Here is a 144,179-nt window from a genome sequence, read left to right as displayed (position 1 = left end):
CAAAGCTAATTATCAGAGGGATAGCAAAGATAACCTTATAACATGGAGGCTTGTAACAAGGCAAGAGTTTATTGCAGCAGTATAATGTGCATTTTTAGTGTGTATAGTTTGATGGATGTAAAGGTGATGGTTGCAATGATTTTTTATTAATATAGCAGTCTCTTTACTGAAGAGATTCAGGTAGCTGAATAACTTCAGTTCTTTCATGAAAATAAGATGTCTTTTAAACAAGAAATCTAATCAGTTCAGTGCTTAGATTACTAAACTAACTAGCTGTGAAAGTCATGCTACCCTGCACGTAAAATACTGTCAGGCAAACTGGATTGTAGGGGATTTAGACTATAGTTGAGGAGTGTTTTTTCAAGGCTGTCCTTGATAGGCTGATGAAGAACAGCTGACAGACTGGGAAATCCATTGGCAGGGAATTCAGTGAGTCAGTGCTGAGTCACTTGCAGCCCTATGTGACAGGAGAGAGAGCACAGTTGCTGGACTAGCATGCCGTCTAAGTGACCGGAAACTTCCAGACAAAAGCCCTCCTCCGCCTTTCAGAAAGGACAGCTTTGTCTGGCAGTTCACATAACTCCACTTGAACAACTGGCTATGTGACACTGAAAACCTAGCAAAATTGGTAATTTAACACTAGAAATGGCTGAATTTCACACATGGTTACTTGGATATTCTAAATCCATGTGCTGTCATCTGCAACAAGAACTCCATTTATTCTCACCCTTTTTACACTGTAGGCATCACTCTGACATTTTTACTGTTTTCATTTTTTAAAAGAATTACTGGAAGAATAGATTAATAAAACATGGTAGAACTGAATAGTATGTCACAGAACTTTAGGCTCTAAAAGTTGTAATGCATTATGAATGATAGACGTGGAGTGTGTTAATATAAATAAAAGCCCCGTTAAAATCCTATCTTTTGATTTGCTTTGATGTGTATGGTACAGCAGTGTGTAACTCAACTCACCTGTTTGGGGTTTTGGTCTAAACTAAAATTCAAATGAGTTTGAGTAGATAAGGTTCATAAATCCTTGGACTTAACTGGGGCAGTCTTTTGACTTCGGCATCAAAATCTTGCAAAAATCCTAATTTTTTGTGTAAAACAAGATGCAGTTTGCCAAAACTACCTGGATTTCACTGAGATATGGATTTGTTTGATGTAGGGGTTCAAACTCACTTGCATGTGAACTGATTTAAATGTGTGTGTAAACCCCTGTGGAGTGAAACTGCTGAGCTGCACATAGCTCTGCTTGGAGGCATTATGTAAACTTCAGCTCCATGCATTGTAGAAAACGTTTGACAAAAGCCAGTTATCATAGTATTCTTATTATTTGTATTACCATAGTGTCTAGAAGCCCCTGTCCATGGACCCCATTGTGTTAGAATGGTAAAATATTTCAAACCTCCCATCCTAAGAGCCAAATTCTTCTCTCAAATACTCAGCATATCTCCAATTTTGTTAATAATTTACATCACCGAGAGGCTGAAATCAGCCACTTCTCAATATATTCCCGTACATCTGATTGCACTGGCTTCCAGAATTCATGCATCTTAAAATCTTCCTGTTGTCCATAGTTGTGGTAAGGAATCTCTAAAGTGGCAGGTGTTTAAAATGGGTGCACGCACTTAAACATACTGGTTTATTTTATTTGTGCAGCCATTGTACCCAAGCACGACTGGATATTTTTCGACAAGGTTAAGATTTTCAAAAAATGACTTGGGTTCAGATATCTTTTTGGGGTGCCCAACTTGAGACAACTAAAAGGGAGAAGCCTGATTTTTCAGAAGCAGGTGCTCAGCACTTCCTGAAAATGGGCTCCTTCAAGGTGTCTCAACTTGTGTTCCAGTTGATCAAAGAGTGGATTTGTTGCGTGCTTTCAGCTAACCAGAAACCATTTTACTCATAAAAGGAGAGATTTTTAAATGTTTAGTGTACTTTTAAGTACAAAATAATATGGTCACAGTCTGCAATGCTGTTACTAAATATGGGGCAAATTCTGCCCTCTTGCACCCTCTTTGAGTGAAGAAAATCCTAGACAGAATGCATTTCCACTTCACAGTGCAGGAAGGGCTTTCAAGAGACTGCACAAGATGGCTACAGTAACATACCCATTGAATGCAGCTCCATGGATGTTCCATGAATGCTGTAATGGAAGAGGCTTAGGAGTGGTTCTGGAAATGCAAATAGTAGATTGGACCCCAGCACAGGTGTAACCACTAGTGCATTAGATCCAGTGCCATATGAAATGGGGGTATAAAATCCAAATGGGGATATAGGTCCAAAGCGGCTACTTCAGACCTGAGGCTAGAGTAGAGGCTGTGGAGTGGTTCCACTGTTGCTCTGTGAAATCCCTCAGAGTTGGGAGTAAATTCTAGCCACTAAAAATCAGATTGGAGGATTGACATCTATTTCACTCAGTATAATGAAGAGAGAAGACATCACTGTCAGAAGAAATTGATCTCCTGCTGCTAACTTTGTCCCATCATTTGTCAAAAATACATGGCTGCAGTTCCCTTTGAGTTTTCTCTCACAGTAATTACTTTAATAGTCTGACCATTTCTCTCATTGGTATTTTAAACGGTTAATGTTTCACTAAGTAGTGTTTTTATTGACATCAAATTTTGAAATTTAAGAAGCATTGCATTGTAAAATGCAACAGTTGTGTCAAAGTGAGTTGCATGAAATTGATTCAGTCTTGCTTTTGTGATATATAGTAGCACAACAACCTCTTAATTAAATTAGCTCTGTTTCAGTGCACCCCTTCCATTGTTCTCTATTTATCAAAGTTTTTATCCCCTTACCTCATGGCTCATCTTGGAAATATTTTCAGCTTTAAGAGGAACTTCCATAGATTACAGCATGTGTAAATCAGCCTAGCTCCACTGAAGTCAATGGAGATACAGTAATACACTCGCTGAAGATCTGGCTCTGTGCTTATTCTGTTACTGTAGTTTTACATTTAACTCTTGAGCCTGAATGGGAACTCAGAATGGGGAAAACGAACAATAGCATCAAGGAAAATTAATTAGGACAAAACTGTTTCCCCCTATAAATGAATACCACAAATCATAGCATAATTCTCCATAACTCTTATAATGTTTTAGAATTATAGCTTTAATTATTTCTTTTAATGCTAGATAGATTGATAAACCTTCTGATTTTAATACCTTAGGGTCAGCCTGTGGCTTTAAACACTGCTTAAACTAGGGGAAAGGAAGAGAACTACAAAGTTGACATGTAATGGGGTCAGTCACACTTAAAATAAGGGCTGCACTGTTTCATCAAAGAGCTTCACCCTCTTTCCTCCCCGCCACACACTTTCATAGGGTACAGTGTGAGTTCCTCTCTGAGCCAGATAAATGTTGCTACCTGTAGCAGACTGGAAGCAAAACCATGGCTCCTCTCTTATCTCTTTCCTCCCACCTCTCTCCCCCATTACCCTCTGACTAGTCCCAAAACAGCAGAGAAACATAAGGGGGAGAAGGCTCTTTGGGTCTTCCCCCACCCTCCTCCACTCCAACAGCTGTGTATCCATTCAAGGCAATCTCTATTTAGTCCTTAACCTGTAGCAAGACTTCTGATGCTATCAGCAGAATACTTTGCAGACTCAGTGAGTGACTGTGGCAACAGAAACCAGAAAGTCAGGTAAAATTTTCCAGAATACAGTAAGGGTATAATCTTGGGCATTGATAATATGTTGCATTAGTATAGCACCTGCCCTCAGAGAATTCCAAGGCATTTTACAAAGGTTAATTCAATAAGCTTTACAGCACTCCAGTGATGTATACAAGGCGATAGAGTAATGTCTTATTTTTTTCCTTTGCTTAGCTCTGATGACTTTACAGTGGAATTTTTAAAGGGAGCGGGGGAGTTAAAATTAAAGTTGTGAGTAACTCAAAACCACTGAGTTTTATAATTTGATCATTATACTTTATTATTTATATTAAGGAATTAGTGCCTACAGATTTCATTCGGGTTAGATCCCAACTGAGCGAACTACTGTACATATACTAAAAGATAGTTCCTATACCAAAGACCTTCACTTTGGTTTCTTTCTGTGCAGGTCTGCATACCCTGTGAGTTTGGGACTTGGATAAATCCTTGCATTCAAAGCAAAATGTAGCTGAAATTGCTGAGTTTAACCTGGTTTCATCTGAAATTCTAAATCAGTACATATGTGCTCAAAAGTAGGCCCAGTTTCACATGAAACACTGATGGTTTAGCAAGCCTCAGTGACAGTTTTTACAAATCTGGGTTAAGTTTCACATTTATAACAACGTCTGAAACCAATTGTTTCACCTGGATTCAGGTTTCAGAGCAAACGTTGCACCATGTGGCACGTGACTCCTGCTTTTGGGGAGGCTGCGTGGGTGGGGGGAGTGGGCACCAGTGCTCAGACCATAACCCTGCTGCCTCCCCAAAGCTCCCCCATGCTCTACCCCAGGCCCTACTCCTGCTCAGACCCCTTCCCCAAGGTCCCCCCACTCAACACTCGTGCCACTTATCCGCCTCCCGCCTCTTCGCCCCCTATCCCTCCCTCTGCCGCCTGCCGCTTGCTCCTCTTGGGAGAGAGGGCAAAGAGGTGTGAGCAATGGGCAGGGGAGGAGGCAAAGAGGCATGTGTGGCAGGCAGGGAGGGGCCTCGGAGGAGGGGGCAGAGCAGAAGCAGGGCCTTGGGCAAAGTGGGGGTGGAATGTGGGTAGGGCAGAGAGGTGGAGTGGGAGCTTCTGGGCAGCAGCCCAAGTTTCTTATATCCATCGCCTGTGCATTGCATACAGCTTGTTAATATCCCGTGCTATAGTAGTTACATGGCTTCACAATGCCTCTTCACTGCTCTTACATTATATATTTATTATGCCATGGAATTGGGCGAAAACTCATTGAAGCTGGTGGGTGTAACTACTGCCTTTCATTCAAGTTAAATGTAAGAAGCAATCAAGTTCCTTCATGGAATCATGTAGTTGAAAAAATAAGAGTCACCACCCAAAACATTGGCACATGGCAAAACTTGAGCAAAAGCTGAGCCATGTGGCCCACAGGGTTTCCCTGGAGATTGACATAGGAAGCATAAGCACATTGATTGGTGGATCTGTGTGTATGAGAGAAACAGCAGAAATACACAGAAGGACACAGAGAAAGAGCAAAGAAACCTCATAGAAGCCTTGGTAGTGTAACCCTGTGGAAAAAAGTGAAGAAAGCTTCTGGGACAAGTGCAGGCTAAAAGGTGCTTGATTCTGTATGCAGAGAAATTATTTCATGTTGTTTGATTTCTACTGTATTCAGGGAAAGAGAACTTTGTGCATTCTTTGTAAATAAACAGGATTGTATCAAAGAAATACCAGATTCCATCATCTGTTTCTCCTAACAGAAAAAACCCACTAGTCCCTGAAAATTGGCTAAGTGCTTGGGTCAAAAAGAGGTAACAATATTTTTAAAACCCATAAGGAAGTTCTGTTCACAAGCCTGGCCTGCATTATATCTTAAAGCATTGGTAACTTGCACACCAGTCCTACTTGGATGAATACAAAATAACAGCAGCAACAAACATGGAAACTAAAAAAATAGACAAGTGATTTAGCTAATGTGAATGATAGTGTGTCACAGGCAACTTTTCACTTATGTTAGGTCTTTCACGTCTGATTCATATTCATTTTATGTCAGCAATGACTGAACGTTATAACCATCAGGCTTTTGGGTAGGCTATGTGAAATGAGCTAGTGTGCAATGAACTGTAGTGTAAATTAAATATTGTTCTTATTTTCTAGGTGACTGTTGGGAGTGGAAGGAAGAAGCCAATGAGTGCTGAGGGATAGGGACTTAGAGTGTAAGGGGCCAAGGATTATTGAAAGGGGGGGAGACAATAGTCTTTGGTATGGAAAATGTTTGGTTAGTTGAGGTTATGGAACTTGGTTGTTGTATTGGTTCTCCTAAGCTTTGACTAAGCATCCAACCTTCCACTTTTTGGAAGCCTTAAGAGGGTTATGTATCACTAATAGTTTTTTAGTGGTTTGTTTTTTAATTGTATAACTTATCAAGTGGTGCAAAATCTGCTGTAGTTCTGACAATTCTAATTTGATACACAAGATATTCTTTTTTTAAAAAAAAAAGCTGAAATGGATGTTAAAATTGTCACTCTGGGGGCGTCAGATGTAAATTCTGTCACTCTGGGGAAGCATAATCACTAATCAGTCTCCTGTCTAGCAAGTAAATACCTGGTACGTGGTGTTATATGCACAATTTTAATTTAGTACTTTTTAAAGCATTGCCATGTGTATCTCTACGTCACAAGGTGCAGAGATTGAGTAGGAGCTCTGAATCTCAAAAGCAGAGAAACACACTCTATTATGTTACAGAATGTGAATATTAGAGTAAATATTGAGTGTTACGGTGTGTGGCCTAGATGCTACAGTGATAGTCATATCAGGAGAGAGAGAGAGAGAGAGAGAGATCAACAGGGCTTTTGTGGTCATGGCCCAATCCCACTCTCATTGAAGTTAATGGAATATTGCCATTTGCTGCACTTTGGAAGAAGAAGAAGCCTTTAGTTTGCAGGAGGAGCTGTGAAAGGCAAGAGCTTCAGTCTGTGAGGAGAAAGGAAGCCAGGAGCAACCCCTTCTTTTATGACTGTACTCACAGTAGTTCAGTGGAGAGCTTCTATTTTGATGAGGTACCACAGGGTATCTGAGGTGGGTCCTTCTAAAGTGGGCCTGCTCAGTTCTGGTAGAGGGGCCTAGGCAAGGGTGCTGGAACAGTATTTATAGTGGGGGGCTGAAAGTGGAAACTATGCATTTGGTTGTTATTACTACTTCAAATTAGGGGGTGTTGATGCATCCTCTGCACCCCTAGTTCCAGCACCCCTGCTGCCTAGTTGCCCTTACTAATTTCCCCTTGGATCATAGTTTTTGCACTGAGTGAGGGTAAATGGTACAGTTAAAAAAAAAAAAAAAAAATCTGTTCAGACCCTACCCTTCTTACATTCTTATATCACAGGTTCAAACTGACTGGACTTGAATGTTGTTGAATCTTTAAACCTTGACTGAAAAAAAGGTTTTGCTTTGAGAGCTCATTCCCGGTATAGAGAGCAAGAAGATGGCTTGACTCATCATGTAGAAAGAGTCAGGCAAAAGAGCCCAGCTCTTAGGGAGTCCATTTATAGACTATGGGGGACAGCTTCCCATGAAAACACCCCTTTCCTGAAGCTCCCCTCCCCAGTTCATCCCTTGCGCCAGAGCATCTATTGGCATGGCATAAGAATGTGCTGATGTATTATGCCAGTGTTAAGATTCAATTACCCTTATAATTAAACCTTGTAACTGTGGGCTAAAAATTGGTACCTAAAGCTGTAGCCCATCTTTATTTTAGTGGGAGCTTCTGGGTGTTCAGCATGTTGGGAATCCATCACTTATTTAGGTGCCTAAATATGAATTTAGGAGTCTTATTTGAAATGTCTACTTTTGAAAATCTTGACCTAAAACAGCAGTCACTGGAGTCAGTAAGTACTGAGCCCTATCATATGACAGATGTATGGTTTTTTGTAACCCTGACCCAGGTCATGTGAGTAGGGTGCCATCATCTCTCTGCCCAGTCTCTGCAGCAAAGGAGGAGAGAATGTTTTAGTAACTGTAAGTATGGGATGAAATTGTTCACACTCCAACGTTCCTTCCGGCGCCAGGCTTCCCAGTTATTCTATAGCTCATTTTCCACTGTAGTTTTTGGCTAACTATATGTTTTTCTTCTTTCATCTTCATTTTTAAAAAAAATGCCGCATACACGGTGTCACAGCCCAAACCTGAAGCAAATGGAAGAAACAACCATGGAAGTTTCTGGTGATGGAAACATACAACCGTAGGTTATATTGACTACACAATCATTGTTACTAAATAGTGATATAGGTATAAATTTTAATAGAACAATAACTACCACAGTCAATGGACAATGACCCTTATCACATGATATGATATTAACCTCAGTAACCCTAGTCCAGACAGCTAATGAGGGCCAAGAAATCCAGCTATCTATCCAGGTATCTGATCATCTAGATAAAGTTCATACTATTACTAGCACCATTCTAATGGCAAAGTGGTGAATCTTCCCTCTATCTGACAGTCAGCTGTGTAAAAAAAAATGTAACATGCTACTGGAGGATATGACAGGGGAGGCAACTTACAAGAAGGGTATGAGATAAAGTAGGGTAAGCCTGCTGAGAAAAGAGGAAGTGGGAAGCAATGATAATTACTGCCCTTACAGTTCCAGTTCCCTTTTTTGATGGTTAGAGTCCCAGGTTAGGTGTGTATGTGTGTAAAAGGTGGGCTGGGGAAATCAATAACTGCTTTCTCACATAGCAGCCTTAACCTAAGTAATTCTCTCTTCGCTTTTGTCTCTGTTATATTTGGGTTCCTCAAAAAGGGTAAATGGGGGAGCAGAGGAAAAGCATTCAGTAGATTAAGGAAGTCTCACTGACTGCGATAAGAATTAAATCTCTGGCTTGTTCAGAAATGGATAACTCTCTGTTTAGGTGGTGGTTGCTGTTTGTATGCTAGTGTAAAGCTAGTATCTCTGCCAAATACAAATTTCCAATTCTCAGAAGAAAAAGAAGAAAACAAAGAGCAACTGGCAGCTGAACAACAAACTCCTCCACCTCATCCCATCAGAGAATATTTTCTTAGACATTGTAATTGGATTCCCAGTACTTTAAGCTCCATTTAATACACATGTTGAAATATGTAGTATGTTATTTGAAGTCAAAGAAAACACTGAAAAACAAATTGTGAAATTTCACTTGGCAGAGGAAGGTTGCATCATTGGCTTTCCTCTCTGCCTCAAGAGGTTTCCTAACATCTGAAAACATCATCATCCCTGTGAGAAAGTTGTCATTTAAGAGATACTGAGAACGGGAAAGCTAAATTAACCCTTAAATTACAAGAATGTTAAACATCCAGAGCAGTGATAGGAATTGATGCTAGCCATGATTTAAAAGAACAATTATCTCACTAATGATGAAAATGTGATGTGTGAGATCCTTGTACCTCAATACAGACAGTGTGAAGTTGCTGCCATGCTTCAAGGCACTGTCTGGTTTCTGGTTGCTTATAAAGGTTTGGGAAGAAATCCCAACACCCAGGAGGAAGATGAACTGTGTATTTGCCCTCTTGATCTCTGTATAAGAGTAAGGTATTATAATTGTCCTATGTGGTTAGCAACATTTCTTGTGTAGGCCATTGCTTGTAGCAGGAATCTGGTCTCAACACATCACTGATTAATTTCATGTAGCAAATTCTATGCATCTGATATAAAATGAATAGTGTAATTTGGGATGAATTTTTCTCGGGATGTATTTTCTGCAGCTAATATCACTTTGTTTGTATAATTAGAAAGACACGCATCATTATTTTTGTCATTAATGATTTGATCAGTTCCTATTGAAATAAAAAATCCTATTAACTTCAGTGGAAGCAGGAATAAGTGTCAAAACAGTTATATGGCCATAAAAATGGATTACTGTTACTATTAATTATATAAAAATATGGGATGATCTGAACTGAATTTGCATATGGACACCTCTCTAGGTCGGTGGTTCTCAACCAGGGGTAGGCGTATCCCTGGGGGTATGCAGAGGTCTTCCAAGGGGTACATCAACTCATCTAGATATTTTCCTAATTTTAAAACAGGCTACATAAAAAGCACTAGTGAAGTCAGTACAAACTAAAATTTCATACAGAAAATGAATTGTTTATACTGCTCTATATACTCTTCACTGAAATGTAAGTGCAATATTTATATACCAATTGATTTATTTTGTTATTATATGGTAAAAATGAGAAAGTAAGCAATTTTTCAGTAATAGTGTGGTGTGACACTTCTGTATTTTTATGTCTGAGTTTCTGAGCAAGTAGTTTTTAAGTGAGGTGACACCTGGGTGTACGGAAGACCAATCAGCCTCCTGAAAGGGGTACAGTAGTTTGGAAAGGTTGAGAGCCACTGCTCTAGGTCACCAGCAGAGCCCTGTGAAACTTGGTTATCTGGGTTCAGTTGAGTTTGTTTGAGCCTACATTTAAATTTGCTCCATATGTTACACTTGCGTTTTGATTGGAAGCCATGCAAAAGCTTCTTTAAGTTGAGCAATGCAAAGGCACCCTGTATTACTTCAGCACCTAGAACAATGAGGTCCTGATCCATGTCTGGTGCTCTTAGACATTATGGCAATACAAATAATAAAATTAACTATAGGTGGGGCTGGTAGCATCACTTATTTCCCATTTTAAGACCCTGTTTTCAGCTGAGAGCTGTTTTGGGAAAGCAGACTCTGACACATGGCACTCGCTCAGGGTGTCTGCAGAAGGAAAGGCCTTCCTAGGATAAAATCAGGGGATGATAAATCTTTAGGTAAGATAGATGTGTATAGACTGTTCATTGTTTTAAAATCCTTTTCCTCATATGCTGTGTTTCTACTGTTAAAATTAAATAATACTTTGGTTTTAAAAAGGCTGTCTGATCAATATATACACCATTGTTGTCAGACTCCCAAAAGGAAAAACCACATGTGCCCAAGCTGCTGGATAAGAGATTCTGGGGTCTGAGATTCCAGGTTCCCTCAAAGAGACCACAAAGGGGACAGAGGTGTAGCTAGCCCTGCACTGTGACAGTCTTTAATACAAGAGCATCTCAAGGTGCATTGCAAAGAGAGAGGTAAAACAATGAGAAAATATTTTATATGATTCTGAAGCTTTATTTGTAAATGACCCAATCCTAACACTATTGAAGTTAATGACAAAACTCTTTGATTTTATTGGATCACAGGATCGGAGCTGAAATAAGTTTTTCAGCATTGTTTTGGGTTTTTTGTTTTGTTTTTTTTAAGTAAAAACGTGTTGAAGTGAGAAAACAATTTGACAGGCTCAGACTTCTGTTATTCTTGAACAGCTTTTCGAAGTCATTTTCCATCACAAGATGAAAGGGTCTTGTGCTAAGGACAGCTCCCTGCGTTATGTGCCAAGCTGATCTTGAAACATTATTATAATGCTCATGATTTCAGCAAAGTTCCCACAATTTTATAGAAATGCCTGTTTTATAACAACAGATATCTAGCTATGGTCTAGGGCTGTGCACCAAATATTTTTGCTTGGAAATATGAGTTGTAAATACCCCTGAGATATTATGAATCTTTTATATGGACAACTGATTCACTTGAGAAACAAAAATACACATTTACGTTAGTATCCCTAAAGAATACCCCTTACTAACTCTCTTAATTTGTGACGATTTAAAGATGTGTAATTTCATACACGTGCAGTGTGACTGTTCATGGCTGTAAAGTTACATGAGAGCTTAAGTTTTTGCAGGATTGGGTCCTAAGAAGATAAATTATACAATATACAGAATTATACTGTGCATTAACTCATTCTCCTATAGTAGTATCTACTTCTATCTCCCAAGCTTAAAAAAAGGCCAGGACTAGTCACTTCTTGTATGGGAGGCCACCAGGGAAAAACATGGTTCAACAGGGAGGTAATGTGAGGATGATTCACTAGATGTTGCTCAGAGGAAAGAATGATACAATAACTGAATCATCATAGAAGAGATGGAAAAGACCACTGGCTATTAAAAATTCTTAGATACTTTTTAGCTGAATTAGAATCAACTGCCCCAGTGTCCTGGCCAAATTTCTATATGCGTAATAACACTTTGTCTACCAATAATTGGGTAAGGTATTCTTCATTTCCCACTCCTAAACTGTTTGGTAGTACTATCAGTGGATTTATAATGTTTATAGTGCTACACAGAACCCTAGAGGCCTTGAGAAGTCATTAGTTCACCCTGCACTGAGGCGGGACCAAGTATATCTAGTTAAGACTAAACTAGCTAAAATGAGCTTGGTTTTTTTTTTTTTTAAACTCCCCATATACGTTACTGAAAAAGAGACCAATTGCCTTGATATTACACATGCCACATCCCATTGCAGAATAGAAATCCTTTGGGAAGCCTGGAAAACATAAGACAGTTTTCTAGGTGTGGGGTTTAAAATATTTCACTGTCATTGGCTTTTTTGAAAGTTTTCATAACAAGATTTTGGATCATAATGGGGTGGGTGCAAAGTTAAGATTCAGTGGACAGTGAAGGGTATGTTTGCACTGCAATAAAAGATGTGTTCTTATATTGCTGAAGACACAGCAACTCAACTTTTAACTTGGGTTAGCAGGTTGAGTTAAAGTCTATAGAGCAACCAGAGATTGTACTTCAGCTGCTAAGTTGACTTAAGAGGAGGAGTTGCCTTGTCTTCACTGCTGTTTTAACCCAAGTTAGCTAACAGGGGTTAAGAACTGGGGTATACTGAGGAAAGCGTTGAAATTACAAGCTATCACTTTAAGGCTACATCGACACTACACACAACTTTCAGTGGCACGTAAGGTATGTGTGGCTACATGCCACAGTGAAAAATAAGCTGCGTCTACACTGCAGTGTTTAGTTACACGAGAAAGGCTCCAACGGGGAAGTCAGTGGGGAGAGACTGAGCCTTTACTCAATGCTTTCCCCACTACCAGAGCCTTTCCCTGCTTCTGGAGTCTTTCCCTGTAGCGGAGGAAGTTCTGGCAACATGGAACTGCCCTTCCCACTGCCAGAGACTTTTTCTGCAGTGGGGAAGGCTCCAGCAGCTGGTAGGCAGCAGGACACTAGATGGCTGAAAATAATCGTGTGGACAGGAAGGCACAGCTTGGGTGAATAGAGAGCTGTGTAGGATATGTACTCCGGTACACACCCTTCAGGCCTGTCTGTACTCATCTAAGCCATCCCTCACCACGTACACTGCTACTTAAACCTGTGCTGGGGGGCTACTTGAGTACACACTCTACACACCACTGAAAGAAGCATACAGCATAGATGTAGCCTAAGAGTAGAGGGTTTCCTAGTCCTTCTTGCAGGTTAGGGGGGCTTTATAGGAAAGCCTACAATCGGAATCCTTCTGGAAAACAATCAGTCTAGAACAAGCTGGGATGAGTTATGCCTCTCTGCCTTCAGGAACAGCCTGTTTTCTCTCTGTTTTTGGTTACTGTTTGTTCTTCTGGATTCTAAGAATAAAAGTAGTGTTGGCAGCCTTCCTGCAGAGTATTTGATGTAAGTATGTATGCCACGAACATAACAAGAACACACCTTTTTTGTGGTGTACTATACCCTAAGTCAGGTGGCAGCGATGGTGAGTTCAGAAGGACTAACCTCGCAGTGTGAAGACTGCTGGATCTCATCATTGTTTATTTAAATACTTGTTTATGGCTGAGGGTTTTTAAAGGTGTAGGGTTTTTTTCTGGGGAGCATGGAGGAGAGGGGGCTGGAATCTATTGAAACTTAGATATAAACGATGATATATACATTCCCAAATAATAACCATTTCCATTGCTTATTTTAGTGTTTCTCTTGCTCTACTTCTGTATGTCTTTTTAGAATGTAAATCCATATTGTTACTGACTTTAAGGCCCTAAAGATTCACCATCACCTCACTATCTTTGGAAATTGTCTATTATACATTTCTCAGTCCTTCATCTAAGTTCATATCATCATGACCTGCTGCTTGTTTGAACCTTTTAAAATGCCATACTTTTCAACACTTTGCTTCCTTTCACTGGCACTCTCTCCCCAGAGAAACAGAGGTAGCCAGCTCACTGGCTATTTTTAAGTCTAAACTGAAAACTTTTCTTTCCCTGAATACTTGAAATTTATGTTTGTGGTTTGTACATTCTAACTTTGTTAAGCACCAGGATACCATGTGCTGTATCAGTTTTAAAAACGCTACTGCTATAAGCATTGCTTGGGGCCCCTAGACACTCCCATTACAGACTTTTCCAAATAGCCATGTTCATGTTAGTGGGGTTTTTTGTAGGTATTTGAAGCTTTTTACTAAACTATAATCCGCAAATAATAACATAACTTATTTTTCCAAGTTAAAGTAGTAGTCATTTACTTTCTCATGCAGTTTTCCGTCTATTGTTTGTAATATCCAAATTGTTCCTTTTTTCCATTTGGCAAAAAGTATTTGTTTCCTGTTTTCTGAATGGGGTGAAACAAACTTGGCTGTGTTTGTTTACTTCCGTGTTTGTGTATCAGAATAATTTAATTAAATAATGGCATTGTTGGGAACAGTGCTTGCTAGTTCATTGAAAGCTAATGACATATTTACTCAAATGATCAGGAACAAGGGCCTCAAAAACACTAAATATTGTGAGACTGGTGATAAAACCACAACAGTGGGTAGCATTACTTGAGGGCCATTATCTGGTGGGACAAGTTAGAGCAGCCCTGAGAATTCTCTAATTTTTATTAGAGGTTGATTTTATCCGTAGCAGCCTCAGTGAGGTGGAAAAAGGGTATAAAGCTACCTGTTTTTCCATCCCCCCCCATCCCAGGTGTGCAGAGCACTGCTTTGGTGCATCTGGGGATCTAAACTAATGTCTACTAAAGTGAAAATATGCTTATTTTCTTGGAAAGGTTACAAAGATGACTGACACAGCTTGAAAGCAAAATGGCTGCCATCTCTGCAACTAGGTAGAATGCTTAGAAATGAGAAGCTGCTGTATGAAGAAAAAAAAGGCATCACTGTTTCATAGCTACATTTACCACATCTTCAAGGCAGCACTGCCAGATAGAGATGCCACCAAGCAGGTTGCATTTGAAGGAAAGAGAAACCAGCTACATACCCCCACACAACAGATGTCAGGTGAAACAAAAAATCTTGTTACTGAAAGCTAAACCTCTGACATAGGGGAGAAACTCCAGAATTATGTCAGGGATTGTTTGGGCCACACCTGACATCATCTCAAAGAGAGAGCTGGTGCTTCAGTTCTGGACAAATAAAGTGGCATTGCTCCCAGGGTTATAAATCATCACATACATCACTGACTGCTGCAAAATCCCCATGAAGCTGTCACCATTTAAAAAAAAAAGATTAGTAGAATTTCATGTATTGATTAAAACTCTCATGATGTTAAGCAGATCCCAGATGAGGCTGCTGGCTGAGTTCCCAGGGTATGACATTCACATGGCAGAGTGCCTGTTATTAGTTTATATGTTTTACTGTTGGTTTGTTTTTTTTTAAATTTCTGTTCTTAGTCCTCATTGAACTCCCCTTGTTAGTTGAAAGATTGTTTTATTAGAGGGATAGTTTTATCTCTATTTGTTAGGAATTGACATGCCTTTCTTCTATTAACGTTTATTGGTTATGATGAGAATATGCTCCCTAAAACTGTACAAAATAAAATAATCCGTATTGCCAACTTGAAGCATTCAAAATTTCATGAGACAAAAAAATCACAGGCCTGACTTAAGAACCATGTAGGTTTTGGGGTTTTTTTTGGTAATGGTTATTTTGTTTGTCTTCAAGTTTTTGGGAGCTAAGGGTACTCGGAGCACATTTTCAAACTTTTCTTCATGATGTACTAGAACTTTTTTTTTTTAAATGAAAGAGGAGATTCTTAAAGAATCACCTGGCTCCAAGGACTAGGGCTTTAAGAACGCCAATAAAATCATGAGAGTTAGCAACACTGTAAAATCCAGCGCAAAAGTCAAAAACTGTCATTACAACCAGAATCTAAATGATAACATAATATTTTTAAAAGTATACTACATTTTGTATAGGTTTCCTTTCTTTTCAGGTTTTAATGTAGCTACAATATATGTGCATCTGCATCAGTTTATTTTGTCTAACTCAGGTAAAACCCTTTGACTTCCAGCTTTGGTGAAGCTGTTTCTTTTGCTGTTTCATTAAATAACACTAACATAGTCCAGCCCAGCCTGTAGCTGGATCAGTTTGCTCCTTCAGTAATAAAGCATCCAGTGTGTATCTAAAACATCTTATAAGTATTTGCCTGGAAGAAAGCTAAAGTTGTTAGAAGTCAGGCAATCTTGATCCTAGCTCTGGCATGGATTTACCTTGTAGCCTTGGGCAAGTCACTTACTCTCCTTTCCCCACCTGTAAAGTGGGGATAATATTTACAATTCATAGCCAATGGAGCTACGGGGGAGTGGGGAAGCAGAGGGACAGCACTGGGGCAAATCTGAGCAGCACTGTGACCCCATGCACTAGGTCACAATGCCATTCAGATTTGGAGAGGGTGGATGTAGGCTCATGAGCCAAGGGGTCCAGCTGCTGGGGGCCTGAGAGGGGAAGAGGAAGGGCCGGGGGGAGGGGATTATGGAACTCTGTGGTCCCATCAATTGTGTAACTTTCAGGGCTGTTGGGAGGATTAACTGATGTCTGAAGTGCTTAGTAAGCTCAAAATGCTATAGTTTGGGTATGTTTATTAACAGCACAGCTTGTATGCAATCATATCTACCTATAGCTTGTCCAGGTGCTTCTGTCCCTTAACCAAAATGAGTCAGCCTGCATAAGACAAGTGCTTGCTTAAGGAAAAAAATAGAGCACAACACTGTCAGGGTTTCTGAGATGGAGCTTTTTTCCCCCTTGTCCTGCTAGAATTATTAAGAATTTGCAAGAAGCCCAGTCTTGCATACTATCAGGAGGATTGCTATAAACAGCTGCTCTCAATTATCCTGGAACTGGAGGGATATGTCAGTGGTATGATGACGCAGAGGGGAAAAAAAGAGGAACAGAAACCAGTTCATATAGACATGACTCAGCTTCTGTGAAATAAGCGCTCAGTTTAAATGCATCTTGTGAAATCATTACACAGCACATTTAACTGAGCATTTTATGCTTCTCTCCTTGCTTGTCTGTTTTGATTTCTTATTTGCACTACATGGATTAGCTCAATTTGCTAGTGCAAAAGCTGGCAGGAATACTATATAAACATAAATATTAAAGGCTATATGGCAGTTTTGCTAGAGTAAGGACTGCAGGATTCAGCCCTGTGTTTGAATTATTACTGTTTACATTGTGGATGCAGTTCTCAAAGATAGTTATCTAAAAATAAAAAGATCGTGGACTGTTACCTCACTTTGCACAGAGACCCCCTTTGTAGCTCTCTAAAGCATATAACTATAGTTTATGATTTCAAAAAAGAAGCTTTTATTGTGATGCACACAAAATAGTAAAGGAACATAACTATGATATCTTTAAAACTTTCTTTTAATTGGCTTTAGCAATAAACAATATGACTTAATCCAGTCTGAATCTATGTGTTCTTTTATGCATGGAGCAGTCATCTAATTATGGCCAAGCTACCTCCCTTCTCTCCATTCAGATTCATGAAACATGGGTTTGGAATGCAGACAGAAATCAGCATATGTCACTCACTTTGTTTTTCCAATGTACTTGTTTGTGTTCGTAGACCATACAGGGACTTTTGTAACCTTGATTTATGTGTTCCCAATTAATAATTTCGAGATCAGGAATAGAACCAAACTGAACTCTTTAAAGTTCGAGCCTCTGGAACAGCTACAGCTAATTCAATTTAGCAGAAGACTGTGAATGACACAATTAGTAATAGAATTAAAGATTTTATTTAATGTAAAATAGTTAAGCAACCAGGCATTATGATATAACCACACACTGCATTTATACTCACATTCTGATATGAAACGGTGCGTCCGGAGGTGATCAGTCCCTGAATGAGAAGAATGGGTACAATGCTTTCTCCAGTGGTACCTTGATGGTGAACGAGCACACTAATCTAAAATTAGCATACTACCCTTTTTAGAATAAATTATAACAACACCTCTTAATTAATTAAGCCTACCTTTTACCATATATATATATATATATATATTTCCACTAGCACATTTAATCTTCCAGATCCAAATATTATCTGCTTCTTTATTAGCTATTAATATCATACATCATTCTAATTATCATATGCATTGGTTCAAATTCAGTAGTTACCAGTATTGCAAAACATACAAAAATTCCCCTACAACATCTGCTAACACCTGTTAAAATAAAACATATTTACTACATGGTGCAAGGCATAGCCGTCTATTAAAATCTCTTATTCGTTCATGCTAACAAACTTAGCTTTATCTAATATGAAGCCAAAACTTTAGGCTTAAAGTCCTTCTCCCTACTTGTATTTCAGCACATTTTCAATTAGCGTAAGCAAACATTACCCTACAGGCTACACTTCATGTTTGTTTAGTGCACCTATCCTTTTGAAAAGTGCCTTGTACATTTATGACAATAAATGTATTGTTGACTCTGGAGGAAGATGCAATGTTACAGCTATGTTTTCAAAATAGTTGTTAATGTGGATTGAAACGATATGAAGAAAACAAAAGTGATTACTGTAACCTGATAAATTTTGTGTGCTGCACTATGGGCATGTTTTGAAATTTATGGTCTGAAGTTTATCAAATGCATGCCCTTCCACAGCAAAACAGATAATAAAATAAAAGTGCATTTAAATCTAATAGTAATACCTTCAAATCATATTTCACATGTTCTGTGCATTACAGAGTGCTGCGTGTCTGACAAAACATGCAAAATTTGAAACTGGTGGTGGCAGGTACCCACCACAATCATTAACATCCCTACAATAATATTCAGACTAAGTTTTCAAAAGGGTTTGCCTAAATTGTACAAAAAAACAAAACGCAAAAACGGTTGCATGCAAAATTTGAAGTTAAGCACTAGGAAACTGCACGTTCAGTTACCCAATTTGTGCATGCAATCAGATGGTTTGCAAGAACAACTTCAGTACACGTTTTAAAATTTAGCCCCTTTGTTGGCTGGGAGGAGAGCTTTGGTAGGAAAATCAGTGTTAGTTTCAAACTTCTAGAGGACTATTACATATGCATCAATGACTGTTTTTGATTTTTTAAAAACTGTTTTAAAAATATGAAAAATGTACACTATTCTGTTTGTTTGAAAAAAATTCAAGGTTGATAAAATTGTAAAGAAATTTCTGATTTGTTTTTGTTGACGTAGTCTAGAATTGATGACATGCGTTACTGATTGCAACTGCCCAGTCTTCCTTACTTAAGAGGAAGCACATGAATTGGAAAAAAAAAAAAAAAATGAAGGAAACCATTTGAGTAGTTCTCCTTGGTAAAGGATGCCTCCCCTTCTCTTTACAGAAAGTACTGCTTGTGTTTTTTTTATGATTCACTCACATAAACATAATTCAGCTCCAAACCTATCTGAGGTTTCACTTAACACCTTGTGGTCATACTGTAAGGATGTGGTGGATGGAAACTATTTCGAATATACTGCTGTTAAAAGTTCCTGAGCCTACACAGCTTTAAAAAGCAAAAGGCTCTACTGAGGTCATAATGGAAAAAGTATTTTAAGGTGGGAAACTAGTCTCCAAAAAGCCTAATATATCACTTTAAAGAATGTAAAATGAACTCACAGGATGATTTTCAAACACTAAGTTCCCTTGAATATAAACTGCAAGCAGTTTTATGACACGCAGAATAAAGACTCAAAGGTTAGATGATTCACTTTGAATGGAAAAGTGCCCAAGGTCAAAGTTTTGGTACATCTCCATGCCCCATAATGGCAGAAGAACTTGTCTTAGATTATATCCTTTGATTTCTGAAAATCTGGCTGTAGGAGAGGTTTGTAGATCTGCTCTTCGGAGACACATGGTTCGTGTCCTCTGACAGGCCCATATTGGGACTTACCTGTGAAGTTTTGTTTTCTCCATTCCAGGTATCTCATTCTGAGTCCAGAATATATGACTAATAATTCCTTCCTACAATGAACATCTTCACTCCTAGGAATAGGGTTTTCTGAAATAAACATGTTAGTGGTGAGGAAGCAAGGTCCCAAGGATAGTTCAGATGACTAATGCCACGATACATTATCTCAGGCAATATTTGCTTAGCATTTCACTTTACAGATATGAGTAGATTGAGAAAGAAATAGTGGAATCTTAATATTAGGTAGTACAAAATTTTATTATCAACACAAAATATTGTCTAGAACTGTCAGACGCTTGCACAGATTTTTGGCATAACACAGTCAAGTTCCCCTTTCTTAATTTTAAACATCAGAAAATTAGGATGTTTTTAGACCCTTAATTTTATTGCACAGGGTGAACATGTTGTGTCCAATACACTTATGGCAGTACATACCATTGGAGGAGCCCTTTGCTAGGCGGCAGCAATGTGAGCGCTGTTCTTATACCAGTCACAGAGATATCGCAAAAAACATGTTGCTAGGCAATGGGCTCCCCAGTATAGAAAGTATAGTGGTAGCATGAATGCTGTTGTAGCCTCCTAACAGACACTCTTTACTAGTACCCATGGCACAGTTGCATGCACAAAGTGCTTCCCCTGAACAACTCTTCCAGCGGTGGCTCTTTGTTTTAGTGACTCTTTGGTTTAGTTGATAGATGTACAAAAACCAGTATAGCCAGGCAGCTTACCATGTACCTGTGGATGTTGAGGAACACAGAATGTTGCTACTTGACCAACATTTGTTTATGATCGTGTTTTTTTTCTCCTCCAGATCTGCCTTTTACTGATGTTACATGTCTTGCTGTTTCATGCTGATTCCACCCCCTTTTGGTTAAACTACTCGCATTTGTTGATGCTCTTCCAACAAGAGACCTGGGGAGCTGAAAATTCACCCTTTTGGTCCGATTAGCAAAATAGCAGGTCATCAGTCAGATGTGGCGGCAGCTATCATACCCTTAAATGTATCAATAAAGCCAAATTTCAGAGATGAAATGCAAATCTGATGGGATCCTAACTGTGGCTGTGAAAAGGCTTCTTAATTTTAACAATTACATTTAAGTGAATAAGGTGCTAAGAAAAAATAAATCCAGTGGTATAATCCAGGAATATTATATAGCTGAATAATGTACACCCCTCAAAGTTTAAGTTTACAGCACTGACTTTGTTACAATCCACATAAGAAAGCAAAGGCATTGATTATTTCTTCTTCTTTACTTGCTTACAAGTTTCATACAAGCTATTTATTTAAATAATTGCAACTGTGTTTACCCCAAGCTTACTCTTTCCTTTTGGAATGAGCAGCTCCTAGAAATAACTAGTGTCAGCTGTGACTACTAGAGGACAGGTCAAGAATATGAAACCAATGCAAAGGCAGACAGATCTGACTGTTGCTGGGGGCACAGTGAGACACTTCCCCCATCCCATCGACAGTATGTGAGTGTCATCAAAACCTTTTATATAAATCATCTGGGCAGGCACGTGCCTGATTTTCTTTGCAATTGCTACCAAGAGTCAGACAGCTTTGCCTCTGATGAGGATGCACTTTAACTGGCCAGTGATTGAATATTGTTTACAAAGCACATACTAGTGCTACATTCCTACAGTATGCTTTTGAACAGTGATATATTTTCAGTTATGTGACACTGTAAAATGTTACTGCATCTAACCGGTACATAGAAAATGTTGACAATCCAAATATTGTAAATAATATCATAAATGAACTGGTGAAATTTGCATTAACTTGCAGAGATATTAAGCGTTGCCTGGATACTGTATTGTCCTTGCAAACCGTTCAGCATTACTGAGTGATATTGGGTCCTCTAGACTGAAAGCAGACAACTGACATCTGGTACCCTCGAACAAGTGGAATGCCAATGTGGTAAGCAGTTATTTGCTACACTGTATCATATACTAACATTGCACAGGGGGTTTCACCTAGTGAATCCTGTTGCTTTAATTTTTCTAGCAAGTTGTATAACAGTATTAGTTTCCTCTTACCATTGTCCCATTGCTACAACACTCAGCTAGCCTTCTGAATAAGAATTCTGAACTTGAAAATTATTAAAAAATGTTTTCTTCTCTTGTCAACAATTTACATTATGCCAAACTGGCAAAAAAACAGTTTACTTTAGTCCCTCAGTAAAATTCTGTGCCTCCTAAAATAATCCCATAATAACTTTTTGAAACTCTTATTAGAAATGTCACCATATTTAGAAAGATCTATGAGCTGGGGAAACAAAACATCTTCTTATAAGGTTAAAAAATACAACAGGATGTTCCAATCCAGAATGTCCTTGTCTGAACTTGCAAGAACTCTGTTTTGTGTAACTAGTAAACAGACTTGTGATTTACATAGAATGAACCTGCCTCTAATCCAAAACCTACAATATTGTGTGTGTGTGTGTGTGTGTGTGTGTATGTGTGTTACAAAACTTTTGCAGGTGCCAGATGGGAGATTGTTCTTTTCAGCTGATGTTTTGGTATGAGATGTCCCAGGAAGGTTTTCATTGTGTTCCATGAACACTGAGGGTCACTTTATCTGGCTAATGATCTCCACTTCTTCATGAGGGCTGGGAAGGCCTTTCTTTGCTTGCTGCAGTTGCTGGGTCACTGGAGGTTCTGAGTAGCTGAGCTTCTAGAAGCAGCTGCAGCAAAAATTGGGGTTAGGGATGTTTCAATATTGCTTCCCATATGTAAGAGTGGCAACTTCTCATCTCCTTCCCCCTTCTCCTTTGCTCACATGGAGATAATCACCTGGGAATTTTGTATTTCATAACTACCTGGCAGGAGATTAAGGTATAGTAAAGTGGAATCTGCCTATAGTGGAGTAAAGCTTCACTAGAAAAGGAGAAAAAGTCCACTGAAAAGTAGTCTGGAGCTTTCCCTCAGCTTCAACATAAGAGGGGTTTCACTATTACAAAGTGTTTGCGATAAGCAGGTTTCCATATACATTTATTACAGTAATGCCAGAAGCCTTGTTATGATCATAGTCTCATTGTACTAGGTAAAACACAAAATCATGGACTGATACAGAACCTATCCCAAAGAATTTATTATGTTATTTAAGATGACCTTACAAGTTGATGTTGCAAACAAAAGGAGGCAACAGGGCGTGCAGGACAAGGGTAATACTGATAGGGACAGTGGGTGCATATGGATGCTGATTCCATATATTAGCTCTGTGCCAGGATATTTACAAATTATTTAAACAGCTCCTCTGCCTAGCAATTATCAGTTGGCAATTTCCTGAAGGCATCACAGTCGACACGATTTTGAGGAGGGATCTGATGGAAGACAGGATAGCGGCTGTATCAGTTAGTTCTGGGAGAGCATTACATGCATAAGGGGTGAAATGAAAGACAGTTGTGTAGAAAATGGGCCAATGGGCGGTTGAAACTGGCAATCAATAAGTTACAAAAGCAGATAAAACAGGAGGCACTCAGTGGGTAAGAGCCTAAAAGGTGAGGACGAGAAAGTACATTTGACGTGGCAGAGAAGGGAGAGTCATTGGAGGGATTCAAAGAAGTTGGTGACATGGTTAGGAGAATGGGTAAGGAAGAGTATTTGAGTAATTTTGTAAAGGAGGAAAGGCCAACGAAGAAAAGGTTACAATAGTCAAAACAGCAGCTAGTGAGGGAGATTCTAGAAGCTAGTTTTAGCTGTGTGTACTGAGAGAGAAGGCCAACTCTTGGAAATGTATATATTAATGGTAACAACCTTTGCAAATTTACATAAAGCTAAAATTATATTTTTAACCTCTAAACTGGCTAGGTGTAATGTACTAATCATTTCCATTTAGGAGTGTGCTTAATGATATAATAGATACCTCACAAACAATAAAGTGAATGGAGCAGACCTGTATATGTATAGTCAGAGTATTTGTCACAATAAAAATAAGGACCATCTGTACCACACCCTGGTTGCTCTACTTAACATTAGGCTATTAAACAAGCATCTATAAGAGTTTTTCCTGTAACATATTTGAATGTATTAAATAGCTTCCAAACACAATGAGACAAATTGTACTTTGTTTGCATCAATGTAAACAAAGGTTAGAATTTGGCTATCTCTTGTTACCACAAACAAGACCTTGAATAAATTTTAAAATTTTGGCATTCAAGTAAAAAGGCACTGCTCTTCCAAAAATCTGTGTGAGATACATATTTTTATTTAAAACCCTTTCATTCTGAAGAGACATCATGAACCTAAATCCAATATAGAAGTCTTAACCTACATTGTTATTAATAAGAGTTATTAAGATTGAAATAATTTTTAAAAATCCAATTAAGATTCCAACATTTTATGATTATTTCATCTCTGAAATTCAGTAATGTTGACCAACAAAAATAGACTGGCCAGGAGAGCTAGGCATATAGGGCCTGATCTAACAAATCAATGGCCTGTGAATTAGGCCCCTAGCAGGGGTGTAAATAATCACATAAATTATTCATCAATTAAAAAAAACCCAGAAATAATTAATTGAAGAGTATTTCATAATCTGTAGAGCTGATTGAATCTTGGGCACATTTATTTATGACTCATAGTTTGTCAATTGGTTTGGGGGGAAACTGGAAAAAAAATTATCCATGAGTATTCTAAGGACTAGCTCTACTGATTTGTTTATTTTTTTGCTTATGGACACAGAAAGTCTTTGCGACAAGACAAAGTTCAGGATCTGTCAAACCTGTGTACTACCTATATTGCTATATGGATCAGAAACCTGGAGCCTCTTACAGGCAGACTTGGAACAGCTATAGGTATTCCATATATGCCGTCAGCACCAAATCCTGAGCACAAAGTGGTTTGACTCTGTGAAATGTCACTCAATCGCAAAGATCTGGCCATCTTTTAGTTGTTCATTATATTAAAAATAAATAAAAGGAGCACAGTTACATGCTTTTCACCCACATCGCAGGATGGACAAAAATATAACCTGTACAATATACTGTGCTCTTAAACTTTGCTGCACAAAGGCTGCACATTCTCATCCTACCTGTCATTGCTCATGGGGGCTGTCCCAAAGATTTGTAGATTTACAGAATTGAGCCAGAGCTGGGATCTTCATTATACACCATCTGGTGCGATGCATTAGTCACTCTGGCTGGTGCAATGGTTCTTAGTGGCCAATGTGCCTTTGATGATGATCCACTGATCAGTTTCACCTGGAGCCTTGTTATTTGACTTTCTGGTTCTGGAGCACAGTCCTGTTGTTTGAATTTACAATACTGCAAAGAAATGTTTTGATTGAAAAAACAAGCTAATTTAAAGAAATCTGATGGAAACAATTATATTCCTGCTAGGAGCTGTAGTCATCCCTTCTTTTTTTCTACCTTGTAATAATGTTGCCTTTTACAGCCAATTTACAGGGTAGGTTTGTGAACCAGTGAATGACAGCACTTACTTACCCACATTCACACTGGAATTTTACTTATCTCAATAATCAGCTGACAAAACCTTTGGCTTCATTATGGCCACTCAGAAATGCTTGAGTTTGGTTTGGAGAAAAATGGGCCATTAAAGGGCACTTCCTTAGCCCAGGGCCTGGCCTGAGTAGCCAGGCCAGATGCTGGGCTGACATAGGGGAGGAAACGGGGAGAAGAGTTTTCAACAAAGGCTGTGGAGACTACTTTAGTTCCTCCATATCCTGCCCCACTATCCTTAGTGAACTCCAATGCAGGAAATGAGTTCTGTGATATGCCTTGGGACACTTGGGTGCCTCCCTCCACGTCCAGCCCCTTTTCTTGGACCAGGGATTCACGCTTGTTTGGGATGTATGGTGTACATTCACATATGCCCAGGGCACAGACTTGTTGCTTCATTTCTCTTGAGTACTGATTTTAAACGTAGAAATGTTGAGATAAATTATTTGTATTGTATTTTTCTGTGCTGTTGCAATTTTTCTCTCTCTTCTCTTGGATCACCCCTCCTGGCTGCCTAATCACACCTGATTATTCCTTTCACTGTTTCTCTTCTGTTTCTTACTCCTTCATTGCCCATTGTCATTGCTCGCTGAGGAGGGTTGCGTTGCCGAGTGCTCACAAAGGATCTTTCTACAAAAAAATTACTGACCCCCATCCAGAATTGGCCCTGCTCTGAAATGGGTCAGGGTTAAAGACACATAGTTCAACTGGCAGATTTCTCTGGAGCATGTGGTGTCTGTGTGGAAGCTCTTCTTCTGCCCTAATGTCCACTGGTTCAGATGATGAGAATCTAGCTCTAAAAATAGCAGCTTATAGTTGGCAGAGGGAGCTTCAAAAACCACCTGATTATTTTGATAACAAATCGGGTACTTTTTTTCTATACCTAAGACTCCAGCAGTCTAAGAGACAAAAATTCTTCAGCCAAGGTCAAATTGCATTGCAGTCTAATGGTACGTTTGCCAGGTAAGCACGTTTCACTAGAAGATCTCAAAAGTGAAGCTTATTTAAAGCATCATTCAGTTCATTCATTTAGTACAGGGCACTGGTACCTTTTAAAATGTTGGGGCTTTCTGAAGACTTTTGTTCACATTCTATTGCAAACAAAGTCTTTAACTGGATTCTTGGTATCATCAACCAAGAGGTGGGGGGGATTATGATGACTTTTTATAGCCTCTTCAGCCAAGCGTGCATCACCCAAGATGGCTGCCCTCTTAACTCCAGTGTCCTGGAAAAATCTGTATTTGGCCCCTGCACCTACCTAGTGTCCCATCAGAGTCCATGTGGAGTTCATTGTTTGATAGGGGTCCAGCTTATCCATCAAATTGACACTATACACTTCACTTCCAGACCTAATCTCTTCTATGGTATTGCTCTGCACTGCTAAACAAAGGTGGCTGTAATTCAATGGCGGGTGTTTGTATTGGTTAACTTTGTAAAGCAAATGGAGATATAAAACATTATATGCATGTGTGCTAGCCAGGCAGTCTCTGATAGGTTGATCAACTTTTAACACTGACAGATCTTATCTGGAAACGTGAATACTGAAGGCATTAAAATTTGTCACCTCTTTCACCACTGAGAGAGCATGGACTGGTAACTACATATGAACATAGTCAAAGATGTCAAAAAATAGTGGATGGGTACCGTCTATTTGCTATATCTGTGCCTGGCACAAACCTGTACACATGTACAAAAGTGATCATGACATTTTAATAGCTAAAAGAACATAAAATGCATTCACATTTCTATAGAATATATTCAGAGGTCAAAACTTTGATAGTAATTCCCAACTTGACAGATATTGCTGGCAAGGAACTTGCTCTTTAGAAGGGATAATGGTAAGTCATTTTAGCCTTAAAATGCAGGTTTTGCAAGAAAAGATTTTACCAAATTATTAGAATGGTTTGTTTTTTATATGTCAGTGAACAGTAATTTTAGTTATAACATTCCCACACTGTTGGAAACCTAGTCACAAAACAATTGGATTAGTGCAAGCAAAAACCAGCATATCCAATTTGAGTGAAAGGCAAAAAGTTAGGAGTTAAAAAATGTTTTTAAAATAATATAAATTATCACTAACAAAGACATAAGGGATTTCTAAGCATGTGTATCTGCATGCACAGGAATCTTAGTTCTGGCATTTCCAAATTTGAGTGCTTAAATTTGCTTTTTTTCTTTTTTTTTAAGCTACAATTTTATGATGTGCAAATGCAGCATTCCTCCTCCCAATTAACCAGCCGGTAGAGCAGGATGCAGAGTTGAAACAGTGGATTATATGTCTAAGCAGCTCCACCTTCCGAACAGCATAGCTGAGCATGAAGATTGGGCAGGTCCTTTCTGAGAAACAATGTGGCTAAGTGATTGAATCGTCAGTTTGCTCTATTAGAGTTGGCTTCCATTCCCAACTTGTGTAACTGGTCTTTGAACTGAGGCCTTGCTCAATAAAGGGTTGTGAAGGCCACAGAACTTTTACTACCAAAAAGTAGAAAAAGTGAGTCTAGGAGTCATGGCTTTTAGCCCAGTGACCTTTCCCTTAGGCCAAAAGATATTTTGATACGTGAGGCAGAGAATCCATTTTGCCAGAGGTTCAGCTGTGTGTGGTATGCTGCAACAGGACGCCATGGCAATATATTCATTGTTGGAATACTGAGAGACTTTACTAGTCGGTATCCAGCAAGCTTTAGTCAACAAAACACAGAATCTGGGAGATGGAAATTTTTAATAGCTTGTAGCTGCCCAATATGAATAAGGGCAGCAAAAGGCACCTTCCTGATTCTGACACAATCTGCTGAGTTTCCAAGATCCCGATGCAAATCATGGAAGCATTATTCTTTTTTAAGCATCTGTAAAATGTTGGTGCTGAAAAACATTAGCCATTCCTGAATAGGAGTCACTATGGTTCCCCCTATAAACTACATATAAACACAGTCTCCTAAGTAAGTATAAATAATTATAAGTAATTAGTACTTTCCTATGTGGGAAGTCAGGATAACACCCTTACTGCCACCCGATAGGTCACTGGGATAGCTGCATCATAGCAGTTGGTGTGGCTGAAGTTTTGCACTTGTGTTGCTTAAATGGCTGATCTCAAACTTTTGGTCAATTGTTCAAATGGAGACAATCTCAGGACTGAGAGCCCTATTGGTTAGAATTTCCCAGCTTGTCATGTAAATATTAAATGTTCTTAAGCCATGTCTTCTCACAAATAATTTCGTAACAAGTGTTTTGAAGCAGTCTACAGAAAGCTCCTCAAAACAAAGGTGGTGGGTTTTTTTTTTTGTTAAAAAAAAGTTTATTTTCCACAAAGAAGAGCGATAGGAAAAATTAAATTGTTTTCCACTTTTTTTTTCTGAAAACAGAGTCTACAAGAACATATTCAGCACCAAACTGGGAAAAAAAAAAGGGGAGGGGGGGCGTACAAACAGCTATAGAATATAATCCATAAAGCAAACATTTAATATTGCACTTTGTTTCTCTTAACATTTTGGATTCTACTTATTTTTTTCCTAATTCAAAAATCAGGAGTCTATCTTGAATACTGGGCTAACAACTGTGAAGCTCACATTTTATAATATCAGGAATTGACCAATATTTATGAAACAAGAAAAATGCTTCTAAAGAACTGCATAAAATACTTAAATGGAAAGGATCATTTGACATCATTTTTAGAACTTTAAATCTGATCACAGAGTTTGTGATTCAGTGCCAATTACTAAGATATTGGTCAATCCTGCTTTGTGTATCATTTTTCATTATATTGTGATAAGTACTTTAATGCTATGCATATCAAACAATTGTTCCCTAGTCTGTTCCAAACAAAGGGAAAAAACTAAAACCACCAAATGCCCTTTTATGCCAACAAACCCATCAGGGTTTTTTTTCTTTTTGAGGGGGAGGGACAATCACAAAATGGTCTAGTAAGATTTTAAAGAACAACCAAAAACACACCCCCAAACAAACCAACTTCAACTGCCTTATTATCTAGCATATTAGTTTGCTTGCTGAAGCCCAAACCCTTTAACTGAATCACTTAAAACGCGACTCATATTTACACTGGGTTTTTTTTTTCACCCTGTCATTTTTAAACATGAAGTGTCTTCCATGTTTTCATAAAGGCCACTTATGAAAAAGCCTATTTTGTTTTTTATGAAGCCTTAAAAGCAAGACAGCATTCCATCAGAATGTGCACCATGCCAGACTGAACTTTTATTTTCAACCACTTTGTAACGTGGAATAGACATGAATGTTAACTAGCCAACCCAAGAAACACTACTTCTGTTAAAAATCATGCTTGAATTCTTTCTGAAAAGTTTATACAGAAGCAGCTTTTGCAAATGAATCTACAAAAATTCCTAGTGCCTACATCCTGATACTTGTGCTAACTGGATCCAATGGTTCTCTGCTCCCCACCACCTCAAGTACTCTGACAGTTTATCCTTTCCATGTTGTGCAGGGTGGAAGCCCCAGTCTTCTAGCTGAAGTTTTGTACAATGTGACTGTACAGTTTAAATCCTTTTGCTTGGAAACGTGCTTTAGGTTCTTGAGGGCACCAAAGGGAATGCAATCAAGGCAAATATTCTAGCTAATATTCTAGTAGGGCTGGTATTTTTGATATTTTGGCCCAGTTTCATTTTTCTGAGAATCTTTTATTGTTTTACAATTTTGTAAACCCTGAAGATAACAAAATACAAAAGTGCACAAAAACTGAGCCATCTCACCAACCCTATCCTCTTCTAGCACTTTAAAATATACTTTATACTAAACTCACTATATATATGTATAGAATTGGTGATTAAGTAACTATGTATAAAAATAAATTCAATTTTCCCTTTCTACTCTCACTGGTTGAATCATGGACAGTGCGTGTTACTATTTCTTTTTAAAACTCTTCTTTAACTCTTGGCTGGTGTCTGCTGGTGCTGCCTTCTTTTAAGCTTCAAAACTTGATCAATATCTTCTGAAGTTGCAGAAAGATAAAAAGGGAACAAGGGTGCATTTGTTACTTTTGGGCATGTCCCTTTTCTAAATCCCCCTCTCAAATAAAAAACAAAGAAAAAGTAACAGTGCAACATAACACAACACACATAGCATTCCAACAGTTTGGCAAGTGATGAGTTCACCTGAGATTAAGTGATTTTAGGCAGTCTGTAACAAAATGTTTCTTTGCAGTAATAGTAGAAAGGCAACAAATTCTTAAAAGAACTCAAGAAGGTATACAATCTTGCAGAAGGTCTCTTATTATTCTTCTTCTGTTATTTTTTTACCCCCACATAACTGTTGCTTATCTACTACAGTAGGCTGAAAAACATACAGCAAGAAGGATTGGCTTGAAGGCATTTGATGTTTGTAAATAAATCCACAATAGGATCCAAGCTGAAGAGGTGATACATGATCAGCCTACTAGGACAATTCTGAGCATGTGCATAATGCAGGTAAAGTCCAGGCTACATTAAATTAAAAGAAAAAAAAGTCAGTGCATTTGTCATCTTAAAGTTGGGTTTTTTTTGTTTTTTTTCCCAAAGCTTTCGTTTTGCTCCTTGTTGTGCGGACCACAAACGAGTTAGAAGGGGTAACAGTCCAGCATAAATGAGAAAAAGCTGTAGTGACACTGAACCGCACAACATAAGCAATGCGCATGTGCAAATTTTCAAATCAGAAGAGGATGTCATCCCTCTCTTTTACAACATGGTGAGTGTTCCGACACATATTACCATAGGTTAATAAGGCTGCCCCTAGTATGTGCCAGTATTTAAAGGAGAAAAAAGCTCAGGTCTTCAAGCATGTGGAGCAGTCCTATGATGTTGTAGGCTTCAAAAGCATGATCATAGGTTGTTTTCATTTATTCACCGTTTTAGAGACAAGAGCAATACCACTTCCTCTGAAAGTATATCTCCGATATGATGCCTTGATCCTCAACACGGCTGAGATATGACTAAATATCCAAGTCAACACAGCTAGTGAATGATTCCTTCAACGAGACGGACAAGATGGTCTGTCATCTGTGGGATGATCTGGGTTTGGATCAATCTGAATGGAAGGGGAAAAAAAAGGAAATACATTTAATTTACAACCTTTTATTAAAAAAAGCTAAGAATCAAATTCACAAGTTACAGATATTGTGACAAATAAAAAAAAAAGAAAAAGATATTGTGCCCAATCCAAAGGTCACTAAAGTTAACTGAAAGACTAGTTGACTATAATGGGCTTTAGATCAGGTGACCAATGTTCCATATTGGCTTGTATCCAATACATCCATTTTAGTTTTGTGTATTTTAAATGCAGTGAAAGACTATTGCTGTGACCTGTTGATACCATGAGTTTAGGCATAAAGAGCTAATGATGTTAAGGTATGACAACAATGAAAATAATTACTGGACAAAAAAATTAGTATAATTTCTAATGATTAGTAAGGCATGAGCAATTTTCAGTTATTGGAATGTGTTGAATTGCTAGCTTAAATTATATTTTATATATGAAAAACTCTTTTTGCTAATGATATCACTGATGAACAACATACTCCACATATTTATCGAATGCAGTTCTGCATTCAAGTTTTGCTTGAAAATTAAGAGAAATAGGAGTAACACACTCATTTTTAGTTCTGGTAAAAATATTTAAGAACAATTTGACAGTTAATCAATTTCTGCCATTGAGGTGTTTCAAGGTCACAGAGCCTTGTTCTCCTGTGTTCTCATTTTCTGTAACATACTAGCTGGAAAAGAAAGCTAAAATCAGGTATTTAGTTTCTAATTATCTATCTTAGTGTACAATACCCACTGCCCATCACTGTACTATCTGCAAAATCTATGGGAGTTAGGCACCTAGGACCTTTTGAAAATCCCCACTAGTGCCTCTCTGCATACCTACGTACCTAAATACTTTTGAAAATATGGCCTTGAGTACCTTTCATGAAAAACAGATCAACGATACTTAAATCCATAGTTTAGTCCCTGGCTTGGAGTCTCTAGCATTACAAAATCAAAACATAGCTGGTTTGCTAGCGTTCCAGGAGTGGAATATTACCATTCTAGAATCTAAACTAATAATGTAACTTTCTTAACATGTGGTATCCATAAAAGTGCAGCTAAATAAAGGATATTCTTTTATTCTGCACAAATAGTTCTCTTTCTTGCCAGTTACAGACATACAACTTAACAGGTACTGATACTGTCTGCTCATTCCAGGGTGCTTTATAAATCTTAAAATCCATCCCAAGTGGCACTGAAGAATCTTGTATTTAAGACAGATTTTAAGTCAACCTGATCCAAGCATGTCACTTCTCAGCTGGAACACCAAATACACCACCTTTCAAACACAGTGAAAAGTGAGGTCAGCCTACAACATGGGATACAAGTTGAAGGCTGCTGATATGATACACATATTATTTTTGTCATGATTTACGATTAGCAGACTGAAGGTTATTGGCTCAACAGAAACAAGAGTAAATAAAGTGACTGAAGAATAATCAGCTCATGCCAGTGAGAAATTTGAAAAAAGTAAGGAATACCTTTTACTCCTACCTATGTTAGGGTAAGATGTGGGTGCTCTGAAAAAATCAGGCCATTTCTATTGTGGAGCTTACTTATAGGACGAGGACCAAAATGTTCATAGCTAGGTGTCTTAAATTAAAGCTCTAAATCCATATGTAGGTACCTTGAAATAAAAGTGGTCTAATTTTATTGTGTTTAAACAGCAGTGATCAGCACTTGCAGCTCCCACTTTATTGGACAGATTCTGCTGTCAGCTACACTGGTGTAAATCTCCATTAGTCAATGAAGTAAATGAAACACTTCAAAATTATACTGGTGTTAGTGAAAGAAAATCTTGCTCCATGTTTTGCTTTACTGGTTTATATTAATTTTAGGGGGGTGGAACACGAAAGTTCTGATTTTCTGCTCATTAAACTTTCTCCACTAGAAAGAAGAATGCAAAAACCCAAGACAGACTGTTGGGACTAACTGCGTTTTTGTTTGCTTACCTCTGAATAGAGAGGTGGAGGCAGAAAACGAAACTCCTGGATGTATGCAAATAATGGTCCTTGAAGTGCCCTCTCAAAATCATCACAAGCAGCTATGGGTACAAGGCTGGACTGCCTTTGCTCCTCTGTGACCACTTCTGCATAGCTAGGAGGTGCTGTAGGGAAAAGGTACACGCAGTTCGAACAACAGTTCTTATGCATGTCGAAATACATAACATGACAAATATTAAACTTTATAATTTTGCACTAGGTAGGTAGAAGTGTTCAGTGACAGGTATTAATGACACCCCATGCTATTTAACTTAAATCTAAGAAAATAAATTTACACTAAGACAGGTTGAGGATTTTCATCTATTTTGGCTCAATTGTCTCCCTGAAATCCAAACAGGAAACCCCACATTTTCTGTAGGAGGAGGGCAACCTCACATTCCTCTGGATCCCATAGAAGGCCTTCCGTGACCTGGGATTCATATAAGGAACTGGGCCAAAGACTAGGTAGACCAAAGGAGGGAATGGGGATGGACATCAATTCCCCCTCCAGTCATTTGGTGACTCCCCATAAAAGGTAATATAGACTATTACCTTTCTACAAAGCATTTGCTATGAAAGATCCTGGGGCCAGTGAGACCTTGATTGCATAGCTGCAGTGGGCTGCGCTACCTGTGAGGCAGAGCTGGTGGGGAAGTAGTCAAATTCCACAAAGATGGTCCTGTCCTTCCATGCATCCTGTGCACTGATTCCCTGGGGCTTGCTAGGTGTTGGGGAAGATGGGCTCCACTCCCTTTCTGGGTGTGGGGAGGGAAAAGGAAAATTCTACCCCCACAATAGAATAATGTGGGGGAGACTCTCAACAAAGAGGGATCCCTGAGATTTCCTCCTGCCCTATGGGTTTTACTGAGGGGAGGGGATGATCTGGGTTTTAATAAATTAGTGTTAATCAGGCTAAAAATCAGTTCAGGATTTGTACTGTCAAATTACCTTCAGGTCTTTCAGGGAGCGTCAATCCAAGCCAGTTCATATTCATGCTACACTGGCTGCTTACACTTGATGTTCTGCTGCCAAATGGATGTAGAGGAATAGTACCAATGACAAGTGGTAAATTAAGGAATAAATCCATTGCTCCAGGTATATCAACGTAGACCTAAAAAGTAAGTGACAAAAGGCCATGATTAAATGCTGAAACACATGGTCTTTGTGGTTTTATATCAGCCCTTTGTCTGATTTAGTGAACTAAATTCTGCTCTAAGATCCACATGAGTCTCGCTTCTGATACCCTCATCCTCCTTTGGCTCAATCCTGCAAAGTGTTGAGCTCCCTGAAGGCCATCCAAAATAAATGGAAATTGAGGATTCTTATTATCTCACAGCATCAGAGCCCAGCTGCACAAGTCTTCTGCTTACACTGCTTAGCTGACAGACAAATATTTTAAGATTTTCCATGGTTCAAGCCCTTAGTAAATTTCCTTTTGTGATATGCATTTGGAACTTAAAACTATTCATTATAATGCAATAAGGATTATTGCTGAAAATACAGGTTTCAAAGTCCACTAGCCAAAAATATCTAAATTTGAAACAAACTTGTGTGGATTTCTCCATGGAGACTATTCACATGTTTTGAGACAATCTGAACATTTTACTTACCATTAGTGAGTATTCCACACGGATTATACTACAGTCAAGGATAGAGGGGGAAACAGGTGGAATTTTCAACAGTTTGCCATTCCAGGTCTCTGTTTTCCCAGAAGACAGGGATTCCCCACGCAAGTTGGCAACAAGCTGTTTTACTTCCTTCATTTTCCCTTTGGCATAGAATGCCTGTGTTTGGTAAATGGCTGCCTTTGGCACCACCATACGGGAAGAGCAGTTTTCAATCTCAGCAAAGATCTGAATTGATTCACCTAGAATGAAAAAGGATTTCATATTGTTCTTGTTATATTACATAGAGATGTAAGAACATTTTAGCAAACATGGTTACAATGGGCCAGTTACTGAATTGAATGGCAAAACACCCATTGATTTCAACAGAAACAGAATCATGCGCAATGTGAGCTAATATAACAAAATGTGCAGGTTTAACAGAGACAGTTGTACTATAACAACTTGAAGATAGCTACCACTTGGTCCGTTTTGATTAACAGCGTGCTCACAATAACTTATTTACATAAGACCGACCACACATGTAAAAGGGTATTTTTTAAAATGAAAATAATTCATATTTTCTATAACTACTCTGCTACATACCTGGGGTGTAGCCCTTCCTTTCAATTTTGGCACTTAAGGATATTGGGCCTGAGGTACAAAACCAACAACAGAGAGTCTTTTCTTTTGTGCCTGCTTGGGGTGACTGCAAAAGAATAACAATAGATACCCACGATTAAATTTGGGTTCAGTGCAGAAGAGAAGTAGCTCTACAGAAATTTTAATCAACACAGAAAAATAAAAAAGCCAAATCCTGCTGCTTATTTTACTCATGAGAATAGTCTATTCACCTCAAAGGCATTATTGTGAGTAAAGCAAGCAAGTTTTGTCCTAATATCCACCACTAGCAGTGGTAACTGACTAGAGAGCCACCCCAAGTCATGCTCACCCTCCACTCCGACTTAATTTAAATTAGAAAATACTGTGTGCGTGATAGTGGCTTTTTAGCCCATATATCCGCAGCATACTGTCAGTACAGCCAGGGCCGGATTTACACCTTACGTGCCTGTAGCTTCAGCTCTCTTCTTCTGCCTACAGCTGACATTCATGTTTTCCACAGAGGGGGAATGTAGGGAGGGTGTGATCAGCTTGGCCAGCTCCCGGTGGGTGGGAATATGCTTATTCCAGGATCTGGCTTCTGGCCTGGCCAGAGGGCGGGGCCTCAGGGGGAAGAGGAGGAGCAGGGAGGTGGGGCCCCGAGAGAGGAGGAGGAGCAGGGTTCCAGAACTTATTTAGGACCCCCACGTTGGCCCTAGGGTAATCCACCATTGTTCAGGCACCCCTAGAATGTCAGCACGCTGGGCACTTGCCTACTGTGCCTAATTGGAAATCCAGCCCTGAGTATAGCTTTCCATATAATTATCCGTAATTAAAACATCTTCCCACATTTTCTACTGTAAAAATAAATAAATTAAATGGACTGATCCTGCTGCCATCCCCATCTAAGTTAATGGGATTTCTGTTGTTGCCCTACATGAGATCAGGGTTAAGGACCTGATCCAAAGCCCACCAAATTCAATGAAAATCTTTTCACTGTTTTCAGTGGAGTTAGGATGAAGCCCTGTGTCATCTAAAAAAAAATCCGATTTTTTTCATCCATACACAAAAGAAACCTATTTCAATGGACTTTATTTTAAATTGTGGTTTTTTTGCCTATGTTGCCATTTGAACAAAAAAAAAAAAAAAAGAAAAAGAAAAGAAAAAGGATTTTAGGCCAGATTGAAATGAGAGCATCTCACAAAAAAAAAAAAAATCAAAACTAAATGCAGTATCAAAATAGTTTAGTAAAATAAAATTTAAGGAAAATATTCTACAGAATTGTGATAATTTCTCCCCATTGGTAGACAATATCCATATTGAAGTTATGAATAATGCACTGTAGTACAATTTTACTTTGCATTTTTAAGTTAGCAGTCTATTGTTGAAAGATTCACAGGAGTCACACTGCTTCTCAGGAAACTATATTATTCTTTTTTAAATCAACAAAGAACAGTTAATACAATTTTCTCTTGAAAGAGAGATTTTCATAGTTTATCATGTATTCAGTTCACAGCTGAAGTTAAATGTAGATAATTTAAAAATAAGCAACTCCAAGTACTTGATGTTGGTTTTCAAAATGTCAACTATTCTGAGTTGCTCAAATGCCATATTTAAAGAATAGTTGCAGCTTAACGAGCAGATAATTAGTAAAAATTGAAGATTTTGATGTTGTTTCAGTTATACTTTTTTTGTATGCCAAAAAACAAACAATTAGTAATTCTGTCAATTCTTACCAGTAATGAAGGAGTGTTGATATCTATATGTTCAAAGACTGTAAATTCCTTCTTTAATTTTACTGGTAAAAGCCAAGGCCTGTGCAATTCGGCTTTCACCCAATAGCGCACACTGCCATGTCTGCCTTCGAATGAGGTAGCAAGTGGTCTGTGCAGGACACAAAGGTCAAAACTGAGTAAGTCTTTATCCTCTCTTTTTATAGTTATACAATTGATCAGAGTAAGAATCAATAAGTTATACTGTATTTTTTATGCTGCATAATATTTAAGCATAACTTATTTGCAAAGTTTCCATATTTCAAAAGGGATTAGTTTGGGAGAAAAAATCTCTGTAGTTTAATTTTAATTCATCATACAGTAGGTATGTTGAAATTTTCACTATTACCATAGGAATTTTGCTGGAACATGCCATCAGGACACACATTTCCTTTCAACTGGTAAGAGGCTACTTTTAAATTTAGAACATAGGAACACACACAGTTCTAAGACAAAGTAAGGCTAACGACTGTTCTAAAATTGGTATTAATTGCTTAAATCACTGTCTGTGGTATTCTATTTTGTAGATTAACTACTCTGAGTACAATTTAATTGTGTCTACATTCCTATCGTGTCTGATTCTTCCTTAACTAGTTTCTCTTGTTCCTGTAGTTGACTTTAGCTCAAGACAGCCTTGTTTAGATACTCCAAAAAGTATATAATCTATTTGCTTCAGAACTTTGTATATTTTAAATGACACTACCCTAAAATATCTTAAAAAAAAAAAATCTAGTAGCCCCTCTATGCTCTGAATGCACTGAATGTCACTGAAGACACTGGGAGTTCCCTCTATGAAAACGCTACATAACCAACCCCTATGTTTCTCTAACATTGTAAAATAACTAAAACCCTCAAATCTGTAGTATTCTCATTTCCTGAATTGTACTTCTGTATTTCTATATCTTAGAATTTCACACAGAAAACAGGAATTAAATACAGCTCACTGTCCTTATGTAGTGCTAGAATAATTTCTTTCAGCCTACAGTTCGACCCCTCTATTTGCACATCTGAGATACGTACTTGCTTTTTCTCAGTGCTCTTAAAATCCAGATTGAAGGGTTTTTATCTATCACTCCTGTTTCTTAACATTATCCTATTTTTCAGCATTTGACCAGTGAGCTTATACCATTTCTTACTCTTTCCACTCTAGCTTTATAGCCTCCACTTCTCCATACTAAGTTACTCTTCAGGCTTTTATCATCAGTTTTCTTCCTCAAGAAATTTAAAATGAGCTAATTTCCTGGTCCCTTTTAAGTCATTAAAACACTAAAAAAAAAAACACACACAAAAAAACCCTGAATGTTTTGACCTGTCCTTGTAGTATTTTATTTGTCTTTTCCTTCCATCTCAAACTTCTACATCTCTGAAGTGCAGTACCATTGGTTTTAATGTCCAACCTACTACTCAAGTTGTTCACTCATATCATGTTTACTTCTTGATTAGTTTCCTAAAGTCTAGTCCCAATTACAGCATGGAAACCCATTTTTTTGCAAAATGAGAACAGAATTTTGTGAACATGCAAGGAGAGTCTGTGTAATACAGTTTGACATAGATTTAAGCCGAAAGAGCATTTTGTATATTGGTAAATGATGTATTCATCTGAATGCCAAGCTGTTTTCTAGACTTTTCATACAGGTGGGTCTTTTTTTAATGTGTTCCTAGTCATATCTATTGGAAACTCTATAATATCACATTAGTCCAACTGAGACTGATCCTAAGCATCTGCAACTTCCATTGAAGCCAATGGGAAAGGCAGGGGCTCAGCATCTCTAATAATCATGAACTTTATTGGCTTTAATGTGGAACTTAAAAATACCATGCAAGTTGGCTATCCTATCTCAATTATTTCCATACTTTCATTTTATATTGAAAGTCTCCTCCTCTCTGCTTCTATTCTCCCTGATCTTTTATAATTACTCTCTAGCTCTCTCATTACTTAGTATCCATGGATATTTGAGTTAAACCCATGATGTTGAAGTTTCTTGTATATAAATACATTTCAGATCTTCTATTTTTTGTCATATTTGCATTTATGCACATATTAGCCACTTTCTAAGAGCGGCCATCCCATTTCTTTATGTCCTGATTACATTTTTGTTAACTTATTAACATTCCCTGACCTAATAACTGTTTCCTTGCTTATTTCTACCCTGCTTTCTGTATAACCACCCTCTTCAAATATGCATGTCCTTTTGCCCCCATTTACTAATCTGAACTCTCAGAGTGGTCTATGCCCATCTGTTCAGATGTAGTTCACTCAGTCACATCTGTTCCAAAATAAACCCAAACATACTGGTATTACATTCTCATCTCATCACTAACTCTCTTTATTTACATAAGTCCAGTAGAATCTTGATTCAGCAAGAAGTGATCCCAGCAACTCTGCAGAGTCCAGTGGCCAACTGATTCTTTTATCCTCCATTAGTGAGGAAAACATTGCATGAGATGACCAAGTGACAGACATTTCTCTTGCAACAGGTCCCAAAAGGGAATGATTGTTGCCCTTCAATCAATCAAGCCCTAATTTTCAAAATGTTGCCTCTTGGAATAAAAGCAACCTCTTTAATAGTTTAATAGGACTGTGTCCTTGTAGCATGTTTTAGTGCAATCCCTACCACCATTGAAAAGGGTTTTATTTTTGTTTTTCTAGCTAGAATTTTCCACATACAATGCTTGCTTTCATAAGTATGTACTTCAACATTATTTCATACAGCATTGGTATTACATGTGGTACTTACGTCTGTGGAAGCTCAAAGCTGAATGCATATTCATGCCTTCCTGAATGAATAGTGTTGAGGCCTTCTTCAGAATTGTCATCATCTAGGAGGGAAAAACCCAATATGCTATTCCACCTGTGAACATTTTACATACCACAATAGATTACATAGGTTTCTTTCTTGTATTGCAAGGGATTAACATACTTGTTACAAATCTAAACTATTAAAAAAAGATGTTTATGTTTTAGTAAGAAATATGACTAATCTATTTGGATTCAAGTGCCAATTTATATAAAACAAAAAATTGTTAAATATAGGCAACATGTTTAGAATCCATTTCCATAAAAGCACAGGTTAGCCATTTTAATCTAGAATAGTCTTGATTTGAACATAGACATGGATGTTACTATTATAATTCCAGTATCTATTTAAACATTACAAAATTGTAATGGGAATCACTTTTCAATAGAATTTTTAGATGTCTTAAAAGAAACAGTTGAATGTTATTCAAAAAGTAACTCCATATTATACTGAATATGGAGTCTGCTCCCGACTAAATTTAGCAATTCATCTTCCTTTTATTTCCTGCCTGGCAACAGACTTCAGAAATTAGACACAAAAAAACCTATCCTGTTCTGTAAAACCAGATTTGGACAGTACAAGCAAAATCAATGAGTGTGGAAGGTGGTTAACTACTACAAAATAACCAGCACTGTTTAAAGCCAACCTATCAGAAGTATTACAATTTAGATTCAGGTATCCAGGGTGGATCAGTTTTCCTCTAGTTCCAGAAAACAAGTTGACCTTCCTTGTTCTTATCCATGATTCCTTAATGTTACTCTGAAAGTCCTAGCAAATTGTATTTTATTGGATGAACTATAAAACTCGAGCAGCACCGACTCTTCTCAAAATGGAAAATGTGGCTATGTTAAATATAAATACTTCAGTGCAAGAGTTACAATAATTCAAATTAAGTGAGTTGATGGGGATGTATGTATGCACCACTGTCTGACTGAAAGATTCCTCACCAAAAAGGATGGGGGGGGGGGGAAGAGAAAGGTAGATAGGTTTTTTTAAAGTGTACTGCAACTCTGACTCATGCAACTTTTGATGAGGTGGAAAACAGGCATAGGATCTAGTGGATCAGATCATCCTTAAATCTACTAAGGGAGATTTATGTATGCACATCTCCAGCATGCGATGTCACGAAACAGCATCGAGCGTTCTCCACCGCAGGCTCATTTGAGTCTTTATCCTTTTTTATTTCGTAATCATTTCCTGGCACTAAAAGTTTCTCTCCTTCTCCTCCTTTCTGCCAGCTCAGCAATCCCACTCAGCCTCAGCAGCACGGTGATAAACAAGTGCTGAGCTGTCAATCACAGACCAGCCTAGAGCAGGAGAGGACCGGCCTAAACCGGCGCGAGCAGCTCCCCAGCCAGCCAGCCAGCCGCTCATATACATACAGTATACATTACACTAGCGCCGCCTCTGCTGCTCGGCAGCTCCCCCGCGCACGTAACCCGCCTGGCAGGCCGGGGAGGGAGCCGCCCCTCCTCGCCCGACCGAGCTTCCGCTCGGAGCCTGCACGCCGGCTGTCGCATGGCTCCTTGCCCGCGGGGCAGCCAAACCCCGCCTCCGACCACAGGCCGGAACCCGAAGCCGAGCCCAAAAGCACCGGGGCCGGGTGTTAAAGGGCAGCCCCCGGAGAGCAGCGTGCTCGGGGCTTTCGGAGCCAGGGAAAGGGTGGGCACGCCCGGCCTCGGGATCTGCTTCTCCCCGCCGAGCCGGCCCGGCCCGGCCCCCCGCCGCCCACGTGTAGCCTGGCTCACTGGGCAGTGGAACCCGGTCCGACTCCGGATCCGCCCGCTCCGGAACTGAGCCAGGCGGATCGCTCCTGGCTGTATTCATCACAAGCGCTCCGGCGTCCCGCCCCCGGCCGAAGAAGCCCACAGCTGAAGCAGCAGCCAGGCCCTGCTCATAGCGCAGAGCGGGTCTAGCCGGAGGGGCCGCGGCCGCTGGGTTTCTTCCCTCCCTCCCTCTGCCAGGAGAAGTGTTGCGTTAACACTGGTGTGAGTGCGGGGGGAGGGCCCGATCCTGCCCCTACGGTAGCGCCTCTCGGTTCAGCCGGGGCAGGAGGATTCAGGCCCCGAGCAGAGGCCGCCCCCTCCTCTCCCGGTCACCCCTTGCAGCGTGTCCGCTGCTGTGCGAGCCTCCTTCCCCCCGAGCAGCAGCAGCAGCAGAACCTGCTTCTTTGCTCTCCGCCTCCACCCCGTCCCCGGCCGCTGAGCTGTCCCACTCCCTTCCCTCCAATTAGCGGCGGGCATCGCCTTAGCAACAGGCTAACAAACCCCACCAGGCCAATGACTGAGCGAGCACTGGGCGTGGTCTCTGTTACCAAGCGGAGCCGAGGTGCCGGCAGCGCCGGAGCGAAGCTAACTCATTGAAACTCCCTGTCCCCATTCCATTCAGCAGTCCCCGCCTGTGCTGCAGATGGAGGATGGCTGAGCTGCATCTAGCTCCCACTGTAAGTGAATGCACAAATCACCGGCGTTTACGCAACACACCTTGCGCTTATTTACAAGGGCTTTTCCTTTGCAAGCTTCAGAGGTACTCTTCCTCCTTCCCCTACAAGCTTTCGTCTTCTGCCTCCTATCCGAATACAGCTATGTGAATGCTACGGGTGGAGAGAGACCTGAGATGTGTACTCACACATGCAATTTTTTTTAAAAGCCCTTGGAAACCTCTGCTCTGAAGCATGCATGCATGTTTGCACCTCTCTGATGTGGGGGCTATCCTGAGAGTGCAAATAATGGAGAAGGCAACTGCACTTGCATGGGTGAAACGTTTGCACGGGAAAGAAAAAAAAACAGCCTTTTAGTAGCTATATGCCTCCCCACCTTAGGCAGATAAATATAATTTACCTGCCTCCACCATTGTAACTGATAAACCTTTTCCGTGGCCGTGTAAAATGTTTGATCTACGGTCTGTGCAACATTACACTATATAACTTCTTTAGTGGTATTTTATTTCTTAGGCAGGGAAAGGGGAAAGTACCCTACTCATGCACTCATTTCTGCAGTAAATATACTACCTATAGATGTAAAAAGAGGGAACAGCCGAAAATTACATAAACACTTTAACATTTTCTTGTGCTAGGAATTAAGTCATCGCTATCACCTGACGCATGTAAACCAATCTGCTGAGAGGAGAATGAGCAGCACCCCCTCCCTCTCCCCAGTACTGGTCCCAAACAGGATTGAACCGCTTCTAACAAAGGGTGGAAACTTCAGAAAAACAAGCTTAGTCTCCTATACTTCCATAATGTAACGATTCAAACAATAGATGAACAATCCGAAGACCCATTTCTTTCTTGAAAATGCTTTACTAAACTAAATCAGATCATTTTCCACAGTACTTTTTCGTTTCCATCGGGGCTGGCACAGTAGGTTTCATTGAATGCAGGTTCCAGAACTCCCTAACTTAGAAATGATGCTCCAATTATATATAATGGACTCTAAATGGCCTTTCAGACAGACTTCTTTACAGCTGTCTCACTGACATATCGTGTCTTAAAAAAAATTCAGGTAATTTACTAACTTTGCTTTAAAGCAAAGGAAAGAAAAAACCACACGTGGAGTGCTGACTGCATATGTCAAAATAAACCACATGGAATCCTTTATCTGCCAACAATTATCTATCCTTAAAGAGTTATCACATATATAATTTGAAAATTGGAATGGTATCCATAAACGTCAGAAGTAGAATTCTATGCATGAATTATATCTCAGTATTTATCATGAGATGTTAAAAAAAAAATTCTAAAGCATTTACATCTCTCATTTCTGACTCCAGTTTTTCTTAATCCACTAGAGAAACAAAAACCTGGTAATGTCTATCAGATCTATAGGATAAAAGTGTTTTTACATTAAAAAAAAAAATACCCATACATTGGAAGTGCGTATGAAAGAAGCTCTGTCAAAGGACAGCTAGTTTAAAAAAGTCTTGTTTGTAGATACTTTGCAGATGCACCTCAATACAGTTTTAACAGCAAACGTCCATATAATCGAAATTGAAATCCCACAGAGGCATTGCACTTTTACTTCCGTATATGTTCTGGCTTTTAATAGCTATACATTACAAATGAATAGGTTTTGGAATAACCAAAAAGATGCAAGATACAAAGCATACCCTCTTGCATTCGAAATGATTGTATATAATTTTGTCTAGTGTAATAAAATGACTTACCTCTTTCGTGCCCAATTAAGATGTCTTTATGATTGAAATATTCTACTTCTTCAGTGTAATTCTGTGTATAGGCAGTGTTGGATCCAGCATTTCTTGATTCTGTCCAGCGTACTTTCGCATGTCCTCTTGCATGAATTTTAAGAGATTTTACTCTAATTTCCCCAGTAACTTCTAAATTGACCCTTCCTGAGACCGTGTCCCCACTAGAGTAGACGGGGACATTGCTGTCATTGAGACAGTCAAAGCTTATTGTCAAACTCTTCACCTTCCCCAGCACCATGTTTTATAACAAAGTCTATAAAAATATATTGTAAGAAAAAAACAACAAAAGTCAAGATCTCATATGAAATGTGATCTTCACTTTACACTGATCAATGCTTCTGCCATGCAAAAAGCTTGCAGGCAGGATCAGTGTATTCTCTACAAACACTTCATTGGGATTTCTAAAAAGTAACAGCACTAGACGCTGTTCACAGCTACTACCTAGCTCTGTGGTCTCTGTACAAAGACAAACTGGCTGCAGCCTGCCAGCTCACTTTAAGCTTTGTGAAAAACAACCGGAGTGCGCATGCGCCAGTTGCTGCTGCTGCTTTGCTTCCCTTCCCTTAAGTTCTGTCTTTAGTACAGTAGGTGTAGCAGAGAGAGGAAGGCTGTTCTGCTGCTGGGGAACAGAAGCTAGGGTCTGCTCCATTGTGTGTCTCCACTGGTGTGCTCAGTCACCCTAAACTCTTTAAACAAGCCTTGCAGATTAGTACCATATAACCTCTAATAGCAAGCGTGCAGCATTATAATACAGCAGAAAGGATAGGGGGAAGAGTGGGGCTAAGAGCCAGAGCTCCAACAGCTGATTAAGGACGCAGCCACAAACCCGAACCTCCCAAAGCATTTGCTTCTGGGTAGAACTGGAATGGGGGTGAGGGAGTTTGGAGGGCAATAAAATAAGGCACAAATGGGGGAGTCTGAGACATCCTTCATTCCAAAGAAGAGATTTTGGCTAGTTAATGTAATTCACTGCATCTAGTGTATTCCAGAAGGCAAAATATTTTCTCTTCAAACTATTTCAATGAGCAGGGAATAAAAGTCGATTTTGGCAGGAATGGTTTAGCAACAGACAGAGGGTGGGATGAACGCCAGCAGAGTCAGCAAAATCCATCTTCCATCCCTGCCATGATTCAAGTCAATCTGGAGCTGGAGTCCAAGAGAAAAACCCCACATAATTTCTACCCATTCCACTGGAGATTCTCTGACGTCACGTGGAATTGAAAAAAAGTTGATACCTAACAGAAGGGATAAATATCTTTAAGCTTCAGTGCTTCACTCTTATACATAATTAGGTCAATTGCAGACACCACCTACAATTTTTGTTCATATTATTTCCATTTCTGTGTCCTGTGCCACCTGTAGGAATGGCAAAAATCTTCCAAAAAGGTTTGGCATGAGTCTATGTGTCAGACAGATTTTTTTAAATAAAAATTGCATGAGAATTGGTGCAACTTGATATATAGGTGAAAGAACAGAAAGTTTAAAACACCGACTTCTGAAATTTAAGCAAGGCTTTTCAAAATATCCTGCATGGATTCAAAAGATATAGCACTTTCATGTGCTAAAAGGCTTTGTAAAACAGCAACCAGATACAAAAGCCGTAGGCATACATTAATTAGTGTGTCTAAAACATGGTGGAAAGCAACTTTTTAAACATCAAGCAGGGTGAAGTTTTTATTTTCAGATTTTTAAATGTAATTGTTATATAGTAATACATTTGATTATTTTTTTGGAGGGCTGATATTGTCATTGCTTGACCAAACTGTCTAGATTAAATTAAAGGCTATTTTTTTTAGTCTCTTGCCTATTGAAATAATGGTATATAATTTAAATGATTAATGTTAAACAGGCTAACATATGTTGACAGTTATATTGCTCTGGCTCTATGAATTATGTATCTAAAATAAAGTTCAGAGAAACAGCTTTGCTTTGTTGCATTGTGCCTATATTATTATCTCAATTTCACATTTTCGTTTGGTCGGCACCTGCTGGAAATTCTCTTGCTTTTTTGTCTGGGTGACTTTCTGCTATTTCCTTCCAGGTAGTCTCTTAATACATTTTATGTTTCTGCACCATCTTGTGGTAAATAGGGGGAACTTACACAGCCACTTTGCAAAGGGAGCAACAGTATTTCATCCCATTTCTGACACTGAGTGGTTTGTTCCACTGCCCCCAAGTATGTGTGCAGAGAGTCCCTTACATGTGCAGATCTTCCCTCTTCCATGGGGAAGGGAGCTGATCAATCTACCTCAATAGGGCTGTTCCCCTCATTTAGTTCTCAGAGTCCCGGCTATGGGTCTCAAGTCTGCTCTGGAACAGTAGCTGAAGACTGGTTAGGCCATGTATACATCATCTCACCTTGATGTCTCCGCCCTCAGAGGTCAGGCAGTAAATGTAATACAACCTGGTCTGTGTTGTCATTTCTGTGGTGTTCCTCCAAGGATTCTGGGGATAACCATGTCCAGGAGGAGTCTATGTAGCTGGGCTCCATGGCACTAACTTCCTGCGCATCATCTGGGATCTGCCCTGTTTGGGAACAGGCCCTGTGACTCGTCCATGGGGGAACTCCTGCTAATCCAATGAAATGATGCTTATGGAGATTTCCTCTCCCCCCAGAAGCTCTTCTTGTGCTTTTTTCTACATGGGAAGGGAATGATCCAGCCCACAGTATTTTTTTTGACCAAATAGCATTTGCTGTACTATTATTTTATTTTCAACTGTATTTTCCTTCACTAAAGATGTATTTTGCATGTATATTAGAGCTCCTTGCTTGGCTCATTTTAGAATGATCAAATGTCCTTTTAGATGTGACACCAAGTACCACCAACTGCAAATGCAGCCCCAAACTACTCTCCCTCCCATGCTTGCTGCAAAGTGGGGCATGCTGGGGGCAAGGGAGCTAAGTGCTATAGCTATTTTGGGCTGTCGAGCAACCTGAAAGGGAGGCTGCTGTAAGTTAGAGCAGCCTCTGGGGCTGCAGGCAGAATTCAAGCCTTCCAGGCAGCTCCTGCTTTGCTGCCTCTCTTGGGAGACGCAACATAGGACTGAGCCCATTGAAGTTAGTAGAACAGCCAAGCGACCAAGAAATTCAGGATCAGGTCCCTAGTCTCTGAAACTTTCAGATTTCCATGCACAACACTGTTGGTGTTTGGGGTTTCAACACTGCAGAGTAAAATTTAAATTTAACAAAACATTTCCCCTTTCAATTTTTAAAAAGAATTGTAGGGCCTAGATGTCCCGATTAATCTGAAGTGGGTCAGTTTTCAGGGCCAGTCCTAAATTCCTGTGCCAGCTTGCTCAAACAAGGCTTATTTCCAGTTTCAGCTGAGCCATGGAACACAGGGTATGTCTCCACTGCAATCCAAGGTGATTGCAGCTTTACCCATGTTAGCATGGCTAAAAATAGCAGTAGATGTGGCGGCATGGGCTTCAGCGCATGCTAGCAATGTGACTAGATACCCAGGGTCCCCGGCATGCTTACGTAGTCCATTCTGAAGCCTGCACCACCACATCTACACTGCTATTTTTAACTGTGCTAGTGCAGGTATGTCTGCCTGATTAGTCCATTAGCCCCTGCCACTTACATCTCAGCAGTACTGAGAATGCGGCCCTGTTCCTTGCCTGATGCATAACAGTCTCCTAAGGCTTCCAAGCCTGGACCAGTGACCCTCCTACCTCATCTTCTACACCCAGCAACCTTTCCACCTGTCTCTTCCCCATTTCCTCAGCCCTCAGTACCCTGACTCCACCCTCTGCCTCTTCCAGCCCCTCACACCCACTTCCTGAATATTATAGAGTGTGTGGGGTGGGAGCAATGACTCTTGTATCTGCTCCCACTGGTGGTGGCAGGCACAATAACCTGTGAATTCAGTGTTACTCGGTCTGATAATTGTATCACGAGCAGTGCCAGAATAAAGAATTTTGGGGCTCCGTGCACTATGGAATTGGGGCCCACCCCTACCTTCGCTCAGATTTGGCCCTGCCACCCACTCGTCATGACAGAAGCGTGGCTAGGCCAAACACACTCCACCTCATGCACAGATCCCCAAATGCCCCTACCATTCCACATATACCCCAATAACCCTGCATCAGCTCTCACTTATCCTGACAGTCCCCACACACATCCCAGCAGCCCTGAAACATCTCCTACTCACCGCAGCCACCAACAACTCAGCTTTCCTAGTCACAGCCTCCATCATCTCCCAATCCCCCGCAACATCCCCCAGTCTCCCTCCAGCCACCTACAACTCACTCCCCCTCCCCGCACAGCCCTCCCTATTCGCTGACACCGCCCGTCTCAGTGCTCTGCTCCTGTTCTCCGCTCCTGCTCCTCCCTCTCCTGGCTGCCCAGTGGCTCCATCTACTCCCATCACCTGCCCTGCACTCACACGGCGCATGTCAAATTCAAGTGAGTGGCATTGCCAGGTTGCAACAGCACTGCATTCACTCAAATTTGGCCAGCCACCCCTCCATCGTGATGGGCAAGAAGTGGCCAGGCCAAACCTCAATGGTGCTGCAACCCCACGCGCCAGGTCACAAGCACCATTCAGGTTTGGCCTGTCACAACACCACCCATCCATATTAGGTGGTCAGCCTCCACCCCGTGGGGCCAGATGCAAGTGCACCAAGTGCAATTGATTAATCCAGGTCTGATTGCGAGTCTCAAGATATTAGATGTTTGTCTTAAAGCCCCAGATCTTGGATTCATGTGATTAGGTAAGAATCTCATCTTTCATTGTGAAAAGGTACATCTCTGGCCCTCAGGGTAGTGGAGAAAAGCTTGAAAATGTCATCCTAATGGCTCAGAAATGAGAAGACAAATAAAATGAGCTCAAAATGTATTATTTAAGAAAACTATCATGATTCTTTGAGGCCTGCCCCTATGATTTTTGAATGCTTGGGACTGGCAGTACTATAATTCAGCCTGTCTACTACCTAACACCTTCTCTATTTCTCTATTGCCTCTCATCCAGTCCTGCTTGCCACCAAGGATGCCACACACCCAATTTGCCACTCACCCATCCAGACCAGTGGCCACCTATTCATTCTGCATGCCAGTTATTTAGTCTTTCTCCCAATTCGTTAGTTATCCATCCACTCTTCTTCTTACTCTGCTTCATCCACACTTATTCCCTTCTGGGCTGCTTTGCCACTCATTAAGCCCTTCTGCCTGTCTGCCACCCATCCTCCCTACCTGCTTCTATCCAGACTTGCATCCACCCCCATTTACTACCTTACCATTGTGAATACTATCTATCATTTAAATGCATAACACCAAACAGATTAATGAATGTTGACTGTCACTTTGATATATGATTTATTTCAGAATATATATGAAAATAAAGTTCAGACCAACAGCTTTGCTTAGTGACATCGTGTGTCTGCGCCTATACATATAAATAATCAATAAGTTATTCATATTTGCTCTTGATGGAAATTCTAATTGGTTTTTGTCCTTGAGATATTATACTAATTTCTTCTGGGCTGTTGAACATTTTTATGTTCTTGTGGTAAATACAATGAACTGCCTGTCCTACTACCTACAGTCTTCCTCCCACACACTTGTCCTGCACCAACAATCATTCCCTCTTGCCCTCCGTAACCCCAGAGTCCCAAATCCTTCTCCATGTAACTCCCAGAACCCACTAAAATACTCCACCCACTTGTTTAGTGTCATCTCTCTCCATAACCCCCATTTCCTGGCTTCCTGACAGATGTTTCTGTTTTTAATTTTTTAACATCTGTTCAGTCACCAGGAAAACTTTTCTATTAAGATAGAATAGCTTCCACCCCACCCATTCTTGAACAAAATACTCAATCTGTATTTAAACTAGTTGACAGGGGGCAAAATTTTCTAAAGAGCTTAGGTGACTTAGGAGTCTAAGTCCCATTGGGTTTCAATGAGGTGTAGACTCATAATTCACCTACACACTTTTTTGAAAATTTTATCTAGTGGCCTTTGAATAGTAAAGTCACAATGCTGGATGATATCATTACTGAAATAGTGGGGTTTTTTTATCTTGAACTCAAAGCATCGACTCTAAAAGATTGCATTGACACTGAAAGACCTGCTTTCATTTAAATGGAGAATTAGCATCATAACAAGTTTTGAAATGTAGTTTAGGTACACAGTAACTATTTTTAAATTTAAAATATTTTTCTGTTTAAAAATATTTGTTTTCAGCATCTACAGACACTAGTTATTTTTTCCCTAGGAATTTTATTTTTATTTTTCAAATGAAATCTTTTCAGTTGAATGTGGCTAAAAAATGAATGTGGCATAAATCCTGAATCAGAACATTTATAACTAAACACACACACACACACACACACACACACACACAAACAAAAAATATCCCTCTCCCCCCCAAAAAACCATCATGCTCAAACCATTTTGGATTATAAAAAATTGGACAAGAAAACCTCAGCTCACTCACGCTGAATTTTAGTACACGTCATTGCTTGCATGTAACACAAAAATGCCTTAATCTGGCTCTGTAAACAAGGGGATTGTTGGCTAGTGTTACTCAGCTAATCTCAATTTCTGTAGCCTGATATTTATTGGAATTATTATTTTTTATGCAGATTTAACCATAAATTCCTTTACTAAATCCAGAGGCCTAATGGTATTTATACAATTGTTCTAAGCAAGCCTCAAAAGCCTAAATATAAGCAATTTACTAGATCTAAACAGTAACAAAACATTTATAAACATTTGATCAAGATATTTACAAACAGGCTAAACCCAGGGGTACTTAGACCCATATTGGACAGCTCCAACTTGGTCAGACAGGTATTAGTAGTGAATTATTTTTTATTGGAATTATTATTATTTATGCAGAACTCTTTTGCCAATATATGCTTCATCAACACTAGGAGGGTTTGCTGGTATAGCTGTGCCAGTATAGCTGTATAGGCAAACCCTTTTTAGTGTAGGTAAGGCCTAAGGTAGGCAGGTCACACATCATCTAAGGCTTCATAGATCCAACCCAATACTTTAAGTTGCAGGTCACCATGATATCCAGATGACCCATCACTGATGATGTGAAAGAGAAGATGCCCAGAAAGTTACTGGTATAAATCTCATTCAAAATTTGACGGATTATAACATAATGAGTTTTTCATATTTTATACCATGTCTGTGCAAAGGGCAAAGAAAGCTTTATTTACTTTCACCACAGGATTTTCAATATTCTAATTGGCAGGACAGTTCCGGTGGACAGCAACCTGGTGAATGTGGCTTGTTTGCATTGTGTAACAGAGACAAGGGTTTCTCACTGTGGGGAATTTTCAATTTTTGCGTGTGTGTGAAAGCTAGAATTCAGACTAAATTGATTGTCATTGCAGTAGAGTCTTCTCTGCTCGAGTTTCAGTCGATGTTGGTCCGGATCCAAGTTCTACCATAGAGTTCCACTGTGACCATGAGCAAATCACTCAGGCCCAAATCAATGGGAATTAGGTGCCTAAATACATGTGAGGATCTGGGCTTCAGTTTCTCTGTTCCTCATCTGTAAAATGGGGATAACAGCACTTCCCTACCTCATACAGCTGTTGTGAGGATAAATCCATTAATGATTATGAGGCTCTCAGATATAATGGTAATAAGGTCTATATAACTATGATATATCTTTGTATAGAGTAGCATTGGGAAATTGCTCACATGGTCTCATGTGTGGAATTCTACAGGGTTTCATTCTGGCACAATTTGGACCAAAATGTTTGCTCAAGCTATAATAGTGTTCTGGTAGAAAGAAAAGTGTTCCAAGACAGAGATATTTTGGGATCGGGTTGCATAACATAGATAGTTTTCATGATAGCATAAAGAATCATTAAGAGCATAATAGCATAAAGAGTTATAGAAAATGGCTCCTAAATTCTCAACAGACTGAAAAAGCCAGAAGTTCCTCAGAGTACCTCATATCGTAGCAGTTATGTATCCCTGGAAAATGTTGTTTGTTAATGAGACAAAATATGCAAAAGTTAAAGGAAATAATAATTATTCTGTTTGTGTTTAGAAGATTAATAGACCTGAGTAAATAATTCATAACAAATAATATATTTGATGAATGAAACCTTTTTTTTCTATTTGCAAATTATCTGCAAGCATATTTGGATATTTTCCTATTTATTTCTTATCCTAAAATATTTGGGGCTAGAGCCACAAAGGGATCTTAGACTCAGCATTTCAACACCTACCTTTTAGGTGACCTGTCACTTAGAGGAATCCAGCGCCCTGAGTTAGGCACCCAGACTCCCTATACGATGCCTGAGGAGAGTTAGGCACCTAAGAATAGGATTCGCAAAGGCCAGCAAGCTGAATTGAGAGCTGCCTAAGATAGCCAATAGGAAATGCTAAGGAGACTAAACCCTGTCCCTCAGAGACAGTTAGGCCCCCCCATGGGAGGCACTGTCTCTCTGTGGGATATATATGACTGTGAACCCTCTCCTGGAATTAGGTACCAAAACCAGGTCGGTTCTTTCTCATAAAAAACCAAGGAGGAACAAGGACTGCGGTCTTCCACATCTCAGGTGAGTGTCCTAACCACTAGGCTATAGAGTCATTCTCAGTCTTTCAGTAACCCATGTCCATTAAATATATCATAAAAGGCAGAAAAGCTTCAACAGGAGAAATTGAAAGAGTCCTGCCCCAAAATATCCAATAGGCCAGTGGTTGTGATATATACTGGGAAATGGGAGAGCTGAGTTCAAATCTTTGCAGCCTAGCAGATGGAGCAGGGATTGAAATCTAAGTCTCCTACATTCTGGGTGAGTTGTCTAGTCACTGGGACACAAGTTATTGGTCGGGGGCATCTCCTACGGCTGTGGTTTTTGTGAGGCCTGATCTTGTAGACATTCTCAGAATGTGCCTACCAGATTGGGCCTTGCAGGTGAGATAAGTGAGGGAACATCTAATCTGTGAATCCCTCCAGAGTTTAGGAGTCAGCTAAACTCCGGGCATCAGGATTTAGGTGGTTTTGCATGTGCCTATTGGCTGAAATTTAGGTGCCTAGGGGACTATACCAGCAGAAATGTATGTGCCTATGGACTTTAGGCACCTACAGAGTTAGGCAGCAGCTCAGAGGAAGCTTTGAGGATCTAAATTTTGGACTTAGGTGCCTAAAATAACAGTTAGGTGTCTGAATCCCATTGTGGATGTAGCCCTTGCTAAATAATTACTTAGAATAATTCTAGTGTGAAGCTCATTCCTATTAAGCCTTAAAAAAATAAAATTCAATTTGTGTGATTGGTCATTTAAGTCACATTGCATGTTTCTGTTCCCTGATATGATAAAATAACTTCGAGAGCCTCAATTTAGAAAAGCAGCTGAACACATATTTAGATATCGCTATTGAACAAAGCACTTAAGCACATGCTTAAAGTTGTGATCAATGTGACTTAAGCATGTGCTTAAACTTAAAAATACATGCTTTGAGGGATAATGATAGACTGCTGAGTCAGGGCCACAATCAAATTTCTAGTACTATGTTCACAGAAAGTGAATTTAAAATTTGCTTTCCATGAATATCCTCCAATATTTGTTTAAAATTTGCAATTTCAGTCAAGATTCATGCTAATAAACTAATTTCTTGAATATTCATAGCAAGTAAGCACAAGGCACACAAGCTCTACAACCCTTGTTTGGCTTTGTATACATTGTTAGTTTCAATTTGAGGCAACTACAATGTGTTAATAAAGGTCAAAAGGCATTTAGAAAGAAATTCACAATAAATTAAAAAAGGAGGCAAGAATGAATATGTGTCTAGGTGACATGAGAGCCCTCAGGATTCAATACAGAAGGGAGAAACTTCACCTGCATTCAATGGACATTGGGACTAGCTGACTGGGGAGGATACCTCAAAAGACCCGTTTGTATTGTCTTGATCCTGGGGCTGGTTTTGCATCTCCCCTATCCTCAGCATAGTTTTAGTCCCCAAAGAGCTATTATGGTAGTGGTATACTTGGTATACTTCTTTGGATGGAAATCCCTACAAGTGTGATAGCCTCCTGGGGACCATTGCAAGCCAGTACATAGGCCGTAGAGTTACCCGCCAAGGCCTGACCACTTTTTGGCTGGGCCACACCTGAGTGGCAGTGCAACCCTGCATTCCAGGTCGCCACACCACTCATTCAAATTTGGGGGGTGGTGGTATAGGGGCTCATGGGCCAGAGTGGTCAGGCTGCTGGGGTGGGGGAAGACTGAGAGGGAAAGAGGGGAGTCAGTTGACTGGGAGGGGGGGCAAGTCTATCCCCTCCACACTTTAAATGGCACTCCACAGCCCTTGAGCCAGCATAGTTTAGAGCTCCTGACATCAGTTGAAGGGCCAGAATCCCTGGCCCAGAGTCTGTGGAGTGAGTGAAAGAAGAAAATAAAAAAAATTCTAGTGGAGAAAATAGGATAATTGCTTTTCCTTCTCAGCACCTATGTTTCTTTGAATATTTGCTAGAATTCCTTACATAAGGAGGGGAAGAAAGGCTGAATTATGAAATCCGGATGATCTCAGAGGGTGACTAAGCTGCAAAGTTAAGAAATCCGAAAACTACTGAAGGCATTGCAGAGCCAGAATACATTGTGTAACTTCACTGAGAAAGCCTGTTTCTGTGCTCTTCCTGGCGAGGCAGGACTTTGCTCCAGGGTCCTTTCTCATTCTCACTGCATCTAAGAGCTGACTCCTTCATTCTCTCTCACTGCTGCTTCTTTCCTTTTTTTTTTAATCTGTCAGCTCTGGTCTCTTCCCCACAGACCCTCTTTCAATATTTGGCCCCTTTTCCACTCAGTTTGCTGCAGGAATCTTTTTGTGTTTCCTAGGCTGCATGTCGATGTGGATGTGCACAGTCTATGGTCTTTCTGCCTGTCATTCTATGTCCTTCCCCAACAAGCAGTAAAGGGAGACCAGATTTGTCATCAGAATTCAACTGGAAAGATGTTCAGATTTCAAAATATCTGTTGCGAAATAGTTTTAAATGGTTTTGGGGAAGGTATTTTTCTATCCCCTCCTTTCATCTGGTTCACCAGAAAGCACTCATATCATTCTTCCTATTTCTCTGTATCAAGACATACAGGAGAAGGGGAAGATTTATAATGGTCCATATGCTGTTACAGCCAAATAAATAGCATATTCTAGGAAGGCAGCATTTTTAGGAAAAAAGTAGCTTTATATAAGGTTTGCAGTCACTTTTTAAAAGGTAATTGCCATAGGCATCCTAATGCAACCTGAGGTAACTGCTAGGCAATAATTTACTTCATCTTGTTGGATTCAGCTAGTAAGACAATTCATCTAGACTTTTTTTTAGTGAGAAAAGGGTTTCAGATATGTATAAGCTATGTTTTAATAATTGTGATTTTTAATAAAAAGACCAATGGACTGTTGCCCTTGCTACTGATTTCTAACTCCCTAAAAAGAAAACTTAACAAGAGTGATATAGAACTCATTTCTGCTCCAGAGCACCACTGAAGCAAGTGTGAAGAGCTGATGCCCCAGCACTCAGCACTCACTGTTTGCTCAGCAGAGAGACTTCAGCATAGCGTGCAGAAATATACAGAGTTCTCAGCAATGTAAGCAAACCTTTCCGCCCACACTGAAACCAAAATGGTTGAGGAGGAACAGAAGTGGGTGTTATAGGATTAAATGACTTTGTGCTAGAGCCTGGTGCTGAGACAAGGGGGAAGACACAGGACAGTCAAGGTCATAGCTGTATAGGGCAATCTAGTGAATTCAAATTGTGGGTGTAGCAGGTATTTTTAGCATTTTCATATACTCCTACTGCCAATGTGTTTCAGAGCTAAAGGAAAGTAAAAAGGAGGGGCAGTTACAGGAGACATTGACAGAATACTTCAGAGATTGCTACTATGATGAATCTGCAAAGCAGGGGATTGCAACTTCTTCAACTGCCTCCTCACTGTACAATCCCTTTCTCCTGACTATGCAGGAACTATGTTTCCCATCACCACTTCCTCCTTTCACTTCTTCTACCCCCTTCCTTGGACAGGTAAGCGGAAAGGCCTGACTCCTGGACCAGGAAGTGGCCAGGTTGTGTCTGGCAGCGGTGGAGCTCCATGGCAGCAGGGAGCTGGAGAGTTGCCCCAGGAACTGTGAACAGAGCCACATGTGGAACAGGCTGTGACTGACAGACATCACAACTGGGTGCAGCTTTGTGGGCTTATGAGGGATCAACAGTGGCTGGGCGGGGAACCAGTGCAAAGGGGACCCAGTGAGAGATGGTGCCTGAGCCTGGCTTTGAAACCCACAAATGCTTATTAGCCTGAGAAGAGACTGGACTGGAGAGGGCACCCCAGGCACTAGGTCTGAATGGCCCTGACTCTCCGTTGGACTGCCAGTGACCCAAACAGGAACTGCTCCTGTTCACTTTGAACTGTAACTGTTTAGGTCTCTGCATCTAGTGTATTTGCAACCTTTGCTGCAAGCCCTAGTATAGACCTTTCCCTGAGTCATGTGTCGGTGTTTATTTGTAGGGCTAATGCCTACAAAACCTCATTGCTGAAGAACCTACAGTGCTTGAGAGCCTTGGAGACTAAGATGAAATACATTTGGCACGCTTCTGGCACTCTAGGAGTTTGACATACAGAGTAACCTAAATAATTACACCAGGATACATTCTATCTCACAATCTGCTGCTATCTTTTGGGCACAATCTCTGTGATCCACTTAAGTATTTAGGCTCCTAAACCATAGACATAGATGCCTAAGTCCTAGTTTTATGCACCTAATTCTCAGTTTGGACTCCACAAAACTTACACTGAACACTGTAGGCACCTGAACTCACACAGCGTCTAACTTTTTCAGGGTAAAAGTTCCGAATGTGCCTATGTTTCTGCTTCTGGGCATGTGGATTTCTGCTTCCCTCTAGGCATCTGGACGCCTATCTTCTGCATAGAGCCAAGGGCGATCCACAAACCAGGGGAAGACAGACATTTGGCTGCTTAAGTCACGTGTGGAGCCTGATCTGGTAGGTGTGCTCAAAGGCAGCTTACTGGATCATGTCCCACTCAAACCAGGGGGGAATGGGGCTGGAAGAGGAGGAAGTGGTGTCGTTGCCCACCTTAGAATTTTTAGCCCAGTGGTTAGAGCACATCTCCTGGGACGTGGGAGACAGGTTCAATTCCCACCTCTGTGCTAGAGGGGGAGAAAGACTTTGAACAGCTGGTGTCCCACATCTCAGGAGAGTTCAGTCAGATAAATAATCTAATTGAATAAGTGTGGATATGGTGAATGTCCAAAATGATTTGGGCAGCAGTGACCCACGTTAAGTCATGTACTGATCCTAGCAGTGATATTTAGAGATGACCCTGCTTTAATTCGTGTCCCCCTCACCCCCCTGAAACCAAGAAATAAACATTATTGAGCAGACGGAAACCCTTGTATCAGATCTTGATACCCTCATTCACCCTACTCCAGCACTTTACTCCAGTTAGTCCTGTTGACTTCAATAAGACCATCAGTATAGGATGGTACCAGTGGTGCTGAAACAATTTTTATAGTGGGGGTGCTGAAGGTGGAAACCATGTATTTGGGTTGTTATTACTGTTTCAAGCCAGGAGGTGCAGGATCACCCCTAGCATCCCTATTGCCAGTACCTATGCATGGTACTAGTCAACGTGTGAGAGAGTATCAGAACCTAGGGCTTTGTGAATATTACATGCCATAACTTTATTAGTGAGTGACATTCATAAATTCCATCCAATGCAACAGTATAACAACTTAAGAGCAGTTTCTGCTGAGGTAAGATGTTCTCTAAAATCAGAGTTAAAAAGGATATCTTACTCTGACAGGTGAATGATTAATATATGGGCAGGATTACCTGCCATCAGTTAACCTTGCACACTATAGAGATCTGAAAAAGAAGAATGTTTTCCAGCAGGGTGGCAAAAATGCTATTCAGAAAGAATTTAGCTGAGCAGGTTTGCAAATGGTGCTCTGCTGAGACTGATAATTGTTGTTTTTGTTGGCTCGCTGGGGACACTTAAAAATCATTTGCACACTGAAGACCAGAACTAACATACTTCCTAATTGAAACTTTTTGTTTAAAAGGACCATCATGGCTAACATAGTATTAAATACTATATTTTGACACCTGTGTGACTAAATCTGAAAAAAAGTCTTGCCCACATATTGTCTTAGTCCAATTATACATTGTTGCTAATTATACTCACTGATGGAAGGGGGGATATGATTTGATATAATTACATTGTCTGAACATTGGAACAGCAATCATTTTTGTTACTAAGCCTTTCAAGAAATGCTCAAAAGGAAAAATCCTCAGTAGTCTTGTGAAGAGACATATAGTGTTTTACACAGGCACTGTTCTTGTACACCTCATGATTGACACACAGAGTGAGCCAAATAGTTACACAGCCAAACAGTTCTCTGCTGTTGTGGGTATTGACTCATCCTTCAAGTATAGCCTGGAATTATTGCAATTTCTATGCCTAAATTAATCATTGAGGTGAAAAAATGGCCAGCTACGCTATAACATATGGAGTTGTTACTAGTTCTCTTATCTTTGAAATTGCTATTGATATTTTTGGAAAAAGATCCACACAAATGCATTTAAATAATAAAACCTAACATTCAAAGATCTATAAAACATGCAGATATATTTTAAAAATGCAGAGAGGCTGATTTGTGGAAAGATCAGCCACCAAGCAGCCCACATTCTTTCATTCATTAAGGATAAAATTCTCAGGCAGAGTGGATCTGAACTCTGCTATACGACTCTCCTGATATGCAGTCTCTCAGGTGCATCACAGAGAATTCTGTGGGTTTAGGAAAAAACAGATTATTAGAGACAAGTTCCATTAAATGGATGAAAAAGGAGAATTCTGCCTCAAATGATAATGTAGATCCTGCTGATGAGCTGCTATGCTGGTAGTTTGTTGTAATGATCTGGAATACAAATTAACCCAAATTCTAAGATCAGCTGTAAAAAGTAAATGAAAATTCATAAATTGTCACAATAACCTGTTATATAAAATTGTTTAAGAAAAGATGTAAGAAGGAGACAGACTGAATTAATTTAAACAGAAAGGGTTTGATAGGACTGAACTAGACTATTCAAGCACTGTATTCAGATGTGGACAAGTTGGAGAGAGTCCAGCGGAGGGCAATACAAATGATTAGGGGGCTGGAGCACAAGACTTATGAGGAGAGGCTGAGGGAACTAGGCTTGTTTAGTCTGCAGAAGAGAAGAATGAGGAGGATTTGATAACAGCCTTTAACTACCTGAAAGGGGGTTCCAGGGAGGACGGAGCTAGGCTGTTCTCAGTGGTGGCAGATGACAGAACAAGGAGCAACAGTCTCAAATTGCAGTGGGGTCGATCTAGATTGGACATTAGGAAAAAGTTTTTCACTAGGAGGGTGGTGAAGCACTGGAATGGGTTACCTAGAGAGGTTGTGGAAGCTCCATCTTTAGAGGTTTTTAAGCTGTGGCTTGACAAAACCCTCGCTGGGATTATTTAGCTGAGGTTAGTCCTGCTTTGAGCACGAGGTTAGACTAGATGAGCTCCTGAGGTCCCTTCCAACTCTATGATTCTATTACGGCCAGTAAACAAAAGCAGTAGAGAGCCTGCAATCAACAAACCAATACGGGTGTGTCAGAAGTTAGGCCTATTGATGGACAATAAAAAGACAATGGACTCTTTTGCCCAATGTTCCCTTTTGGAATTCTTAAAAAGAAAAAAAAAATCTTTTGGCAAAAATGAGTAGAAGAAGCAGCTGTCTGCCAACAACCACAGTGGTGATTGACTGAAAGATGAGAGAAGGGGAAGAGCAAGCTTCACCATCCTGGAAACCACCCCCATTATTTCCTGGAAACTTGGTCTACCTTCATCCTAGTTCTGAAAGATGTCCTGACCAGACTGGGCCAGAGAGAGAGAGTCAGATGACACCACCACCTCCATTGGCTTTGACTAAATCCTGAATACCACCTGGGATGTGAGACTTTGTCATATCCCCGCCCTCCCCATATGTGTTCTTTTCCTTCCCTCACCTTATTTCTTGTCTTTCCTATCCTTCTCCTTTTTTCCTGTCCTGTCTAATAAGAGTCTGGCTTAGTCAGCCAAGACTGTATATTATGCAACTCTGCTGTAAGCCTGTGACAGAAAAAGGCAGCTAAATGCAGTGCCCTAAAGAATCCAATGCTAAATTTACCAGGTTTCAGAGTGGCTGATAAGACCATGTGCTGTGCCTGTGTTTTCCAGCAGCGAGGTTGTGAGAGTCGACATCAGAAACAGAAGCTGCATTTTCAATCATTGCTGTTCTATTCTCTTCCCCTTTCATGTCTGATCGACTTGTTTTGTTATTTAGGAAATGGGTTTGGACTTTAACAGCAACAGTAACAACAATTGCTCCAGCCTGCCTTAACTAACTTCTTCTCTTTTCCCCAAAAAGGATAGTTATTACCCACTAAGTGATTATCAAACATGGGCTTATTTCCTTCTAAAGACTGTCTACAGCTGGAGAGAAAGGGAACAAGGAATGCTGTTAAAATGAAAACTTTTTTTAATATTTTTCATTTCAAATGTTTTACTTGTTTTCCCCTCTTTATCTGCAGCAATAATCAAAGGTTAAAAGGATTTTTAATGGTGTGTTTGTCACCAGTAGGCTGAGGCCTCTGTATACCAAACCCTGAACCTTGATTAAACTGTTAAGTGTCAGTCAGTTACTGGATTATGTTAACACCTTTGACTCTTTGGGCCCATATATTCCATCTAAACTAATATAACTTAGCCTTCTAGTAGCTTCTGTTATTGCAGGGGAGAGGTTTTCAATGAATTATTTTTCATTTTTTTATAAGGAGAAGACCTAAAATACTGGTAAGTGACCAAATGTTCTGAACAAATGTTCTAAATGAAGTTAGCCATAGAAAAATGAAAAGATCCCAATTAATGTGATAAACATTTTAGCAGCATATTGTCCATCCCAGAGTCAGAAAGAAAAGATGATTTGGACTGAGACGGAGACTTCATTATTGAATGAACCTTGAGTACTAAAACATCTATGAAATGCTTACAATATAGATTGCCGAAGAACAACACATTCTAGTGGCAGATCCTTTGGACAATTTACACCGGCTGAGGAGCTGCCTCTAAGTATTTGAGGTGTTAAGAAATGAATCACATGAGGCTGTTCCATTTGCATGCAGGGATCCAGTGTACTCCTTTCCAGGAATCAAGCTTACCAGGCATCTTCTGTTTATGAGACATTGGGCATGAGGAACTACTATATATTTTCTAACTTACTAGAATAGCTTTTTAAACTCAATTTAAGTTTCTGATACACAGTCTTCTGTGTTCTTTGAGTCTTTAAGTCTTCATGTGCCATACATGAGTAAAACCATTACATATCTGAGAAGGGGAAGGATATGAAATAGAGAAGTCTCTGCTGATATCTTCAGGGAAAAAATAATTGTGTCTATGACAAACTAGCAGTGCTTACAGTTAATAGACTGGTAGATATTAATACAGTGAAGTGATAGTGTGAAGAAGATAAAATTAGTGATCAGATACAGTGTGGGATCCTAATTTCATGCACTTACTTTATTATTTTGAAAGCATCTAAAATGGTGCTTATTGATAGTGCAAATGGAAAGATATGGTTCTTGCTCTGAAATCCTGACAATCTCACTATTCATGATGCAACATATGGTGGTAATTAAAAACTAAGTAGGGAATGGAGTCAAGGCCGTTTTAAGACCTTCGTAGGCCCTAGGCACACTTGCCTTTGTAGGCCCCCCGACCGACATAACTAATTTCATTTTTAGCTATTAATTTAAGCACATTAATTGCGAGGTTTTGTGGCCCCTAGTTATGCCACTCTGAGCAAAATGTCAAATAAAAATAGTTGAAAATTGAAACCTGCATTTAGTGCATTCCCTTTTGCTAATATTGTAACCATATTCCTTAGAAGCTTAGAAAATTTTAAATCTTGTCACAGAATTAAATTTACGATGGCTATATGTAATAATATAATAGTAATTTGTACCTTAGATAAATATATTTAAATTAAGAAGATATGAATTTTGAAGGTATATGCAGATTCAATATTTATTTATTTTATAGGTATATAATCACCTCTTTGAATCACCTCTTTTGGGTCTCTATTACTACAATACAGGTCCTTATACTGTGCCCGTCACTGTAGTATATGATCACAATCCACTAACGCTTTAATCCATGTGATGAACATCTGAAGTTTGTTAGTATATGTACATGCTTTACAGATCCCTTTAAATCTGGAGGATTTAGAACCTTTGACTGCTGGATTTAAAAATACTAATTTCTGGACATATATTTTCCATGGGAAAGAAAAGATTTTCTTTATTCAAAACTAATACTGCTTATAGTCAGCTATGCAAGATATTGTCACATGGTTTATTAGCTGATATCTTGTGCCATCTGGTGGCTGATTCTATGTACTTCAGACAAAGATATTAATTTTCCAAGTTGACCATTTTGTTTTATTGTGCACATTACACAATAAAACAGAACTAGCAAATCAATATGTACAATAAGCAAGGAAGAGAGATCTTAATGTACTCAATATAGGCCTGATCCTGAAAGGTACTGAGAGTGTGGCTATTGAAGTGCTCTGTGCAATTAATGATTGGGCTCTTTGCCCTTAAATATTTTTTTATTTTGATGCCTATGACTTACATAGGAAATAAGTGAACTATTTCTGCAGAAATGCTATATTAACACTAAAGGACCATTTCACAGATCTGTAGATTGTAAGGCGAGAAGGGACTATTGTGACTATCGAGTCTGACCTGTATAACACAGGTTATGACACTTCCCTGAATTAATTCCTGTTTGAACTAGAGCATAGCGTTAACAAAAATAATTCAGTCTTGATTTAAACATGTCCAGTCACAGAGAATCCACCATAACCCTTAGTGAATTGTGCCAGTGGTTAATTAGCCTCCCTTTGTCAGGAAGGGAAAACTTGTTTGTACTAGCATACTTATATTAATTACTTTCATTCTACTCTTTCTTATTTCAAGAAGTATTTGTGGTCGATTATTTCTGAATATCCACAAGTGTAAATTTGACTATTGGTATAAAGAAAAATACACTAGTTTAAGAAATAGGTTGTAAAGGTGTTGTTCTGATGGAGTCAAGTGATATTATTGTCTGAAAGAATGATCATCACCCTATTTGGTAGTTTTCATCTTATGTTGTTCCTCTTTTGAACTCTATCCTTCACACATCCTAACTCACTCTGAATCTGGGTATACACATCCTCCTCTCATATTTTTCCCCTTGGGGTTTAGTCAGCATATTCTGCTAGATTAGTTTCCAAACAAATCTGTTGTTTTAGCTGTCTTAGTTTATTTTATATCATTCAACTGAAGGGACATAACATTTTAATTTACATCTCATCCAGTTATCCTGACATTGGACCAAAACCTACATATGCACAACATTAGGGGTAATGTTAAGTACTGGGGTAACTTTGTTGCTTTCTGTGCAATTACAGGAGGAAAGACTCTGGCTCTTGGTGTTCAGGCAACAGTCTAGTGACTGTTAAAAAAGAAATATACAAAATGAGCCAAGGTGATCTTTTCTATAGCATCAATTAATTCAAAATTTAGACTAGATTTGTAACCTATGCCATTCACTAGATTTATACCTGTGTAGAATTTGCTTCTTTCATCCTAGTAGCAACCTCCTCACTGCTCTTCCTTGTTATATCATAGCTTTACTATTACAACTATTCCTTCTCCAAGGTGCAGCAAAGCAATTCTGTCGCTTGCAGCAAGTGCACTATGTGGCAGCATATTTTCTTGTTGAAATGAACCTGTGTTAGCTTCTGGAGCCAGACTCTGGGTTGTGGCTGAGGAGCAGTGGGTGTATTTGAGGAGACAGTGGAGGTGGGTGCTAAGGTGGTTTAAGGTCTGTGCATTCCCCTGGTTCGGGGGCTGTTCAAGAATCTTCAGACTATTCTAATTTATATTGGCTGCCAACAGCCTCAGTGGCTGATTCCACACCGGCGTGCAAGGGAAACCCAGCCACTGTCACTGTTTCCTTGCAACCGCCTCCATGATGGTCTGAGGAAGGACAGGGTGGCAGAGGAGCTGCTACACTTCTTCTCCATCATCTGATAGGCCCCCTAACCTGGGAGAATCCTGCTATGCCTGCTAAAACAACTGTAAGGCTTTGTATCTCTCTGTTGGTACAAAGCAGCCCAAATGGGCTGGAGAATCAGACTTGTTATAGTCACCATGCTTTCTTGGCACTGACTGCCAACAGAGCAACAGGTGGATTATAAACTTGCTTGACATATAGAAACCTTTAATACAGTGAGTCCCATGGAAATCCCTGCATTTTACTACCTGCAAATATCTCCCTTAATGCTCATATTTACGTCAGTTTTCATTTAAAAAAATGATTTCATATACATAATACATTGCAGAATTAATACATGGTTATTATTTACTGAATGCTGTTGGTGCTTGGCATTATGGAAATACAAAGGAAGAAACTTAGGGCCTGATACTTCTCTTTGTTTTTTGATGTAACACCCATCTTTACACTGTAAGGCCTGGATCCACAGAGGGACTTAGGCCTTACAATACCGAGCTGTAAACCTTGAGCTTTGCCAAAAATCAGTGGGATCCAAAAAGTCTGGGTTAGGTGCCTCGCCTACCTATGGAATGCATGGGGAGAGATTGGTGCCTAAGAATGGGATCCACAAAAGCCAGCAGGCCAGGCAGGGAGCTAATGGGAGATGCCAACAAGAGGGGTGCACCATAAATCCCACCCATCTCAGGGAGTTAGGGATTGAACTCCTGACTGGAGGGAGACACCTATCTCTACTTGTGATCCACAGCAGGGAACCCCTCTCTTGCAATCAGCCAGTTTAGAGGCTTCAGCTGCTGTTGCAAGATATGGCAGAAAAGAAGATGGTGTCTCCCTTACATCTTTTAGCCTAGTGGTTAGCGCACTCGGCCAGGATGTAGGAGACCCAGATTCAATTCCATCTTCTGCCTGAGGGGAGAAAGGATTTGAACAAGTGTGTCCCACAACTCCTAGAAGGGTGCTCTAACCATTGAGCTACAGGATATTCTGATATGGAACACCCCTCCCCCGCTGCAATCTCTCCTGTTGAAGCTGTTTTGATAAATACTTAAAGAGAATGGTGTTTTCCCCACCTACCTTTTCACCTGGTTTGAAGATTGTGCTGGGGTTTATGCACCTGGACACCTAGAGGTGTCTGGAGGCAGAAACTTAGGCAACCAGGAACTTTTTCAGCCAAAATTTAGGCTTCAAGTGAATTTAGGCACCTACAGGGTTAGGTGGCAGCCAAGTGGGAGTTTTATGAATCACTGTGGCACCTAAATCAGTATCCTTTGTGGATCAGGGCCTAAGGCCTCTAAGGTTAGAGACCACGTTGTATTTTTTGTTAGCACAATGGGCCCTAATCCTGATTGGGCCTCTTGGTGCTACCAGAATACTAATAATATAATTGATGCCATTGAGTTTCTCCTTATTCAAGTAAAATCAGAGGAGAATCAGGCTCTTACAATGGAAAGTCCAATTTCTGCCTAGTCCTTATAGAGATGTATAAAGGGTGTGGAAGGTGAGGAGGACCAGAGAAAAGGTGCAGCAGTGGGTTGGCCTTGTAAAAGGGTATAGCAGCAGGGATGCACGGTGGGTGCTGGGGTGATCTGGAAGGCAGAAAGCATCCCAATGTTCCCTGTGGCATGAGGAAGTTCCACACCTGCCACAACTATAAGCTGATCTAAAAAGGGACAATCAAGCCCACAGTCAGACACAGACTGTCTATTAATATTATTCATCATTTGTGACTACAATTCAGACATGCATAATACACCTGATGGAAGTGCATCGGTGTAAGTTTCTTTGGGGCAATCATCAAGAAAGGCTTCAGAGATGAAGGGAAGCACTGAAATATGTATTTGATTGAAAATAGAGAGGTGATTTGGTGAATGAAGAGAAAGAAGAAGCACCGAGCATAATGAGCGACTTGGAAGAGGCAGAGAGTGAGAAAGATGCAGCGGATGTTTTTAAGACGAGGCTTGGATGGTGTATTGCATAAATAGCTCCTCACCATGCAAACTTTCAGATGGCTGCACTGAGCAAAACGGGTGCAGTTTTCTAGTAATAATCATACATCTTTCTGAAAAGGAAGTGAAACAATATATCTAGCTATTTAGGCTTTACTAGCCTGTCAGTAATGGTTTATGGCAGGAAGGTAGTCCAGTTACTGCCTTCTAGCTATTCATGGAATACAATCTTCTCAAGTGGTTCCGTATCTTGTTTTGGGGCAGCCCATCCCTTCCACACCTTTTGTGATGAATCAGGGGAATCAGAGGCTGTGCTATCTTGACACTATCTTTGCCTCCTGTCCATTCTCTCTGCACCTTGTCTTTTTCTGTCTCTGTTCAATGTGTCATCTGTGTTCCTATCTAGAGGCAGGACCACATACAAAGATTTCTGAGTCTGCTACTGGCTTTGAGGAACCAGAGCTGTCTCCGTAAGCTCAGGTACTAGAGGCTCATGGTTTTAGATCCAGAGGTCCCAGCTTCAATCCTTGTGGTTCTGTTTTGCTCTTTCCCTTGGTTTTTCTTCCTACTTTTCTAGTGGTTGTCTCTTTCTCCACTCACCAGAAGGCTACAGACTGCCATAACTGTGGAGCTAGACTTTATCTGCTCTCAATGTTACTGGAGCAAAAAAGATAAACCGGGGCTGGGCCTACTGCTTCCAAAATTATACCATGGCTAGCTGCGTTAGACATATCCTGGGGTGTAGGGAAGGCAGGTGGGTGACTTTCAAGAGGCCAGCAACTATAATCTCTACAATCAATCACAGGAACACTTTTGCACGTGGGGACCAGGTGGATCTGGAGTCAGGTAGCTTTCACAACTCTATTGCTGTTCTTCTCTGTCCTGTGCCTCCTCCCAGGGAATTGCCAGATGTCCCACAAGTTTTGAACATGCTTTAAAATGATATTATTCTATCACTGGAGAGAACTTGACAGAATTGAGACCAGTTCTAACCTCACTTTATTATATAGAGTAACTCAGAGAAATATCTCTACAGTGATTTAAATTATTGTATTTTTCAGCAGCTCACTATGAACTTAATTATTAAAAATAAACAAGATCTCATATGTCACTAAGTTCCTCTAAAGAACAGGATAATTTGGTCAACAATTGCTATCTAAATAGGCTTGCGGGAAAGTCAAATCACATGCAGCAGTTGTAGCGGGTAGGAGGGAATTAATAAGGAGATCACGTGGTTTGTACATCCATTCCAGGACAAAATCATAGATTTGAGCAAAACCAGATTTGTTTACCCAGAGGGTGCAGATTTATCTGACCCCGGAGTGAATGTCTTTCATGCAAATTTACTGAAACCCTGAGGCAAACTAATCAGACAGCTGCTTGTGTGTCTTAAATCAACTACTGATTTCAGATTTAGCATTAACTATCTGACTGCTGTTATATACTATGTGACTGCTGTCATATGTTGTCTAATAGTATATGACAGCAGTCAGATAGTTAATACTAAATCTGATGCTGTCCCTTCTACCAGCAGGTACATAAAAATGATGATGGTTGCTTTCTTTGGCAACCACAGACCAGCTTCCCAAACCAGGGGAGATATCACCAGTTGTGTCATCAGGATATTTAGCTGGAGTGTCCGGGGTCGAAGGTGTGTGGTTCTGCATCACTTGGTGTGAAAGAAAATAATTCAGGAGCGGCCCAAACATCCCAGTGTGAATTCCATCTTCTCATTTCCATGACTGTTGTCAACTCCACTATCCTTCTTGTTTCCCAGGTCTAGATTGCGGTGTTTTCTTGAGCTCCTCTTTATCCTTCTGCCCCCACAGTGATGCTGTAATTGGTAGCTGCCAATTTTTCCTCTACATCACCTCCAAAATCATTCATCCCTCTCTTTTTCCACAAGAAACCTTCATCCAGCACCTAACTATTTTCTCACCTTAGCTACCGCAGCCTTTTCCTTTCTAGCCTCCTAGACTCTCACCTCATGCTTCTTTAGTATTTCCAGAACACTTCAGGAAAAATCACCTACCAGGCCTGCCACTCTGACTGTACCCAGTCCTTTTCAATCCATCCACTGACCTCCCTCACAAGGCCAATATTAGCATTTAATGCCAGGTCTGCAAGATTTTCTGAAACCAACCCCCTGCACTCCCTGTCAAAAAATACACTCACTCTTCTCCTGTATTCCCAAAATATAATGTAACTTGCTCTTCTCCACCATGAATGCCATCTCTCACGTCACAGTCTCCATTATTAATAAATAAAGAGGGTAACCGTGTTTCCGTGAACACTGTGAATATCCCTATTTTCAGAGCCTTTGTCTCTGTCAGTTTTACAAAAAACTCAATGTTTTCAAACCCCAGCAGACTGCCTGCCTGCAATGATCTCTGTCCAGCCTACCAGGTGAAATTGACAGTAAACTGGATGAGCACATATGAATCTTGGGAACCACTGCAGGTTTGTTTCACGTTTCTTCATCCCTACATGGAGCATCTTAGTGAGCATTCCCCCCCTGGAGCCAAGTCTGTCCCAGACATAGAATTAGTTTTATATGAGCTCTGAGGATCCCTGGTTGTGTTTGTTTCAGGCATATCAGAAGCTAGAGCAGTGCTCTGTTTCTTCTCCCTTTCATAGCATATGCTATCTATGCTGGAGATTGAGGATTTTATGCTGTAGTAATCCTGCTGGCTAGAGGTTGTTCTGGCTGCTCAGCAGAGGAGCTGCTTCAGCCACAGACATAAGAATTGGTGGGGAGCCTACAGCAGCCCTAATGCCAACAGATACATTTTGTACAAAATGTGTAAACTTCCTTGATAGTGACAAACTGCATTATCATGGGTTTTAATCCAGAAAAAAATCCTGATGTGTTTATTCAATCACAGTATTCAGGGTCCAGTTATACAGCCCCTTCTCAGATGAAACTCTTGTAGTCAGCCAAGGGAGTCTTACTAATGGAAGGACTGCAGGATCAGTCTTAATGATATGGGAACACTGGCTGTGGCAGGGTGCATTTGCCCTACTCAAACTCCAGAAAGTGGGGGTTTAATCTGATTGCATCTCCCATCAGGATTAACAAAGTAGGGGTGTGGACTAACGACCCAATCAGGCATGCTGAAGGAAACAACAAAAAAAAAAAACCGCTATAAAAACAGCTGTGTGAGGCAGGAGGCTGGTGCCTGAGAAAGCTTTGTTGTTAGAGGAATGGATCATAGCCTGAACAGGGGGCTTTGCTGTTTGAATATCAGTTTATGTGAAACCCTTTATTTCCTGTGCTACAGTTTGTGTACTCTAGGGCTCAAGAAAAAAAACTCTGGACAAAACAACATGTAGCAAGAGACTTTTCTGTTATTGCCCTACTGGTTCACTTCACCAGCTTAAAAGGATTTTAGTTGCTTGAAAAGCAGTCTTGATCAACCTATGAAACTTACTGCTGCAGGATATTAATGAGGAAAAGATCATAGTAGGATTCAGCTATGGATTAGATCCTTTCATGAATCAAACAAATATAGGGTTACATTAGTTAGGACAAAAAGCTATAAGAAATATTCATTGACTGTCATGCTTCAGAACACAAGCCAGCCACTAATGGCCAGACTTTCAAAAGAGCTCAGCACCCACCCTGTTGTGTTCTTTTGAAAATCTCATCCCTACTGTGGTGCTGCTGATTGTGGGTGCTGAGCTTTCTTGAAAATTGAAGCATTGTGAAGGCGGGTAAAAACCCCACACTGTTAAAGGACGATATGGACCCAGGTAGCCTGCCCTCTCCAGACCCGCAGAGCATGCACCAGCTGGAAAGGAAGCTTAAAAGGGAACAACCCAGCTCAATGAGGGGAAGGAAGACAGACCTATCCTGAGGGTTCCTGGACAAGGATGCTGAAGAAGCCTCCCATGGGGGAGTAGGACTGCCTACTGAGTCTTGTGAAGGCTGAAGGTTTAGTTTTCTTCTTTTATTACTTTATATTGGACTTGGAGCTGTGGGGAGAGATAGACGATAGGAAGTGACCCAAGGAGGGTAACTCTGAGGGTACTCCATGATGCTGGCTCTGCCCTGCCAGACCTGAGGGCCAGAATCCCTGGATTGTTCGGTTCCCTGCCCTGCCTTTAGGCTGGGGCCCCCTAGACTATTTAGCACTCTGCCCTGTCTGAGAGATGGAGCCTATTGACTACTTCTCTGTTCTGCCCCGCCTGAGGGCCAGACCGCCATAGACTGACTCCTGAGTGTTTAATTTCCCTATCACTCAGCTGAGCTCACAGTGACATAGTGAAGAGGATTGGCCTCCCACTGACCTAGAGGAGGAGGGACCACCACTAGCTCACTACAAGGAGATTTTAAATTTCTCTCTGCATTGGGTATTGGCTACTGTCAGGTCTTGGAAACTGGACTAGATGGTCTTTTTGGCTGAACTGGTAAGTCAATTCATTGCTTGCGTTTAAAGGAAACAAGCCCCAAATTCCTTTTTTCTTAGTGGGTAGGTTATTAATTTTTTGATTAATATGGACTGTTCCATCACAGTTTGCTCTTAACTTGACATATTTGGTGAGCGGTTGTGGGGGGAAAGAGATTGTTCATTCATGCTGCTGATGCCAAGCACGGTCAGCTGAATTCTTCTATTAGCTTCCCTCCCTGGTGACGAGCAACAATCTGGATTGACTGGCTTTTTTGTTCTGTTTGAGCATGAAGTGCCCCCCCCCCCCCCCCAAATGAGCAATTTGTATCTTTCTGTTATTGGTAAAGTTGTATTCCCTTCAATCCTGGGTTATCCCAGGTGAGAGTCTCCAGTTCTAAAGAAAGGGAGCTGGCAACCTGCAAACAGAGAGAGACACTGCTCATTATTCACGTTAAAGGAGAAGAGAATGTGGTTCTAACAACCATATCGAAAGAAAATCTGCGATCTCCCCACTCATGCCATAAGTAGAATGTTCTCAGGTTTTATACTGAGGCAAGAAACGTAGAAGATTAGGGTTTGAAGGGACCTCAAGAGGTCATCTAGTCTTAACCCCCTGCTCAAAGCAGGACCAACCCTAACTAAATCATCCCAGCCAGGGCTTTGTCAAGATGGGCTTTAAAAACCTCTAAGGATGGAGATTCCACCACCTCCCTAGGTAACCATTTCCAGTGCTTCACTACTCTCCTAGTGAAAAAGTTTTTCCTAATATCAAACCTAGACCTCCCCCACTGCAATTTGAGACCATTGCCCACCACTGAGAACAGCCTAGCTCCATCCTTCCTGGAATCCCCTTTCAGGTAGTTAAAGGCTGCTATCAAATCACCCCTCATTCTTCTCTTTTGCAGACTAAACAAGCCTAGTTCCCTCAGTCGCTCCTCAAAAGTCCTGTGCTCCTGACCCCTAATCATTTTTGTTGCCCTCTGCTTGACTATCTCCAACTTGTCCACGTCCTCCCTGTAGTGGGGACTCCAAAGCTGGACACAATACTCCAGATGTGGCCTTACCAGTGCTGAATAGAGGGGAATAATCACTTCTCTTGATATGCTTCTCCTAATGCAGCCCAATATTCTGTTAGCCGTCTTGGCAACAAGGGCACACTCTTGACTCATATCCGGCTTCTTGTCTGCTGTAACCCCCACATCCTTTTCTGCAGAATTGCTGCCTACTGCAGTCTATAGCAGTGCATGGGAGTCTTCTGTGCAAAGTGCAGGACTCTGCACTTGACCTTGTTGAACCTCATCAGATTTCTTTTGGCCCAATCCTCCAATTTATCTAGGCCACTCTGTATCCTATTCCTACCTTCCAATGTATCTACCACTCCCCACAGCTTAGTATCATCTGCAAACTTGCTGAGGGTGCAATCCACCCCATCCTCCAGATCATTAATGAAGATGTTGAACAAAACTGGCCCGAGGACCGACCCCTGGACCACTCCACTTGATACTGGCTGCCAGCTAGACATCAAGCCATTGATCGCTACCTGTTGAGCCCGATGATCCAGCTAGTTTTCTATCCATGAAGAAACTATAGTCCCTTGATCTTCCTGCTTTTTCCTTGGGTTCAATAAGCAACAACAAGAGAAAAACTAACAAGCACTTCCTGTAATGCTACTTTTATAAATACATTGGAAATAATCACAAAAAAATTGCACCTATAACTTTCAGAGACACGATATTTTTGAAGTAGTAAACACTAACATGAATATGAATTTGTATGTTTAATAATTGTGTGCTTAATTTTGCAACTCTGTCACTCATGCTGAGGAGTACTTACTCATGTGAAAAGGCCTGTTGAGTTTTTAATGGGACTAATTTGAGTAAGTATCACTCATTGTAAGTGTCTTTCAAATGTAGTAGTACTACACTGCAGAAGTAGTCACGGTCTGGAGGGAAGCACTGCTGAATACTAGTAAAGGTGGCAGAATTTGATGCATAATAAATGGGAAGGAATGAAGGAGGGCTATAGAGCTTGTGGGAAGGGGCAGCGTGTAGCAACCCTACCCCAGGAATTATCCAATCTCTGTTTTCTTGTGGCTCTGAGGTGAAGTCATCTGTTATTTGTATAGGCCATATATAAGAACAGCCATACTGGGTCTGACCAATGGTCATTCTAGCCCAGTATCCTGTCTTTTGGCAGTGACCAGGTGCTTCAGAGAGAATGAATAGAACAGGTAATCATCAATTGATCCATCTCATGGGCCATTCTCAGACTTTGGCAAACAGCAATCCCTGTCCATCTTGGTTAATAGCCATTGATGAACTTATCGAGTTATTTTTTTAACCCTGTTATAGTCTTGGCCTTCACAACATCCTCTGGCAAAGAGTTCTACAGATGGACTATACGTTGTGTGAAGAAATACTTCCTTTTGTTTGTTCTAAATTTGCTGCCTATTAATTTCATTTGATGACCCCTAGCTCTTGTGTTATGAGGAATAAATAACACTTCCTTGTTTACTTTCTCCATATCAGTCATGATTTTATAGACCTCTATCAAATTCCCCCCCTTAGCCATCTCTTTTCCAAGAGGAAAAGTCCCAGTCTATTCATCTCATATGGAAGCTGTTCCATACCCCTCATCATTTTAGATGCCCTTTTCTGTACCTTTTCCAATTCCAATAGATATTTTTTGAGATGAGGCAACCAGATTGCACGCAGTATTAAAGATGTGGGCATACCATGGATTTATAAAGAGGAAATTAATATTTTCCATCTTTTTATCTATCCCTTTCTTAATGATTCCCAACATTATGTTAGCTTTTTTGACTGCTGTGCACATTGAGTGGATGTTTTCAGAGAACTATCCACAATGACTCCAAGATTTTCCTTGAGTGGTAACAGCTATTTTGGACCCCATCATTATATATGTATAGTTGAAATTATTTTTTCCAATGTGCATTATTTTGCATTTATCAACATTGAATTGCATCTGCCATTTTGTTGCCCAGTCACCCAGTTTTGGGAGATCCCTTTGTAACTCTTCGCAGTCTGCTTTGGACTTAACTATCATCTGCAAATTTTGCCACTTCAATATTTACCTCTCTTTCCAGATCATTTAGGAATATTTGACCAATACTGGTCCCCGAACAGAAACCTGGGGGATACCACTGTTTACCTCTCTCTATTCTGAAAACTGATCATTTATTCCTACCCTTTGTTTCCTATCTGTTAACCAGTTACTGATCCAGGAGAGGACCTTCCCTCTTATCCCATGACTGCTTACTTCTCTTAAGAGCCTTTGGTGAGGGACCTTGTCAAAGGCTTTCTGAAAATCTAAGTACACTATATCCACTGGATCATCCTTGTCCACATGCTTGTTGACCCTCCTCAAAGAATTCTAGTAGATTGGCGAGGCATGATTTCCCTTTACAAAAATCACGTTGACTCTTCCCCAGCAAATCGTATTCATCTATGTATCTTATAATTCTGTTCCTTACAATAATTTCAATCAATTTGCTTGGTACTGAAATGAGTTTTACCAGGCAGTAATTGCCGGGATTACCTCTGGAGCCTTTTAAAAAAATTGGCATCACATTAGCTATCCTCCAGTCATCTGGTACAGAAGCTGATTTAAATAATAGATTACATACTACAGTTAGTAGTTCTGCGATTTCACATTTGAGTTCCTTCATAACTCTTGGGTGAATACCATCTGGTCTTAATGATTTATTACTGTTTAATTTGTCAATTTGTTCCAAAACCTCTCCTCTAATGACATCTCAATCTGGGACAGTTCCCCAGATTTGTCACCTAAACAGAATGGCTCAGGTTTGGGAACCTCCCTCACATCCTCAGCCATGAAGACCAATGCAAAGAATTCATTTAGTTTCTTCACAGTAACCTTATCTTCCTTCAGTGCTCCATTAGCATCTCAATCATCTAATGGCCCCACTGGTTGTATCCTGCTTCTGATGTACTTAAACAATTTTGCTGTTATTTTTTGTCTTTTTGGCTAGCTGTTCTTCAAATTCTTTTTCAAGCTTCCTATTTATATTTTTACACATCATTTGCCAGAGTTTATGCTCCTTTCTATTTTCCTCAATAGGATTTAACTTCCACTTTTTAAAGGATGCCCGTTTGCCTCCAACTGTTTCTTCTACTTTTGTTGGTTAGTCACAGTTGCACTTTTTTGGTCCTCTTACTATGTTTGATTAATTGGGGCTATACATTTAAATTGAGCCTCTATTATGGTGTCTTTAAAAAGTTTCCATGCAGCTTGCAGGGATTTCACTTTTAGCACTGTACCTTTTAATTTCTGTTTTAACTAACTTCCTCATTTTTGTGTAGTTCCCCTTTCAGAAATTAAATACTACTTTGGTGCTTCCCCCCAGGGTTGTTAAATTGTATTACGTTATGGTCACTATTACCAAGCTATATTCACCTCTCGGACCAGATCTTGTGCTCCATTTAGAATCAAGAATTGCATCTCCTCTTGTGAGTTCCAGCTGCCCCAAGAAGTAGTCATTTAAGGTGTCAATAAACTTTATCTCTACATTCTGTCCTGAGGTGACATGTACCCAGTCAATATGGGGTTAGTTGAAATGCCCCATTATTGGTGAGATTTTTATTTTTATAGCCTCTCTAATCTCCCCGAGCATTTCAGTTACTGTCACCATCCTCGTCAGGTGGTTGGTAATATATCCCTACTCCTATATTCTTATTCTTCAAGCATAGAATGACTATTCATAGAGATTCTATGGCACAGTTTGGTTCATTTAAGATTTATTTCTTTTGACTCTATAGTCTTTTGACACATATAGTGCCACTGCCCCACCAGTACGACCTCTACTAGTGCAACTGGGGAAGGGTGGTAACACGTGTACATAGACCCACTTTATGTACCTTATTTCTCTGTGAAAGTGCACAGGGCAAGTGACAATCTTGCCCTAAATAAGTCATATACAATTTGGAGGGTATCCTTTTTGTAAGAATGCATATTAGTGTGAAATTTGGTATTCCTATAGCTTTGGAAATCAATGGTACTTGTTAATTTGTTGTTGTAGGCCAAACTGGAGAGACTCACATACACAGTGTATCAAATATTATAAAATAGTATCATATGGACAGGTATTGTAGCCTTCCAAATTTTTATTTATTATAAGACAAGATATCATCTAATCACAAAATTTGGCAACTATAATAGGAGTTTTCAGACCCACAGGATGCTGGTAAACAATTCCCCCATCATACTTATTAAGCAGACAGTTCTCCACAATATGTCACATTATCTGCTGAGCACTGCAGCAACTGCATCTTTTCTTTTGCCAGATCCAAATGGATAATACAGTGGATAATAGGATTCATAGTTTGAGTGAAAAGTAACGTTTGTAAAAGAGCACTGTGATTCTTGGATGGAAGATAATGGTAAGTGCAAAGTATTATTACCAAACTCAAATATCTACAGTTTGAGCCAGATGAGAGACAGGGGGCTGTGCACTTGTGACAAGGGATGGACCTTCGGGCACCTATGGAGTTCGGGGTCTGAACTGTGTTTCTGGGTCAGAAAGGACACTGCCCTCCCCTGTCAAAGGGAGAAACTTGGATTAAAGTCCGTGAGGGGAACCTCATGAAGCACCCCAAATCCTGAGCCACATGTTGGGTGTAGGCCTGCTCTTCTGATTGATTATGATGTCTTTTCTGCCTGGCACAGTGCTCAGGAACCAACCACTTTGGCCATCTGTTAAGATTAGCATTTTAGATCTTCCCTTTTAGACTAATGTTTTAAAAGGGAGATGAAGTGAGAGTCCCAGCAATAGCTATTAATCATCACATGCGAGGCGGTTTTCACTTGACTTGGCTACAGCAGTCAGAATGCACCCTTATGCATGTCTGATGTTACTCTAGCCCATAGTTTTGCTCCTTGCTGTATTACCCTTTTAGCAGAAACTTACTGACTTGCGCTTGAAATGTTTTCTGCGAAGCACAAGACAAGATAGGGTCTTTTTATTTATTTTGTATCTAACACTACTATATATTTATTTAGTTTGCTTTAGTTTGCCTGTATGGGTTTTTGTTTTTTGGCACAGCCATTTTTTCTTTTAGCAGCATCGTATTTCAATTATTACTTTAAGTATGTTAAAGGGCATGTGCATCCATGTGCACATATACTGGACATTTACCATTACTGTAAAAGGCTTATTACCTGAGTTATGTTCACTTTCAGCTGTATGTTGACTTGTAATACTTTGAGAGAGCATGTGGTGGTAAGGAAAACTCTCATAGTATTGTTCAAAACTCCTCCTATGACTTCTGTTACATTTGGTAGACCTGTGAAGACATCTTGATTTGTTCTCATTGTAAGATTTTCTTTGTTTTTTTTAAATATGTTTTCCTTGTTCTAGCATTTGAAAATATGTTCTTGTGTCTACATATGCTCACTCAGTTTAGGTTTGGTTTTTTGTTGTTGTTGTTGTTTCTCCCATTTGGTCTCAGGGTGTGTTGTGATTTTGGTTTATTATTAGTATTGTCACAGTTTCAGGATAACTGCACCTGTATTCCCGCTCTGTGGTCTACTCCAGGGGAGACCACTCCAGATTTCAGGTTTCCAACCATCACTTGTCTGTGGGTAGGGACTCTTGTCTCACTTCCTTTTGCATGGTACCATACACTAAAATATCCCCAGTAAGCCAGTGTGCCTAACAGCTAGCATGTATGTATTGCTTTCTCTCCGATGTCAGTGTTTTTACCAGTGACCACACAGCTCTTCCAAAGTAAAGTACATTCATTTATTCTTAGGGTAAAAAAAAATTTAAGAGAAAACAACATATAAAATAATAAAAGTTCCTACATGCTGACTTATAAACATATCAGAAATCACCTATCTTCCCCATGGGGAGTCTGGTAAGCCAATGTTCCTTCCAATCTTTCAACAAAGTTTGGAGCTTTTTCTGCCTGTCTGCTGAATCCAAAGGAATATGCTGAGTCTATTTAAACTCAGCCTTTTATACCCAAAGACCATTTGAAGACCCAGTTTGAACCAATATATGCAGACCACCCCAGAGGATTGTAAACCACTCCAGAGAAGTACCATCTCAATGATTTGCCTTAATTACCCCTCTATTATTTTTTACTTCCTGGAGGAGCTGTGGTAACTCTTCCCCATAGAGTATAATACAATCATACATAAACCTTTCATAAATGTAATGCAGTGGTCCCCAAAGATACTGCATGGGGTTGCAATATCTGTCACAATCAGTACTCTGGATAATCCCACATTGCTATTAATTTTTGACACTCTTACATATGTTGAGTAGTACCTTGCTCCACATTCTGCCACCCTTACACATGTTAAGCAAGCAGTCCAATTGAATTTCGATGGAGCAACTTGCCAAGTAAGAGGCTATTCAAGGGGAGTAATGGTGGTAGAATCTAACTATCTATATTTAATGTTAAAATTTGAGGCAGAAACTGATTCATAGAATGTGGCACCACCGAGATTTAGGATCCCCTAAACATCTCAATGTCATATCAAGTTTTTGATTGGAAATTACTATATTAAATAATATCAGGTTGGCACTGGGTCAAATGCTTCCGTGAGAGAACTGGAATTTGTTACTGCACATATGGGTTGTTGCTGTTTTCAGCAGGGTGACTCAAATTAAGGAGAGGTTGCCTTGGACTCTGCGGTGAAGACAAGTTGGAATTTTGGTAGGGGTAATCTTTTTAGTTGAGAGTTAGGGTGGGGTGTGGAGGACATAAAGGACTGAAATATGCTTAGTCTTCATTTGGGCTCAGCAGCAAAGCCTTCATAGCTATAAACAGGTACTTGGACTGCTACTGCAGCTGATTCAGCTTAAGAGGGAGGGAAGGCAGAAAGATGGAGGAGCTGGTAAGGAGCTGAATTTGTAGTACTGCAGATTGCAGACACTAAATGTTAATGGACTGGCACTGGGGGAAGTGTGCATGCGAGTCTATGTGTGCAAGGGAGGGTCTCCCCTAGAAAAGTATTGGAACTATTAAAAGTGTTACACCTTTCCTTTTCCCATTAATTAGATTGTGGGTATGTCTATACTGACGGCGGCAAAGTCGCTGCCACCTGATCGATCTTTCTGGATCGATTGAGCAGTCAGTGTAGACCCGCTCAATCGATCAGGAAGTCGACTGAGCAAAACCATCTCCTCAAGTAGCGTAGCGCTGTGTCGATGGGAACGAGGTTCCCGTCGGTGCAGTGCAGTGAAGACACCACGCAGAAGGGAAGCAGAACAGCCGACGGGAATTACACAAGCTACTCTGCGTAGCTTGTGTAACTCCCGTCGACTGCCGCCGAATTGCCAGGTCAGTGTAGACCAGGGCTTAAACTTTGTTTTATTTTGCTTGTATGGTACCTAGCCCAGCATGGGTCCCTGACCCTGGTCTCTGGGCACTGCCATTATAGAGCTATTAAGAATAACAATTCATTTACTTGTTGACCTGACTCTTCCTCACATGAATGCTAACTATCTGGTCTTCTGTATCCTAATGCATGAAGTTGCCTCTAGAAGCAGCATCTTAGCATACAGGAGGCACTGGCAAGATGTATTTCTGTCTCTACCTTTGTCCTTTCAGTTACCTTATTGTTTTCTATTAAATCTCCCATTTCTTTTTCTCACGTTGTCTTTTTCTTTTCTGTGCATTCTTTCTCCTCTATTTACTTTCCCTTCTCCTTTCTGTCTCTCCACCACAGTCACCTCTCTGCTTATTATCCATCTGCCTATACTACTTATTTTCCCATATGCTGTCTGCCTTTTCTCTTCTAGCCCATTAGTCTGCATCATTATTCTCTTCACTTCTCAAGTGCTCTTGTATGACATTAAAGTGGCTTTGCCGGACACAACACTTCCTCCTTTCCCTGAATGTGAAGCTATGTATAAACTCAACAGTGGACTTCTTTCTCCCCTGCAGGTAGTGCTGAGTATAGTCAAACTACTTCAGAGACCCAAGATGGGAAAAGCATAGACAAGGAAAGAGCTACGATATTTCTTTTATCTCCTACGTGTTAAGTCTAGCTCTACTAGCAGTCTAGGGCTTCAGGGCCATGGCCCAAGCTTAGGGCTCCAGGTTTGTCACAGAGGAGAAATATCACACACTGATTTTCCTATTTGATTCCTCCTCCCCCCACCCCCTGTCCTTGATTTTCTAAAATGGTGGCTGGCGGGTTGCTAGCCCAGTGTCAAGGTGAGACCTGGAGCAGGGGGGCTAGGGAGCAAATCCTCATTGCACTTCTTATGCAGCAGCAGCTCCTGTCCGATGGGGCTGGGCCCAGTGCCCCCCTTCAGATGTTGCAACTGGAGCAGGGCGTTGCAGTGCTGCTCAAGTTTGGCTCTGCCACTTCTCTGCCATTTTTTGGGAGGTTGTGTGGGTATGTGCACAGGAACTGAGCAGTGCTGTGACCCTGTGTGCCAGGTCACAAGGCCCAGAACAGGGCACTGTGTCCAGCCCAACAGGACAGGAACCTCTGCTGCCTGGTATGAGCATAGGATGGGCTTGCTTTCCAGCCCCTGGTTCCCTTTATCTCCTCATTGGCCAGGAATGAGGAGGGCATTTTTATCAAAAATCAGGGTGCAGTCGCAGTAAATTTAGTAACCCGTGACTTACTAAATTTACCATGACTGCTCTGTGACTTTTGATTTAAGAAAAATGCTATGACAAATTTGCAGCTCTACCCATGGTTAAACAGGATTTTTTGGATGACGAATAATATAGAGGGCACTTGCCTTGTTCCTCACAAATGCAAGAAACATAATGTCCTTATTTTCAATTGCATATTTTCTATGCTTTGCATTAGATTTCTTTTTTCCTCTGGTACTTCCTGGCAGCATTAGTAATTTGCATGTATTTCCAGGGAAAGGAAGGACTCTTGTGAGAGAGTACAGCTCTGTATTCACAGCCTACACACTATTGTAATAATCCTTGTACAAGGCATGCCTTATACAGTACCATTTAAACTTCTAATTTGCTGGTCGGTATTGTCCTGACACAATGTTGCCTTACATTTTATCTGACATTCGAATGATTTGTATGATAACACATGTTCAAAACCCCACAGGTCTTCCCAGCCAGAAGTTGGCAAATAAATCTGTCCTAAACAAAGGACTGTGTGCTTGCCTTAATTTGCATTTAAGCAGCAAACAGAGTCATCCAGCAGGAAGGGAAAACAAAAGAAACTCAAACAGGTGAAAAAAACCAGCAGGGAGCATCCTTCCAAGTTCGACTTTGTCTCCTGTAAATGATGCATATTTTTCAAGAGCGGAACTGGAACTATAAAAAGGAGGGGCAAACACCCCTCTCTCCTTCTGTCTCCAAAGAACAGGGAGAGGATCTGGGATTTCTGTGAATAGTTAGTGTCAGAGGCTGGATAACAGAGGAACACTTCAAAGGGAATCAGGGACTGGAGTGCACCCATGATTAATCTGCAAGATGAAAACAGGTCCGGTATAGCCCAGGGGAGGATGCTTGAATGGCTAATACCCCATCACCACAGACAAGGCTACCTCTCGCTAGAGGCACAGGGTAACAAGGTGACTCTCAGTACTGGGTACCTTGAGCACCATCACAGTATAATTTGTATTAAAATCAGGATTTTTTTTTAAAATAACGTTACTTACATTAAAGTTTTTTTGCAAAGTTAAAACCACAATCACAGAAAAACATAAATACTGTTAACATTTAAAAAAATTAAAGTGTAAAAACAAAAGGTATGACAGCACCCCATATATCAGTGCAGATTGTACGTAACAAACAATGGATGCATGTCCAATAACAATTTCAATTCCCCCTACTTCACTGAGTAGAATATCTTTAATAAAAACTGTTTGATAAAATCATTTGCAGAGTCAAAAATAATACCGCTTAATTCCTCATTACTTCAGCTATCCGCAAAGCAGGAAAGAGATGTATTCAGCTGAGATTTGAAATGTGTGAGAATCAGTGAAGCAGAAAGATACTGGAAGCCTTTTGTAGATGACAGCAGCTATAGCAGGAAAGGGTTTCACACCAATAGCAATGAGATTGCACAGAAGGGCAGAGAAGTTACTCAGTGCTATTCGGGCATAGAAAGAGACGAGGGTCATCAGGTAGGCTGGAGCAAGTCCATGGAGAGTTTTGAAAATGAGGAGAGCACTTTTAAATTACATTCTGAAACAAATAGGGAAGCAATGGAGTTGCTAGAGGATGGCATTATGTGGTCATTCTCCTTGGTAGATATAGGAAGATGAGCAAAAACTGAGATTTGAAGAAATGAGACTTGGTGGAGTTGCAGTAATTAAGAAGAGAAGAAGAAGATATGAACAAGGACTTCAGGGGAGTGGAGTCAGGGCAGTGGCATATGTTGGCATTGGTGTAGAAATGATAATAGCAGATACAGTGTTCAGATGTAGGAGATTCAGAATCAAGTATAATGTAAATCTTATGGAGAGCAGAGCCATATGGAATATCTCTGAGCTAGGTGAAATTTTTTGAACGAAAGGTTTTTTGTTTAATTGAAAAATGACCTTTTGTTAAACAATTTTTCTCCCCAGTAAAGCTGACATTGTCAAAATTCCTCTGCGTGAAACATGTCATGCTTTTCTGGTTGGTTTTCAATTGTTTATCAAAAGGATTATTGAAATTTTTCATTTACCTAAAACCTATTGTCAGTAAATGAAGTAGGCTGATAAACATTCTTATGATGGTTGGTTTAAAAAAATTTGCATGTGGGGACTTCACAAACACAAGTCCCATCTCCCAAAACAGGCCAAATTTGAACCTTTCAAAATGAAAACAACTTCAAATTTTAAAAATAACCATTTTGAAAATGTTTGATAAAAAATGTTTGAGGGGAAAAATCTTAGGAACCAAAATTAAAAAATAATGTGGGGGAAGCCAGAAAAGAACTCCAAATTTTGAAAATTTTTTCACAATTTTAAAAATTTTTTTAACAAACTTTATCAGTCTTGGTTGATAAAGTTTTACTGTAATACACTTAGCCATCTGTAAGGCATTTGACTTGGTATTCTGTGACATTTTAATTTGAAAACTAGAGCAATACAAAATCAATGAAGCTCACAATAAATGGATTAAAAACTGGCTAACTTATAGGTCTTAATGTACTTGTAAATGGGGAATCATCTCTGAGAGGCTATGTTCAGACTGACGGCGGCAAAATCGCCACCGCCAGAATGATCTTTCTTGATCAATTGAGCAGTCAGTGAGACCTGCTCAATAGATCAGGAAGTCGACTGAGTAAGTCCACCCCCTCAAGTAGCGTAGCGCTGAGCCGACGGGAACGCTGTTCCCGTCGGCTCAGCACAGTGAGAACAACGCGCAGAAGGGAAGCAGAGCAGTCGACATCAGTTATGCAAACTACTCTGCGTAGTTTGCGTAACTCCCGTCAACTGTCGCCGAATCGCGCGGTAAGTGTGAACCAGCCCAGAGGGTATGTTTCTAAAGGGGTCCTGCAGGGATCAGTTCTGAGTCCTGTGCTAATTAACATATTTTATTAATCTGGAAAAAAGCATAAAAACATAACTGAAAAAGTTTACAGAGGACACACAGACTGGGGGAATGGTAAATAATGAAGAGGCGAGGTCACTAATTAGAGTGATCTGGATTGTTTGGCAAAATGGATGCAAGCAAACAAAATGTGTTTTAATGCAGCCAAATGTAAACAAAGCATCTAGGAACAAAGCATGTAGGCCATGTTTACAGGATGGGGGGGGACTAACATAGGAAGCAGTGACTTGAAAAATACTTGGGGGTCATGATGGATAATCAGTGAAACATGACCTCCCAGTGCAATGCTGTGGCTAAAAGTGCTAATGCAACACTTGGATGTGTAAACAGGGAAATCTTGAGCAGGAGTAGAGAGGTTATTTTACCTCTGTATTTGGCACTGTGGTCATCACTACTGGAATACTGAGTCTAGTTCTGATGCTGACATTTCAAAACGGGTGTTGAAAAATTGAAGGTTCAGAGAAGAGCCAAGAGAATGGTTAAATGAGTGCCTGATAATGAAAAAGGAGCTCAATTTATTTTGTTCAACAAAGAGAAAGTGAATGGGGGGCCTTGATCACAGTTTATTAGTTCTTACATGGGGAACAAATATTTGCAAAATGCCCATTTTTCAATCTAGCAGAGAAAGGTGTAACATGATCCAGTGGCTGGAAGCTGAAGGTAGGTATATTCACTCTAGAAATAAGCCACACACACATTTTAAAAAATGAAGCTACTTAACCACTGGAACAATTTACCAAGGGTTGTAGCGGATTCTCCATCACTCATAATTTTAAAATCAAGTTTGGATGTTTTTTCTAAAAGACATGTTGTGGTTCAAACAGGAATTAATTTAGGAAAATTCTGCATAACACAGGCCATAGAAGGTCAGACTTCTTGATCACAGTGGCCTTTTCTGGTTTTATTATCTAATCTCAGTTTAGAAAGAATACAGAAAATGTTTTTATCTTGCTTAAAAGACATACAACTGTATTTAAGATATTACACTGGAGGAAGTTGAGATTAAGCCACAATTTGTTTTGCCAAATTTGGGAGAGGTGAATTACTTTGAGGGGGAAAATACTCTTGAATTATAGTTTTAATATTTTTTGAGAGGGAGATGACAGCCTGTTTTTTCCCCTGCACCCAACTATTTTTAGGGTATGTCTACATTGCGAAGTGAAGTCAATTTATTTTAAACCAACTTTCACCCACTGAAGTTTAGAAGTTGCAAGAGCGTGATCACACTACGCTGATTGCATTGGTGCATTGCATCCCACTACCTGCGCTTGGTTCGACAATCAAAGCAGTGCATTGTGGGTAGCTATCCCACAGTGCAATTAGACGCAGAAGCTTTTGGGAAGGTTGTCCTCCTCCCATGATGCAACGTGCTCTCTTCCCCCTCCCTTCGTGTCCCAAACATATGGCAAATGCTTTTTCACGCTGTTTTTCTTTGCCACGCACGTGCCGTTGTCGGAGAGACATAGTGCAGAGCTGAGCAGGCTCCATCATTGTGAGCATCGCAAATACCTCTCGACTTATCCCGCAGTGTTTTCAAGGGCGAGACAGGAGCCGCAGTGTGGAAAATTGCGATGTTACTGAGGCCACCGTGCTACAAGCCACAGAGTGAAACAATTCCTGTTTGCTGCAGGCTGTCACACACCATCTTCAGTCGGTGGAGCGCCAGTTCTGGTTCAGAAAAATAAGCACAGACTGGTAGGATCGCATCATTATGAAGGTGTGAGATGATGAGCAGTGGCTGCAGAACTTTCATATATGAAAGGCCACTTTCTTTGAACTTTGCATGGAGCTGTCCAGCCCTGAAACACATGAATACTCGCTTGAGACCTGCTCTGACAGTGGAGAAGAGAGTGGCCATCGCTCTATGGAAGATAGCAAGGCCAGACTCCTACCAGTCAGTTGGGAATCAATTCAGATTCGGTAAATCCACCATGGGAGCTGCTGTGATGCAAGTGTACAGGGCTATTAATAGACTTCTGCTATGAAGGGTAGTGACTTTAGGAAATGTGCAGGACATAGTGGATGGGTTTGCCGCACTGGGGTTCCCAAACGGTGAGAGGGCGATAGATGGCACGCAAATCCCTATCTTAGCACCAGATCACCTTGCCACAGAGCACATAAACCAGAAGGGATACTTCTCAGTAGTGTTGTAGACCCTTGTGGATCACAAGGGACATTTCACTGAAATCAGCATGGGGTGGTACAGAAAGGTTCATGACACACGCATCTTTAGGAACTCAGATCTGTTCAAAAAGATGCAGGCAGGCACTTTCTTCCCTGAACAAAAAATAAATATTGGGGATGTTGAAATGCCAATAGTGATCCTGGGGGATCCTGGCTAATGAAGCCCTACACTGGGCATCTGGACGGTGAGAAGGAGCATTTTAATAATTAGCTCGGCAAATGCAGAATGGTGGTGGAATGTGCATTTGGCCACTTAAAAGCAAGATGGAGATGTCTACTCACTAGGCTTGACCTCAGTGAAAAAAACATCCCAGCAGTTCTCTTTGCATGCTGTCTGCTCCATAACGTGTGTGAAACAAAGGGGGGGAAGTTCCCCCAGGGTTGGGTCATGGAGGCTGATGGGCTGACTGCCAATTTTGAGCAGCCAGATTCCAATGTGATACTAAGAGCCAACCACGGAGCGCTGCACCTCAGGGAAGCATTGAAAAACCGTTTGGGGAATGAACCACGGTAATGTATGTCTCTCTCAGTACTGTGCCTTTCTTTCCCATTCCCCACCCTCGCAGCATTGGCCCCCTCCTGTTCATTCCCCACTGACAATCCCGAAGCTATGAATGAATAAAGACAGATGTTTTTTAAAGCAGTACAGTTTTACTTGTGACCCATTTCAGGGGGAGGAAAAGAAGATAAATTAACATTGTCATGAGGCTGCTTGGCCATCCAGAGCAAAGTGTGACTGTGCAAACAGCAATAATTGCGTGCAGTTCTTAAAGGGACCGTTGCCTCTTTCTGCTCGCCTCCACCAGCACGGAATGGAGCACGTGCTGCACCCTGCTCAACCTCCTCCTACAGCGCTTGTGTGGGTCAGGGCTGGTAAAAAACTACTTGTTGGTTGAGCATTTTGGAGGGGATGCAGAGGGAGTCTGTCCTGCCGCTGCTCTTCCTGGAGCTCTACCAGATGCCTCAGCATGTCAGACTGATCCCTCATAATACGCAACATCTCCTGTTGTGTTGCCCGCTCCTGCTTCTGTGCTGATTGGTGGTCAAAACAGATTAGAGGAGACTGTGGGTGAAGTGTAGCTGGAGAAAAGATAAGGCAACCAGTTCCTCGACCCATAACGTCCATGCCAACAATACCATGACTAAGAATTGTCTGTGTAGAGGCCCAGGGGAATAAGACGCAGTGACTATATTGGTCGGGTACAGTAAACTTGCACCATCTTCCCTAGGTGACCATGTGTGATATCAGTCTCCTGAGGGTAACGCAGGCGGAAAGGGAAGATTTTCTGCAAGCATTGGGGTACAGGCCTTCCCTTATGCTGCTATGCTGTGTTCCGCAATGATGCCTGCTCAGTTAATAGCAGAGTGGCAGGGTAAAGTTTCGTACTGTGGCGGAAGAAATAAGGCTGCCCTTCCCAGAAACCTTCTGCAAAGGATTGCAGAGTACCTATATGAATGTTTCCTTAAGATAACCACGGAGGATTCTTGGAGCATCACTGTGCACATAAATAGTCTGTTCCGGGGGTAACACTCTGCTGAAGTTTACCAACACCCAGGAAGCCCATCCCATTAAAAACACAAAGTCCTTTTCCCCCCAAAATAGGAAGCTGGACTGAGGACATAACCACAGAAATGAGATTTGCTATACACACTCACCAGATGTGCCTTCCTCGGCATTTTGGTCAGTACTGCTGTCCTGTGTCCATCTGGGCTGCTCTGGGGTAACTAACAGGTCCTGGCTCTCAGGGAGAATGGACACCCTGCTTTCCTGGCCCCTGTCCTCCCCATCCTCCTCCTCCTCTACAGCGTTCTCCTCATATATCCTGGACTGGGATTTTTCAGAGGTATTAATGCTGTGTGGTAGCACAGTGGTGGGCTCACAGCTGAGAATCTTATGCAGCTCCTCATAAAAGTGGCATGTCTTTGGTGATGAGCTAGAATGACTGTTCAGCTCCTTAGTTTTCTGATAGGCCTGCCTCAGCTCTTTGATTTTGACACGGCATTGCTGCGCATCCCTGTTTTGGCCCTTCTCCACGTGATATCCTCTTGTAGGTATCCAAATTTCTTTCGCTGGCTCAAAGCTGAGCCAGAAAAGACTGTTTGCCCCACAGGCTGATGAGATCCAAGACCTCAGGTCAACTCCTTGCTGGTGCATGTTTGGGGCATGCTATCGCCATAAGCGGTTCAGCTAGAAAGCTCTCTCCACATAGGAAATGGGAATTCAAAATTTCCCAGGGCTTGAGTGGGGGAAGCTATTTCCTGTTTACGTGGCCACAGTGCAGCAGAGTGCGAATGTCCCAGAGTGGTCACACCTGAGCATTATGGGATACCTTCCAGAGGCCAATGATGTCGATTTATGTTGCACTCTGCCTACACTGATGCTGATTCGACCCATAGAATTCGACTTCAGCGCTATGCCACTTGTAGTGGTGGTTTTATTAAGTCAAATATTACTGCGAGTTAGGTTGGCGGAACTGATGTGCCAGTGGAGACACATATTTTAGGGGGTCGACATAAGTGACGTCATGTCGACCTATATTGTCAGGGTAGCCCAGGCCTTACTTGCTGTGGCAATTCTTCTGGCTGTGTATAAGGAATACCCAGTGGCATAATGCCACACTCCATGATTCTTGGGTAGCAGCTCACAAGGCTTTTTTATGTCATTGCTCTTCAGGCTGTGGCTGCTTAACTCACTTCCCCTTCTGCTTCTTTGAAGGTTAGCCATTTGGCCTAGTGCAGTATCTTTGAGGGGGAGAGGCTTGATTTTCCATCCCTCATTTTGCCCCAGTGGAGCCCAGAAATACTCCACAAAGTCCTGTTCACTCACTGCTTCCAGCTCTTTAAATCTTACTCCATAGGTAGGATATCCCACAGGGCATAAAAGTATTCTAAAATCCTCATTCAGACACAGTAACAGGTATTTAGCATGGTGTAGTCTGAGCATCTTCCACTCCAAAGAGTGTAGAAAATACCTTAGGGAGGGGATAGGATCTGTTGAGAAGTTTGCAGGGAGCAAAGCTGGTAGAGATAGGGAGCAAACCTCAAAGCATTTAGCTCTGGAGCCAAAAACCATTTAGCAATTAAATAATACTCAAAGTGGAGCTGATAGAAAACTGCGCCATCCGAAAATGTTCAGTGGAAAATGCTGATTCAATTAAATCAAAATTTCGTGGGAATTTTCAGTTTTGTCAAATGTTGATTGAAATATTATTGAAGTGCTTCATTTGATAAGGTCAAAGTGCTTCATTTCAACTTGATTGTTTTGAATTTCATTAAATTCAAAGTGGCAATTAATTAGTTAAGAAACACCTAACTGCAGGGTGGCCCTAGACTAAATGGTGCCCTGGGTGAGGAGAATCTTCACCATCTCCACCCCCCATTTGTTAAACTTTTAATTACCTTATTTTTTTATTGCTTTGATGCATGATTTGCATGCATGAGTTATCCTTGTCATGTAAGACAATAAATTTGCATGCAATGATCTGTAAATCTGTATTTACTCATGCCATATATAAAAAAATTAAGCTTAGAGGAAACTAATTTTTTTTATAGATTCTTTTTAATTTTAAGAATAACCGACATGTACTAACATCAAAAAATTGAACTGTGCACCAACATTGCGTGGACCAGTATTAAATAGTGTTATAGTAGGTGACAGCCTTTGAATGTTAATCCTAGTCTTTTAGTTCAAAAGGTCTCTTTTCTCTCCTTTGCCCTGATGAACTGAAGCACAGCATCAAAAAGATCCAAAGACTGGCCTATGGCATTTTCAAGTAATACAATAGCAAGTGATGTCAGTTTCTCATTGGCCATCGTCAATTGAATATATGTTTTAATGAGTCTCAGCTTCGAAAATCTGCACTCACCACTTGCGACTGTGACCGGCAATATGAGCAGAATCCTCAAAGCTATCCACACATTAGGAAAAATGTCCTTTAACTCTGCATCATGAATTAATTGGAGAACTTGGAATGAAGAGTGCTTCCCGTGTGGCAAAATGTGATGGATGTTGTCCAATTTGCCATAAAGGTCTTTTTCACTGATAAAGAGTTCCAAACATTCTCTTCTTGAATTTTTCTTCCGAGCTTCCCATCACCTCATCTCTGCTCTTGTAACTAAACTGTCTCTTCTGCTGATGAATACAAGTTTCCTTGAAGACTGCTCGACTCTTAAGGTTGCCGCCATTTCTTTGGCAGCAGTGATGGCATCTTCAACTCCATTGTCTCTGTAGGCCACAATGAAATCAAGGCAGCTTCAAACATTCTATTTTCCCTTTTGTCAATAACAACAAAAACAGTACTCCAGGTGGTCACCTGGGTTGTCTGTCCCTAATCTGGCCCTGCCTACCTGGTCCTAATAAAAAGCTTATGAGGGCTAAGCCAGGAAGTTCCAGAACAGAGGAAGCACCCGAGGAGAGAGACCTCTTAGGAGACCTGAGTAAAAAGCTATTCCAGTGGTGTCTCCTGGATAGCAAAGTCTCACCGAAGGAGGAACAGAGAGATCATTTGCAGGGAGCAGCCCAAGAGAACAAACTGGGTGTGGGACCTCCTGGGGAGCTACTAGGGACTGGCTCAAACAAAGAGTGATGCACTGTTGTGGAAAGACTGACATGCAGCAGAATGCATGGCATGGCCCAAGCTCCAAGCATGGAATTCAGCCTGCGAATGCTCTGGGGCTAGCAGGGGCGAAACATAAAACTGATTGATTACCCAGAGGTGGAGAGTTTCTGGTGGAGTAGCTGACTGAAGTTTTCACTTGTTTTCACGTTGTCCTTTTCTGTGAAAGAAATGAGACCCTCTGAAGAGAGTACTCTTTAGTACTAGACAAGCCTGCTTAGACTTGTTTATAATCTGGGTGATAGGAAACTGAGGCAGGAGTTGTCCTGTGGCTCCATGCCTGAATGTAGGGCGCATACTGGGGTGCCTTTCTGCCATTGTAGTTGGAATTTCCTGTGGAACAGAAATTTGAGGTTTTGACCAGCTTTACTCAGCAGTTCACTAAAATTAAAGAATTGAATTTAACAGTGTAATATTCAGAAAAGATGTTGCATTGACAGCCATACAGACTGAAACCCTTTGTCCATTCTCATAATAGTTAATGACCGTGCAAGCATCACATCCCTCTTTGACCAATTTATGCGGTATTTCAGCTGCATAGATTCAGCTTTTTGAAAGAGTTTATTTTTGCTTATAGGTTATGTAGTTGGGTTCATTGTACTCTAGTTCAGGCTCTTTGATGAAGACTACTGCCATACACACACTCCCCACTCTCTTATTTTTTCACTGCAGTTATTCAGTACTAAGTAGTTAATCCAACTATTAAATGGAATCCCTAATGTTAACTAGAACATACTTGAAGGGCTTTCTTTCTGGTGCTGTTACCTTTCTGTATATTTCACATCTCAAGCCCTTGATACATCATTACAATGTATATACACCAACTGCTTTTGGGTGAGCTCCTGAGTTTAAAAGCAAATTACAGTAAATCACAAATAATTGGTATTCACCACTCAAATAGCAATTTCACACCATGGCTTATGCCTGTGACACTTCTCCCTAAGGGTGTTGAGTACCTCAGAATATTTATCCCATCAAGTTCATGCAAACTATTTAAAATGGATCAATTTGTAGCTGTTGTTAAGTATTGTGACAAGCTATGATTTTTCTCTGCAATTTTTTTCTTCTATTTTTAATATTTCCCATGAGAACAAAGCAGACTGAAATTCCTTTGAGTTTAAGAAAGGGTGGATTTTTATGACCTGACCAGAGAATAGTTTCTGAAGATGAGCTGTTTGGACTCAAGTGATGTTAATAGGTTTCAACAACATCTCCATAGTGGCTTTGAACATGGAGGTGCATCAGTATGAATGGGTCTTACAGTACTGTACATGACTGTGTTTTTTAAAGTTCAAATGAAAAAATTTTCGGTTGTTATTTTAGTCTCATACATTTTTTAGTACTATACTGTTATTCCATACACCATTGTTCACAGTGGTGAAATAAATTGCCCAAGCCTAGCTTCTATTGAAAAGCTTCTGTGGAAGCAATAAAAAACAATGACCCTTGAATATACACAAGGGTGGAGAAAGAAGTACATGAAACCTCCTATTTTTGGTTTAAATTGGCTTCATAAACCTTAAAACAGTAGATTTTGTTCTTAGGGTGCACAGTCTTCAGATTTGCTTGGAAAGTTGGTTAAAACAAACCTGAAATATCAAGTTAAGCCCATGCAAAACTCATTGGTTTCATATGAAGGTGAAGTTGAGGATGGCCCATCCTCCTTTTCTCTGTACCGCTCCACAACGCCTGTGACCCTTACATTTTATGAAGTCTTCTGGGTGTAGTCTGGTGGCCTGAAGCCACTGCCCCACTACTCTTATTTATGTCTTTAGAGGACAGTTGGCTGCACCCTTTCATACCCTGTGATAGCTCTCTCCAGTCCCTTGATTTTTCAGAGATGTTGTCTGGTATAGTTCTACATGCATAGAGCACCCATTGAATAACAAGTTGCTGCAAGTTCTTCTTCAAGTACTTGCTCATGTTGATTCCAAGCAGGTGTGTGTACACTGCATACACAGTTATCAGAAGGTTTTTCCCCTAGCGGTACCCGTCAGATCAGTGCAGATGCCCCCCTGGAGTTGTGCCTCCATGGCGCCATATATAGGGCCTCACCAACCCACCAGCTTTTGAGATCCTTCTTACTGCCCATTATGGTTGTTGGAGCTTCTATTGTCTTGTGCTTCGGCAAGTGTTTCCCTTGTGGTCTTCAATAGTTAAGTTAGAATTAATTGTAAACTTTAGCTAACTACTTTCTTTGGGGGGGTTTCCCCCCACTATGTTTTCCTCCCATCCGGGAACTGGGACATGCCTTGGTCCCAAGGATTCAAACCATGTGGGACCTGCCATAAATCTATGACAAAGGGCGATCTTCACGAATCCTGTCTGAAGTGCCTGAGGGAATCCTACCAGACTGATCGCTATAGGATTTGCAGCGGATTCCATCCTAGGACCAAGAAGGAGAGGAACATTAGACTTAAACACCTTCTCATGGAGGTAGCTCTCTGTCTCCAACTGGCTCTGGGCCATTCTGATCCAGCATTCTATACTTCAGTGTGGAGTGAGCCGGATTCTATTTACGAGTCTACAGCACCAATAAGAACTCAGCACCAAGAGAACCCCAGCACTGGCATACCCCGGCACCGAAGATGACCTGGCTCCGCTCCCACTCTCCGGTGCCTCACAAGAGGCATAAAAAGACTGAGAGGAGGGTGTTCACCCACAATCAAGGCAGTAGGGAGGGACAGCGCTAATGGTGTGCATCCCACACTGGAGCACCCGGTGCCTACCTCACCAGAGGCGGCACTATCGACTTCAGACCCACGGAGAGTTCCATCAAATCCAGCGCCAGTGGACTCACCTGTAAGGGAGAGTCAGGTGGAAGAGTTTGGACTTGCCTTCCATACCTGCCACTTTTGAGGCAGCAAGGGACCTGATAGCCAGGAAGGCACAGCATTCCCCTGCCAGACAAGAGAGAGCACTGGAATTAAGACCTCTGGCACCATAGTGAAGTATGGTACCCCCTAGAGGCAAGCCTGCCATGATGCGGCACCGGTCGCCTTCCCCTTGGCACCACTCTCTGGCTCACTCAGCAACATTGTGGTCCCCATGCTCTATGTCATTGGACCCAAAGGTGGAATTGTACACCTCCAAGCATAGTCAGCACTGATCAGAGCGGTGCTGCTAGAGGGAGAAGAAGAGACAGGCCCTCTTCATGGGACCTTGGCCAGTGCAGTGGCAGATGCATGCATAATGGCCCTTTTGGACCCCGTGAGCATACCACCAGACCCAGGAGTCTTACTCTGGGCGTTACTCAATCGCCTCTGATAAACAGGCTCCCCAGTTGCATGGGGAATGCTTGATGCCACCTGCCACTAAGGCAGATGTCAAGGTAAGCACCGAGGTGGGCACGGAATACGATGCAGGATCTGGCACCAGGGCTGACCCCTGGCATTGAATATGTCAACCCAGCGCAGAGCAAAATCCATGACCCAGAGGGTCAGGAAGGCCCAGTTCCACACAGGGTATCCTTATCATCCTGCCCTGACAAGGCAGTGGCAGGGACTTCAGCTGTGCCACCCTCAGTGGACAATGGGGCTCACCAGGATCTATTGCGAAGAGTGGCCCAGAACCTAGGACTTCGAGCGGAAGAAGTGATGGAGTCAGTGGATCCTATGGTGGACATCTTAGCACCAGAGACCTCCTCAAGGGTGGCACTGCCCCTCATTAAAACTATTCAGAATACCACCAGAACATTGTGGCAGACACCAGCCTCTATCCCTCCCCCCCCCCACAGCTAAGAGGATAGAAAGAAAGTACTTTGCAGCTCCAAAGGGCATGAGTTCTTCTTTATCCCCGCAAAGCCAGGGTCACTGGTGGTAGCAGCAGTAAATGAGAATGAGAGGCAAGAGCTGCAAAGCCCAATGTCCAAGTCCAACAACTCGAAGAAGCTGGACCTCTTCGATACAAAGGTCCAAGCAATATGGAGCTGCTATAATTTTAATTCATGGGAGACCATGACAAGATTCAAAGAGCTGCTCCTAGTTGACACCAGATTAGAACTTGGTGCAGTTGTGGAGGATCTTGTTGCAGGCCACTCTGGCCACAGTGGAACTGGCCACATGAACCATGTCATCGCGATCATCATGAGAAAGAGCTTGTGGCTGCAGGTGTCGGGCCTCCTCCTAGAGTCCAACAAACAATTCAAGACTTGCCGTTTGAAGATTCGGGGTTGTTTTCTGAGCAGATGGACTCCACACTCGACAGCCTGACGGATTCAAGGTTAACAATGAAATCCTTAGGATTTCATACACCACCCACCCAAAGGAAACATTTAAAGCTCCAGCCTCCTTGGCAGTTTTATCCTGTGCCTAGGCAGGACTACACTGGGAAGTGGGGCAGAAATAATAGGTGTAGGACGCCTCAACCTCTGCCCAACCAAGGCCGGTGAGGCAGTCCTTCAGCTCCAAGCAAGCATTTCGAGGGTGTTCTAAATCTTGGATCTTTGTTCCTGCTTCCTGAACCATCTAACCCATTTCTATTGTGCATGGGCTCTGATAACCTCAGACAGATGGTTGCTGTACATGGTAGAATGGGGATATTCTCTCCAATTTTGTACCTCTCCTCCCTCCCTCTCATCATCCTTCCCCGTTCCTCTTCAGGGACCCGCTCCTCATAAGCAACTTCTTATGCAGGAGGTGCAAAGGCTCCTAAGAACAGGAGCAGTAGAGGAGGTTCCTCAGGAACTAAGGGCAAAGCAGTTTTACTCCCGATATTTCCTAATCCCAAAGGCCAAAGGGGGTCTCAGACCCATTCTCGACCTGCGAAACCTCAACAGATTCCTGGAGAAATTGAAGTTCTGCATAGTATCCTTGGCCGTTATCATCCTCTCCCTGGATCCGCGGGATTGGTATGCCATCCTTGACTTGAAGGACACTTATTTTCATATATCAATAGTCCCATCCCCCAGAAGGTTCCTCAGGTTCATAATAAACCACATTCATTCAGTTTACAGTCCTCCCCTTCGGCCTGTCAGCAGCCCCTCGAGTGTTCCTCAAGTGTACAGTGGTTGTCGCTGCCTTCCTAAGGAGATGACAGATACAAGTGTTCCCGTATCTAGATGACTGGCTTGTCAAGGGTTGCTCCAGGGAGCAGGTAGAGGCACATGTCAGCCTGATATAATCGACCTTTAAGAGACTGGGTCTACAGCTAAACATACCCAAGTCGACCTTGTCCCTTACCCAAAGACTAGAGTTTATAGGAGCAGTCCTAGACTTGGTTCAGGACAGGGACTTCTGCCAGAGTCTCGCTTCCAGACCATTCGCTCTGCTTTCCCACCATGACAGTTCAGAGCTGCACCGATTTGACAAGTACAACTAGGGGAAAAACCTTTTGATGACTGTGCATGTGGCATGCACATGCCTACTTGGAATGTACATGAGCAACACATCTCAAAGAACAACAGTGACAAAAAGGTAGGTAACTGTTTTTCCCACTACTTGCTCATTTTCTCAACAATTTACATCACCACTGAATTTGGCCAATATCATTTGAATAGGTTATTTTACTTGTTCCATATTTTTTTCCTCCTACCCAAGTCAAGTAATAACAGATTGCTCTTTCATTTAGTAGAGCAGGCTAACCAAGATACATTTTTGCTACCTGCACTTATCTTGGAATTATGGTTCCTTACTAAATGTACAGGGATATATTTTGCTGTCTTTGGTTATAGGGCTCATTTGCATGGGATTAGTATCACAGAGTACTGTATTAAGTGGATATAAAAAAAGTCCTCATATTTCTCTTGCCAATATTCCAGCTTCCTCTAAATTATCATTACTTTTAATAAACAAAGGATGGTGCACTGTTATAAACACTCTGTGAATGATCTTGCATTCTGACACATTTGAAGATGAAAGGTCCCTCCTGGCACTTACTGTAGCTGTGCTTGATAGAAATCTGGGACTGCTTTCTTTTACCATTCAATGGGAGTGCGACTGTGCAACTTGTCTCCAGTCTATCTCACCAGAGAGTTCTGGCATCTTTCCAGCATCTTCAGCATTTGTATAATGTTCCGCTGGAGGAGTTCGTCTTTTATCTACAGCTTAGGCACTTTCTTCTTGCTACCCTACAAGATTATCTCCTACCAGTGGTGACAAACCTTGAAACTCTTTACCTCAGATTAATGTCTGTAAAGGGATTTTTAATTTTCTTTTAAAATCTTCCTGCCGATGTCATTGTAAAGATGTCATTGCCATCCTTGGAAGTAAAAATGATAATTTGGGAACTAAATTCCAAAGTAGGTTTTCTGTTGTTAGAAATACAAATAATATATCATAATTTTGGAGCAGAATCTTGGAATCCCAGATTTTACTGATAGTTTAATGGAAGATTTTGTTTGTTCATATTTTCTTGGCTCTGACCCTCGCTAGCACTATGTCCAAATTGCATTTACAAAGTATGTCCCCTGTGTCTAGTGATCTGGGAATAGCCTGGAACTTCAGCCTTTTGGAGTGGCACAGGGGTGTGTTCAAAGTTGCACTAGGGAGGTATGCCAATGGATATGACAGAACAGCCATCCCTTTCATCCCATCTTTAAAGGATTCATGCTAAATGCAATTGCTTAATAGACTGATCCAGGAGATGGATTTTCTATTTCTAGCTTTCATTTTTGTGGAACTCAGCAAATGTTACTGATGAGATAAATAGATACTATTTGGGCTAAATTTTGCAGTACTATTTCAGGTAAAGTGTCCTGGGTTCTTTTTTTTCCAAATTCAATTCCAAAATTTTTTTTTGCACAATTTCTACTGACTCGGTCTGATGAACTGACTTAGTCTGACTCACCAGGTAGACATTCTGCCTCAGTACAATGAAGGTTTTGGTTTTAATCCGTATTACATAGATGCACATGTACATGAATGAAGAGACATGGTTACACATGAGCGAGCACAAGGTACATTCAGCCTCTATTGGAGAAATCCATTCTTGTGTATGGACACCATCTGAGAGACACAGAGAGCTCACTGATTGGCATTATAAAGGTTTATTTTATAGTAATATCTCTTTTTCATAGTTCCTTAGAAACCTGTAGAGTTCATTGTCTCCCCTTGAGTCATAATTCATAACAGGCTTTCATAAGACTCAGACCTACAAGGAAGCTTTTAGTTCCTTTTCAAGTCTGATTATATTATAGTTTGAGATCAATGATGGGCTCTTGCTTTGAACTCCGGCAATAAAAAGACCTGAAAAAAACTCTTTTTTTTTTTTTTTTTAAATCCATAGCTAGTGGATTAGGGATTCAATCCTGCAAATGACTGAGCACTCCTACAAATTGCTAAGCACCTTCAACTGCCACAGGCTTCAGTGGGAATCGAGGGTGCTCAATGCTCAGCTTCTTGTTGAATTGAACCCTATAAGAGCCATAGGCTCTAGTTATAGACTATTCCTTCCTCTGGACAGTTAACTCTGTTGCTGCTGCTTATTGGACAGGATTCTTCCTTTCTTCAATTTGAAATTGCCACTTATTTTCAAATGTATTTTGAAATGAGTGGCATACATTAGACACGCTGATATGCTGACAATATTTTAGTAAGTGGCACCACAAAAATTGTCCCCTTACTCCTGTGAACCAGACCTGCAACTCCTTGAAGACAGAAGAGTGGAGGAATCAACTAACATATTATTTTATTTTTTTAGTTAAATAAAACCACCCTCTCTTACTCGTAACTAAGGGAAAAGACACTGCCAAGTGGCCAACAAATTTGTGTCTAGAGCTGGTACAGAAATATTTCTTTTCTGAAAATAATTTCAGTGTTAATGAAAAAAGTTTGGTTTTGGCAACTCTTTTTGGTTTTTCATTGAAAAAGCAAAACCCAAACTTTCTTGGTTTTCACGGGAAATTTTTCAAGAAATTTTTTGTGTGAAAGTTGTGATTTAAAAAAAAAAGTTAACCCAGCTCTATTAATATCATGCTGCACTTGGTAGAAATGTTTGTACTTTGTGCCAGAGGACTGTACTGAGGATACTGACAGCATAGGACAATATTCAACTTATTTGAGTTTAAGTGGTGGGTAGGGCTAATGGTTTTGTGGGTTTTTTTAAAAAATGGTGTTGGGTTATCTTCCTTAAAGAAAAATATGAAAATACCTGCTTGTCTGTTCATGTGCTCAGTCTTATAGTTAAAATGTCTCTTCTGAAATATTTTTATTAGCCCCAGAGCTGAGTAATCTCTGGCAGAGAATATTTAGTAGTGTCTGTAGGGGATGAACTACAACAGAGAGGAAATCATACCAAACTTCCCTTCCAGTTGGTGGTAGAATTTTAACAAGGTGCTTCCAGAAGCCCTCCTGCACATCACTGGTAGACAACGTTTTCATCTTTCTAATGAATTTTGAGCTGAAATGTAGTGGGCCAGGTGTTCAGTAGGCGTAAACTAGCATAACTCCATTGAAGTTCATGTAGCCACCCTGATTTACACCAGTTGAAGATCTGGCCTGCTTGCCTGTTTTGTAACAATAATGCAAAAAAAATTCCAGAAATATTCATTTGAAATTTGAAATTGATTCAATTTCTCATTTTGTGTTTGTCTTATACGAACATTCACATGATTGAGTTTTGCTGGAAAAAAGCAGAGGAAAGTGACTGTCAAAGTTGCTTGTACAAGTATTTGTAGAAAGCAAATATTGTTTGTGCGCACACACACTTATTTTGGAAGTGCTTGCATCCCTGTTCAGTGATCAACAGAAACCACATTGTGTCCTTTGTCTGAGCAATCAGTCCTTTGTCTGCGCAATACTGTACATCTTGAATTTTTAATGTCTGTGATCAATCCATAAAGAAAATAAATATAAAAAGATATTAATCAAATGAATGTGAAAATGAATAAATTTGAGGAAATTGTGATCAGCTTGTAAATATTTCATGAACGGAAAGAGAGGCAAATTCATTCACTCAGCTCCATTTGTAAAATAACATGTGGCAGGAAAGTTTGTTTCATATAGGAAAGATCTAGGAAAAGATTCCCATTGACTTCAAGGGTCACTGAAACAGGCCCTTAGTCAGTTTTCAATAGTCAGAGGCAATATGAAGGCAGAACATGGAAAACCATTGCTATTTTAAACAAGTGGTTGTGTTTAACTAGGTAATGGAGGATGAATATTGACTAAATTTATCAAACATTAAGTCTAAAATGGAAAACAATAAGGGACAGACTTCCAAAGCAGGCTGCAAAGGGGTTCTCTGCTAAACTCGGTCAACTCCCTTAATGCTTCCAAACCCTCAGATTTATCAATGCAAATGTTCATTTACAGTTTGGGAAAATGCTCACCTACCAGTCTGAGTGTGCAAATGTCTGTCTGTACAAAAAGTAGCAGGGGGCTTACTCCTTTTGACTTACATCTTAAGAATTTAACTTTCATTTTCTGGATGACTGAAGACACTAACTTTAACTAATTATAAAAAGGCCTGTCCTTTAAGGTTTTTTTTGTTTTGTTTTTGTTTTTTTAAATACAAAGCTCATCATGCCCATCTAATTGAATTTATCAGATGTGTTCTGAGCATAGAGGTTTTTTAAGAGCTAATTGAAAAAACATCTGTGGACATAGATTTGGCAAAGAAACCATTGTTTCCATCTGTGGAATGATTTGAAGGCTGATAGAGTACTTGTGACACTTGAAGGTTACCCTTGCATTCATTGTTTTTTGCACTGACACACAGTAAGTTAATATTCCCACTGACAATGCATATATCAGCTTAGAGATGCACTTTTCAGCAGAAATAATAATCTTATTAGCTTTCCACAAGATAATCAGTATCACAGCAAGTAATGCATGAATTGTATGACATTGCTGGGTTTCTATTTGTCTTGGGAGCTACAGGACTGTATGCATGTGGTAATGCATGCATCACCACATAATGACTAATGAGGCAAGGTAAAGAAGTCGCAAATCTTTTCATTCCCTAAACATGCAGCTGGTGTATGATGCCAGATGTAAAATCATTGATGTACTTGCCAAGTTCCCAGGATCATGTCATGATTTATTCAAACTGAGACAATAAGGATTAGGTCAATCTTTTGAAGATGGTCAAATTCAAGGAGACTGGCTAATAGATAAGTAGGAGCATTTCTTGTAAATAAAACATTGAATATGTATTAAATATGAGAATATTATTTACATCTTGCCTTTTTTTTTAGGTCAGAGTGGTTTTTCTCTGAAGAAATGGCTAATGACTGCAGTTCTTAATCCCCAAACTCCAACAGAATTACTTTGTAATGAGGCACATCAATTTACCAGATCTATAATCGAAAGAATCTTTGGTATTCTAAAAAATAATACAGAGGCCTATCCAAATATGATAGTATATATTGTATTAAACCACTGCTTGCCTGTTTGTGAGGATATTTCCCTGGGTGTTGCATATAACATAATGACACTGTCCGATGTATAATTTCTCAAGGAGAGAATGAGATCAGTGTATCAAATCACAAATATGTTTATATATCAAATAGTTAAATGCAGTCCACTTGTAGTATGAATTTTCTGTTAATTTGTGTATGGCAAGAAAAATACAAATTGTTTGAACCTGATATTGCAAGATACCTTGTGGATCAGACCCTTCTGTAAAACGTAATACTTGATGAAAAAGGCACACATCTTCCAAAATAATTGTATTTTAAAAAATTAAATGTAGTCCTTATTGTAGCAATTTTTACACTCTATTTATGCGTGTTCCTCTTTGGACTTTGTTGTTCATGCAATATCATTTTTTAACTCTAAAGCCAAGCACTTTATAAAACCAATGCACTCGCATCTGGTTTGCTGAAATATGAAAAAAAAAAAATCTTTTTTTTGAATGAGAGAGGTGTCTTGACAAATCATCTGGCAGATCACTAGCTAGGAGACACATCTCTCTCATCTCCAGTGATTAAAGTGCACAGGGGTTTTTCAGGGAGACTAAGATGTTTGGTTTCTTTCATCTCCCCCTCCTGTGGAAAGGGAATTTAGTGGGTTCTCCCTGAGGTGGATGCCATGAGATTGTTACAGAGCAGCATAAAGGCTGCAATGCTTGTAAGCATGGCTCTGTAACAGCACTCTTCCTTTGCGAGGATACAAAATGCCAGTGGAGAAGTGGATTTGAGAAGGGTTGGGCCCCGACTGCTGTGGTTAGTAAGATTCCATGGTACTACTTGTAAGATTAGGGGTCAATGCCCAGGTCTTGGCCAAATTCAGGTAATTACTGTGCCTTTCAAATTTCTCCCATAGCTATTGTATATATTGCACTAATGTTTAGAAATCCCAGTGGAAATTGAGGCCCCATCATGATAGGTGGTGTAAACACTTGGTAAGAGTTAATCCCTGTCCTGAAGAGCTGTCAGTGTAAATAGACAAGACAAAGGGTAGGAGAAAGGAAATTAACCCCATTTCTTCAGAAGGGGACCGGAGTCTCAGAGACCAGAAGTAACTTACTAAAGATCACAGAGGAAGCCTTTGGCAGAGGCTTCCCCCACCCTCAACTATTCATACCATTCATTTTATTTTTGCTTCACAAACAGGGGGTTTTCGGTCTTAAAAGGCTTTGGCAGGGACTGTTCTCTACAAACATACCTGTATTCACAGTAGAATAAGAATAGAGGTGCACAAAGTAAGTTTCTTATAATCACTTGTTCATTGTTTGTTGTTTTTTGCTCATTAGTACCCTGATTTAAGTTTCAGTTGTCCAGCCACCTGAAATGGAAGCATCATCTGACCTAGTGGGCCAGTCATGCACCATGAATAATGAATAGCAAACAAGCAAAGACAAGCTTGTGAACAACTTGTAGGCTGAAATGTGTTTTGCATAATTATTGAATTCTGTGAATGTATTTCTTATTCATAAGTAATCAAGACTGGTTTGTGAACAACCTGTAAACAGGGAAAAAAAAAAAAAAGACTAAGTGCTCTGATATTATTTGCAATGAATCCAGTTCTACCTGAACTCAGGCTCATTCTGTGAACTCAAAATATAGTTGGAGAGGTTGGCAAAATCTCAGTCAAACTCACTTATCTGTAATAAAAATATCTTTAAAATTACCCTGGAATTTTCCCTGACTAGGTATGATTGCATGGAACATTTTATAGTACGAAATGTATTCATGTACAGCTTGGTATAAACTAGCAAAGCACTTTGTTTGAACTCTGCTGCTGTTATAAAAATGTTTAATTAACCTTTTCAGTTAATGTCAATATGTTTTTATTACATTCTTCAGCTCCCCAGGTGACAAGTGAAAATTCTTGATTTCCTTTACCAAAGAGACTGTGTGTTGCATGATGAATATGGTAGCTGACTTTAGGGTTGTCATCTGCCTGGCTGTAGACAAGAGTTTTTGACTTCTTGTAGCAGTATGGCAGTCTACAATGTGGTTCTGCTGTTTTTAAACAGAAGCTGACCTGATACATAGCCAGGAACAATAGCTTCCACACTGTTGGGCCTGTTGCCTATCATGTTCTGGCTTGCTCCAGTCACTAAACACAGATTAGCAGAGTACTAATCCAATCAGCACCACTTCTTATATGGCCTGATCCAAAGTCCACTGAAGTCAATGGAAAGACTCTTACCAACTTCAGTGGGTTTTGAATTAAGCCAACAGTGAAGTGGTTTGTAGAAGCTGTTGTTTCTCCCTCTGCCTCCTAAACACACACAAAAGAAGTCACAAAAGCTAGATTCTGCCACCCTTGAACTCAGATGTATTCATGGGAATACCTTGTAGAGTGCTAGGGCAGCTTTCTTTCCATCTCTTTCATTTTAGGGAGGAAAAAGAACAGTCTTCTGACTACAAATGGGAACTGACTTATTTGTAGAAGCTTTGTTTTTTTGCAAAACGTTTTGGAGTTGACTTGTGATTGTGGGGTTATCTGCTGCTCTGCCATGCTCACCTTTGCCCCACCACTGTTAACACTTTAAGTGTTCTTTCATCTTTGGCTAGACTATTGTGGCCCTGATGTCTACATGTAACAGAAAAGAGATCACATGGCTATCTACCAGTCAAGTGGCAGAACACCTAGGAGCCTGCAACAGAATTGCAGAACTCATAATTTTCTCTGAATAGAGGTCTCAGGGATCAGTTTTGATTTCTTATAAGAACGTTATTAAATGCTTTAGGCCTGAAATGTAACATATATTTTAATCTGTACACTCGAGAAGGAAATTTGATCCATTTATTCTAGCATAGTGTAATGTGTTTATTTGTTTGGTTTTAAAGTAAGCCTTCCAGGGTTGAATAATTAAAAATAAATGATGAAAGAAACTTGATGACTCAGTAGACTGTTATAATGATATGGAGCGCTTTGCTTCTAGGTCACAACTTCAAATCAGCCAAGGCTGGTGGTAGTGACCAAAGTCATTACTATCTGATGGCTGTTTAAAATCAATTGTTGATCAAGGTCTAGTTAATATGTCAATGTCACAAAAATCACAGTCGCAATTGGCAAATTTCCTGAGAATCTCAGCAGAGAGGCTAAGGATTGAACAGTGAATGGATTCCTCTCTCAACCCTAGATGGAATCCTTTAAGGACAGATTTGAGGTATATTGTAGCTTGGATGGGAAGCTTGTACTTCAAACCATGTTTGCATCTCTTATTTGGATAGATACAGACATTCAGTCTCTAGGGCAATCAATCTGGCATCTTTCACAAGCACTGAAATCACTAGAGGGAAGGGAAAAAATCTGTTGTAGGTCCTACACAAAAGCAAATCTTGACAAGCATCATCCACAATCAGAAAGTCATGTACAAATGTGTTTATACATATAGAATTTAGAGAAAGTACTGTTTGTGTTTTGCTTTAAAAATTGGCATTAGAAGGGTTAATTTAATCTCTGCTCCAATAAGATATAGTAAAGGGAACAGTCATACAGGCAAGTATGGTATGATACATTTCAGAACCTAAGAATTTACATTGAGTGTCCTTTTAATTTAAAAGAACATCTTGAAGCCAGGTGCAAGGCATTTCTAGAAACATCTTAGGATGAGTAGATAAAATTGAATAAGATCGATAGATAGATATCATATATATGGTGTGTGTGTGTGTGTGTGTGTGTGTGTGTGTGTGTGTGTGTGTGTATGAGAGAGGCTTTTTTTAGATTTGTACAGTTGCTGCAAAATCTGTATTTTTCACCACTCACATCACTATGAGGAAACAGAATGTTGTTTTTTTCATGTGTCTTGTTAAATATTGCATCTTATTTGTTTTCCTTTAGGCGTAGAATTCATATTTGCATGGAGTAAGAAATGCAGAATTATTGTCCAATGCCATTAATTATATCTCTAGGCACAAATAAAGTTTGCAGGTGATGAGAAACAGAAATGAGGTTACTACATAGTTATGCCTAATTATTAACAATGTTTTTAAAAACAATGATTTGATTTAGGATCTATAGTTACGTATCAACTTCAGACCGTTATAGCCTTAATCTGCATGACACCTGTCCAAGCTGTATAATGTATTCTAACTCAGCACATCTTGGTCCAAACTCTGATACACTGGTGTAATTTCATTGTAACTCCATTCACATCATAGGGTTACTCTGGAATTACACAGGAAAATATGGTCACTTGTGCCTGTATTCCTCTTTGGAGAATGCCCTGGCCTTGGCCTCTGAGCACATTTATCTGGAGATCAGAGAAGATAGAATTTTGGAGATGGATGTTTCCATCTGTAATTTCTAAGATGTACATGACCATCAGCCGAAACATTCTCATTTGTCACGCAGCCTGAAGATGGAAAAAGGTATTTCTAGCTATGGCTGGTGATTGAGTGCCAAGGAACGCTCAGTCCAGCAAGATGCTACATTTGAACCCCAAAAGGCTACTACTTGTATTTCATGTAATATGATGAAAGTATTTCCTGGATGCTTATTCTGATCCCCATGAATACAACATAGAGTCAATAGTCTAAGCAGTTCAAGATTATAGAGAGTCACCCATGCTGTAGAGTGATAGGAAGAGCTGTAACTTTTGTCAGTGAGCACAATTTCACTTCATTGATTTAAACCATGCAGAATGACTGCACCTTTAAGCAGGGGTGAGGGGGATTTGTCTGGCTGGCCGAATGAAGGAAATGGTGCTTTAAGTCTGGGGAGAGAGGTCAAATTGCTGCAAAAAGGGACAAGGGGTGACACTGACTCATCCCCTGGAATCCAGATGGGTGGAAGAGTTTAAAAGGGACAGCACATGTGCTGAAGTCCTCTTTCACACTCAGCAGGCTGAGGCAGCACCCACTCTTCCTTCCCGTTAGGTGGTGAAATTCCATGTTTGGTCAAGATCTGTGTGGGCATTGCACTAGCCGCCCCTTTTTTAGCGTGGCTGTGAAGGAATTTTTCCCTTACCACCATACTGGCCGATGTGGAGTTGGGGTTTTTTCACCTTCCCCACAGTGCGTTCAGAGAGGGATTTTGTTCATGAATGGCATGAACGGAGGTAGACTATATGTTGCAACTCATTATATAAATGTGGGGCAGATGTCCAGTGCAGGTACTCCATAGGAAAGGTGACTTATTATAATTTCATTACAGAGCTTCATTAGGTACATCACAAAAATTTGAGATACACAATACACAAAGGAGTGTAAGCTGCAGTCCTTTGATTTGCCTTGTAAAAGAATAATTTACATGAAATTTAGAAATATCTTGTTTTCTTCCATCAAGCCATTTGCAAGTTCATTGAGACTTTATTTAATGGCCTGTCATTTTCTTTATTGCCTCTTGTAATGTGCCAGTGAGACAGAAATCAGAATGCATAATTTAATCGAGAATTCATTACTTAATGAATTTAATAACAGAAATCTTCATTGTTTTACAAACACAGCTTTAAATATTCAGTATTTAAATTACTTGTTAGTTTCATTTTTGAAATGGCTAAATTTTTGTTTGTATTATAATGAATGCAATGTTTGGCATTTTGGACCCATGCTTTTAATCAATATCTTTAAATCTTACAAGCACCAGTCAGGAGAACAGTACGATAAACATATTATTGCTCTAGGGCACATTTAAAATGTCTAAATAGTAATCAATACTGAGAAATTAGGTATTGACTAAAATAGTTTTATAAGAAGTAATTATTGGTTTGCTCTTTTGGAAATTAGACATTTTCACTTTGGGAATAAGGAGTAAATATACTGTCATGAAATTAAAGTGTTTGTGACCTTTTGATACAACTTTCCTCTTTCTATGAAATTATTAAGTTTAAATATGATTGCACAGCTGTATTATGCTCTAAGCGTCAATTTTTAATTATTATAAGGTCAATGTTGGAACAAATATGATTAGTACAATGGTTCAGTACACTTCTGTTTTTGATTCTGGGACCTTCAGCTATTTCAGATTACTTATCGTAACACTTGAGGGTAGGATTTTCAAACATAAACAATATTTGTTTAATTCTATGGCCATTGAAGTCAATAGTAAAACAACTAGTGACTTCAATGGGAACAGAGGTGGGCCAACACTGGTGCTCAACAAATCGCACCGTTACCACTTAGTAATATACTATCCAATGACTGCTTTCATAAAGTAGTATTAGTAAATTAGGTGACAGCAGCTTAACCTTCAAATTGGTATAGCAATAGAGATGCTTGCAGTGTACTTTCTCACTCTTGACATGCATTTTATGTTGCTACATTATTTAGTTCTGCTATCTTAATCAAAGAGAAGGGCTTGTGATCAGTATTGAGGATGCTTTTATGTTAATTGTAGATCTATTACTCAGAATTATGCAACTGTAAAGAACAACAGAGAGATCTGAATGATTTTTATGACTGTGCACCTTTGTTTTATTGGCATGGCGGGGATCTGCCATGCAGTGTCAAAGAGTTACTTGCACAGCCCAGGAAAACGGGTATAGTGGCTTCAGGTATCCAGCCATATAGCAGTACATTCTGGACTGTTCTCTTTGTGTTGTACATCCACCCTAGACAACTTTGGCAAACGGGTGAGGAGATCCCAGTGTCAGGACACAGAGACCAAACTTGCCTGTTTTTTGGGTTTTTTGAAGAGATTCTTCCTGAAGCTCAGAGGAGACACTGAATATAGATAGGAAAACAGATGGAACCCCAGCCCACATACAAGCAAGGGTATGTGTGATAAATGTGGCCTGCCTAAATCTTGAGGGAAATGCTAAGCCTTAGGTAAGAGTTGCATGTAGGCCTCTTGTTTTAACCCTTTTGTGTGATTGCTGTGTTCCTATGGCTGGATAAACAACACTCCATTTTGAAAAAGCAGTTCTGAGTCACTGTATCATCTACTGGGTCACAGCTCCTGAATAAGATCTCTCATGGATAAAATCAGGGTATAGTTATTTGTGTATTATTAAACCGATGTATGTGTGTCTTTGTACAACATAGGGCTCAGGTATGCCTTTAAAAAAATCCTGCACAGGGGCATGTGGGGCTCACCACTGCAAGGAAACAGGAAACCCCTGAACAGTTGCCCAAGCATAGTGCATGTGGGGCCATGGTCCTACCCCTTTTTGGGAATCTTACAGCCAAAGGGCTCATGGAAGTATAGGTTCATGCTCACAGGATTTTGCAAGGTATGTGATTGTGCCCTGCTGTGTCTTACCTCTCTAATGGCAGACCCAGAGCAGCAGGGCACTGCCTGGCCCATCATGAGTATAGCTTGATATGCTAAAACAACAAATACAGGAAAAAGTCACTACTCTGTAATAGAGTTGAGGCAAAGGTCACAAATGTACACGTGACAGGATACATAGGCAAATTAAAATACCGTTTTTCAGCGGCAGTCTTGTTGTCTTTCACTCAGGCCCTTATCTTTTCCAATAAGCTTTCTGAACCAAGGACTATCTGTTAGATTTTACTGCTGAGTAGTGATCTGCTCCTGTAATGTTTTTTTATTCTGGCTCATTATCACTATTTGTAAAGAAACTCACATGTTTGCCTGCAAACATAATAGAACCAGTGCTATAAGGATAACAGGTATTTTAGTTAGAATGAAGGGATATTGGAATCTTGGAATTTAATATTATTTTATTTGTTCAGCATGTGCATTGTGCTTGGCATTGTGCAAAGTATTACACTATTTTGTATTAAGAGTTACCACTCCAAATTCTCTACTGATGTGTATACTGCTTGTGGCCCTATTGACTTCAATGGAGGAGGCAGCCTAGAATGTAGCTTATTGTCTCTAGGGTTGATCTGATCATTATCAACTGATAAAGGTATTAGTTATATACTTTGAAAAGAAAGATCAAGTTCTGATTGCATGCATATAATTTAGGTATTCCAGAGCATGTCTTGGATTAAATTATACAGGCATAAAATATTCTGTGCACAGGGATAAAATATTCATGAAACATTTTAGACTTTTTCATTGAGCAAAAGTGTATAAGATTTTATATTTTATCTGCTAAAAATTCAAATTGAAATAATCTAGAAAAGGCTGAGTGTTGGATAGACATTTCTGGAGAGCAAACCAGAAAAGCCTTTGTTCCAGGGATGGACAATATATTGTAGGAGATGGCTGATTTTCTTCCCATTCTTATGTCCCAGAGATGGAGCTCCAGGAACACAGAGCTACTTTTGGCTGGCCATTTTCTATAGGACTGGCTCTTTAATGTCATCTGATGGTGAGCTACTAGATCACAGGGAAAACTTTGTGATATCATGACCATTGATGATGACTTAACAATACTTGAGCCAAGGGCTGGTTTCAAGTAATTTTGTACTCAGTCCTTCCAACAATACAGATGGTAACAGAGCCAACTAGGACTACAGGTGGTTAAAAAATAAAAGGCACATCCCTGTAAAGACTACCTTTTTCAACTGACTCAAAAGAAATCAAAGTATAACCAAGTTATAAAACCACCTATATATACACAAATCCAAATTATGTTAATGGAATTATCCTCGGCTTGTGAGCTCAGTTACAGCAGTTAGTTGCACTTGTCAATCCATGATTTTTTATTGCTCTAAGATGCAGAGAACAGGATCAGCCTTCAGAAGCTCAGTCATTGGTACCAATATGGAAATTTTTATTTCAAACTATTTTCTAATAAAACTCAGAGCATCCGAACTGGTTTCTGAGACGACACTGTGAATAAAATTTTGCAGCTGTTGCTCTAAAAGAACAAAACAAAAAACAGGTCAGTTTATTGCACAACAGGAAGTCACAAATCTATGCTCAAGAAAGTAATTTTTTTCAGGGAGATATGGTTCATGTATGCTTAACCTCTGAAAGGCTGTAAACACATGGTGGCTAAGGGCAGTTTTGTTTTTCTCTGCTGCCTGAATATATCCATAGCTGACACAGTCTAATCTGGTGACTTGGGGCCAAAGCTGTTTTTTCTTTCCAGGCCTGAAGTCTTTCCCCTGAAAGGCGACTTGCTGGCTGTTATAAATGATTCTGGCAGAAAGAAATATGACCTTAGCAACTAGCCTGGACATTTGTATTCCAGTATAAGGCAAACTGTTTTCTATGCCATCTCCAGTAGTCCAATGTTATCAGGGAAGGATGCATTGAAAACCAATATCAACCTGTCATGAGTATCAGCCTTAACTAAGTAGATGAAACCTTCTTTGTGCCTCTTGATTTGTGTGAGCTCAAATGCTTTACATGGAGATTCTTTCTGTTACTGGTAATTTTGGCTTGCAGAATTGCTGAGGCCTAGACTAGTGACTGAACTATCTTACTCTGTTACTGAAGAAAGTAGTGTTGCATACTTCTCTAAATTTTCCAGGTTAATCTTGGAGTTATATATCAATCAACTGTGCTGCAGCGGGTTGTACAGTAGCAGAGGAATTGGAATAAGGAATTCTAGGTTTCATTCCTAGCGTTGTCATTTATTCATTGTATGACCTTTGGCTAGCCACATCATACTTCAGTTTACCCATCTGTAAAATTGATACACTCTCCAACCTCACATAAGTGTCAAAGATTAAAGTTTATAAAATGGTTTGGAGTTCTTGGGCATAAGTGCAATATTTGGTGGTGGTTTTTTTTTCTCCTTCAACAAGCCAAAAACTCAAGACAAAATTTGAACAAACCATGCACTCAGATAAATTCTGTTGCAGTACCAATGAAACACTATCCTATCATCCTCCATACATCTGCAACTAACTGGGCTTTCCCCACTCTCATATACTCATCAAGCGTTGACTTCAGAGGAAGACAAACTTGTAATTTTCCCACATGTCCCTTAGCCATCCCATACTCTTCACAGGGTAGCTGGCTGTTCCAGTTCCCCCATCCTCCATCTTCCAGGATGAGGGCAGCAACACAGAACTTTCCCCTCCCTAATTGCAGGCAAGGATCTTTGGGAAAAAGCACCAAAGTTTGGCCCTTGTGTTTTGTAGCCACAGAACTTTTGGTTTAGTTGCCACGGCTGCTTCTAACACTTAACTCAATTGGGCTTGGAAAGTCCTTGGACTGCACCACCCTAATAGGGAATCCCTATCCAGTGGTGGCACAGAAAATGCCTATTGTTGGTTAACACTAATAGTCTTACAATTGTTTTAATTTGTTGTTATTATGGACTAAGTGTGAGGAAAACTTGCCCATCAAAGATTATTTCAGGAACAAGATGATGAAATGAAACTCATTTGAGATCTCCATAAGGGCAAGGAGCCACAAGTTTGCTGAAAATGGAATTTAAATCATCACTTTCTATTTTGTTTTCTGATCTAATAAAACTTGTATCCACTTACGGATGAAAACGTCTGCTACCTCCACACCCTCATGTATATCTTTTATTTCATGGGATTATGAATGAACAAGGATCAGACAGGTGGATGCCAACCTTATTGTCCACAACAAATATTTTTTTACAGCAAAGTATAATAATAATTTAAAAGATATCCTACACAGTATAACAATGAGAACAATAAAAGAGAGGGGAAATGTTAGGTTACCATAGCATATTTCAAACTTTGAATGAAATTAACAGAAATTTGCATGCAACATAATATCCTTCTTTCTTTTATACAGTAAAAGGTGCTTTGAAGATTGCTTACAGTATACAGTATGTCCCATATGATGCAAGCTATATATAATTCAACTATATTGAAGATATCTTAAGCGTAGAGGAGTTGTTTAATGTTTTAGAATTTGCAGAAGGTCCCTTTAAAAAACAAAAGCTGAGTAGACAGCATATTTGTGTGTTGGGAGATGGAGGAGGGATTAACTCAGATGCACTCAGATTAACTCTATGTTGTCGCTAGTGAACCCCTGTAACGAATGCTGAAGTGTCATTAATGGGCTGCATAGAATATATGAATTGCCATACCCCATCAGACCCATATCCTGTCTCTGACAATAGTCCACATTAAATACTTCAGAGAAAGGTGCAAAAAACCCAAGAATCATAGAGTTTAAGGCCAGAAGGGACCATCTGATCATTTACTTTGACCTCCTGTATGTCACTGGCCACTAACACCACCCAGCACACATACCTCCTAATCCAACCACTGAAATTAGACCTAAGTATTCCAGCCTGCAGGAGACTAGATTATTATGTGCCATGGGCAGACACCAACTGGGATTGAGCTGCACCAGTGCTGAGCCCTCCACAATGTCAGGGAAATGATTAAGTGACATATTACTCAGATAATCCTGGAAAATGATCTGTGCCCACATGCTGTGAAGAAGGGCAGTGACCTTGGGATATTTTGCCTATCTGACCGGTGGGAAAATTCCTTCTGATTCCACATATGATGATCAGTTAGACCCTAAGCATGTGAGCATAAACCTTCTGCCAACAGCATCAGCAGCAATAAGGGCCAGGTCCTTCTTTCTAGGAGACTTACAATTTGCTTGACTTTGCCTCAAGCACTGCTCTAGGCACTTTTGATAGGCAAATCTGTACCGATTCAAAAGTACATTCAACAGAGATTTAAAACAAATGAACTTTATTGGGGAAAGGAAATGGATAGGACATGGTGAACTTGAACAAACTTTGCAGTTAATCATTTTCTACCACCTACTACCTCAGGGTGCATGTCACAGTACCATATAACCTAATTGCAATCTGCTCTTTTGATAGAGTGACTTCATTGCTTACTCAACCTCTAATTCATTGTTTGTGCCATCACAAGCCATACATCAAAAGAAGATCCCTCTGATAGTTAGAAATCTTCTTATAATTTCCAGCCAGAATATGTTCATGGCCAGGTTATATCCATTTGCTCTTGTGCCAATATTGTCCTTTAGCTAAAACAGTTCTTCACCCTTCCTGGTATTTACCCTCCTGATGTATTTATAGAGAGCAATCGTATCTCCTCTCAACCTTCTTTTTGCTAGCTTAAACAAGCAAGGTCCAAACTCTTCCAGTCTCCTCTCATAAAATAGGCTCTCCATTCCCATGAACATCATCATAGTACTTCTCCACACCTGTTCCAGTTTTAATTCATCTTTCCTGAACAGAATTGTGCATGGTATTCCAAATGGAGTCTTACCAATGCCGTATGCAATGGCATTAATACTTCTGTCTGTACTGGAACTACCTCACCTGATGCAATCCTAGGATGTACTTGCCTTTTTTCACATTGGTGGCTCACATCACATTGGTGGCTCATAGTCATCCTGTGATTGACCCACACACCTCTCTCCTCTATTGCTTCCAACTGATAAGCCCCCAGGTTGTATCAGAAATTCTTATTATTACACCCTAAGTGCATGACCTGGCACTTCGTACTATTGTATTTCATCCCATTTCTGCCACTCCAGTCTTCAAGCCTTCTGTCATCCAGCATAATTTTCTGATCCTCCTCTGAATTAATGATGCCTCCTAACTTTGTATCAGCAGATTTCATTAGAACACTCTTAAGTTTTATGCCAAGATCTTTAGTAAAAATATTGAACAAGATTGGTCCCTAGACTGATCTTTGAGGAAACTCCACTAGTACTCTCACTCCAGTTTGATAATTCACCTTTAGCACAACCCATTGCCTTCTCCTTTTAGCCTTACAATTCTTGTACTGATCCCCATCTTCCCTAATTTAATAATTTCCCATATGGTATTATGTCAAATGCTTTACTGAAAACCAAATATATTAGATCTCCTGCACTTCTTTTATCTAAAAAATCAGTTATTTTCTCAAAGAAGGAAATCAGGTTGGTCTGGTATGATCTACCTTTAGTAAACCCATGTTGCATTACAGTCTTACCATTTGAACCCCATGAATTTAATTATTCTTGCCTTCAAAATTTGTTCTAAAGCCTTGCATGCTACTGATGTTATACTAACAGGTCTGTAATTGCCTGGGTCACTTTTTTCCCCCTTTTTACATATAGGTACAATGTTAGTTATTCTCTAGTCACATGATACTAACCCTGAATAGATAGATTTATTAAAAATCCTTGCTACAGGGCTAGCAATTTCATGTGCCAGTTCTTTCAGTGTTCTGAGATGGAAATTTTCTGGTCCCCTCAATTTGAGCACATTACGCTCTTTTAAATTTTTCTTCCACCTCAGATGTAATTTTTATTTCTAGACAGTCATTTACATCAGTCCTACTGCCTTCATTGGCATGTTCCAATTTATCACTCTTCTTGAAAACTAAGATAAGGTATTCATTTCGTTTTTGGGCCATACATAGATTATCTGTAATCTTTTCCCATTCACGCTGCAGAGCAGCCCAACCTCATCCTTCCTTTTTTCTTATTTATATCCCTAAAAAACCTTGTTGTTAATTTTAATTACCTTGGCAAGAACTAATTCAGCTTGACTTTTAGCAATTCTCAATTTATTCCTACATTTTCTAACCTCTAAGATGTGGCTTTCTTTGTAGACCAATCCCTTTTTTCATTTCCTCTAGTATTTCTGTTTATTCCTGGTAACCTTTTTGAGGTGATTATTCAGCTAGCTGGGTCAGAAGCCTTTCCCCTTAGGATGCAAATTTCAGATGGAATTTCTTCAGATCAACTATATAAAAATCTAAGTCTCCTCCACATTGAAGTTCTTGAGTTCTTCAGTCCAGTTGACTTTAACTAAATTCCTTAATTTCCCCAAATCTGTAGTTTTGAAATCAAAAACCAAAGTTGATGACCTGGTTTGATGATCCTCCCATTTAATTTAAGCTGAATCAACTCGTGAGCACTCAGTCCAAATTTATTTCCTATGACCAGGTTTTTTGTGATGTCCTCACTACTTATCAAAACCAAGTCTAAAACTGCATCATGTCTTGCTGATTCAGTGACATTTTGATGAAGGAAAACTGTCCTCTGTCACATCCAGAAATAACTGGGCCATAGCAGTATTTCTAGTATTTATTCTCCAATCAATATTTCGGAGGTTAAAGTGTCTCATTATGACACAATTCCCAATAATATTGATCTCTCTAATAACAGTTAAAGAGATCTCTTTATCTATATCTAAATCTGACCCTGTGGGTATATAGCAAACCCCTAACACTATTCTAACAGGACCTGTTTTACAATCCTTCCCCAAAGTGATTTTGGCCCAAACAGATTCTGTTTTATCTATGCTATCATTTCTTACTTTTTATAGATTACCGCCTTGTCAATGTATAGTGTTACTCTACCACATTTCCCTTTATTTCTAACTCCCCTAGATAGCACATACCCTTGAATACCTGTTTTCCAGTCATGAGTGCTGTTCCCTAATTTTTCTGTAATCCCTATAACACCTTGTTCGACCTCCTGCACCAGTAGTTCCAGTTCCTCCATTTTTATTGCCCAGACTGCTTTTATTTGGGTACAAGCATATCAGTTATTTTCCTCAGATCTTACTCCATTTTGTAGCCTGATTAGATATAACTACTAACTGTAACACATACATGATGCTACTCAAATCAATATTTGTGCTTTCTTTCTCCTTGATGTCCATACTCTCATTTTATCACTTACTAATCTTAATTTGACTGATTTTCCTTCTCCTTTGTATTGAAGCCACATATGGAGATTTCAGAAGTCTCTCCCACCTTCTCTCTTCAACTACTAGTTTAAAACCCATATCAGTTGTTCCAGCCTTGATCTCAGAAAGTTCAAAGGTGGGGTCCATCAGTTGAGAAGAGTCTCCTTTCTCTGAATGTCTCCCAAATATTGATTGTATCAAAACCTTCCTCGTAGCACCAATCCTTAAACCATCTGTTAATCTTCATTGTCTTGTCATGCCTTTCTCTCTCCTTCTCTAGGGACCAGAAGTATTCCACTGAAAATCACTTGTTTCCACTTCTTTAAGCGTCTTACCCAGCTGAGCATAGTCATTCTTGATCAATTCCAGTGGGAATCTAGCAGTTTCATTCATCCTGACATGCAGCACTATAAGTGGATCTCCCACCGCTCCTGTCAGGATCCTTTTCAGCCTCATGCCCCCATATACTTGCTCTTGGAAGACGGCACACTCTTTTGTTCTCTGGATCTGGTCTGGTGCAGGCCGGATAGTGGACAATTAGGGAATAATCTTCCCATAAGGGAAGGTGCTTCCTAACTCAGACAGTTGTTAGTACTTTTACTATTCACTGCGGGTCCAAAAGTGTACCAGGCTCTGTGCTTACAAATAGTAAAGAGACATTTCCTGCCTTCAAAGGCTCACAATCCAAATAGACAAGAAAAGAAAGGATTCCAGAAGGGGATACAACATATAAGGTGAGGTGCTGTTAGGCCAGCATGCATCTTGTTAGTTCTAGCCATCCCCCTACTGACCTCTTACATTTCCTGTTGCTCTACATACCTTGGCCTACCATTTTTAGGCTTTTGTAGGACTAAACATGGCCTCATTCCACTCAGCCCACCCCAACAGAACTTTGAAAGCTGGTGCAAAAGCAAAAATAAACATCCAGAAGGTGCTGATATTGACTGGAGGTAGGAGTGGAGCTCCTAACATTCTTTCTCTCTCACCCCACATCCCTGCAGAAGCCTCACCCTCAAGTGTCAGATGGCATCTCCTGTTGCTTTCTGCAGAGGAGTAGGGGGGACAGCTCAAAGAGGGTTATGTCCCTTATGCTGTGTTACTCTAACGTAACTCTGGGTGCTCTTATATCCAAATAAATGCTTCATCCTTTTCTGAAGCCTGCTAAACTCTTGGACTCACTGAGTTCCACAGGTTAATTACAGGCTGTGTAATTTAATCAACATATAGAAACTGGGCCCATCCATTTTCTCTTTAAGGGAAGGCCATTGTAAAATGGAGGGCAGACTTTCTCCCGTACCAGAGCTCTAGACAGAGCCGGAGGTTGAGGGAAGTGGTCATGGTCTGATGGGTATGGATGGTATGATGATGCAGCTTAATTTGGCAATTAACTGATCTTTGACTACTAGTGGTAAATATGCCCAATGGCCTGTGATGGGATGGGCTCTGAGTTATTACAGAGAATTCTTTCTGGGTGTCTGGCTGGTGAGTCTTGCCCACATGTTCAGCCTGCTTTGGCTGTAAGTGATGCACTTAAAATTTGTCTTGTCTCCTTCCTGTCTGACTATAGTACCAGATAGTATCTCCTTTCCATTTCATCTGCCTCTCAGAGTTAGCTAACTATTTTTAAAGGCCTCTCCATGACAGGCGTGCTGCTTTAACTGTTAAGATCAGGGGAAGGGATTTTGGTGGCCTCTCAATCCCCATGTGCTGCAGAAAAAGTTTCTGCTCTGGTCCTAAGTAGTAGATGAGGGGGAGATTATTGAGGAGTGGGGCTAAATCAGGAGAGCCATTATTAGGCAAAGCACTACCCCCCAAACCTCACACAGAGTTTACAGTGGGGCAGCTACAACTAATTCTGCTTCACAGACTGGAACAGTGGCAGCACAGGGGAGATCCAGTGGCCTTTGGGTGGGGAGGGAGGAACTCTTTCCTCACCAGCCACACTGAGACACCCCATTTCAAAGTTGTACTACTCGGGCTTTTTTCAGAGAACGATGAATTTCACCCTCGGACTTTGTTGTTCCTCAGTAGGAGAAATTAGTGGCTCGGTAGTTTGTTGGGGAGGGCTGGAGGGTTAAGTGAGTTTTTTGTGTTAAAACTACAGCTGGTCAAAATCTTGAAAAAACAAAACCAAAAAAAATTGATTTAAAAAAATCCCAAACAACCCCCCCCCCCCCCCCCCCACACACACACACACACACACACACACACACACACACACACACACACACACACCTTTTTTCCCAACCAGCTCAAGTTAAAACCTCCCTTTTTTGATTAGGCCAATTTTTTTTTTCATGCATTGATTTTGGGGTGTAAAATGAGAGACCTCCATTCTAATTAGGCTAAACTGGCTCTTTATTAAAGAACAATTGAAGGAGCTGCTGTAACTACAGTTTAGCATTTAGTCATGTGCATGCAGACCAGCTTCCTGGTGCCTCTTCAATTTTTTTCCTTCTGCAACCCTACCTCCACATAGCTACAGATAGGCTGTCCATATAGCTGGACCATGGCTGCTAGTCCAGAGTAAGCCATAGAATGGCTGTGACTAGCAGTACATTCTTATGTCAGGATTTGTCCCAGTGGATCTGCTGTGTTAACAAAGCCATTGGGTGTTCCCCTGCTGCAACAGTAGAGTGACCATTGTCTTCCCTCCAAATTCTGACATAGAAACCCACCCTAGAATTCTGCTTTGCAGCAGAAATGGATGAAAGTAACCTTGTGTGGACTTTCTATGGGCTGGCAACCTTCACAGTAGAAATGTGACCTTTCTACTGCAGTAGTGGTCATGTGTGTTTGCAAAGAGGGTGTTGCGTGATTTAAGTTTTACATGCATAGGACTTGATTCTGCAATTCCATGTGTGGCATTTGTTCATGTGAGTAGAACCATTTATTTCAATAGAACTATTCATGTGAGTGCTACTTAATGTGAGTAAAGGTGGCAAATATTGTGCTGGGTACAATCAAGGAATGATTTTATTATTTTTCTTCTCCTATTTGTCTTACAACAAATTAATATTATTTGGTTTATCTTGTCCTTTTAAAAGATAACAGATTATTTGACAATGCAGCATTTTATAATAATAAACCTTCACTGATTGAAATTTCAATGGCAAACATTTCTTTACATGTTTTCTCACTTTTCTCAATTATTTGGCTATGTGAGCATGCATATTTTCCATTTTGGGTATGTATCCTTTCTAGTATTTTGCAAAAGAATTTGAAAAAATGCTTCTGTTAAAATTGTTGGCTTTAATGTTCTCTGAAGGCTTCCACTGTTTGTGTTTTGTCACAGCCTCTTGTAGAAAATGTGTTTTACTTTAGGCTAGCTATTCCAAGCAGATACTGAATACAGTTTGAGCTTCACAAACATCCACTGGTTCTCTTACAGTTGTCTAAGAAATAAATGTACTGGCTTTCTGAGAATAATAAATAAAAAGTATACATGGAAATACAGTGAAAAGAAGCTGCTTTGTGGGAAGAACCTGCTACTCTGTTCTGTTGTTTTAGAAAGCAAATCATGAACCTGGGCACTCATATTATGGGGTTACAGATGGCCATGGCTGTCTGTGAATACTGAAAGTAAAAAAATCCTACAGGTTGCACTGGAATGTATTTTAAGAGTCATTTTCCTCCAGTTTATTTAATTCACTGCACATTACTCCTCTCTCCCCCACCCCTGCCAGATTCACCTTATTAGCAGTAGAAGTGTTTTTGTAATCTTTCAATTGCCTTGTACAACAATTAGCCTTTTTAGTACCTCAAATGATCCTTGTTTGTTAATTCCAAAGACGTCCGAAGGAGGCAAGAATGGCCTTCTGAGCTGTTAGACTTAGGAATGAAATAGTAAATCTACTGCTGATAAGACATATATATCATATTAAACACCGGAAATCCACCACAAAATCATTACACTAAAAAGCGACAATTTTGATTGATTAAAATGGTATGGGCTGGATAGTGTTAAATCACAGTGAGTGATGTGACATTACAATTTTACATATCATATTTCTGTCAAGACAATGAAGGTAAAAGGCATTGTCATCAGGTGATAACGAACAATAAGAGGAATCCTGATGTTAGATTTATTACTTGGTTTAGATTTAGAAAGAAGTAATTCTTGTCTTGTGCCACTTATCAAATGACTGTAAATTCAGTGATGATGTAAAATTCTAAGGCAGAGCCACTTATGGTTTTGACAAAGTGCCAGCTATAAAGTATTTACTGTTCTCAATGGTTCTGCCTTGCACACTTAAATATTTATCAGAAACATGAACCCTTCTGATAAATGTTTCTGATCTTTGCTGCTGTTTTTTTATGCTTATATTTTTCATCAGAAGCTGGGTTCCCTATTTTCATAATAGCAATAATAATAAATAATAATAATCCTCTGCTGTTTTTAAAATAAGTAAAGGCAAAAATACAGGATTGTTGGTAGTATAAATTATTTCATTATATTTAATTTAATATGAAGTACATAAAATTTTCATGGTTTATGTCCTTTGCCATTTTCATTTTAGAGCACTAGGTATGGAAGATTACCCATATCAAGGACACTGATAGTCCTGACTCATGGCGCATTGTGACTCATCATTAGAACCTAATTGTCATGTGATCCCTCATGCATGCAAAGTGTTTTCTATGGTCATACTTATTATTATTTAACCTTCATATCATGGTAGCACTAGAGGCCTCAACCTCTTTTGTGCTAGGCCTTTACAAATGCACAGTAAATGATAGTGTCTGCCCCAAACGTCTTACTGTTTAAAAGACAAAATATAACAGGTGGATCAGATACGTGGGCAGGGACGAAGGATGGTATAAAAAAAGGGACAAGATGTTTAACCACTAGTTGTGTGAATCCTTCTTAGCCAATCAATAGGTGTTACCAAATAGCAGTTTACTATATGCATTACATACTTGAAGGAGAGACTTGAAGGAGAATAGGTGGTGGTTTTATGGATTTTGAATGAGAATTTTGCTTAAGGGGCAGCTTGAGAGAAAGCACAAAAATTCTTATGAGCAAAACAGACAGGCAGACATTCAAGGCTGGCATTGTTGATGAAGCAACCTGCATGTGGACTTCATGATAGGGCAGACAGGTAGGTTGGGACAAGAGTTTGTGTTTGCGGTAGAAGAGAGGGAGCCAGCCAATTTATTTTTGATATGATAGTTGTGATTAATAGTAGCAGGTGGGCTTCACTGAACTAGCTCCTGAAGTCTTCTAATGCCATTGCAGTAGGAGAGGGCTCAGTGAGGTTAACGAGAAACAAGCCACAGTGTGCCACAGAGCACTACTCAATAGCAGAAAAAATGGACTGATGCACATGTTGGCCTGGGATGTAAACAGATTAAAAAGATAAGTTAGATAGTTTTATGTCAGTGTAACTGTTGGGTTTTATAGAGAGATAAGGTGGGTGAGTAATACCTTTTATTGGACCAACTTCTGCTGGTGAAAGAGAGAAGCTTTCAAGTGACACAGAGCTCTTCTTAAGGTCTTTTATTTATCAAGTGTCCATCACTGCAGTATCTGGAATAATTCCACTGGTTTCAGTGGTGTTACATTGGATTTACACTGGTATAAGTGAGGGCAGAATAGGTCCTTTGTTGGCCTTTTTCCTTCAAGTTTTCCATACCGTTTCAGCCTGGGGTACAAACACAGACTGATAGCTTTATGCTGAATGACTATAATAAAGCATAAAAAACTATTAAAATAGCCTCCGAGGATTATTTTTTTTCCCATTCATGATTCAGTCACAGTCAGAGAATGTGAGACTAATGTACATTAAATTTCCCATGCCATTTGGCTCTCTGAGGCCTATGCATTGAAAATAAAAAAGTTTCCATGGCCTGGCTGAATTTCTGATGAATAGATAAGGTGGGATGCAGAGTCTAGTTCTGTGACCCTCTGCAGCTTGCACTGAGGTCCTCCACAGTTTCTGTGACATCAAAGATTGTGGATTGTTTTAAATGAGTTAGAGCCTTTTTCAATCATGTCTGTGAAACACAGAAGAGCTGGGTAGCAGTCATCTTTAAAAATAGGAGAGTTGGCAAAACTGGGGCAGATTATTAAAGCAATTTTGAGATATCTCAGCAGTCTTCATGTAAGAACCAAGGTAAATTCCTTGAAATCACATTAGGAACTCTATATTTTGTGTTACAGATTTTTCCCCTCTGACGTATTTAAGTGGAAACAAACAAAAGTAGTCTCCACTAAAAGTGGTAAAAGTAAGGACATTCATAATTAAAGCTACCACTGTGCCAGAGCTTTGGAGCAGTATGTGATCTTATAAAAAGCACATGATGCCAGAAAGACATGATGGATTCTCTTGTAATTCCCCACGGGAGCCACAAACTAAGTCCACTGCAATTTTAAAGTGAAACCCTGTATAACCTTACCATTACATTTATTTTTGTATGAGCTTTAGTGGGCTGTTACTTTTGGAGGGGGGGCAGGAAAGGGAAGAGGCTGGGGAGGTAAGAGTGTTGAATGCATCTCCTAGAATTTTCCTGCTCTCTTTTACCCAGACACCATCTAAATAGCTCATTGTGAAAGCCTTTCTTGTCTTGGGAGTACTGGATGCCATCTCTTAGATTGGCTAGACAGCAATTAAAGGATTCCCTCAGATCTGAGTATGCTCTATATGCCACAGTCCTAGCCAAGCACTCTGGTTTTGGGTCATAATCAAATTCATGCTAGAACCATTGTAAATAAAGACATTACACGAGCTTGCTAAAATGTGGCTGCATTTATTCCTACCTTCCATAGAAAGGAACTGCTACTAAATCTCTCTCTCTTGTCTACCTGATTCTCAGGTAGAATCACATTAAAAAACACATCCCCTGTTTACATCATTTGGTTACGGCTGGCCTTTTTGGCCCATTCCTAATCTCACTAAAGTTAATGCTAAATCTCCCATGGGAGGATCAGGCCCTTTGGCTGTAAATTTAGAATCTGGTAAAATTCCTCCCAGCTTTCATTTTTGATTAAACAAACATAAGTTTCGTTTGTTCTGGCTTTCATTGTTATAGTACAAGTTAATTTACTCCAAAATGTGCTTCATTCATACTAACTTATGGCTCTGCCTCTTTTATTATGTAAAGTCCTGAACCTGAGACCTTGCCCTCCCACACTCCAGGGGAGTCAGCACCTTGTAGAAGTAAGCAGATAATATCTAACTACTTTGTTGCATAATTGAAATGTAGAATACTAAAAGGCATTGTTTCCAGATTTAGATGCATGGTTTTTTGACACTAGATGTCACTGTAAGACTGAGAGAAAGCTTCAGTAAGAAGGAGAAACATGACTCCATCTTTCTCAGGTATCATGTTAGCTTGCTTCTGTTTCATGGCAGAAAGGAGCCAAGCACGGAATTGTTGCTTACAGAGTTTACTGGCAACTCTAGGACAATATTTACATAGGGCAGCATATCCCAAACACTAGTAACTGGGTTTGAGGTTTGCTTCTCTGACCAGTGTTTAAAATGTAACTTGAAAAATGCAGAATATTCTTGTGTTTTAGAACATAATGGAGTTGTCTCAAAAATATTTGTTATAAATGTCATGAAAATAGTTTGTCTATAAAGAAGGGTCTTTTAAAATTGTTAGCCCTTCTAACTCCCACTGTCTTTCACAGGATTTGTACAGCTAATACCTAAACACACAGTTTATGTAAATTTACTCCAAACTATTAACATAACAAAAGATTTAGGGAATTTAATAAGAGATTTGATCACTTTATCATTTGTAAACTTTGGCCACAACCTTTGTTTGGAATAAAATCAAACTGAACTCAATCTCTCATCTTTATTTTTGTTTTTTCTTTTGTTCGTTTCTTTTCAGCCTTTTTTTTTTTTTTTTTTCCATTTTCTGTGTCTAAGTGGATATTTGTCATTGATATCTTAAAGCATATTTTTCCAACATTGTTTTTCTATATTTTTTAAATTTCTCATGTTCCTTTTGATGCACATTGTAGTGCTTTCATCTCATCACTCTCTTGAACACTATTTTTCTATCCAACTCTGCTATTTTTTTTTCAATATTTTCTGTCTCTTCATACAGATGTTTTTCTCTGATGTTCCTCTTCCCTTTTGTGTTAGACATCTTCAGTCTCAACCCCTTTCTCCCCAGTTCACCCCAATGGATTCGGGGAGGAAAGGGAGGAGAATCCATTACTCCCTCATTGTTCCTTTCCTCTGTCTCACTTTGCTTCTTTTGCTACCTGAATCCACTTTTCTCCCATTTCCCCCTCCAAGTCCATTGTTTTATGCCCTCCTCTTTCTTCTCTCCTTTATTCTATGTTCTTTTCTGCCCTCCCTTGTTTTCCCACCTACAAAGTTCCCCTTCCATCTCTTCCCTTTTTTCCCCACCCTCTGCCATTTGATCTCTACCCATCTTTCGTTTTCCCTTCCCTGATACCTGTTCCCACTCTCCCTTAAATAGTATATGGGAATCTTTGGGCTTTTTGCACCTGGGAGAAAAGGTTCTATAGTGAGGAAGCGCTGCATATGCAGCTCCCACTACTCCTGGCCAGCACACAGGGAGTGCATGGACCTGGTTAAAGGTGTTGTAGCAGGAATTGGGAACAGACTCAAAACTGCGTGATCCCTTTTTCCCTTGCATTGTTTGAAGAGAAATGGCCCAAAGATTTACTCGCATTACAGCATTAAGCAAAGGCCCATTTACATCTTACCTGCTTCTACTAGCTACACATGCATGTACTTAGCTGTTCCTCAGTGTTTGGCTATGGCCACCAATAGAGCTGCTAGAACTATTTCTTACAAATTACATGCACTATGAATTTAGCCCCCCCCCCCCCTTTTTTTTTTTTTTTTTTTTTTTTTTTTTTTTGCTGAGGGACTCGTTCAAAACTGATCCTGGTTTTCTGCTGTGTTAATTATTTGTAAGTTTTCACTAAGCAATTTGGATGAATTCTTTTCAGAATACAGGTGGTCTGCAGAGTGTTCACTTTCACGGTTTGCTGTTAACTACGATGGGTCCCCTCTAAGTCCTATGGCATTGTTTCTGCTTATTGTTTGGATGACAAACTTTTTAAACAACAAAAATAATTCAATTGAGCATTCATTTTCTTAAAACCAATAATCATTCATGATATAACACTGACGTTTTCATGGTACCGGGAGATTGTCTGAATACCTGAAAAAACCTATGATGACCTCATGGTTTGCAGCAAACTGAAATTGGCACTCTGATTCATGTACAGTTTTGCAAATCAGTGGAAGATTTTTACCAGAAAAATAGGAATTGCTGTACTAAATCAGACCAGTGATTTAGCTAATCTAGCGCCCTGTCTCTGAGAGGGCTCTCTCTGTACCCTGTAATATGAAGTTATGGGATAACCTGCCCCCATGGGAAATTTCCTCATATACTCCAAAAGTTAGTGGGTTGGATTATGCCCTGAAACTTGAGGGTTAATGTCCTTTCCAAACCTCTTTTAAAAAATGTTTATTCTTATAACTCTGGTTATTCTTTGATACCACATAGATGTTTAATCCTTTCTTTTGACTTACACTAAGCTCTGGAGGCAGCTCTAGTTATCAGGCTTGCTGTCTCTGAAGTTCAGTAACAACGCCATTGTTTGTATTCTGCCTTGCTGGATGAGCTGTGTTCTGGGCCATTGTAGTAACAGCCCCTTCTGGAACACTGTAGCACTATGAATAGTGCAATAATCGACTGAAGAGATGATGAAACTAAACTAAACGTTTGTTTCTGATTAGTTAAGTGATGTAGGCGAGGGGCTGTAAAGACAGAACTACCACTGAAGTGAAAGGCATCATATTCCAAATGTACATTTGGAATAGAATAAAAACATACCTTCCATATGCCAGGGTCATAAAACACTCATGGATAAGCATGTTCCTCAATCACAGCTCTCTCTTTGTTGCTCATCAGGCAGCTAGTCACCAGTAATTAAGGGGCGGGGAAATGAACTTCACCTGCACTGTTTAAGAATTTTTGCTGTTGAGAAATATGGTATGACTCAATCAGATGAGTGAGAGAAAGATTATATCAAGCAATTCAGCTGCTTACCCTTGATGTAACGCTTTGATTCATAGCACATTAGAAAGTTCTTTTAACATTAAGTAACAACTAAAATTTGAAAACTAGTTGAAAAAACATGGAACCTCTATTTTTAATTGACTAGTGACTCCTGCATATGCTCTAGCTGTGAAACTGCCTTTTCTTTCCTTCTTTCTTGTTCTCTCTCCTTTCCCCCTGCAGCTGGTAATAGTTTATGGAGCATGTTGCTGTGTTAATACCTTGTTAAGGCTGTTTCAGCTGCTGGGTCTTTGAGAGGTCAGTGTCAGGACTATTTTACTGTGAACCCTTGATGTGCAGGGTAAAGCTGGGGACAGGTAGAACTTCCACCCGCTCACGCAGCAGGGAGCCTTACTGCTCTCGGCATCCCCCTCCCATAATGCAGTGCTGCTGGCTGTGTAAGCAATAAAAAATAATATGTTTCTGGTCACAAGTAATTAGGGGAGCTTTAAGAAGCGTTTATGTTAATGGACTAGACATAACATCACTGGCATTACTTGATATTTCTAAATTCAGTTTGGTAAAGCTGCAGGTGTTAAAGAGCTGTTGAATGTTGTTTATACATTTTTGACAGAGCAAAAATCATTCTCCAGTTTATAAAGTACAAGTAAAAATAGAAGTATAAATTTAAAAATATAAAATGTTAATATTGTTGTACTTGTGGTATTACATCACCAGTGACTGCATTTGCCAAGTTTCTAAAATATAGTAGATGGCATTTGGGATAAGCCAAAGGTCAGATCTGAAAAGGGAGTATTAAGATCTCATTTTTCAGTTCAAGGTAATATTTTAAATTTCCTAATAGAAGTTTGTCCAAAAACATACATTACTTAGATTCCCAATTGTGAATTGGAAAAAACATATTTTAGGAGGCAAATACAAATAAAATCCAGTTTGCATTCCTGCTGTGTCCAACACAGAACTTAAAAAAAAGCAAAACAAAAAGAAAACAAAAAAAAGTGACCAGAAACACAGTATTTTTCCTTCTTTTTTTTTTTCTGGTTAACTTCAACATGCAGGTTGAGCGGTCAATTTTTGCACTCGGTTGTGAGGTTAATCATAGGCCAGAAATGTTTGTTTTCTGTAATACCTATTTAACTCACTGACTGCCACTACATTTCATTTTAAAGGTCCGTTTCATTTATACTACATAGTTTAAGAAAAAAATATTAAGACTAATTAGTTGTTAATGAGAAATTCATATAATGAGAACCAAATGCAACATTTATGTCATGTAGAATATATGCCTGTGTATCCTAAAATGCAACCATTATTCAAAACTGAGTAAAATCTTTGAAATGATTACTAACAGATGTGTTGTGGATTGTGATATGAGTTAAGATTTCAGTGTAAGAACAATTTGTTGCAAATGGTAAAATGTGACGGCTTTATGTACTTTTTTAGATTGTTTTATAATCGCTTTTTAAAGAATTGCTTCGGTTTTTTTAGTTGTCCACCATCTGGGTTTTCTCATTTAATTTTTCAACCAAACATAAAAGTAAATATTAATGGTTTGCATTTCTTTACCACCTTCCATCTAAAGCTCTCAAAGCACTTTAGAAATATTAATTAATTAAATCTCCCAGTGGTGGATATTTTCTCTATTTTAAAAATGAGGAAATGGAGGATCACTGAGGTTAAATAACTTGACCCAATCTCAGAGGTAGAGCTGGGAATAGAACCTAGATAGCCTTATATTTTACAAGATCATATTTCCCTTTCATTTTCCCTAGCTGCAATGTTTATTTATTGAACTTCTTTCATTTAATAATGCAATGTGTCCAAGTGCCACTTATGGCACCTAGGTGTGAGACAAAAAACAGATAACATTGCCCATAATGGGAGGCTATAGGAACTCTCTGCTTTAGTAATCACACTCTAGCTCACATACCAAGGTAAAAAGGTAATTAAGTCAAGAAAATAGTTCTACAGCTTAGACCAATATAATAGCATGGCAGAATCCTCTGAATGCTAGCAGACTAGGGATCAGTGCATGGAATCAAAACTTATACTCCATCTAGGGATGGGCAAATAAAATGCAGAGCACCATGAATATCGGCCATGTTAGTGAATATCAATCAGAATGCACTCAGCTACTGGATATCTGAAAGTGCATATACCAAAACAGGGCTAGTGGAGATTTTCAGGTCTCATGAATCTTGGAGGAGATCAAGGAATGGAAAAGAAACGTGAGCAAGGGGCAGGCATGCAAATATGCCTCAGTAGTGTATATATAAGATGGGTTCTGACATCATGCACTGCTGTAAATATTGATGCTTCTGTTCTTTTCTGAGAGCTCAAGTTGCGATGTTGCAGTTGTTGGCTGTTGAGCTTTGTTTTCTCTAAATTTTAAACACTTGGTACCAAGTTTTTTCAAAAGCAGGTTTGAGACCACTGTAGAAAACTGTAGGTGAGCTATCGTGCACTTACATTTGCACCTGCAGTTGCTGCTGCTACAACAAGCAAATCAAGTAAATGCACATGCAAATCAGCATTTAGAGGCCTTTCTGGCCATTTGCCCATGCACATAGATGACTCATATGTGCCAGATAGGCACCCAATTGTACAGATTGTTTTTGTTTTTTAAATTCCCTTGCCTATTTGTAGGTGGTTTTGAAGTGCCGTGAGAGACTCTGTGCTGTTATTTTCCTTTGGTCTGAAAAGTTAGGAGTTTCTGATGTTCCATTTTAAGAACACACCTAGAGTACAGTAGAGCAGTGCAGAGCAGATACAAAGTGGCATTACCAAACTCAAGTAGAGCAGAAGCAGCAGCACCTCCCATATTAGTAGCCTTGTTAATACTGCTTCTGGCAATCTTCTTTTGTCTCAGTTATGAATACCACCTCTTCCACTGCTTCCACCAGTGCTTGGGCTTGACTTCAGTGCGGTTAGGCCAACGAAGAATTTGGCCCCTTGTCTATTGCGCCTCTGGCATTGATAATAGTGTATCTGATAAGTGGGAGGACACTAGTGAGGAGATAAAAAAAGAGGTAAGAAGTGCAATTGTCAGATTCTAATGTATTTTCTCCAGTGGAGACACTTGAAGTTCAGGCTAAAGAAGAAAGACAGAAAGGAGGGAAGTGATAGCGACAGCACCTGCAGTCCCTTTCTGTTTGACATTTTGGAGGAGGAAAAGAAGATAGCAGCAGCCAGAAATAATATACAAGGGGGAGGGTGGGAAGAAAGAAAACTGATGAAGGACCCCTCTGCATTTAAAGCTACAACAACACTAAATCAGTTCATTCTTCAGTTCCTTCATGCAGCCACTGGTAAGTACAGGGCTATGAACAACCATCAGCAATAGCAGCTGCAGGTAGTGCCAGACATCAAGGATATATCTACAAGATCTGCGAGAGCGAGACTTCCAGCCTGGGTTCACAGACTTGGGCTAGCAGGGCTCATACTAGCACGCTAAAAATAGCTGTGAAGACAGCGCATTGAGGTTGCAGCTCAGGCTCTGAATCCTCCTCCCCCGCAGGCTTCAGAGCCTGAGCTCTAGCCCCACCCACAATTTCAAAGCACTGACCACACAGCTATTTCTTATAGCACTAACGCTATTACTTATAGCACTAACGCAAACCCTGCTAGCCCAAGTCAAGGGCTGGGGTCCTTGCTTGTGCAGACTCCAAAATGCTATGTAGAAATACCCAAAGGCGCATAGGCTGAAGCAGTTGGAAGCACAAAAGAGCTGAGTTCTACTGGTGATGTGCCAACCCATGGTAATGTGGCAGCCTTTTCAAGGGTTAATATTCTTAATGCACTAAACTAATGTTTTTGTGAATGCCAAGTGCATTAATTAAGATGCTAGATAGCCCAGAAGTTGGTCCCAATAAAAGATATTATCTAACCCACCTTTTCTCTCTAATATCCTGGGGCTGACATGATGCAACTACACTGCATTCATTAATGTCAGTGTGACGGAGTGCTGGAAGATAACACCTATTGAAGTCCAGGGTGTGCCTGCTCCCATCTGAAGGCCCAAGGGGAGGAACTACTGAACTCATGACTCGAGCACATTCGGGGGCAACAAAGATAAAACAGGGACAAGTGTGAGGGTCACAGGGTCATAAGCAGGGAGCCAGAGGGGGACACTGAGCAAAGAACCCCAGACAGCGCCCACTGCTCCCCAAAGATGTCTAGTGAGCCAGCGGACGTGGCCCAGAGGAACACTGCCCAGATGCGTGATCAAAGGGAAGAGTGGAAATAGGCCCCACAGTTGCAGAGCACCTCTCTGTTCAGCATCCTTCTCCTGGTATGGTGGATGGCCACCTTCGCCAACACCAGGCTGACGAGGAGGTCTCGCTAATTCGTGGGGCCACAGATGGCATGTGCGTGAATCAGGAGTTGTGGGGAAAAGTGCAGCCAGAACTACAGAGAAAGTTCTGGAGGAGATGGAGAAAGGGCTGCAACCTGGTGCGTTCCAGGTAGATGTGTGCCAGGGTCTCTGAGCTGGAAGCTAAGAGGTGAGCCAGCACTCTGATCACTTAGGCATCAATCAGCTCCCCAGAGAAGGCTGATTGGGGATATGCAGTTATCATCAGGCTGAGAGGGCTGATGAACCAATTAGCCATTAGCTGAGAGCTGTAAAAGAAGACCCAGGAAGAAAATGATAGGAAGAGGACCTGGGCTAGCTGAGCTCAACATGTGCTGAGATCTCAAGGAAGGAGATCTCTGTTTCCTTTTGGGCCTGTGGGAAAGGACAAGAACAATGTAAATACTTTGGTGCATGATGCTGTATTTGTGATGAGGAATATAAATAAATTCATGTGAAGATTCTCCTTACTGAAAAGCACCTGAGAAGTTCCTGGGGCATCAGATGATGGGGATGCAGTGTGCCCTATTACAGTTAATCAGCATTTTCCAATAGAAGACTATTCTATAGGAAAATGTCTGACCGGTTCTCATGCTAACCTTTGTAAAGGGCTGTGAGATCCTAGAATGAGAAAAGCTGTGCAATGGGAAAGGATTCCTACTACAGTACTTCCCCTCATTATTTGAGTAAATTAAACTTTGCAGTTAAATTATTTTATGATGGCTAGAAAAGTACTAGATATATTTTTAAATTTCTTTGTAACTTTAAAATGATTAAAACAGTCTCGGGTGTGAACTAGCTGGATTCACCTCTCTAGGGTTCTAAGTATTTGGATGTTGCATTACCCTTTTTCTTATTTTGCCAGTTGTGGCAGACAGCATATTTGGGACTGATTCCAAGGTTTTAAAAGCTTCTCTTTCCATCTGCTTTCTTGAAACTGCACAGTCTGGACCAGTCCTGCCATCTGGGAAAGAATGTGATCTTGTGATGGAGTAGAATCATTTCTATAAACTAAAACAAAAATGGCCATTTCTTTAGAGTGAAAAATTCACAGCTTTTCCTTCCTACCTAAAGTTCATGCCAAATAATGATAGAATGAGCTACTTGAGGGAACTTAACAGTAAAGCAAAAGTAATACCCAGTCTTAGAATATGTCTGCATGGAAGCCAGAAAGTGCAAGTGCTAGCTTGAGGAGACATTCCTGTGCTAGCTCTGATCCAGCTAGCATGCTAAAAATAGAATGTAGCCAGGGTTGTGGGAGAGGTTAGCCACCTTGAGCACAGTCCCCTCCAAAACCATAGATATGTACTTGGCATGGCTGGTCCCTCCTCCTGCTCTGGCTGCTGTGGTTACATTCTGTTTTTAGCCCGCTGGCTCAGTCAGAGCTAGTGAGGGCTTGTGTCCTAGAGCTGAAGTTTACACTTCTAGCTCCCGTGTAGACATATTGTGACAATCAGGGTCCAGATACCCATAGGTGGAGAACAGGGGGCCTGAGCCCCAAAGAATAAGCAACTGAATCAACTATAGAAGTGCAACAAGTTAGGTCTTTTATAAAAGCCAGTGACACTGCTGATTTCTATCAGTGTGAAATGTTTGTATTAACACTGTATGGAGAACTATGGAAACTCACTGATTATATGCTGTAAAGTCTATGACCAAACACAAGGAGAAACAGGGTTTCTGCAGACAGGAGGAAAACCAGCTCTCTAGCTGCCCCCAGTGTAAATTAAGCATTATGGAATCAAAACAATTTAAGCCCCATTTGCAAGGCAATGGGAAGTCGCAGGAAGTAGAGGCTCTCCTGTCTCTGTGGACAAAACTATGTAGTCTTGTTTCTTTACAAGTATTAAACTGTATTAAACTGGAGGGTGAGTCCATAGCGAGCCATGCAGACTGGTGTGTACTCTGTCTCTTTTGGAGGTAGTGAATTTAACTTCTGTGAGTGTCCAGTGAGAGGGACTGGACGCTGCAGAGAGACGTCTCCGGGAAGCTTGGGAGTTGGGGTTCCCTGACTGTCAGTCCAAACCTTGTCTTGCAGGTAACAAAGTCCTGTTTTCTGGCAAGGCAGACAAGCTGGTGTGGCAGGGAGCTCTCACATAGCTCTGCAGCTGCCACGCTCTCACTTGCTGAGGCTGAAAGGGAGTAACACAGAGGCTCACAGTTCTAGATACCCCACCCCAAGAAGGATGTCCCAGTGCCTTTAGAGAAATGGGTTTTGCAGAATCTGACCCTAACACTGGTGAGGAAACCCTCTTCTCCCCCTGCCCCTTCCATTATTGAGATAAAGAGCTATAGAGGGTGGACCAAGCATTCCACTCCCATTGCAAAGATCACGATGAAGTGGCTAAAAGGACAATTCACCTCAAAGAAAAAGGTGTCAGAGACGAGGAGAACCCTAGGAGCCAGAGTGGGCAAGTGAATCCTTGCCCATACTCCAGATGTCATGACAAGATGGCTGATGAAGGGCTAGCAAGAGCATCTGTTCCTGACAAGGTAACACCTGCTTTTCGAACAAGAACTGTGAAAATAAGGAAGATTTGAGGGGATGATGGACTATTGCAGGGGTGGCCAAACTTACTGGCCCCTTCAGATCCCCTGTTCCCTGCTGGGCAGAATCCTCTAGCCCCCACCATTTTGTCACAGGCGGAAGCTCTGAGCTCCTCACCCCAGTCTGGTATGTAAAGAATGGGGGGAGGGGGAGCATAGGAGGCTCTGTGAGCTACACTTTATACTGTAAAAGAGCCACGTGCGGCTCACAAGCTGCAGTTTGACCACCCCTGGGCTATTGTACCCAAGAACTAATTCTTTTTCCTAGCACCATCTCAATCATACATTTGGATGAGGAGCTTTGAATAGGAATCACTCACCTAGGATTCTGAGGCCTGTGCTAAGGAAATCAAACTCTTGGCAAGGAAACAACATTTGCTGTGGGCTGCAATGTTCTGTGTCCAGTAATGAATTGGGCCCTTTGTTTTCCCATGGTCTCTTGATGGACTGAACTGAGGGGGATGGGTCTCAGATTTAGTGGCTCTGGAGAGTTTAGTTTTCACATAGTGTCAACTTAAACTTAATGTGCTTTCTTAAGACGGAACTCGTTATCCATGTACATTGACGAGGGTCACGTGGGTCTATGCTCTGGAACAGCTCCTGAGGGGCCAGCACACCTAGACCCTGATTAAGGATTGTTCATGTTTTTGAAAATTTAGTTTGACTAGAGCGTTGAAGAATCACAGGGTTTCTAAAGAAGTAGTTTTTCTATAATCCATACATGAATCAGGGATCATCCCCAAAGGGACTTTTGCTCTCTGGCTGTGCAGAAGTGTTTACAGAAGAATCCTAAGGGAAGAAAGTTGGGATTGTCACCTGTGAATAGACCCTGTGCCAGAGCAGATGGGCCCAAGTGAGTCAAAGGGGCTAAAAAGGTCTGTCAGAAAACAGGAAGAGGGGGAGTTAGTGGGACAGGCTCTTCCTGGGGAGAGGGACCACAGAGGAGTAGAGCCAACTCCTGTAGTGATTCTGTGGAGCAAGGGGCTGGGAAGCTTCAAGGAGGAGGATGACCAGAGACCACTAGGAGGGGAGACTGTGATAAAGGATGAACTGAGTTTGTTTTTGTTTGTTATTTTGCTCGTGTTTGGACAGTAAAATCTACTTAAAGGAGACTGGGAATGGCAATGTATGCTTCAAAGCTGGGGAGAAGCCCTGCCATGTCACAGGTCTCCTTCTTCTCCGGTACCAGACTGCGCAAAAAGGAAGTGGAGGCCTCTGTGTTCTCTCTTTCCCTACAAGTATCCCAACCCCCACAATTCCTCCCTGTGGCTGCTCCACCCAACCAAGGGAGGAGGCTTCAGACTTCCTCTTTTCTCTACTGTTCCCTGATGAGGGGAGGGAACTCAAACTCTTCACACTCCCCATGCTGCCTTCACCAAAAAGAACGGGGTCCAGGCTCACTCTTCCCCCTGGATGCTGCTACTTCTCAGAGAGAAGGAGGTAGGAAGAGTGTGAGGTGTGAAGGATGCAGTCAGAGCTGTGCAGTGGGGGATCTAGAGGGGTTTCACCTTGTTTCCCCAGATTCATGGCCCCGATTTTTTGTTCCCCTTTCAAAACATGCCCCAGAGTGTTGATCTCAGGATGGGGACCTAGGAATACCGTGGTCATGGCATGGCACAGGCACACAATGCTTAGAGGGAGTGGGAGCTTGGGACTGGTATGGACCGTGCATGGCACTGTACACAGCACTGAGATCATAACTGGAAGCTGAAACCAGGCAAGCGCTGATCACATAGCTCTGAGATTGGGTGAGGGGTTGAGAATGGGCATATTCAGTGCATGGCATGGATCTTCATGAAACTGAAGATGATGAAAATACCACAGAAATGAATGGAGGCAATTTCCTCCCCTCAGAGCTATTGTTTCAGGATGTATTCATCTCCATGGTGTATTATCAATCACACGGAGGTGAGTAAGATGTGTCACTTCTCTCTGAGCCTTCTGTGCTGCAAAAAGTCAGCTGCAGATAGAGGGATGAGAAGGAGAGTTGGACCTGGAAATGCTAGCAACAGGAGGAGGTGGGGCAATGGGGGTGTGTATGGAGAAGCAGGGAGACGGGAGTCCACTCTCACGAGCTTAAAGTTACTGAAACATATGGAATAAATCTTTCAAAATATTGTGACATAAGCCATGTCTGTGTTTTCTTTCCTTATGTTGTCAGCATGTCCACTCTCAAAAGAGTCCATAGCATGACCGTTATCACTATTTGACCATAACAAAGTTCACAGTAGGGATAAGGACCATTTACAAACCAAATAGCATCCTTTACCTTTCTCAGTTCCACCTGAAAACCCATGTGGTAACTACAACTCCCTACAAATAACATCTCTCCTAAAATAACATCTTACGCTGTTCAAAACACTCGGAAATTCACCCACAAAGAACTGTGTGAATGCAGAGTTAAGATAGCCTGGTGGCGTCTCATGCCTTTTCAGAAGATCATGCTCAACCATGGTCTCAGTCATGGTCTGAAAATCAAGACATAGAGTTGAGGTACATGCCCCCCACAATGCAACCTTAACTCTACCTTTTTCAAGTGATGTCTCAATATGTCCATAACGTGTAATAGCACTCTTTTCTTACATATGCTACAGAATGCTCATGGAACAGAGGCATGAGTACTGTAAGACAAAACTGAAATCTTCTCTATGCTAAGCCAAAAAACCTCAGGATTTGGTGAGATGTAGCAAACATGAGCTACCTACACCTGGCCTACATTCAAACACTGAACCTTCTCCACACAAACCACCCACCTAGACTTGTTAAATGTTACAGCCCCTTCCCCACACTGCTGACAATCCGTGTGACAAGAAGACTCCTGTGCACTGCTAGTGACCCAAGTTACAGAACTCAGCACCTGAAACCTCAAGGAACATATGCACCGTTCTTCATATAATGGTGGCAATTCTTCTAACTTGCTCCAGCTAACTCAGTACCACTAACAGTGGCGACAGCTGGAGTACATGCAGATAAATGCTGGAGTTCAATTCTGTGTAACACAACACAAATAATGGCATCTTCTCTTTGTTGTTTTTCCTGTATATGTGTCATGGCAGCACCCTTACTGAGCCAATGTCAGTGGCTATTCCCAGCCCTAAAGGGCAGAGTTAAGGTTACTGAATATTATTTTATTTGGTCCTTGAGTTTGGCTGAGATTATAATTTTCATGAGCCGATTTCTCTTATGAAGAAGCTTTATCTAGTCAAATGTGAGTCAGGATTTCTGAATGGGTATGACTAATGAAGAAACCTTGATTGTGGGACAGTTTTCACATTTATATTTGTTTTCACTCTTTGTGTTTTGTTCCTTACTATTAAAGCATACCAAAACAAGTATTCTGAGTACACAAAGAAATTGTGTATGATTCTGTACTACTGGAGGTGCTGATTCAGATGACTATAAAGCTGTTCTAAACTTGGGTGGTTATTGTATTTACCATGGGACTTTTCAGAAAAGTAGAATTAACTTTAGTATCTTGGCCAAGTACCAGCTCAGGTAAATACATTTCACCCACCTAAATTTCCTCTGGAGCTTCAGTTAACTGTGGTATTCTTCATTTCCTTGTCTATAGCGTTGTGTAGTATTGCTATATGCTATTAGGACCTGATTCAGCCTTTGTTATAGTGGATGGGAGACTTTCCAGTGATTGCAGTGGAATGGTTCAGGCCATTCAATAGCTATTATGTTCCATCCCAGAGGTGACTTCATGTCACGTATGGGTGAAATTAATACACACACTCATTACTTACCTTTCAGGATAATGATAGTTATGGACAAATTCATTAATTAATTAGTGTTGATAAAGGGTTCTGAGTTACTCAAATGAAAAGCATTATGAAGTTCGAGCCTCAGAGCTAGATGGCTTAAAGGGAAAAGAAACTTTCTGTTATTCCTATAGGAAAGGGGAAAAAAAGCTGTTTTGTAAATAATTTACATAAATTATCATTTTGCCCTAGTACATTTCTGTACAGCATTTTATGTTGTTTGGGGTTGGTATGTGTTCTGCTATTGGAAATAATATTATATTGTGTATGTAAATATGTTTATGGAAGAGAGAGTAATGGGAAAGATATAGCCTGGGAAAAGTGGGTCATCTTGAGCTGACTCTGGTTGTGCAAGGAGTCCACATTCAAGAAGCGGGTCAGAAGGGCTCTGTCCAGGGAGTTGAGTCAATCAATTCGAGTCAATTATTTTTGTCCAGAGTTACCAAACCCTGACTCAGTGTGACCAGACCATACAGTGGGGGAGCTGACTTTGCAGGATCTGATCTAGGTAGCTGCAGATCAGGGTAGACCTAGGAACTTAGACTTCACTTGACTTCAGTATCTGAGGAGAGCTGTTTTTTGGCTCTTCCTTGACCACCACTGAATGCAATTACTTTCATGAGTGAGGCTGTAAGATGGGGAGAATTGTTTTGTGAATAAGATTCCTGGTACTCAGCAAAATGAGCAATTAATAACTGGGACCATGGGGTCAGCCATAGTCCTCATACACTCAGGGATTAGTTAATTTCAAGTTTTGTATAAATGGCTATTGTCTTTTATCAGCTAAAAGGCATATGTGGTTTTATATACCCAAGGATTCCTGCATGTTTATGAGTGGGGAAGAAACACCCGTAAAAGGTGAGTGGATAAGGTTTTAGGTGGGGACTTAAGCTAATGAGTTATTTTGAAAGGGCCTCTGAGACAGCACTGAACCCAGCCCTTACTACTGAAATGACCCTAGGCAGAAGGATTAAAAGTCCAGATTGTCTATTTATTATTTATTTTATTTTTTGTTACCAGAGTCCAACTTCATTTGCAATATCTCTTAGGATTAGCCTTCTGTTAGGCACAGCTATAATCTTAGGTATCAAAATGAGACAATAACCGAGTTTATGAGGGAGAAAAATGCTTTTATCAGACATCAGTGTCTGTTTCAACACTGAGCAAAAAGAAGTATATGTGAAATTCTGATGTGGTTCCCTACAGATGCTTGAGTTAAAGGTGAAGATGATAGATGGAAAATATTGTTTTAGATACCTTTTAGTGCAGGAGTACAGGTACATCTCTTTCATCTGCTCTTCAATTTCCTAATTCCTCTTCTTATTTTCCGTGATTTAAATGATGAGTTCGCACAAGAATTAAGAATGCAAACCACACCACCTTCTGCTCCAAGTGCAAGGAACACTTCTTTTACCTTAATTTGTGATACATGTTTATATTAGCAAATATACATATACTATTCTAAATTTAAAAATCCCAATAGCTTCTTGAGAAGAGGAAGAGAAAGAAAGAACCATGTGTGCTGGAGGAAAGTCAGGTTCTTTAAAGAACTTATGGAAAGAACTCAGATATTGTGGTGCTGAGGGCCATATAAGAACCTGAATAGAATAGAAAGTGGATCCTAAGCATGGTAGTGCTGTTGGACTTACCTACACAAGTTACTAGTGTGGAATTTTCTCATTTTGTTACAAACTTGAAAATGGGCGTGTTCTGTGGCAAATTTTATTACACAACTTTTTAAAGGAAAAAATTGGCTTGTTTTCCATTGCATACTGGCCGTATTTTGAAGTGCCAATTTCCACACAAAATGGGCCCATTCAGGGTGTGATTACTTTTGGAGGGGCACTTTAAACACCAGCTACCCACCCAATGTCCCTGGAGCCCACTGCCTCCCCAGGATTCCCCATCCCCCCAGTGCCCCTGGATGCCACTGCCTCCCTCTCCATTGTCCCGAGATCCCTTCTGCGCATCCCAGGCGGGCTTCAGACACTTACTGGAGTCTGTGGGTGAGGAAGGGACAGGACTCAGCAGGCTTCCCTGTGCCCCTCTGTGCTGCCAGCCTGGCTTCCCTGCTCCAGGCACCATCTAGTGGGGCACAGTGGAAGTGACTTTCCCAGGCATGTCCCTTCTACTGTGCTCAGCTCAACTCCCATCCTGGCAGAAAGAGGGGTAGGACGGGCTCAGAGGAGGGAATCCCAGCGCGGGAGGTCAGGGCAGATGTTGAGGGGTGGGGGGCGGAGATGATTATTGCCCCTGCTTGCCCCCCCTTGTGCATGCCCCTGGGCCCATTTTTCAAGTAGAGGTGGCTTTGGCATCAAAAAGATAACATTTACAGGCTTTTAATGAGAAAATAGTCAATTAGTCACAAAACAAACAATACAGCAGAATGTGAGGAGATGCAAAATTCTGTAAAACAAAAAGTTTTGCACATTGCTAACTACAGTAAAGCATTTTCATTCCATCTTGTTTAAATAAACTGGAAAATGTGATATTAGGGAGGCAGAACGAGAGATGAAAAGATATAAGGGAAGAGAAAAAACCAAAAATTAAACAAAGAAAATGGGAAAGAAAAGCGAGAAATTGGGGTGGGGGGTGGGAAGGGATAGAAACAGAGAAAACATAAGCAAAACATAGACATAACTAAGTGCTAACTAAGTGCTAACTTGTGGGCTGATGCCCTCAGTTGGATAGTAAGGTTTGATTCTTCTTCAGGTTGATGCAGCCATCTATTCCACTTAGGTGTGTACACCAGAGCCAGAGAATTTTGACGAATAGAACCCGTAAGAGACCCGTAACATCCCTCATGTTCATAGCGCCTCCTGTAGCTATATCAGGCAGTGCCACAGTGACCCACCCCACTGCTGATGTTACTGTGGCAACACTCACTGCCCTCCATTTTGGCACTGTCAGCTACATTGGTACTGCTGCTGACTTAGGGTCGACACCACTCCTGGCACTGGGAACAACAGAGGCCTGGGTATCATTTCCAATGTTGGCACCAGTCCTGGCCTTGTTCTGAGTGATAGATGAGTCAGGGCAGTTACTTGCACCGTTAGGGCTGACTCCACCTTTATCTCCTGAAACCCAAGATTCCTTGGTGTTGAGGTCAGAATCCGCCTTCCCTTGCTGTCCATTACCCAGCCCACATAAAGGGCTGTTCACAAAGCACATAGGTACCAGCGGGGATAGGGGCCTCTCACCCAGTGCTTATTGGCCATCACTGCCCTATCCTTATCCCTAGTGGCCTCTGTGGAACCCATTAGATGCTCCTTGGTTGCAGAGGTCTCACTCCTCATCTTGCTCTAAGGCAAGGTCACTAGGCAGATCAGTGGCTGGGACGTCAATCCATCGCAGATTTGGGCACCAATGAGCCTTCCCCTTGTGGACCCTCCAGAGTCAACCCGTCCAGGTCTGTCAGTTCAGGAGTGGGATCCAACTTGGTGCAGTTAACTGCCTCTTTTTTGTCCCCCTAGACAATTCAGCTGTCCCCAGCTCTTCCTCTCCTTCAGTGCTTGAGGAATTCAAAGTCTACCAAGACTTTCTGCTGCATGTGACTGCATCCCTGGACATTCAGGTGGAGTTCCTGCAGGAGAATACCCATAAGTTTCTGGATATCCTGCAGCCATCTGCCCCTGGGAGAGTGGCCCTTCCTATTAGAGCCTGCCAAAGTTCTTTGGAGCATGCCCACTTTGGCACCACCTATTGCAAAGTTCTTGAAGAAATGCCACTTTTTCCTGATGCAGGGTGCAGGGATTTTAGGGCTTTTTCTCCCATCCAGGCCCAAGTGCCTGTGTTGACTCCATTGTTCAGAGCAATGGTCCAGTCATCACTCCCTTTATCGCCTCCCCTCCATTCAGGGACAGGCTGGCTTGCTTTCATAATGCTTGGGGTTCGATTACTACCAACAGCTGGGTCCTCAACACCATCAGATTGAGCTATGTCATCCAGTTCCTCTCCCCTGCTACACACCCACCTCCTCATCCATCTTCAGCGATCCCTCTCACAAAGATACTGCTTCTCAGTCAAGTTCACTCTCTACTGGCTTTGGGAGCAGTGGAAGAAGTTCCTCTGGAACATGGGGTCAGGAACTCTATTCCCAGTACTTTCTGTTTCCCAAATCCAAAGGAGGGGCAATATCCATTTTCAATCTTCACAGCCACAACAAATATATCACATAAGGTTCCAAATGGTCACCTTATCGACTATCCTCCCCATGTTGTGTTAGAATGACTGGTTTGTTGCTCTGGACCTTCAGGATGCTTGTTTTCAGATGGCAATTTTGCCGAGCCATAGAAAATTCCTTTGGTTCATCGTGACAGAACACCATTTTCAGTATACGATGCTTTCTTTTGGCCTCTCTTCTTCCCCCTGGGTTTTTATCAAGTGTATCATGATGGTGCACCTCAGAGAGAAGAGAATCCATACCTTCTGTATCTGGATGACTGGCTATTGAGTGGCAGGTCCAGAGAGGAAGTTTTCTCTCTCATACACACTACATTGTGCTTACTCAATGGTCTGGGTCTTATCCTAAATACCGGGAAATCAACTTTGGTTCCCACTCAGAAAATCAAGTTCACTGGGGGCCCTAATAGACTCTGAGTTTGAGAGCATTTTTGCCCACCATTTTCAGGTGATTTGTCACCTTTGCCTCAGTCTGCAATCCCAGCCTTCCACAATAGTTCTGCTGTACTTGAGGGTCTTGGGTCACATGTCTGCTTGCACGCAAGTGGTACAGTTTTCAAGCTTGGGTCTTTGCCCGCTTCAGATGTGGCTCAGGACAGTTTACTGTCCGATTCTTCACCCCTTGGACAGATTGGTCTATTTGTCTCCACTGGTCCTGGACTCCTTGCAGTGGTGGGCACTTCCAGAGAATGTATGTCAGGGCGTTCCCTACATCTGGCCTTTACCAACTAGGTCTGTTGTCTCTGATGTCTCCCTGATGGGATGGGAAGCACATCTGGGATTGCTGAAAGTTCAGGGTCTGTGGTTGAAGCAGGTCTCACTGCATATCTACATCCATGACCCACTCTCTGTCCTCTCTGCATTGGAACCCTATCTCTGTGCACTCAATGTGAAGGAACTGAGGGGGGTTGAGGCAGTGCTGCATCATATAGCTAGGAGAGGGACTATGAGCACAAGCATGAGCACCACCACCTACAGGTACTGCTAGACAAAATTCTCCAGCTCTGGTTCAGTGGGCATGCACACACCTAAGTGGAATACATGTCTGCATCACATCTTGAAGAACCACAGTTATAGTAAGTAACCATTTCATATTGTTGACTTTCTCAAATAGCATTCTCCTTTCCTATTATGCTCACTTCTGTTTTTCCTGGAATGAGCTTAATCCATTTATTTCTTTCAGGCATTGGGACATGTTAACTGGCAGCAGACTGCACACACTACAGTTAAGTGTCCTTTTCGTTTGAGGGAATTGGAATTCAGGGTGTTTTTAAAATCTCTATAAGCAGTCTAATATAGGTATTCATGAGGAGGTGGGAGTTTATTGTCCCTTGTAGGAATCCTCATGATGGAGTTTCAGATGGGGAAGAGTAGGGTTGTGTCTGAGAAGGCTGTAGATCCTGCACCGTGGTAGGCCATTCACTCTTGTTAGGTCTTATATGTTTATCAGAAGCATTAAATGGCTTCTGGGCAAGCATTGTGAAATAACACCACTTTGACATTAGTTTCAATAAGTGGAGTTCAATTAACTTGGGAGTTAGAACCCAAATCTGAATTTCTTTGGGTTCCCTGACAGCTGACGCAAATGTCACCTCTGTAGGCAAAAATTTCAGGGGGAAGAGAGAATTGATTTCAGGACTCTTAATATTTTAGAAAATATTTGCTTAATAATTGGCACATATGTGGAATTAAGAAGCTAGTGTGATTTCCTTCTGGGATGGTGTAATGATAAATATTGCCCTGTAAATGTGAATTGTATGCTAGAGTTATTCTGAAATCACTAAGAGTTCTTACTCACTATGGATTTTGTTGTGGTGGCTAGATGTGCAATAACTGTAACAAAATCCTTCCCCGGCATAGAAGATACTAAACATCCAACAAGTATAGCATTAACATGGATTAAGTTAAGAATGTTGGCATGGATGTCTTAACAATGATTGTTCGGATGGCAAATTTAAACAAGGGTACACTCAAGTGCTGAGATATCACTGGCTATCCAGAAGACTTTATCTGTGCTACACACTGTATTCAAAGTGGCCCTGACACAGTAGGAACTGGAAGCAAGAAATGGGTGGGGGTGGGCCCAAGCATGAATTATAAAATGCCCAAAATTCAAATTACTGGCAATAATCCAAATTGGGAAGGGGTTAACCAACAGAGAGGGTTTACTCATTCAGGAGAGTTGGTTTCTCCTGGAGAACAGATTACATGGTTCCTGCAAGGTGTGAATTGTGATAATTCAGTGTCAGACAAAATGTCTACAGTTCTTTTTAATGCTAGAAAAAACTCCACAGGAAAGGCATAAAAGTTAAAATGAAAGAGATTTTCTTCTGTTTCCATGCTCCTGAAAAGCTTATATTATATATTTATTAGCACAGAGTTCACAGATGACTTCCCTACAGTTTACTCTGCAGACATACATAGCTGACTTCCATGAGTTAATAGAAAGAAAACCCTTTTTCTGCATACCTAGTTTAGTGAGTTGATTTATTAGAGAATAATGTATGTAATCCCTATATATAAACCAGTCAAGGGTTATTTTCTGCCAGTTTAAGTACCTCACATGATTTTTTTTTTTAAACCAAAGGCTGGTAACTTTGGCTTCTAGGATCACTGAGCTTTGATTTCTAATACTTGCCATTAATTAACTCCAGAATTAGTAAAATATGAGGTGATGCTAGTGGTATTTTTTTTTCAACTTCTTAAATAAATGTTCCAGTCAGATCACACCCCTATCACCTTAGGCTGTGATCTCAGCATAATTAATAAACTAATAAGGATGTCCCTAGTCAGTACATGGAAAAGTAAGTAATGTGGGTGATTCACTAGAGGGCACTTTCCCCTCAGTCAATCCTAAATGAATGCCCCATTATTATTTATTATGGGTCAGCTCTTCAGCTGTTGTAAATCAGCATAACTCCATTGATTTCAGATGATTTCAAAGATAAGCATGGTGCTTCACCAAACAAATAAAATACAGGTTCCCTGCCCATGAGTGCTTACAATCCCATAAAACAAGGTCAGCCGGAGGAGAAAACATCACAGCTAGGGGATGGGATAGTATAAGTAGATGAAGGAAAGGACGTTAGGGTTATGAAGTCACATTGGAGGCTAGCATAAGCATGTGGGTAGAAAAAGGTTTCTTTTGAATATCTGTAAGTAAAAACAGTTGTTATAGTTTAAAGGCAAGGGACATAGAATAGGAGAGACAGGAAGCATGACAGACACTGTCAGAAATGTGTGGCGGGCAGCATGAAAGAAAGCATTGAAGGACACAAAAGTGATCATCTTGGACTGATCAGAGACATCATTTTGATGTTGGGGGAGAGGTAAGAGCATGAAAAGAGAGAGAGGCAGAAAGGTGCTGTCATGGTGGTTGAGACATTGTGCTGTTACGCTGCAGCCAAAAGGTAGCACCTTTAAGAGTAACATGCTGATTACAAACAGCAGTATCATTCAGTCTTCTATGGTACTTTTCACTAGAACAGGATCAGAGAATTATGGAAATGCAGGACTGCCAGGGACCTTGAGAGGTCATCTAGTCCATCCCTCATGCAGACGTGGGACCAAGAATACTACACCATCCCTGACAGGTGTTTATCCAACCTGTTCTTAAAATCTTCCAGTGATGGGGATTCCACAACTCCCTTGGAAGCCTGTTCCAGAGCTTATCTACCCTTATAGCTAGAAACTTTTCCCTAATATCTAACCTCCTTCATGCTGCAGACTGAGCTGATTATGTCTTCTCCTACCTTCAGTGGACTTGGAGAACAATTGGTCACTGTCCTCTTTTTTTTTGATCACCATCCTCTTTACAACAGGCCTTTACATATTTGAAAATATTTATCAGATTCCCCCCTCAGTCTTCTTTTCTGAAGACTAAACATGCTTGTTTTTTTAAAACCTTTCCTCATAGGTCAGACTTTCTAAACCTCTTATTTTTTTCAAAGAAGCATTATGCCTGGTTTTGTGGCCTAATTGTCAGCTGGGTAATTACATTCTCATAGCTAATTTCCCCTGTGATTTCAGCTAAATATGGTGTTTGTTTTCACTTCCTGCATTTTACTTGCATTTTTCTGCCATCTCTGGAGATGGAACAATTTCAGTGGTCCATGAAGTGTAGAGTACCAGAGTGGCTTGCCCCTTGAAGAGTTAAGGCCAAGAATCACAAAGGGATTTAGGCTTTGCGTCTAAGTCTCTTTGTGGGTCTGAGCCTAGAGACCTGAGGCCAGCCAACCCTGAGCAGGAATAAGCTGATTCTGTCATAAAAAGCAGCAGGAAGCTACAAGGATGATCAGGGAGACCAGAGTGGAATGCAGAGGCTGCTGGGATTGAATAGGCTCCAGCAGACCAACCAGGGCTTTGGGATTGAGGCTACAGGCAAGTGAGACTTACAGGAAGGAAAGGCCTAGGAGTGAACTGAAAAGAAGGTAAATGGAGGGACCTGAACACTCTTATTTTGGATGTTTGTTAATTTAATAAACCAGAACCTGAGAAGAGCAGTGTAATGTAATTGAAGCAAATCAAAATGGGTTTATGGAAAATAGATCATGTCAAACTAACCTGATATGGATCAGTTCTTGATCCTACACTATTTAAAATTTGTATCAATGACCTGGAAGAAAACAGAAGATCATCACTGAAAGTTTGCAAATGTTCATAAAACTGGGGGGAGTGGTAAATAATGAAGAAACAGGTTACTGATTCAGAGTGATC

The 144,179-nt window shown here is 40.6% G+C and overlaps 1 protein-coding gene and 1 long non-coding RNA gene across 6 annotated transcripts; one reads left to right on the top strand and one right to left on the bottom strand.

Moving 5' to 3' along the window:
- Window positions 1-26,403: 26,403 nt before the first annotated feature.
- ARRDC3 (arrestin domain containing 3) lies at window positions 26,404-44,488 on the bottom strand. 4 transcript variants are annotated; one of them, XM_067569158.1, is made up of 8 exons: window positions 43,995-44,488; window positions 39,771-39,852; window positions 36,997-37,144; window positions 35,267-35,369; window positions 34,667-34,923; window positions 34,005-34,167; window positions 33,027-33,181; window positions 26,404-31,075 (listed from the first exon to the last, which is right to left on the bottom strand). In XM_067569158.1, the coding sequence occupies exons 1-8, from the start codon at window positions 44,272-44,274 to the stop codon at window positions 31,019-31,021; spliced, it is 1,245 nt and encodes a 414-aa protein (XP_067425259.1). In that variant the 5' UTR covers window positions 44,275-44,488; the 3' UTR covers window positions 26,404-31,018. The 4 variants fall into 4 exon arrangements, with proteins under 4 accessions (XP_067425259.1, XP_067425261.1, XP_067425262.1 ...); XM_067569160.1 differs by lacking the exon at window positions 36,997-37,144 and having other exon boundaries at window positions 26,405-31,075; window positions 43,995-44,050; XM_067569161.1 differs by lacking the exons at window positions 36,997-37,144; window positions 43,995-44,488 and adding an exon at window positions 40,493-41,993 and having other exon boundaries at window positions 26,405-31,075.
- Window positions 44,489-69,273: 24,785 nt separating this feature from the next.
- Window positions 69,274-100,447, top strand: LOC137166854 (uncharacterized). 2 transcript variants are annotated; one of them, XR_010923844.1, is made up of 3 exons: window positions 69,274-70,014; window positions 75,796-75,891; window positions 99,931-100,447. It is a non-coding gene; the product is annotated as an uncharacterized lncRNA (long non-coding RNA). The 2 variants fall into 2 exon arrangements; XR_010923845.1 differs by lacking the exon at window positions 69,274-70,014 and adding an exon at window positions 70,406-70,490.
- The last annotated feature ends 43,732 nt before the right edge of the window (window positions 100,448-144,179 follow it).

Source organism: Emydura macquarii, unplaced genomic scaffold, assembly GCF_026122565.2.
Source record: "Emydura macquarii macquarii isolate MOO-44397 ecotype Brisbane River unplaced genomic scaffold, CSIRO-AGI_Emac_v2 contig_2897, whole genome shotgun sequence".
Lineage (NCBI taxonomy): Eukaryota > Metazoa > Chordata > Testudines > Chelidae > Emydura > Emydura macquarii.
The sequence above is the reverse complement of the archived record's forward strand: the minus strand, read 5'-3'. Positions and strand labels throughout refer to the sequence as shown.

Coding starts and splice junctions, on each gene's coding strand:
- ARRDC3 (XM_067569158.1), bottom strand. CDS start 44,274: ATGGTGCTGGGGAAGGTGAAGAGTTTGACAATAAGCTTTGACTGTCTC. Junction 34,924..35,266: donor AAGGAAGGGCTACACCCCAG/GTATGTAGCAGA, acceptor TTTTCATTCTAG/GTGAATCAATTCAGATCTTT. Junction 33,182..34,004: donor GCTCCCTGAAAGACCTGAAG/GTAATTTGACAG, acceptor TTTTCCCTACAG/CACCTCCTAGCTATGCAGAA.